The sequence below is a fragment of the Clarias gariepinus genome, chromosome 8 (assembly GCF_024256425.1).
Source record: "Clarias gariepinus isolate MV-2021 ecotype Netherlands chromosome 8, CGAR_prim_01v2, whole genome shotgun sequence".
NCBI classification, from domain to species: domain Eukaryota; kingdom Metazoa; phylum Chordata; class Actinopteri; order Siluriformes; family Clariidae; genus Clarias; species Clarias gariepinus.
The window spans coordinates 3464345-3608523 of NC_071107.1; the positions used below are offsets into that span (position 1 = coordinate 3464345).

The 144179-nt window shown below is 39.5% G+C and overlaps 1 protein-coding gene across 1 annotated transcript; it reads right to left on the reverse strand.

Moving 5' to 3' along the window:
* Nucleotides 1–6980: 6980 nt before the first annotated feature.
* Nucleotides 6981–115934, reverse strand: nr3c2 (nuclear receptor subfamily 3, group C, member 2). Its single transcript, XM_053501622.1, has 9 exons — nucleotides 115484–115934; nucleotides 111140–112940; nucleotides 59391–59518; nucleotides 43101–43217; nucleotides 37206–37496; nucleotides 32337–32481; nucleotides 21052–21182; nucleotides 9438–9595; nucleotides 6981–8211 (listed from the first exon to the last, which is right to left on the reverse strand). Exons 2-9 carry the CDS (start codon nucleotides 112918–112920, stop codon nucleotides 8056–8058), a joined length of 2907 nt encoding a protein of 968 aa, XP_053357597.1. The 5' UTR covers nucleotides 112921–112940; nucleotides 115484–115934; the 3' UTR covers nucleotides 6981–8055.
* Between the last annotated feature and the right edge of the window lie 28245 nt (nucleotides 115935–144179).

Consider the following 144179-nt stretch of genomic DNA (forward strand, 5'->3'; position numbering starts at 1 on the left):
TGCAAATGTACTATTTCGCTAACAAATCACTAATCAACAAGCTTCTAAAAAGTTGAAGAATTTTAACCTGTTTTGGTGTTCTCTCGGAACAATCATATACACTTTAGATTTACAGATTTAGTTTCTACACAGTGTGGCACACAAAGGTCTTTTAATCTAATGTTTATTTGGGGATAAACCCAGAAATGATTTCTAATGTAAATGATAAGGCTATACTTATATTTCAAGGCTTCCATATAAGCAGATTTTTTTTATTGTCATTAACGTGCTGTGTTCCTGGCACAGATCTGGGCCACTTGGGTTTTAAGGTTATTAAAAAACATGGCCGCCATTAGGGAATCAGTTTGCAGCATTGGTTGTTCTCATTGTTGCTGAGTGACATCCATCATTCCCACCCTGAGAGCAGTGCGAGTTATTTGACTCTCTGGGTCTGCCCAGAGATTTAAGATCACAAAAGATCTACAAAAGAGGGTATAGCCTTCCAGACAGTGTTCGGGGCTCAGACACACTTTCCCAGTTTAAAAGTAGACTCAAGACGCATCTCTTTAATCTGGCATACGCGTAACTCATCCCATAACCTCATACTCCAGTACATCTATCCTGAATGGCAACTACGCTAATTCTCTCCTTCTGTTCTGGTGCATCTGGAGATTGTACCAGCTTCAGTAGACAAAGTCCAACCCTGCGAGGTTCCTGAGGCATCCAGAGAAGGACCAGCTCCAGCTGGATTCTGCTTATTATGGTTGGAGCTACACATCCTGCTCCTGTGCTCCCAGTGATCCAGATCCCATCTGCCCTCTGCATCTACTGACTCGTCCCTATGCTGAACTGGACTTTGTGTTAATTTAAAGAACTTCTGTTATATTGAACTTTCAGCTGCAAAACACACATGGTGTTATATCATCTCTATCTGTTATCACCCAGATGAGGATGGGTTCCCTGTTGAGTCTGGTTCCTCTCAAGGTTTCTTCCTATTGCCGTCTCAGGGAGTTTTTCCTTGCCACTGTCGCCATCAGCATTGGCTTGCTCATCAGAGACATTTCATTCATCATTCATTCATTCATCTCATTATTACATAGACACATTTTTCTTACACATACACACTTTCAAAAATTTTCTTTTTTAAAAATTTCTTTCATTTTTGTGAAGCTGCTTTGAGACAGTGACCATTGTTAAAAGGTGCTATATAAATACAATTGTATTGAATAGAATTGCCCTGGACCTGCTCTGGGTCTGCTTTGGGTCTGACCTGTATCTGCTTTGGGTCTGACCTGTATCTGCTCTGGGTCTGTTTTGGGTCTCCTCTTGGTCTGTTCTTGATCTGCACTGGGTGTGTGCTGGGTCTGCTCTGGATCTTTCTTCTGTCTTTTCCAAATTGTTCCTCAGTCTGTCCTGGATCTGATTTGGTCTGTCCTTTATCTGCACTGGGATTTTCTTACATCTGTTCTGAGTCTGCCCTGTTTCTTTCCTGCATAACTTCTACAGTAGATCTGTTTTGGTTCTGTCCTGGGTCTACCCTTGGTCTGTCCTAGGTTTATCCTGGGTCTCCCCTTAATCTTTCCTGCATCATTCCTGGCTCTGTTCTGGGTCTGTCCTGGATCTTTCCTGTGTCCATGCTGGGTCTGCCCTAATGTTTTCCTGCATCTGCCCTGGACTGGTCCTGGATCTGGCTCTTGTGTCTACCCTTGGTTGTTTCTGGTTCTGCCCTGGATCTGTTTAAGATTGACCCTGAATCTGTCTCTTGGGCCCGGCATAGATTTGTCCTGGGTCGCTTCTGGTTCTGCCCTAGATTTGTCTTTTGATTCTGTCCTGGGTCTGTCCTAGGACCGTCCTAAATCCATCCTGGATCTGTCCTGGATCTGCCCCAGTGGCTTTGACCTTAGACATAATTTTAATGCTCATGTTTATTTTATTAATCAATGTTTGATTCAAAAATACCAACGGACACATGATGCAGGTGTTAGTGGATTTATTGGAATCCCTTGCTATTTCTCCAAACACAGTTATCGCAATATCTGAATCAAGATATACAGTTTAGAAGAACTAGTTGCATCTGTCGTTTGCTGATGTTGAATATTTCCTTACGGTCAAGTGAGTTCGCTATCCGGTAGTGTACAAAGCATAAGAATTTAAAAAGTCCATCAGAAAAAAAAAAAAAAAACTAAACAAAAGAAAGAAAGTTTATGTGACCCGGAAACAGGTTTCCATCACAAACAGAAAGGGGGAGAGGGAGGCGGAGATATGGCTTTTTCTCTTAGAGCTGGACTTATAATCCAGCATTAGGTTTTTTCCCCCTAAAAATTAACATCTGACACGCTGGACAAGAAAATAATAATAATTAAAAAAAGGAGATTTTTGACTGTCCTTCATTAACAGTCCTGCACAGAGACATGAAGAAGTAGAAGAAGAAGAAGAAGAAGAAGAGAAAGCAGGGTGTGTTTAACATGATGGTCTGAGACAGGAAACACACTTTGCCCTTACGTCGCAGAAAGACGCGGAAATGCTTTTATACAAATGCATAGTATTAATATTATAGAAAATAAAAAATAAAAATGTACAAAACAGTTAAGCGCTACCTCTGTGCAATACGAACTCAAATTTCAAATGGAACAGAAGAAAGATCTTCGCTTTCTCTATGGTTCTGAGACCCAAACAGTGCGAGTGTATGTGTGTGTGTGTGTGTGTCGTCTTCAGCACCATGACTGAATTTAACCTTTTAAAGTTGTCGTAATTCAACTCTGTTGTTTTTTTTGTTGTTGTTTGAATATTAACTTCCTCGTCAGTCCTGTGGTGTGAACAGATGATCTGAGCATTTCTACATTTCACATCTCACAGTGTGTTTCTTTCCTCTTTCTCTCTCTCTCTTTCTTGTTTGTATCACTTGATCGAAATCCAAGGAAGCATTACTAAGCGTGTTGCTGTTCTAAATTAGACGACCGCTGGATGACAGAGTGATTTGCGGCAACTGAAAGCACAGCGAAGTTTGGCAACCAGTTTGGCGATTGTTATATCTTGAATTTAGCGTGTTGTATGCACCAGCACCAGGGTTCGAATCCCTTCTCTTAGCAAAGCAAAGGGAAAAAAGACAGCGTTTAAAAAAAAAAAAAAAACAGGTTTTGTCAATCGCACATTCAGATTGTAAAAGTAGCTCATACATACAATTTAATGTACAATCATCTCTCAGTCACACTTACAGGGGCTTTGAGCTCAATTCACACACGCACACACACACACATACAAAAAACACTCAACAAGCAATGAAATAAAAATGAAAGGGGAGTCACATTAACATTTTTTTTACACCCATTTAACAAATGGTGAAAGTAGAAACGTTTCATACAAAGCAACATAAAGAACTGATTTATTTACAATAGATAGATACTGTAAAATGGTAACTCGCGCTTGATAAAAAGGCACAGTTTCCCTTCTTAAATACACTGTAAACATCTTCAAAAAGCATGCATAAACAATTCACTTTACAAAAAAAAAATCTTGTATAGTCTTTTGTAGACAAAGTATTATTATTTTTTTTTTTAAACCAGCAAAATAGATTTCTCTCAAAAATACTTCGCCATACAACCTATGAACCTTTCAACAATTATTCTCATTTACATATATTCATATATATATATTTATGTACTTTTATATATATATATATATATATATATATATATATATATATATATATAAGGTGAAAAAAACAGGGAGCAGAAGTTTACAAAAAAAAGATGATCAAATATTTTCAGGTCCTTTACACACTTCGCAGGTTCATTTTCAGCGCAGTAGCAGTGTATGTACACAAACAAGCGACATGGGGCTGATTGGGTCTAAAGAACCGTTCTGGCTTTTCTATATTCCCAATTTTATCATCATTGTACACTTCAGAAACAAGCATGTAAACTAACAATGTAACACACACACACACACACACACACACACACTCTCTCTCTCTCTCTTTCTCTATCTCACAAACACACACACACATAGATGTGTGATGTGAAGAAAAGTGCCTTATTCCGTTCCTACCCTCCCCACATACACACACTCAAACACACACACACACACACACACACACCGGTCCTCTTTGACATCACATTATCTCTGCTGTGCAAATCAATCATGCGGCAGGAGACGAGTCAGTAAAAATTTCTTTCACATAGAATCACTGAAATAATAATAATAATAATAATAATAATAATAACTTATGCAGTAGTTATTACAATTTTAATACACAAAGTATAATAATTATTGTTATTTATTATTGTTTTTACTTCAATTCCAACAATTGGAATAATAATAATAATAATAATAATAATAATAGGTTAGTAAAGAATGAGCATTATTGTTATTATTATTATTATTATTATTGTGAATGTTGACTGGAGGTCCTACCACAATCAAAAAAATTGGAAATAAATACAATAATAGTTACCATTAGCCTTCACGGTCCATAGTTGGACTACAGAGGTTCCTGGATGGATAATTAAATATTATTATTATTATTATTATTATTATTATTATGATAATAAGTGCATTTCAGTGATTTTTGTAGAGATGTTTGTATTCATTTTGTTGAAACAAAATGTTTGTTTTTTTTCCTGCACCCTCACCCCTGCCCGTCTCCTCCGTCTCACTTTACAGCATTACAGAACAAACTCAAGCTTTTTTGTCTTCCCCCTTTCACTTTCATCAGTAGCGTCACGGTTTCACCTCCACAGTTTCATTAAGCACTATACATCAGGGCTTTCCCCCAAGTGGACGGATTAGACCCGGGTAGGAAAGGAAACATCCTCTATTCAGTAACGTGGAATACATGGGTGCACTAAGCTGGAGGCTACGGTAGCTCTTAGTGCTGTTTAGTCGTGTTAGAGTTTTCGGTATCAAAGCTGTATGTGTGTGTGAAAATAGCTCTTCTTCTACATCTAAGCGTACATGTGCAGCTAGTGAAAATCTTATACCTATTGTTCTTCTTAATAATAATAATAATAATAATAATAATAATAATAATAATAATAATACAAGCACCATTTTGGAACTTTTCAGTGTAGTTGCAATACTTTATTATTATTATTATTATTATTATTATTAATAACAAAAAAAGTTTATTTGTTAAGAGATCTGGTTTACTAGCTGTCTGTAATGTGATACGATATATGTAAAAAAATAAAATAAAAACAACATCTCTGATTGGGCATTCTGATTGGTCCCTGAAACTGATGGGTGGGGCTTAAGTCTGTTTACCTATTTTTTTTTTTGTTTGTTTTTTTCGTAATTGACTTCTGATGTTGGGATCAGTTTTTACTTTCCAAAGTTATCTTTATCTTTGAAAAAAAAAAATTCTAACTTATCTTATTATCTGCTGCATATATGTGATTACCAACAAGAATGCTGAGCTTTCATTACTGAGAAAAGAAAAAAAGCAAGATTTCTTTAAAGGTTACGTGATGGTTGGGAGATTCTGAGTCCAAATAAAAAAAAAAACAACACAGCTGGGAGGCATGAGAGCAGCACTGGTGTACTTTCTGAGTAGGAGGGGTTACTCTCTTCTTACTCTCTTCCCCTGTCAGTAACAGTGTCGCTAGCAGATCATGTTACGCTGCACTGTTCGAAAAGAAGTAGTTCACGTGTCTTGAAGGAAGCACGTTTTAGCCCTCGTGCTTCCCAGTTGGTGTTTCAAAGGACAGAGCCGGGTCGTGGGCAGGAATTTTCCAAGACTGAGTAAAGAAGGAAACACAGACAGACAGACAGACAGACAGACAGACAGAGGGAAATGAAGATGTTCTAACACATCCTAGCCAAACCTGCCCCAATTACAGTGATACTCCTGACTCCGGTATTGTCCAATAATGATGTTTAAGACACATACAGTCTGTGTCACCTGTCCACTGTACAGGGAAAGAGTGATGCTATTAGTCTTCGGTCAAATTCCAATTGTAGAAAAGTGTGACTATGGTACCGCTGCCGCAAGAGAGTCGCCTATAATTTTCAGGCAGGACACACAATAAACTCCATTTACATAACTGTATCATATAATATTCAAATGAAAAAGTATTAATAACTGTTGCGATGCATTAAACCCTGGAGTCATAGAGGGAAAAAACAATCGGGGCCAAGTTTTATTATTTCTAGCCCTCGAAATGCAAAGATTTCTTGCACAAGACACAATTTGTTCCCATGTTTAGGGGAAATTAATTTAATGGTGGATTTAATTCTGATCAATATGATGTGACGGCTCAGAGACTCTGTGATTGACAGGTGCTTCAGTAGGTGTTGTGCTTGAAACACATTGTAATCGGTTGTATTCTTGTGTTTTACTGAAATTATCTATAAAGAGAAATTTAATATCTATTAATTGAGGTTTGGGGCTTTTATTTTTCTAATGTCTAAGCGAAATATTAAAATGATTTTTTTTGTGATATATTCGCTTTCAATTTACATCCGTGGCTCTTTTTTGTTGTTGTTGTTGTTGTTGTTGTTTTATTCTCATTACACATGTGAGCAGATTAGGGTTTAAGGCCCGAGAGTGACATGTTGGTGGTGCTGGAGTTTGACCCTGGGACCTTTTAATCAGTAGTCCAACACCTAGAATCACTGAGCTATCTAAAAAAAAAAAAAATCCTGAAAATATATTTTGCATAAACAGCCTTTAGATTCCATCGTGAGAGTGTCGAGAGTAACTTTCGCTCATCCCTTTATTCATTCACCACTGATGTTCTTGTCTTCGGTAATCACAGATACACTACAGATACACTTGATAAGAGTCTTATTGTTTGTTTGTTTGTTTGTTTGTAGTTTTTTGTTTAATTCTGAATGAGCACATAATAAAATGTTCATGCTCTCTTCCTGTCTGGCTCGCCACGAGACGTCCTGATACTGGGAGCAAAAAATTGCACAGAGAACAAAAGAAGGGCTTGTAGAGTATTATTATTATTATTATTATTATTATTATTTTAATATATATATATATATATATATATATAAATCTCACCCAGTTAGTGTGTTAAAAACTAAATTCTGCTCTGATGGTCTTACTGATTGTTCAGCGTTCGCCTTGTCCGTATAGTGAAATGGAAATCCGTTTCCTGGAGCACCTCGTTTAGCTCAAGGTCACATCAAAGCCCTTCTGTGCTTTCTCGTTCATGACAATAGTCTCTTATTTTTGAATTTTTCAGAGAGCTACTTTAAGCATGTGATTGCCAGGTCCCTTGTCTCTACCCGGAGACTACAAAAAGATTCTCATTATTTTCATATATTTTTTTTTTAACATAAGAAGGGCTTGCATATCAGTTCAGGTTTGATTGTTCTGTTCATTTAAATGAGGCTAAAAGCCGGTGCACACCGCTTTGTGGTTTTAATACACACCAATTAGACAAAGTTTTCAGATTTTTATGTAGTGTAGCCCTTAGAAAATGTCCTCGCTTTTGCCTCTTATTTTTTTCTTTTTATAAAATAATAAATAAAACCTGTTAATGATGATAGATTTGCTACAGAAATATATTATAGACAGTTTTTTTTTTTTAAAGATATATATTTTTTTCTTTTTTCCTTAAATTGTAAATCCAAAGCGTAAGTACAGTATGGTGTAGTGTTGAGATGAAATGTTAAATTCTATAAATGCCTCAGGGTTTCATTGCAGGATGTACGTAGAGTGTAGAGGCAAAGACATTACCGTGTCTCCGTATAACAACTGTGTTTTAGTATTATTTATACACTTGTACCTGTGCACTACAGCTTTACCAAAGAAACATATGGCTTCATATCCATAGATAGTCAGCATTGTCTTTGGGGACAAGGAGAATTGAACTCTAAAATTCACTGGCTGGCTACAGACAACTTGACTCGCTCTCCGTCTGTCCCTGCGCAGGGGGTTTTGTTGGCGTACGTACATCTGAGCCTCCGCTCATGCCTGACGTTGTGCATAGCAAGCTGGCCCGGGCCACGTGGCCTGCTCGTTCTCCTTCTCCGTGTCTTCTGCTTCTTGTTCATTCCTTCATCGCTTGCCGTTTTTTTTTTTTTTTGTTTCGTTTTTTTGTTTTCTTTTCTTTTCATCTCCAGTCACTTCTTATGAAAGTAAAGGATGTGTGTGAGACCCGACTCCACCTTTGGTATCTGGTCACTGATGATCTCCACCAGCATCTCGGGAAACTCCACCTTCAGAGCCTGAGACTCGCGGAAAGTGTAGAAGCAAAAGTCCAACAAGTTCCCCACCAGCTGCAGTCATGCAAAGAAAGCGTGATTAGGTTCAGTAATGAATTAGCCAATAATGCTAATAATAACGCTATCACAAATACTGAAAGCCTTAGTTTGCTCTGCATTTCTGGGTTGAAATAATGATTCCATCATTTCACAGGCCATTAATTTAGAGCTGTTTTTAGAAATATATCATTAAATAGAAATCACCTCCAAACCATTCCAATGTCATACACATCATTATGCTGATATTTATCGCTCCAGAAATATTGCTCGTCACAATTCAACACGGCACATGGCAGACGCAACAGATGCAGCACGCCTTAGGCTTTTCTCTTTAGTCTTTACACAGCAAGTCTAACCAAGGCTAATAAAAAGAATAGTAGATTTTTTTTTTACCAGTGTATTGCTTTATTCCTTAAGTATTAATCAATTACTAACATTGCACTGGAAAAAAAATAAATAAACAATTTGGTTTACTTTATCATACATTTCCTATAAGATAATTACAACAAATCAAATATACAATTATTATATAATATTACTATTATATAACTATTTTTTTGTTATATATATATATATATATATATATATATATATATATACTTTCTTACTTAATTTTACTTACTTTGACTAACTTTATTTTTTCTTAGTTATTTTACTTTACTTAAACTTACTACATTTATTTCTTAATTACTTTTACTTAATTTTAATATTGCTTTCTTACTTTATTTAGCTTTTCCTTTACCTACTGTACTTTTACATACCTGAATGTACAGTGTTTACTTAACTTACATTTACGTAACTCTTATATACAGCACTTTTAATAGCATGCTTGTTTTTTTTTTTGTTTTTTTTTAGAAAAATTTTAAGTTCAAATTCACTTGCATGACATTTTGATTAATTAAAACACACTAAGATTCAGGATATGCTTTATAATCATTTATGCATGAAATAGCTAATTAAATCAAATATAGTTTTATTTCCCTTTGCAGGCTATTAGTCAGGACCAGGTTGGTACTTGATTTCTGGTTCTTATTTACAATTTACTTATTTACAACTGACAATTAAATATTTTTTTTTTTTTAGAAATATCTGGCTTAAAAGAGAGAATTTTTTTTTATTTAAGTGAACCATTACAGCTCTCATTCTAGTTCTATCACTTATTGATTGTTAAGACTGAGAACCAGAGAGCTTTGCTGTTGTTGCTGTTGTTGTTGTTGTTGTTGTTTTTGTTTTCTGCTTACATCATGCATGGCGTCCAGTAGTTTGGTGAGCTGGAAGAAGCGCTGCCACGTCTGTCCCGAGTTGTTTGTCGCTTTGCCCACGGAACGCCGCAGCTCCTTGATGTAATTCACCCTCATCTCCTCGAACGCTGCCTGGTTCTTTAGGCCGTCCTTGGGCACTGTTAAACAGCACAGAAAAGCATTAAACATATTTCCACAGTGATCCTGCTCCTCCGGTGCACCAGTAAGGACACACAGTGCATTCGATGACTCTTTTAGTTAGAGTTAATTCAAGTCTGTCCTTGTTCAAGTGTGAAAAATTTTTTATTTATTCATTTATTTTATATCCCCGGCATTGGAAGCCAAATGGTTGAATATTTATCTTAATAGTTGACATCTCTTTATTTTAGTAATGCACGATGCCGTTTATCATTATTGCTGTTTCTTAAATGTGAAAAATTTCATATTGTAGCATACAGAAGCTTTTATTTATTTTTATTTATTGTTCTTTTTAAGGAAAAACCCTGATCTGATGGATAATTTTGACAATTAAGACAATCAGATACACATGATCATGTGTTTTTTTTTTTTTTTTGGTTGTTTTTGGTTGTTTCTGTGACCAAAAAAAAAATACTGTTATATGATTATTTTGAGAGTACATTTCTGCAAAGTTATTTCCATATTCCAGTAGTGGTAAAATTTACATGCTATAAAAGTAATGATAACTTTCATTCTACTCGACATATCCGAAAAACCCAAGCACACAGTTGGATGTCTGAAGCCCCCCGTTAACACACAGCGAGGCAAGGCTTCTACATACTCACATGTATTTCTATTTAATTGTTTTTGACCGTTGCTGTGTTGGCCAGACAGATCTGTGCGCTTGGGTTTTAATTAAGGCCTTATATAGCTGATCTTTCTTCATGTCATTCGGTTACAGACAGACTAAATTTGCAAAAAGTTGCACCACTGATGCACCTCTGTAGTCCCAAGAAAAAATTGCATTTTTTTTTTTTTTTTACAGTATCTCAAATATAATAATGATAATAATAATAAAAATACAAAAATATTAGGGGGGGGGGGGTGAAGGGGGTTCTTATTGATATTTCTCAAGCCCAAATTAAACTGAAGAGTTACGTCAGGAAGAGCATTCAGTATAAAAAAACCCTGAGCCAAATCAAATATTCAGACTCCTATAACAGGAGAACAGGGAACCAGCTGCAGCGACTTCTAACAGGAGCAGCCAAAAGAAGAACAACAGCAATACTGTGTGTATGCCACGTGTAAGCGTTGCAGTAGGAATGTTACATCATTGCTTCAGAAGTTAATAAGCTAACAACTTCTGGAAGGATGGTTTGAGGTTATGCAAAAGATGCAAAAGTACTATATCAATAAACTAAGCTGTTGATTTTTTTTTGTTTTGTTTTTTTGCTGTTGTTTCATTTTATTTTCTATTTTAAGCAAATACTTACTATAATATTGACTTGTGTTTGCAAAAATTAATAACTTTGTAATCAGAAATAAATGATGATTATGTACATCGGTTCGAGCCCCGGCTCTGCCAGGTTGCCGCTGTTGGGCCCTTGAGCAAGGCCCTTAACCCTGTTTGCTCCAGGACGACGTGAAATGGCTGACCCTGCGCTCTGACCCCTGCCTACAGTACCAACAAGAAGCTGGGATATGCGAAGAATTAAGCATTTCACTGCATATCGTACTGTATATGACAAATTAAATTAAAGTTTAAACAGATTACATTGGGTTATAGATCCGGATGATGAGACGTTTAAAGGTCCCATATTTTACGATTTCTTTATCAAGTTGAAACGAATCTCAGAGCTCCTCTGTATGTTAATGCTCCTGTTGAAATACACCTCTTCATCTATATTTTTATATGATGTCACAATAGGGGGAAAATCTAAAAGAAGATCCTCCTCCATGACACCCAAAACATGTCCAATGTAGTAAATACTAGTAAAATGGCTAACCAAGTAACTAGGTGATGACCTTCTTTATTTTATAATCGTGAGAGTACGGTATGGTGACCAGAACAGCAACTGCAAAGTATTTCAGCTGACTAATTCCAGGACCTGATGAACTGTAACGAAAGAAAACCGCCAGATATTTAGCTTTGTTTATCCAATCTAAAAGCAGCTCATCAAACCCGAGACTAGCTCAGACTTGGGAGTTTTCAAGTTTTACATCATTTTCTTGATTTAGTTTCTCTGATCAGATTACCAAATAAAAAGGGACTTCAAAAACAAAGATAACAGAACAAGGAAGTGTGTTTTTATTCCTCCCGTAGCAAATAAAAATAAGCAGGCATCTGATACAGTAGTAACCTGATGCGCAAAAACCAATCGCTATAAGTATTAAAAGTTAGATGATTTTCGGGTTCTTCATACAAAATTTTATGTAACTCCACCTTTACAAACATATTTAAATGCCCCGGGTGGAGAATACAAACAAATAAAAAGGGCGCATTAAGTCAAACTCACTTTTATTCACTTTTGATTGACAGGGTTTAAACAAACCAATTAGACTGATTCTCGTGTCCACCATGTTTTAAGGCTCTTTGGTTTCTGTGTTCTGATCCCTCAGGAATCTGTGTAAAGTGCCACATGTATTTCTCCATCAGATCTCAGTGTACACCAGGGTATAAGCACAGCGATGTGATCGCTCGAGCATTCCTTCCGCTGATTGACAGACATGTGATAAACCCCTCCCCGCCTCTCCTGCTGTTTTCTTCCCTCCCACTGACCCACATCTTGCGGCATCATTAGCCTTAATTTGGTATTTAGAGCTCCGGCGAATGGAAAGTGATGTGATTACGAGCTGATAAACTTTGTAGCCATCGTAAGAAGTTATGAAGGGTTATTTATGTGGCTTGGTTTCTGTAGGCAAAGCTGTTTACAAAGAGCATAAAGAGGGAAGCGCGAGCAACTGGAGGCACGGCTGCCTTAATAGTGTGTAAAAAAAAAGAGTCACATCAGGAAAGGAAAACTCCATAGATGTGATAACCTGGTCATTGGGTACATTTAGGTCGTCAGCTGACTTCATTTTATTGCCACATAATGTTGCTGATCAGAGCAACTGAAGCAAACCCAGAGTCTTGTACAGTAAGTGGATACGATGCATGATGGATGCATTGCTTCATGCGCTTTCCGTCTTACCCAGACACGTCCATCACTCTGGAATAGACTCTATCTGGACCACATGACCTTTTTCCATCATTTCCATCAAGTCCAGTATTTATGCTCCCTAGCAAACTGAAGCCTTTTAGCTGTTGAGTCTCACTAACGAGTGGTGTTCTTATGGACATATATCACATAACGTGCATATGGAATTGCTCTTACTTTCACTTTCACTACAAACATAGCTCCGATTTCTTTGCGATGCAACTGCAGCAAAAGTTTAAGTGATGTCTGATCATTGGATGGATTTTTTTTTTTCTTGTGTGAAATGGATGGCTCAGCACTATATCCTACCAGGTTTTAATAATGTGCTGGACAGAATGTGTTCTTAACCCAATATCCGGTCATTGCAGCAATCTCCTACGTTTCTTTCTTCGCTTGAGGCAGGCTATCTTGCTTTCACATTCCATCCATAAACATCCCCGTACGGAAAACTTCAGCGTTGGAAATTTGTTATAAAAGTTCAGCAGAAGTTGTTTCTGCCGCAAAAAGATAAAGTACTACGACAGCTGTCAGAGCCGCAGTTAGAGACAATGAATCGACACTTCTATCAAAGCAGAGATGTTTTATCAAACTTATAAATACATTACTTTCATCTGATAAATACACGTTTTCAAATGTTTGAGAAATCCTTGAAGAAAATCGAAATATGTCGGAACATCTGTTCGAGCCGTTTGGTTCCTTTTTGAAAACTCTGACACAGATAATTAATTGAACCGGTGGCGTAAGTACACCCCTGACACGCATTGTTAATCGTCGTCATCTGTTAACGACTAACACTCGATACGATCTCAATTAGGACGCTGCTTTAGCACATATGCACAATAACTTCCTATTGCTTTCTAAACATATGTGAAATCTATTATTGGAAATTGATGCAAATGTGTTTAAATAATCGAATCAAGCTATTTTGTGTTCAGTTTTAACTCATCAAACACAAGCAGATCTTTGAGACTTTTGAGACTCGGCTGTATTTTATTGAGAACTTTAAGTGCGGTACAGTAGGAACTTCAATCTCACTCGCTCACTGACCCACGCCGCGGTTGCAGGTTCTCCATCAGAAACCTCTTTGAAGCCTGTTTTTTTACTTCCTCCAGCGAACTGCATGTCGACTGGAAGTCATTTATTTTCTGACTCACTGCCAGTGATGAATATTTGGGATTCAACTGTGGTTTTTAGAGATGCTGAAAATGTTCAATTTGGGTGACGGGACAGGAAATGTGCCATGTGCCAGATGGATTTTTGTTTTTTTTGTTTTTTCAAAAAAAGAAAGAAATTCTATATTTTTACATTAGTTTGCACTGCTATTATTAATATTACAAACAATAAGGTCTACAATATACTATATATTTGGAAGCTAATATTAATGAAAAAAAAGGTCTTTCATACCACAGCAATGTTGAAATATTCACTCTGATTGATCAGAAATTGTCTATTAATTCTCTATTTTCAGCTCTAACATTAATTAATGCCTAGTAATGTGTAACGCCTTATCATTTCTATGGCAACGACTTAGACAGGGACTTAGTTGAATTTGTTTATGTTAAACATCTAAGATCAAAGGTTTCTTCGATACTACAAAGAGAGAATCGGATTGTATGACTTTTTTTTTTTGCTCAGACTAGATCAAAAAAGGTCAGAACCTATTTCTTTTATAAATAAAACATCTTTAAATGAAAACATAATATTAATTAAATCTTTTGTATCATGTTGTTTATTAAAGTGGGCTAATTTACAGGGTTACAGTAGAAGTTCTACTGCAGATATTGTTTGGTCTGGAATTTTGTTGGAGTGGGCAGAATTTCGGTATTGCCTAGGGGATTTTTGTTAAAATGATCTGGCAACAATGGCCTGTACAAAGTGTTGGCAGGAGGGAGAATTTAAGAGAGAGGGGAAAAAAATTCTCTTACTGCAAAAAAAAAAAAAAAAAAGCGGAAGATTTTTTTCTCAAATATGGGCCCAAATATAACGTCATGCAGCGTCAGTAAAAAATGCACAATGATAGATAAGATATAAACTTTTAATTCAATATGACATAAACAATTCATCAGAGAATAAAATGCGTGCTTAACCATGGGAAGCGATCAGTGATTAGTGAACATGGTCTGTTTTTGCTTTTTTTTTTTTTTTTTTTTTAAAAAATGAAATTAAACCTTATTAAACTGAAGCGAGATAAATGAATGTTTTGTAGATATTTTACTATATAGGACTATATAATAAAATGAGACATATATACTTATAGATTAAATTGAGGTATGATGCTAAAAAAAAAAAAAAAAAGGGTAATAATTAAGGTGCCCTGGTATAAAAGCAATAAATCACTTAGGAATGTGCTGGTACAGGAAATAAATCATCTTCAATGATTGCATTGCACCATTCCCAATCTCACCCCTCCACACGACTGCATCACAGCTGCTACTACTACCGGGGGGCAAATACTTTTACCCTTCATACCCAGAGGCTGTGCTTCGGCGTGGGAAAAATTCCTCTCGTAACCACTGTTATGAATCCATCGAACCGTGTAAACGTTTGTCTAATATCAGCTTTTTGTCCTGATGACTGGAATAATTCAGGTGACGGAATCTGACGTGAGTCTGGCGGACGGCGGCACGGAGCTCGTTTTTTTGCGTTTCTTATGGTCAAGCTGGAGAGACGAGGGGGGAAACAACCCACAAGAATGAGACATCTGTCAATTCCAGCCACTATTCACGGCCAAAGCACATAGCCTGAATGGCCGAGTCATGCTCGATCCAACTTCCTAAGCCTCTTCTCTTCTCGCTTCTTCCCTCCAAATGCTCCTGTTTGAGGGAATTGAAGGAGAAAAAAAAGCAGCAGTTGGAGAGCAGCCTGGATCTTGGCTGGATTTGATTAAGTACAGCAGGGCTCTCTGGAAGAGCTTCAGAGGATCAGGAGAAATAACAGCGCTATGAGAACTTCTGCTCAAACTTCACCTGATTCACACACACACACACTCACACACACACACACACAGTAGGAGCAGGAAGCGTTTCAGAGTTCAACATTTTCTATAATAAACGATGCACAAGTTCATAATGTGTTATAATGCATTCAATAAGAGGATCATTAGTATCTATTTAAATAGTCTGATTTCCTTCATTCCTTCCTTCCTTTCTCCTTGTCTTCTCACTCTCTCACTCTCTCACTCACTCATTTCCTTCCTTATTGTCGGTACATTCTTCTTCCATCCTTATGTCTTTGTTTCCATACTCACTCACTCCCTTCCTAAATCTTCTTCCTTCTTTACCTTTGTTGCTTATTCACTCGTTCATATTCTTTCTTTTTTGCATTTTGCTTTTGTTTATGCTCTCTCCCTCACTTCCTTTTCTATTTCCTTGCTTACTTCCATACTCACTCACTCACTCACTCACTCACTCCTTTATTTACTTTCTTCTTTCTTCCTTCCATAATTGTTCCCTATTTGTTCACCCAAATATTTTCAGTAAATTCTTCCTCTATTCTCGCCTCCCTCCATCAATTCCTTTCTTATTTCCTTTCTTCTTCCTTTACTTCCCCCTCGATTTCTTTATCTATATATTTTTCTTTATATTATTTTTTTCCTACTTTCTTCCCTTCATTGCTCTTCATTCACATTCACTGTTCCTTCACTCACCCACTTTATTCCCTAGTTTCTTTTTTTCTTTTGCTCCTGACTTTCTTCCTTATTTACATTCTCACTTTTACTCCTTTTATCTTTCCCTTCTTCCGTACCTGCTTTGCTCATTCACTCGCTCGCATTCTTCCCCATTTGCATTTTGCTATTGTTCATCTTTTCCCCACCCACTTCCTTTATTCCTATACCGCTCACTCGTTTCCTTTCTTCCTTGTTCACTGTCTCCTTCCTTCCTTTCTTCCCTACTTGCTCTCTCACTTACTCACTCCTTCCCTTATTTATATTCTCCTTACATACCCTTTTCTGTCCTTGCTTAATTACTCCATTCATTACTTCATTTATTTATCCTCATTTTTTCCCCTTGCTTCCTTCCATTCGTCTTTTCTCCTTTCTTAAGCTACTCTCTCACATACTCTCTGACATGCTTCTTATTTACAGTTTGGCTTTCATCAATCTATCCTCACTTTTTTTTTTATATATCAAGTTCATTATATTCTTTGCTTCTTTCTATCCTATCATCCCATCCTTCTATCTTCCTTCCTTTCTTTCTCCTTCTCTTAACTCCTTCTTTCATTCCATCTTCATTTAGTCACTCACTCAATTACTTACTTCCTGGTCTTACAACATTCACACTAAACAGGTAATTTAATTAGAAGCACCCTGAGGAAAACCACCAAGCACAGGGAGAACATGCAAACTCCATGCACACGGAGCCCAAGGCGGGAATCGAACCCGGACCCTGGAGGTGCAAGACGACACTGCTCACCACTATAAAAGCTATTTACAATCTTTATAATGTTTGCAATGCAATAAGATTTTGCATTCTGTTATTCAGAAGATTGAATTACTATCAATAATCGGAAGTTCAGACACGAACACCCGACTTGCCCCAGTCTCGCTCTTCTTCAGGTTCCAGGACAGAAGCATTTCCCAAACCGTGATGAACTTTGCACAGTTCGAATCCTGCCCCATGACTGACTGTGACCCTGGCAGTAAAACACATTTACTCTGAAAACGAAGCTGCTGCATTTTCCCAGAGTGTGCTTCCTGTTGAAACGGTGAACCCGCTGGCACTACGTTTTCATCCCACGACCGCATGACAGAGTCGTAGAACCGGTACACGTGGCTGATGAACCCGCTGACCGCCTTTGTTTTTGTGCGTGACTCAGTCTCAACTGACGAGATTGACCGGTTTCACTGAATTCATTCCCTTTAATACTATCTTTACACACACACACACACATGTGTAGATTACAGCAATGATGGATGGCGATGATACACTCTGATTCACATTAATGTGTTACTGAGAGTTTATCAAGATGGAAGGAAGTTTCTCTTTTCCTGGAAATTGTGATGTAAGACAAATAAAGGAGGCGTGTTTCACAGGCCTGGGTAATCATCGCTCTCGGCAGAGACGATTTATGACGAAAAAGTTGAAATTTTTGTGATATAACGTCTAATCCAGGTTAAAATAATGAAAATGTATGAGTAAAATATATATACGTATGTGCATTAGTATATTGGTAGACATGAGCAAGTATTCAGCCAGGGGTAGCTCAGTGGTTAAGGCATTGGACTACGGTTCGGTAGGTCCTAGGTTCAACCACCAAGTTGCCACTGTTGGGCCCTTGTGCAAGGCCCTTAACCCTCAACTGCTTAGATGTGTAATGGGATGTAAAAAAAATGTAAGCCGCTCTGGATAAGAGCGTCTGCTAAATGTATTAATTTTTTTTCTCAAAATAATATATGCTACAAGGATTATTTTTGTTAATAAAACAAAAGAAAGTTCTTCTTCACAAAGAACAAAAATTCTTTGTGAAGCTGCTTTGAGACAATGACCATTGTTAAAAAGCGCTATATAAATAAAACTGAATTGAACTGAATTAATAGAAATAAATATAGAAAATTATATAGTTCTGAGCTGAGAATGTCAAAAAGAAGTGAAAAGACATTTGGCATCACTTACAGTTTTGTATGTTTTAACAGAATGATGCATCATATAAAAAAAAAAAAAAAATATATATATATATATATACACTGTATATATATACTGTATATACAGTATGTTGATATACTGTATATTCATAGGAATTTACACGAGAATATGCTGTGTATGCTCTGTAGGCATTAAGCATGGTACTTTCACTTTTTCTCTGTGTTTAACACGGGTGGACTCGGAGGACTGTTCGAACATGGACCCTGGGGGTGCAAAAATGAAAATTGTCTGCTATACAGGCCGTGGGAGACATTCCAGTCTAGGGCTCGTGCAGGATTATAAGCAGCTGTGCCAGTGACTATTGATGGGATGATCATCAATTATAGTCAACGATCAGTTGCTTTCCTGTGCATTTCATGTGACTGATTATAAAAAGCGCCAAATGATTTGAATCGTTAAAAATTCCACCATGATCCATGTTTATTATCATTTTTCTCCCACACCAGGGCAACTAATGTGTAGCGGAAATGCAATTAAAGTCCAAGTGACAAGCATGAGTATAATGCCCAAACTCCATACACACAGACCCCGAGGTTGGAACCGAACCCTTGACCCTGGAGGTGCAAGGCAACACAGTGCTAATCGCTAAGCTAACGTGCCGCTCACCTGAATCTCGTTATAAGTTAATTAGCTTATCCAGGAGTTGGTTCCTCCGTCTTGCCTACAGTATGTTCTGTGCCTGTGCCTATGTTCTCTGTAGTGATGGTGAAAGGTTCATTTACCAGCTTGGTGTACTCTCACCTAGGGGATCAATTATGTGCAGCAATTAGACCCTAAGTTCACAAGAAGTATAATTAATAAAGACATCTATTACTGCATTAATCAGCGACACTTGACAGTTGTGTAAAGTTTGAATGTTTGCGCACATAACCACTGAATAACTCTGACGCTTTGGAAATTAGCGAAGCATATAATTACCCTTTGATGTCCTAGCAATTTATTAAAGTAATTATCTTATTAGGGAAAATTACTTCAAAAGGTTCCCAAATTGAAAAATTTTTATTTTTTTAAAGTAACAACATGAAAATAAATGCAAGTAACTTATACACACATCAGGAATATAAATTTATATATAATATTATGATAATATTATTTATATTACATTCATATAATATACACTACATCATACAATTTTTCTTTTTCCTGGAGTGTGTATACTTTTTATGGCTGGCTATATATAATGAATAAAACATACAATAAATCAAATTAATTGAAGAGGAAAATAAAAAAAGATAAAAGAAAAAACAATCTAGACACAATAAGAACACTAGGGTTTATGAGATAGATTGAGCTCATTAATGTAAACTAAAAAGTTTGCTGTGTGCACTTTCCTTCGTCATGCATTTTAAAGATAAGACGTGAATGCAACGTTCATTGTGGAAAAAAATTACAGCTTTAAAAGTTTGTTTTTCCTACTGTAAATCTTGATTTATGATTTTAAAAGTATCCCCAATATAAGCATCGAGCATACACTGTAAACCAGCTTCTACTTTAACCGTTTGAAGCATACAGTGGAACGAGTCATGTGATTCAATCAAAAGCGAGGCCTTGTTGTTTGTCACCGGTCACGCGGCACACCTCGAGGCGAGCCGAGACGCCCCTGTATGTTCATATTTGTTCCTCGTGTTTGTTTTGTTTTATAACGTGTTGCGCTTCACCCTAATAAACCGCCTCTTAATCTTCTCTATACGTGACAGGAACAAGTTCCTGTTATCACTCACGGTACAGCAGCTCATATAAATGTGTCTCCTCACCAGCCTGTCTTTATTCGCTCCTCAAATTAATCAGATGGAGAAAAAAAGCAGTTTCTCATGTTACTGAGAAACTACAAAATCCTCACTTTTACTCATCTTCCGCACCACTTTATTCTGCATTCAGGGTCGCGGGGACCTGGAGCCCATCCCAGGAGGCCTAGGGCAAAAAGCAGGGTACACCCTGGACAAGGTGCCAATCCATCGCTGGGCACACACATACACCACGGGCAATTTGGGAACGCCAATTAGCCTAACCTGCATATCTTTGGACTGTGGGAGGAAACTGGAGTACCCAGAGGAAACCCACCAAGCATGGGGAGAACATGCAAACTCCATGCACACAGAGACAGGAATCGAGCTTGGCCGGGAATTGAATCCGGATCCTAGAGGTGCGAGGCGACAGTGCTAACCACTACACCTCAGTTAAAGGTCAGAAAAGTTAAAGGAACAGATCTACACCCCAATGTTACAAAATACTGACATGATCAGCACTGTTCAGGCCAGTGGTGTTCGGTTGCCAGAAATAGACCAAAAAACCTTCCAAAGTTTTTAATCACAGTTTCACATTTTCCTGTACTCGTGTCAAACCAAAACAACTGCGGTACCTTGGCGTACGAACGCCTTGTACACGGATTTTCACCTTAAGAAATTTGTCTCGGCACACAAAGCATTTTCAACATACGAGCGACCGAACCGAGCCGAACCAAACGCCGGCTAAGTAGTGCGTACTTTTTACGTCCGGGAGCCGTTCAAAACTTGTTTGCATTAGTGGGAAGCCGAGCCAAGCAAGTTTACACATTTTTTTTGAGGATTTTTTTTTTTTTGCATTTTGTGCAAAATTCATAGGAGACACGGCACCATGTGTGCCAAAAATGTTAGCAAGAAGAAAAGGGAGCCACTTTCAGTTTGGGTGGCTGGAACAGATTATCTGCATTAACATTATTATACCGCTGTAACACTATGATGTAATGCTTTACTCATCACGCTGGCAAAACGGCTGTTACTCATTCCTACATTCATACAGTGTGAACTCTATACACAGTACATACAGACACATTCTCACCCGTGCTGAGGAGCAGCAGGACCTTCATGGCCAGGAACTCCTCGTAGGTGAGCTGCAGACGGACGAACTCCTGACTGACCTGCTTCATGCTCACACACAGATCGTACATGGCCGACTGGTGCATGCGCTCCCTGTGGGAAAGAGAAGCGAGATGGAGAGAAGCGTTAGCATTAGTACGGGAACGAAACATCCTACACTGCAGTACTGTTAGAAATCTCTGCCTTCTTTACCCGGGCTTTACAATAATCCAGTTTAAACACTGGACTGAAACAAGCTGACTACGGTGCAGGAAATATTATCATAAGACTGAACGTGTGCTGGTTAGAGCAACGCTGGTTCACACTTACACTAAGGTGCAAATAACCTGGAAAACGGCTTCAGCACAAGTGGATTATGTGCATAAGGAGAAGCTCACGTTTGGAAAACTGTGCTACGGTGGCTTGTGCTCTGCTTCTTGTCAGTCATGTTATACTATATATACTATATATTTATATATATACACTGTATAAAATTCCTACACCCCTTCACTCCGACCCCAGCTCAGTGTGAATCTCACAAGCTCACGGCACAGCCAGATAATTCCCTTGTCAGCAAGAAAAAATACCCTCTACTTTAAAAAATAACAGATACAGTAAGTGAATTAAATTCAAATTTTATTCGTCACATACACAGCCATGCACAGTATGATATAAAGTGAAATGCTTATACGACTGCTGTTGACCTCAATATTACAAAAGAAGGTTCAAAAGAAAGTTTTAGTGGGAATAAGAGAATAAAATTAGTTTTTTACATTTACAGAACATACAAGCAATAAGATAATGAAAATAAAAAATAAAATAGTAGAATAAAATAGAAATTAAAGAATATATAATAAAATAAAATAATATATATATATATATATATATATATATATATATATATATATATATACAGTAAAATAAAATGAGTAAGTAAAAAAATAAAAATTAAATTAAATTTTAAACATAAATAAATAAATAAATAAATAAGGGGGACTAACAAGTTCAGTTTTTTTAAAATAGCACATACGATTTCCTTTTCATTTATCTTGCCGCTTAATGCATTGTTTTTCCTTTTCTCAGTGACATACAGTATAGATTACCAGTTCATTTAAAACATTTAAAAACATTATAAATAATGAATTCCATTATTATAGGAATATCTTCTCATTCTTGAAAAATTGTTCTACTGTAATAAGATTGTTCAGATTGTTTCCGGATTGTTTTTTCGATAAAAATCGACAGACGTTATAAAGAAGGCGGTACATCCGTGAATGGCGCTTGAAAACCAAAGGATAACTTGTCTCATGTTTGTTGGAACTGTAAAAACAATCCTTCACCAACACCACTTGCACATTACAGGACCTCTGCTAGGAGTTATTATCACGTCCCCCGTACAGTCCTGACCTGGCTCCAAGCAATTTCCACACGTTTGGGTTGTTAAAGGAGTTCCTGGGAGGCCGGGGTTTCGGATGCGAATCAGACAGGCAGTCGGATCATGGCTTCGGCGTACTGAGAAAACTTTCTACCTTGATTATGTCCAAGCATTAGTGTAGCAGGGGATGATATAGAGAAATAAAGGGAGTTCTTACTCTCAGAACTGTGTTCTGTTATTCTGCACAATCAAGAAGTCCCGGTTTGACCCAAACGCCCCTTATGGGTCGATTAAAATGCAAAGTCAGTGCACAGATACTGTACATAAGGCTGCCTAACAGATGATATTACAAGTGTTTGGCTCGGCCCACCGCCATAAACGTACAGTATATCACAGCAGTCGTGCACACGGAGTGGTACAGGATGGAGACGTACACAAAGACAAATCACGCATGAGGATGTGTATCACCCTATATATAAAATAAAAAAAAGAGCATGAAGAGCTGTATCCTACGAGACTACAAGAGGATTCCTAATAACCACACATGCCTGCGTGTACACCGAACAAATCATTTCACACAAAGCCAACTCTATGCATTTTTGAGTGTGAGAAAATAGATTTTAAAAAGGCAATAGAGACGGAGAGAAAGGGCCAGGAGAGGGAAATGTGCGGGCCAGATGAAGCCGGAGGGAGTTTATGGGTTTTGGAAGAGGCTGTGCTTTTAAATCAGAGTCATGTTGACAAAAAAAAAAAATAATCAAAGGCCGGACTTGAAAAAAAAAAAAAAAAAACAGAGTTCATGTGTGAGTCCACACTTTGATTTTGTGTGTGTGAGTTTTTATATCTAGGTGGGGACCGAACGTCCGCAGAAGGAGAGGAATATCTAACCTCATATGAAGCTCAGCATTATTGATGATTAAATCAATGGAAGGTCCGTACGAGGATAATATGACAAGTGTGTGTGTGTGTGTGTGTTTAGGAGTATTTAAACCCGTTTGCTCTATATGACGAAAGCCTCTGAGCGACTTTATTTTCCGCAGCATGCTTTTAAAGGTTTTCTCTATCATCCGAGTCATTGAATTTTTCTAGCTATGTGGCTGTGAAACACAGGACATTTTCTCACTTCATATCCTGACCTCTATTCTCACACAAAGAAAAAGGAAGTGCAGGGTCAGAGATCGGAATCGGCGTCTCCGGGAGTCGGCGGTTACACGAAGCGCTCAAGGACAGGAGACAGGGCCGTGCCAAGGGCTGGAACTCATACGATCACGTTGCTTTAAACCGACATCTTACAAAAAACAAAAAGAGGATTTGAACATAAATGTAAATACCAAAGCTTTAACCCTGAGATTGCATCCATCATCAAAGGGAAGGATTTGCTTTGCAAAAGCTTTTATGTAAAGCGATGCACAAGCAGCGAGGAGTCAAAAGTCTCGCTTTAAGGTGGAACAGTAGTAGCAGCTTGGCGATTCAAATTGGACGATGCAACCTTTCCACTGGCTGAGCCGCCAAACATTGACGGAGACTTAAGAGCTCCGATGCCTTCATTGGACAATTGGGTAAATTTAGCGCCCACTTTGACACACGTGTGGACAACGTTTATATATCGAAATATTTATATAATGCGCTTTGTGTAACAGGAGGAAACGCTGTCCCTAGGTGTTTCAGCCAGACGAGGAGCTGAAAGCTCGGCAGCACGTAGTCCAGTGGGAGTGTGGGTTTGCATTTACATTTCTTTTGTATCCGGAGAAAGGTATTAGCGAGACATGGAAATCAGGGGGTTAAGGGCTCCGCTCAAGAAACCAACTGTGCCAGCTTAGGAGTTATGGGAGTCCTAACCAGGACTAAAATGAAGAAGAACAAGAAGACAAGGAAGAAGAACAAGAAGAAGAACAAGAAGACAAGGAAGAAGAAGTACAAGAAGACAAGAAAAAAGAAGAACAAGAAGAGGAACAAGAAGACAAGGAAGAAGAAGAACAAGAAGACAAGAAAGAAGAAGAACAAGAAGAGGAACAAGAAGACAAGGAAGAAGAACAAGAAGAACAAGAAGAAGGTCTTTATTTGTCACATATACAGTACACTACGCGCAAATGATTCGCTTCCCACAACACCACAGTCTATTGATCAAATAATACTCAATGTGTTCTTCATTATGAAATAAATGCTGGAATCCACTCAACACCAGACGTTGATTATAAACACTGATATGCAAATTCCTCACTGGCAAGAATTCAGTTCACTCTTCTTGATTCAGGAATCGCTTAATACTGATCAGGTGTGAGTGGATCCCTGGCCCATCTGATTCCCTATCCCAAGAATACCGCATGGGCCACTGACACACCACATAACTCTCACTCACTCAATCATTTTTGTATAAAGTAGTCAGAGTCAGATCTCAGGGGAGTCTAGAACTAGGCACAAGGTGGGGTACACCCTAGATGGGGTGCCAGTCCATCACAGGGCACAAGCTCGCAGACACTCACATAGTACGGGCAAATCTGGAAACACCGATTAGCCTAATCTGCATGTTTTTGGACTGTGAGAGGAAACCCACCATGCGCAGGACTCAAACCTTCAACCCTGGAGATGCCATGCCACAGCGGTAACCACTACGCCACTATGCTGCAGGAAAGTGAAACTCTTGCTAACTTACACATATCCCAGTCTGTTGATCAAACCAATACTCAACATTGATATTAATACTGGATACCATTGAAGAACATCACAGACCTATTAAAAATACACCTTTAAATCAGTATCACTGGTAAGAATTGATCGCCAAGTGGTGAGGTGGTGAGGTAACCTGTCCCACGAAGATGCACGAAGCAGGAAGACATTGATGCATTGTTGAGAATTTGGCGAGAACTTATCGAGAGCTCACACAAACCTTGAGCTAGGGATCAAACTCCGGCCCCCTGGAGCTGTGATACGCTTATCACAGTGCTATGGTAATGCGCTTAAATTCTGGTTTGATGCATTTTCTCCTTAGTGAACAGGAAAACATTTTTATAGTGCATTTAATGGTTTGGAATTTGTCCTCTATGGCAAACCGTGGACACGATGCCGTGCTCAGCCTGAAGAGATAAAGGTTCTCATCTTCCTGAACATACAGTATACAGGCAACCACTGATGTCTATATTGTAGGTTCCTCGAGACGGACAAGCTGAGAAACTAGTAAATGGTTCCTAAAGTATCGTTTTTATTTTGGATATAATGCTTTCAAAGACCGACGGGTCACCCGAGACTATAACCCGTCTTGCGCCGAGATGCCTTCCCTTCCGACTAGTTGACGCTTTAATGTCTGCTGAAAGCATCTTTAGTGCTGTTTATGATTTCTCCGCTCTGACCTGCGATGCCAACTGGCTCAGATTTCCGCCTGTCTCTGCACTCGTCTTTCTCCTTCATCGCTGATCCCGAACTGAAAGCGGTCAAACCCGTCAGCGCGGTTTTACTCTCCTCTCCGTCTCATTCAATCAGGCTGCAAACGAGGCCACGGATGGGGGAACAATACGACGGTGGCGGTGAAGCTAGTCGAGTCCTGGAGAGAGGAGAGACTTTACAGCATTTAGCTTCCTGTCACAGAGGCGTCTTCATCTTCAATTAGAGCCGCTCATTTATTCTCATCGCGACTGTTTAGCAAAGATTACATGAAGTTTGTTTAGAGGTAGCTCAGATTGTGCAGACTCATTGCTCAAATCCGGCACTGCACCAGAAAGAGAGAGAGAGAGACAGAGAGAGAGAGAGAGAGAGAGAGAGAGAGAGAAAGGAAGGAACACTGACCATGGCTTCTCACTACCAGGCTCTCAGTTGCTATGGAGGCAATGGTAATGAGTTGTTAGGAGAAGGAGGTGTGAAACCTGGTGTCCTCAGAAATACAGTGGACACTTAGCAGTCCACACACTCACACACACACACACACACACACATGGATCTCTTATTTACGTTATGCCGTACAACTACTGACCTCTAACTGTATTTTATTCACATGCTGCTTTCATTCAAGACGATCTTCTCAGTGTACAGCAGTTTTCCCTCCAGGTCATTGATTTTTTTTTTTACTTTTTTTCTTTTTTTCTATGATTTTCTGTGTCTCTAATTAGATTTATTTTTTTTAACATACATACTGTATTACATTTCGGTTCATAAATATGTAGAAAAAGACGTATTTTTACACTGCACAAAAAAAATCCAAAGCGATCACCCCAAGTGTAGACGACGCTCCATTTTTTTGGAGGTCAGTTGGGGCCGATTTCTCAGTTCCTTCGTGACAAATTTCAGGTACATCAACGTACTGTAGATTTGCATTTCTTCATGAACTCTGCAGGTCAAAGAGGGGTTGATGGAATGACGGAGGTCGTCATTAGGCGGGAAAAAAACGAAGCAGGCCCTGACGGAACTTTTCAAAGCAGACAAAACCAGCCGTTTGGTACAGTCTTAAAACAGAAGAAATGCATCGACGAGCTCAGCAACACACACACAAAAAAGGGCACAATCTTTAGCCAAGACTAGAACACAAAGGCTAGAATCGAGAGACGCTTCATGAATGTAAACACAGACGGAACCAGATTCTTCGGCCAGATGAAAACACGGGTGATTTATACCAGAATGATTAGAAGAGAAGAACGGGAAGAAGGAAGGGAAGGGCTCGTGTTGCGAAGCACAACATATCATCTGTCGAACATGGTGGAGACGGGGTTATCACATGGGCATGTACTGTATGGGCTGCTGATGGAACTGGCTCACCGGTGTTTATTGATGATGTGACTGCTGATGGAATGTGCAGGATTAATTCCGAAGTTTACGGAGCTCAACCTTTTAGCTAACACTCAGTCAAAATAACGCAGGACAGCACTTCACATTCCTGACGTGTAATGATGCAAAACATACAGTGAAAGCTACCCAAGGCAAAGAAATGGAATGTTCTGAAAAGACAAAAGTCAGTCTCCTGACCCCGATTCAACTGCACAGAAGACGAAGCGGAAGGAAGAGAGAGCCACGAAAGGTCTGGCGAAGAAGATCAAAGGAGGAACCATTCGGTCATGTCCATGTCGAGACTATTTAGGCTGAAAATCTTCTCGATTGCTTGGTTTCGAATCCACCGTGGTGGAGGATGGAAGTAAAACTGTCTGAATACTTACGGACTTTCCTGTAAAAATACATAACTGCGATTTTCTTCTCGTTTACATGAAAACATCAAGATGACATATTTGGAATCTTTAGTCTTTAGTCTTTGATGTTCAAAAGGTTAATAGTGTATCTTCGGTAATAGTTTTATAGCTTTAATTAATTTAATTTCATAGCTATTTTAAGGTAGACCTCATGCACCTGGCCAGGTGGAATATAACACAGACGGTAATGAAAGGTGGTACTCCTGCTTCCACCTCAATGACAATGAAGATATTACAGTTAGTTTACTCTTCTTCTGGTTGGAACTCCGTTCAGGTTCTACTTTCCTGAAATGAAGAGCATCTGTTATAATGTCTAACATTCTTGTTCTTGAGAATACCTTCACCATGACGAAAAAAAAAAAAAAAAAAAAGGACCCCCAGAAGTACTAGTACAAGTATTATAAAGTACACTCTTGGCCTTTAAACCTAAAATCTGCTGTGAAGACGCCTACAACATAAGCTTTCCATTTTGCAGAAAGGTTGTAAACAGTCACAGTGGTCCTAAACCACTCGAATAACCCTTGAGGAACTACTTTATACTTCCTCTTGTGGTTTCCAGCAGAGATTCATTGTAGGAGCATTTCAGCAGTACACTGGTGTTAAGGAAATGCACACACACACACACACACACATGTGCACACACACACACACAGAGAGACAAAAACCTTCCGGAGACGTCTATTAAAAAGAATTATTTGTCTTTTCGATAGAACACTTGATAGAAATAGGGCTTCACTTCATCTTCTGCTGTTAATCAATAACTTTTAAGGCCACTCTGCTCCACTTTTCACTCTACACTGAGATCTTTACTGTAGAGTAAAACATCATGACACAATACCACCAAAATTTAACAACTGGTAAAAACGTGCAAGTGTTTATAAGCCTAAATAACATGGCTGTTCAGGTCAAACTGGGACTTTTGATTGTGCAGAATAACAGAACACAGTTCTGAGAGTTAAAAACTCTTTTAATTTCTCTCCTGTATAGAATCCCCTGATAAACTTATGCACGTATCCCAGTGTTTCACTGCTTGGACACCATCAACATTCTCTCTGTACGCCTGAGCCATGATCGGACTGCCTGCTTCATTCACAGTCGAAACCCCCGGCCTCCCAGGAACCCCTTTAATGTCCCAGATATGTATAAATGGTTCTGTACAGGGGATGTGCAAGTGGTGCTGGTGAATGATTGCGTGTACAGTTCACACAGACAGACGCGTCTCTTCGGCAAGTTGGCGACTAGTTATCTGTCGTTTTTCAATGATCAGGCGTTTCACTTGCTGAATATTTACAGGAACGACCACAGTGGGCTCCGAGCCATTCACATCGTCATTCACACACCTACTGTACTGTAAGAGTCTCATCACTACTGTGCTTGAGGTCTTCTGTAAATGTCACTCGTTTTACAGAAAGTCCTGGTTTGACTTGAACGCGCCTCCATTGTACATATACAGTCATGTGAAAATTATAGCACACCCCATTAAATATTCATTTTTTTTATTAGAAAATGTCAACATATTGATTTCTGATCTCGTTTTAATTTGAACAAGTAGATAAAGGGCACTGAATTGAATTAACAACAACAACAAAAACAAGAATTTACTTTGTTTTCACTTATTAATCAAAATAAGTTTTTTTTTTTTTTTCACATGGCTGTATAACTCTAAGGGACAAGGACATAATAAGAATTTTATGCTGAAAAATTTAATATTTCATGTGTTAGCTATTAATAATTGGTAAAAATCAACACTCGTGTGCTTGTTTGAAGTAAACCTGTGACATCACAACCATTAAAAAAAATAAAAATAACAATGACTTGCAAAGGCAATAAAGCGCTTTAGGGCACCCTGTTCTTGGAAAACAATCACAGCTCCAGTTACAGTGATGAAAGCGATTATCTCTTGCTTTTTCCTGGAAACACTTTTAATCAATTATGGTTTAATACACAAGTGTTTATTGTTGTAAGGATTTAAAATAAACACATCATCTATAATCGTTTGATGTGGTGAAGTTATCTTCGACAAGACGTGGAGTCTCCAGTGTCAGTGCTTTCTAATAATCAGTTTTTTCACCACATCAAATGATTATATGTTTATGTCAAACTCTTCACTTCACAACAATAAACACCCGGGTATTAAAACTTAACTGATCAATTAAAAATGAATCGAAACCTTCTGACCAATTAGAGTAACCTACAGTATACAGTTTGCTCTATTTGTTCTGTCGAGGTGATAAAAAGCAGACCAGACTGCGTCCAAACCCTGCACCGAACCCTTTGACTGCGGTAACATTAACACACACTGTATGCGTGTTTGTTCTGGAACAGAAGTGCCACACGAGGCATCGTGACTGTCCTGGCAGACTGCGGGGCATTCCAGGGGGTGGTGAATTCGCCGCATTGCCCGAGAGCCTCGCTCGGGACAGTGTGCCAGCAATGCCAGGAATACACAGATACCCGGGCCACGGTCGTCATTCCTTCACTCTGTCGCGTCAGGATGTGTGGGAAACATTTCCGAGCGGTACAGCTCTGGGAACAGACGTCACCGAGAGGACGGAGAGGATGTGCTGTGGGGGAACTACCTGAGGAGCATGTAGGAGCTGCCATCTGTCCGAGGCGTGTCCGTTATCATGACGTCGTTTTGACTACGACATCAAGATTTAAGTGAGATTTAAGACATAACAAAATAAACATACCAAAATAAAAAAAATATATATATATATATATATATATATATATATTTCTTCCCCTTAGGGAAAACATTTCGTCTTTATATTACTCGACAGGATGAAGTTCTGCAGACGTCCTGCAGGGGCCGCTCTGTTCCCTCATCACTTTTGTCATCGGAAACAACACGGCTCTCCTGCTCAACTCCCTCGTTTCTTCTAATCTTCTGTCTATCTCACTGAATCACATGCCCCATTGACCTCACTATCCGACTCCATTGATGTGATCAAGGGGTGCTTACGGAGAAAACGTGCTTTCTGTTCTGGCAGAACAATTCATTCATCTCCCAGGCGCTACACTGCAACAGCTACATTAAGAATCAAGCTGGTTTAAGCCCTGAGTTCTGACAGCTTTCACAACATTCACCCTTACTGGACTGTATGTCCAAAATCTGAATGTTTGTACAAACGATATGAAAGATTTCAGATTCAATTGATATTATATGTAATATAATATATAATGTATGTAAGCGTAACAACCTTCAGAAAAACTGTAATTGCACTTTGTTCAATATAATCAACTCATATATTGTTTTAAATAATTGTTTGTCTTTTTTTGTTTCAGTCCCATAACCTTCACTTAACCCCGCTATAAAATGTACAGGCAGGTCATGTGCTGAACAGGAAGTTGCATCATCGAAACTTTATAAAGATCATAAGAAGATAGATCTTTCTCTCTCTCACACACACACACACACCACACACACATATACACACTTTTCATTTTCTTTTCAAAGATGCTGACTGATTAAGCCACTTCAAAATGCAACTCTGCATCCTGAACTACAGTACACAGTAGATCAAAGGGGAATGATTAATTTAAAAAATGTTACAAATAAACAGAATGTTTTCACAACATTAGCATGTGTGGCAGTTAAGGGTTTTAAACAGATGAATACAAAATGTTTCTTTTTTTATTTGAAGGCCAAAAAAATGCAACACACACTTGTATTTGGCTGACTTACTGTATATATACTGTACAGTATATAATGAGAGAAATGAGACAAAGATGAGACTGATACTTAAGAAGGGGTAACCCCTTTGAACTTCTGGTTTAATACATTATATACTGTATTTCTTAGATTGGATGAAAAAAAAGTTAATAAAGCACCAAAAATCTCATGTTCTGTACATATTCAGTTATTCAAAACTGTCCTTAGATTTTTCGCTGGATCTACAACGCTGGCAAAAAAACAACAACAATAGAAGAGACATTTTTATACCTAATCTTTATACACTCAGCTTTCTGGAAACATTTTTTTTTAATGGCAAACAGAAGTGCTGATGTGGTTTTTGATAATACATGACACACTGTTATCTACCAAAATACTAAACACTCAGTTCCAAGGTAAAGCTGAATCACTTTCCTTCGGTTACCATGAATATCATACGGTATGTCTTTAAAAAATTTTTTTTTTTGGCCGTCCTCGTCAAATGACGGTAGGGCACGGTTTGAGTGATCATCTTTCCAGGCATTTCCCTGTCCACTTTACACTGATCTCGCGGTTTGAACCACCAACCCTCCGCCGTTCAGCAACCCGAGCCTCCGCCGCCCGAGCCACGACTGTCCTACGGTCTTATTACATTACGCTATATTTTAAATACACCACAATATTTCAAATTGTAAAAAATGACATTAAAAAACATTTAGTGCATATATAACAAAATCAAGAGAAGAACAAAAAGATTGAATTCTCTACAAGTCATTTTTTTTCTTACTTCAGTGTATTCTTGTATATCTTGTACTGTTAGTATTTATTCATTCCAACAAAGTGAAAGTAATACACATGCTCTCTCTCACTCTCTTACTCACGCATCTTCTATACCGCTTTAACCTTTTTTCAGGGTTGCCAGGGCCTGGAGCCTATCCCATGGTTTCACAATCTAACACGAGGCTAAAAGCTTTTCTTTACTGTAGCCTGTACTGTAATGCCTTGCTTTATCTTTACCTTAAATGGAATAAAATAAATTAAAATAAAATAAAAAAAACAGGGCCACTTACTCGTTGAAGACGAGGTCCGGGGCGAAGTAGAGCATCTGAGCGTTGGTGTGTTTGTAAGATCTCCAGCTGAGCGAGAACGAAGAGAGACACATCCACGAGTACTGGATCAGCGTGATTTGGTCCTCGATGGGCAACGAACGAAAACCTGCAGGGACAAACAGCATGACTGTACAGGGACTTACACCATCATATCTCCATCATACCTGGAGTCTATCAAAAAATAAAGCAGAACCTGGCGTCTGGTTACCCAGCCGAGTTTTCTGCGTGTTGAGATACATGAATACAGTGATTTATTATGATTTTTTTAATACTGATATTCATAGCTGGATGTTTACATGTGCTAATATTTGTCTAGACACAATAAACCGTTGTGTTTTATCACTAGAATTAGTGCTTCATGTAATGCCCAGGGCCTTGGTTTATTACCCTGTTGTCTATGGAAAGCTCAGAGGACACGTGACACAGTTTGCAGTCTGTCTTACACCGTCTCACGTGAGTCAAACAGGAAGAGGAGACGGTTTTAGTTTACCTAAACTCTGCTTTTGAGAGCATGAGGCTAGCACGGGTGCAAGTTTAAGAGAGCAGCAAAGCGTAGAAAAAGTGTTTTCCTTGACTGATCGATCGAGAAAAAAAAAAACATAGCATTTAAATAAAGTCTGTTATCCAGATGTTTTACTCACTCACTCATCATCTTTACCGCTTTATCCTGTATAGAGCATCGCAGAGGGGGTGGGGTGGGGGAGGTGGGGGGTGGGTACACCCTGGACGCGGTCCAGATTTCTGAATGTAAATTAATTCCCTCCGAAGTTCTGAGAAAGCATGTTACCTTATTTTTTTTTTTTTAACGATTTATTTAAACACACTTCTCTTCCCAATGTCATGAGTTCAGTAATCAGACTAAGAAAAGTAAATAAAAAAGAAATTTATCTCTTCCTGTGCTGATGTTTCTAGCCCTGTATCTAGTCTCTGGTCTGGTGAGCTGCTTTCAGCTAAATTATTTACATAAACATGTGACTCGATGCAGTAAATCAAGCATCTGGTAGGAGAACCCATGACTGTTCCTGTTTAGAAAACTGGAGTCACTTTGCTCCGCTTAATCTTGCTACGGTATTTTGTGATCCACTGATATATTTTGTTGGCTCCACATCAATAGTTGATGACTCCATCACAAGAAACATTCTCTCCTACACTAGTATTTCGAGAAAACCCCTCCTTTTGGCCTGGTCCCACATTCGGAGGACGGACTGGATAGTCGATCTGACTCGTGTTGGAGAAATGGGAAGCCAGAATGTGGAAAAACAGAGCTGGAAATTGGTACTTAATCAGTTATAAAATTAACACCACTGCCGGGTGACTTGATTGTCAATTGTATACCGATAAACTGGCGGCAAGATCATGGACACCCAAGAACTATCTAGACCAAAAGTTAGCCCGCCAGTCCCAGTGGCAGACACCTCATCACACCACCAGAGGAACCTAAAACTCAGGTGGCTTCAACTTAAAGGGCTGATGGGTGTATGCAATGGTGATAATTTGACTTCTCTGGTTTTAATACCATGTTTTCAGTATATGGTGTCATGTCATGGTGATGAAATAACACCACCCTCCGAGCTCATTAAAAATATCCTAATTTGTTCCAGACCTGCAGGGTTGTTCATTCTGAAACCGAAACAATTGCTCATGGAAATGGCTCTTTTGTTTACTAGTCGAGGTTTGACGCGGCTCTGGAACCAACTCCAGCTCCGTCACCATGTCAGAGAAAAACAGCTACCAGTCAGTGAGTGTGTTTCAGACTGACATGACTTCAAAGAGCGTGAAAAGGTTTCAGCATCTCAGCAGGGCTGCAAGTATCTCGTAAACATTCCTCATTAAAAGTAGGCGCTTACCAACCGACTTAAATGCAGTGTATCCGTGTGTACACTTCCAACTGTGAGTGCTAGGAAAACATGGCCACACACTGCTCTCAGGCATGACATCATTACAGATATGCACTGTCTGGCGCATGCCATGATTTCATTCCACTGCCTTTGATTACCGAGCACAACGTGGTGTCCAGTTCATGTCGGAAAATGATTCCACTTGCTCCCAGAACCACTCTCCTGGAGTGCTGGAATATAGAGTCGTGTCATCAGGGAAGGAAAACCCCATTGATGTGACGACCTGGTCATTCAGTACATTCCGGTCGTCAGTTGACTTCATTTCATTTTGTTTGTTTTTTTCCCCAACACATTTTTTCTTTCAAGTTGACAGTTCAGCACTATATATCCAGGTTTTAGTAATGTGTAATAAACTTCTTAACCCAGTGGCAGTCATTTCAAATCTCCTTGCTTGCTGCAGCCTGATCATTTGACTCTTGTGATATGATGACTTATTTTTTTCTCTTTTTTTGGTCATGCAGTGTCCATAGTGTACCCCCCCCCCCGCCCCTCATGGCCTAAGTCTCCTGGGATAGGCTCCAAGCCCCCTGCAAACCTGAATACAGTGTAAAGTGGTGTAGATGATAAATGAGTGATTAGTACTGATAAACTGCAAAATCATATGTCCTGAAATACAATATCTTAAAAAGCGCTGAGCTTGCAAACGTCTCTTCCCTTAAAATGTTTCATCATAATTTTTTATTTGTTCATGTGAGCTTACACTACCCATCTTAGCTGTTACTGTAATAATACTAACATATTAGCGACAGATAATGACTTGCTGACCAATCAGAATAGAGATTTCAGCAGGGGTGTGATTGTGGGGGTTAATATTAAACAACACCTGGGCCAATTTAAGGCCAGGTACAGGTATTTTCAATCATTACTTTTTCCAAGACATTTTTTATTCTTTAATTTTTTAATTTTTTTGTTTGTTTGTTTTTTAAAAAAAATTAAATTGTTGTCAATTTCATGTTAAAATTCAAGGTCAAGAAAGTTACTATATATGGTTCCTTTTTCCAAGTAATAAATAGATAAAAAATAATAATAATAAAAGTGCAAAAAAAGTTTTTTCTTGAATTACTGATACTGACAATTCTAAGTTACCAAATGTGGTTCTTCCCCCAGTTAAGGGTTAACATTACAAAAGTCTATTTTATTAATTAGTAAATGACTTCTGCCCCATTACCACCCTAAGCGTTATAGTGCATAGTGCAGAATAAGCATGATTTGAACTGAAGTGCTCTTAATGCCAGCGTGTGTCTGAAAGTCAGCGAGGACCAGCTTCCCCTTGTGTCTGCCTGACTTTCTATTTTTACATCTGGATAAAGTGAGCAGACACCCTGGTATCAAATAATTGCAATACAACAAATGGTTTCTCAGAGGGGGTGAGTTTAACGACTACAGTGTGAACTGCAGCGTTACAAAACTGTAGTCAACACCACATTCTCTTCATTATGGTGATCTTAATTCACTTATATACACTACACTGAACAACTTCTCTGTTTTTATGTGTGGGGTAGGAAATTATCGCTGCGCGGGTTCAGGTTACAGTTAACTACGGCTATAGGTATTATTGTAGCGCACTGATTACATAGCTGAGATTAAAGTTATGAAAAACGTCCAACTAAATTCATCAGAATTGCAAGAGCTTTCACCGCATAATTATTCAGAACTTTTTCACAACCTGGATTCCCAGAAATTGACCTTATCATGCTTATATAAACAAAATAGCCTAAAATATTGAAGGAGGAAACAAATTAAGATCATTTGTAGAAATAATTAACACATAAAAATATTAATATAGTGACTGTACAATCTCTGGCATTGTGAAACCTCTAAACTAGTTCTGGTGATACAGGAGATACAGTCGGAAATCACTGAATTAGTCAAATGGAGTTGGCCTGCATGCTATCAAAGTGTCATATGATCTCAAGATATTCAAAGTTCCTGGAAGAACCCTGGTTTCGTTACAGAACAAAACTAAATCTTAAAGACAAAGAAGCTAGAAAAACAATTCAGATAGAAAGTTCTGAAAATGCACATGCTATGGATTGATTATTTTTTTAATTATGCTAAACTTCCTAAACTAAGCATCTCACAGACCATAACTCACTGATCAGTAACAATCCAAGCAACCAAGAGGTCAAGAGGGAATTGAGAAGAAGGAGGACTGTGTAAGTTTAACCATATGGATAACCATTGCCTGGACACTGCACAGTGTATTAAGTTGGAGTTGGAATTGAGTAAAAAATATGTTCTACAACCATGTTCTCTGTCCTGGAAAATCAAAATGAGACCAGAACTTCTTGGCCAAGGCAGAAAAGCCTATGGTGGAAACTCAACACTGCTCAATATCATTCCATGGTGCTGGTAGCCTCATTTTAAACGCTACCATTGTAATCACCTTATGACTTTTGGTGGATGACGACCTCCAGCCAGAGATGCAGTTGTTATATTGCTTAAAACTTCCATATTATTTAAAATACTACACCCGTTCCTGGAAGCACACAAATTTTCTAAGAGAACATAACTAAACGAGTAGCACCATGAAGACAAAGGAGCTATCGATCATACAAGAGAAAGTTCTGAACATTTATTAATTGGGATTGAATTATTCAAAAAGTATTAAACACTGATTAATATTATTCCTACAGTGAAACATGGTGGTGGAAGCACCATGTCAAAAGCTACATTTGGCCACCTACTCGTCTTACAGCTTCTGTAGTCCCAATTATATCTCTGTTATTTTCAAGTTGTAACACTACAAAAAGTTCAAAAGTGTGAAAACTTATGCAAGGCACTATTTGCAACTTTCTTGCTAAAGAAGCTCCTGAACCTTTTTTTTTTTGATCTACCAGATGCATTTCAAGTCCAGATCCCAAGAAGCAGTTCTGCTTTCTTGTACACTTAAATAGTTTAATCTTGAGCCTGAGTAACGCGTGAGTCATACCTGGAAGTACTTTGGCCCACTTGACAACACGCACCATCTGCTTGCCGGCAAGTTTGTTGAGGCTGGTGAGGAGGTGATCAGTGGTGTCAGGCTGCGTGCTATCATAACCTGCAAACACCACCTCAGGCTCGATGAGCTCGAGTACGCTGCACACAGACGGTGAGAGGAAGGGAGGCACAGAGGCACCACGAGGAACAAGAGCCATGTTTGAGCTCAGCTCCTTTTCCGAGTTCTGAAGAGATGAGTCCTCGCTCACGCTCTTCAGCTTGCCCAACTTCTTTGACTTCCGCGCTGAGGGAGGAAAAGGGGTCAGCATTAGCAACGTTTGGAGTCAGCTTTTAATGCTTGCAAAAGAAAGTGTTTTTTAAACTGAGAACTGGAACATTTCAGCAAGTTTGGGAGGTTTGGAAATTTCTAGCATTCTGAAAAGGGTTCTGCTCGGACCAATACCTGATAGGGGGAAAAGCTTCTACAAACAAACTCAAGACCACTTACTGATTCTATAATCTTTTATTAGAGTGTAGTATTGAGTGCACACTCTGGCTCACTCCTGATTGGTTAGATGTTTAAGATTCTTTGGACCATTGGAAATCATTTGTTGGTGGGTTTAACACGGATCCTTTAATGGTTCCTCAAAAGAATCTCCATTTCTGATGGCTTGCTTGAATTTGTGTTGGTTCTAGATTTATAATAAACTTCTAATTTGAACCCAATCTGATACAGCCAGTTGCAGGGTCCTACAGAGAAATAACTCAGAGGAAAACCTGACTGCCCCTTAAAATCTCTAACTAAAAGATTAGTTTATCTTTAAAAAAAGATTTAACTACTGTGCTTTTAACATCAAATTGAATCTTGTACTCTTGAAATATCTTTTTAATTGGTTCTATTTTGAACTACCAGGATAATAATAACAGAAAAAAGATTCTGTATAAATAATTCTGTTGCAGGGTTTGATTTAAAACCTCTAAAGATGGCCCCAAAATGAAAATCCCAAGAACTGTTAATGGTTTTAGATTTGCCTTCATTCTGCTTTTTATTCTTTATGGAAGTACTGAGTATTAAAGACTTAAAATAAGGTGTCTTTATTTAACAGAACTTTTACAGGAATACAATTGCTGTTAGTCTTTTTGCTGCTCCCATCTAGAGGTCACCACAGCAGACCACCCTTGGCACAGGTTTTCAACTAGATGCCCTTCATTATGTAACCCTCCTATTTTATCCGGGCTTGGGACCAGCACTGCATCCAGTGGCTGGGGTTTAGACATTGGGTGGGAATCAAACCTGGGCCTTCCACATGGCAGGTGAGAAACCTACTACTGAGCCACCAGTGCCCATAGACAGACATACAGTATGTTCTAGAATTTTACATAAAACCTTTAAATTATGCTTCTTAAATGGCCAACATTTGATATTTTTCATTGCTTTTAAGGTAGTATTAAATCATCTACTTTTAGGAATGGGTTTTAAAGGTTCCTTGGATGATTAAGGGTTCTAGCTTAGAAAGCAGAAGAAAGAAACTGCCTGTTGTAGGCAGTTGCGAGTTATTTTTCTATGGAGTTTCTAAAGATGGTAAAAGGGGTTAACATTTTTAATAGATTATACTCAAAGATTATACTCTGAAAATAGACTGTTGTAGGGCTCTACCTAGAATATTCAAAAAGGTTGGCCCAGGGGGAAAAAATGTGATGCACCATTAAAGGTTATAGATTTAACCTTTATTGAAATAATGTACTGTTGAAAAAGTACTAAAGGTCCCATATTTTTGCTATTTCTTTATTTCTTTAACAAGTTAACATCAGGTCCCAGTCCTCACCCAAACTGTGTGTGTGTGTGTGTGTGTATTAATGCTTAAGCTGAAATACAGTTTAGATAATGCATTTATTTGGACCTCAAGCTATCTTTATTTTACTCCTCCACCAAATGCTCTGTTTTAGTGTCTATGTAAATGAGCTACTGCTGAGCCCCCGAAAAACAAGCAAGGGGAGAACTTTTTATATGAAGTTACGATAGAGGAAACATCGAACTGACTTGTTTTTTGCCGGAGCCAATAGAAAACCAAAAGAAAAACCAAAAGTTGTTTTTTTTTATACACACGCTATATATATAAAAAGCTAATTGATATTTATGGAACGCTTAATCCTTGAAAATGGACGGATAACTTGTCGCCAACTTGCAGAACAGACCCATTAGTCTGTGAAAACTGTACACACAATCATTCACCAACAACACTTTTACATTACAAGAACTCGGCTCGGCTTTCCCGTTTACAGTTCTGAGCTTACTACAAGCCATTTCCACATATTTGGACCATTAAAGGAGTTCCTGGGAGGCCAGTGTTTCAGACATAAGGCAGACAGTCCGATCATGGCTCAGGCGTACTAAGAAAACTTGCAGTACACCTTGATGGTGTCCAAGCACTAGTGAACCACAGGGGATTATGTAGAGAAACAGAGGGAGGTTCTTCTCTCATAACTGTGTTCTGTTATTCTACACAATCAAAAGTCAAGACACAGTTTGACTTGAACGCCCCTCATACAGTATATATTTTCGAAACCGAATAAACAAAACTGATCAAAACTGACACAATAATTGAACCTGATTTGAGAGAAACTATGTTAGTTTCATGTGCGGTGATGCGTATAAGTAGAAAATTCCCCCGGATTTAAAACTCATCAATCAAACGGCCCTGTGTGAGAAAACACTGCTGCAGTCAAACTCGATAAGGTTTTACACATCCAGAACGTCCAGCTCACTCAGCGTCTGTATCCCACCAGCTATTTATCATCTTCCACTAGCTATATTAAGCAACAATTTCTTTGAAATAAGTGCACAGTCATTGTGCAAACATTGACAGAGGAAACTGCTTAATGTCTGTCTGGGTGAGTCTTATTAAATAAGAAATGTGTCATTCACACACTGGGTTTCAGTCGTCTGGCCTGGAAAGCCTGAATAAGGACTCTGTTTTTTTGGACTTCAGGGAACCAAAGTGAATCAGTCGCAGAAGCACGTCCTCCTACACCAAAACAGGGGAGTTTACCGAGGCCTGTTTCGCTGAGGCTGCTCCGAGAAACGCGTTCAGTGTGAATGGACCAGATGTGGAATGAGACAGAGCTCACTCAGTGTGTTCCAGGTTTCAGCTGGGGACCTTTAAGATCCTAGTGTATTTGCATAATCTGCCAAACTGTCATGTTTGCCAGAGGTGGGAGGATGCGGAGTACATTTACTCTATTGCTGTACTTAAGTACATATTTCACGTATCTACAGTCGTGGCCAAAAGTTTTGAGAATGACACAAATATTAGTTTTCACAAAGTTTGCTGCTAAACTGCTTTTAGATCTTTGTTTCAGTTGTTTCTGTGATGTACTGAAATATAATCACAAGCACTTCATACGTTTCAAAGGCTTTTATGGACAATTACATGACATTTATGCGAAGAGTCAGTATTTGCAGTGTTGGCCCTTCTTTTTCAGGACCTCTGCAATTCGACTGGGCATGCTCTCAATCAACTTCTGGGCCAAATCCTGACTGATAGCAACCCATTCTTTCATAATCACTTCTCGGAGTTTGTCAGAATTAGTGGGTTTTTGTTTGTTTAAGGATTGACCACAAGTTCTCAATGGAATTAAGATCTGGGGAGTTTCCAGGCCATGGACCCAAAATTTAAACATTTTGGTCCCCGGGCCACTTAGTTATCACTTTTGCCTTCCAGGAAAATGCATTGTTCTTCACCAAACTGTTGTTGGATTGTTGGAAGAAGTTGCTGTTGGAGGGTGTTTTGGTAACCAGACATGAATGGTCTCAGGATGCTTTACTGTTGGCATGACACAGGACTGATGGTAGCGCTCACCTTCTCTTGTCCGGACAAGCCTTTTTCCAAATGCCCCAAACAATCGGAAAGAGGCTTCATCAGAGAATATGATTCTTATGAAAGAATGGGTTGCTATCAGTCCATTTACCATACTTTCTGCAGAAGATCAATCTGTCCCTGATGTTTTTTTGGAGAGAAGTGGCTTCCTGAGCAAGCTTTGCACTGGTGGCACTCCGATCCCGCAGCTGAATCCTCTTTAGGAGACAATCCTGGTGCTTGCTGGACTTTCTTGGACGCCCTGAAGCCTTCTTAACAAGAATTGAACCTCTTTCCTTGAAGTTCTTGATGATCCTATAAATTGTTGATTTAGGTGCAATCTTAGTAGCCACAATATCCTTGCCTGTGAAGCCATTTTTATGCAACGCAATGATGGCTGCACATGTTTCTTTGCGGGTCATCATGGTTAACAATGAAAGAACAATGATTTCAAGCATCACCCTCTTTTTAACATGTCAATTCTGCCATTCTAACCCAATCAGCCTGACATAATGATTTCCAGCCTTGTGCTCGTCAACATTCTCACCTGAGTTAACAAGACGATTACTGAAATGATCTCAGCAGGTCCTTTAATGACAGCAATGAAATGCAGTGGAAAGGTTTTTTTGGGGGATTAAAAACCTTCATGGCAAAGAAGGACTATGCAATTCATCTGATCACTCTTCATAACATTCTGGAGTATATGCAAATTGCTATTATAAAAACTTAAGCAGCAACTTTTTCAATTTTCAATATTTATGTAATTTTAAAAACTTTTGGCCACGACTGTATACTTATACACTTGAGTAGTTTTATTAGAGGATACTTTTTACTTTTACTCCGCTCAAATCTACAGCAAATATCAGTACTTTTACTTAACTGCATTTCTGCATGGCATTGTGTTACACAACCATAGTGAGTATTTAAAAGTGGAAATTTTTCATCGTATGTGATTATTATGTGTAATGCCGTAACTTGCCTTTCCTTTGAGACATGCCTATTTAAAAAACGGCCACTGAGCTAATACACGCCCTTTACTTTTGATAGTTTGGTAAATAATATTTATGTAAATGAATTTGAACGTGAGCCCTTCTGTACATTTACTCAAGTACACAAGTAAACGGAGGACTTTTATTTGAGTATTATTTACCCCAGGGAATTTCTACTTTTATTTGAGTACAGAATTTGAATACATTTTCCACCTTTGATGCTCAGAACTAGAAAGCTACAGTACTGATGAATGCACAATATATCAAAGCTTAAACAGTGTTCACATTTTTAAACAGCATTGGTTATTACCGGAGCTGTCCGTACAGTATGCTCTTTATTTCAGCTTTTCAGGCACATAAAAAGCCATTAGGCTTCATTTGTTAAACTTGATATGAACAGATTTATTCATAAATTATTTGTAGGAGCTTTTATGCAAAAAAAAAAAAAAGTGATGGTTATGAAAATCCATTTAGCTTGTGAGTGCCTTAACTAATTGGTTTAATTGATCAACTTACTGAACTTCAAGCGGGTCAAGCGTACTCGGATCTGGATTGTTTAGTCACAATCTGTACGCTTTAATATATCTAAAAGCCGACTAGTTAAATGTCATGTTGTTGGGTATCTATGTGCTATAATGGAACACAAATTTTGACTCATAAAATGTCTTCCTAGCTCTTTGTCCTGCAATCAAAATGATTTTTTTTTATTCTCTATTTCTATTTTTAACCAGAATAAATAAAAATAGTTCTTAAATGGACCTCTCTGATGATGTGACCCGTGTGACTTTAAGAGTTAACAAAAACATAACTGTCAATTCATTTCTCCTTTGCTTAAAAGATTCTGTTTGTGTAAAGACAGATTGAGTTACACGGCCGCAGTCAGAGTCATTAGTGAGTGATCCTTGAGTTTAATTGCTGCTTTTGCGGAAATATTTCATGCTTGTTCGCTCTGTGCAATGTGAAAATTAGAGTTAATGTGAAAAGTGAAGTTTCTTCCAGAGGGACTGCTTGGTACAGTATATACAGTAGTATTATAGTCTGCTCATTGTTGCTGGAGATTACCTCCGAGATTCATCCCTGCCTGCAGACACTTTCGTACTCGGCATGCCGGACAGTTCTTCCGTCGGATTTTGTCGATGATGCAGTCGTTCCTTCCAGCGCACAGGTAGTTGTGCTGACCTGTGGATACAGAAGAGGGGATGTTTAAAGAAATGCTTATCTTCACTATCATGGACTACATCTTTATTCTACTACAATTAACATACCGTACACATTTACAGCATTTGCCAAACGCCTTTTATGCTTATTTAACATTATTAAATCAGCCTCCGATATCAAGCAGATTTAATAGTCGAGATTCGACTATAAGTTTAGGATAACATGAAAAGTTGTAGTTTTGTCTTGAAAAGACAGGCTGGTGGAAAAAAAACGAGTTTACAGCTGCTATATCAAGTGATATCAGGAACTAACTTGTTTTATGGATGTTTGACAGCATTAGACGAACGTTAAAAGGATAAATAGCGTGACGCGCCATGATTTATGAGACGAGCAACTCGAGCAAACTCATGTGGTGTAAAGTAAAACTGGATGGATTTTTTTGAAGGAACCAGATGAGAAGATGGAGATGAGCTGGAAAAGTTAGCCACTACTATAGAGTACTGTGTAAAGGTCTTGAGCCATTATTGATATCTTTACATTAAAATAGATGATGTAGACTATAAATTAACAAAATGGGAACAGATGTTTTACTGCGACAGGCTCCAAAAGTGCCTAAAGATACAACTTAAAAATTAACCTCAGCAGCGACCTCATTTCCCCTCTCGTCTGTTCCAACATTCAGCATCAGCAGCACCTGATCATCTGTCATCATCTGCACCTGTTTCTGCCTGGTTTATGCCTTACGTTAGATGTTTTTATTTTTTATTTTTTTATGCTTGAATGATTCATGGGTCACTGTGTGGCTTAACTACCAAAAAATATCCCTCAAAAACTGCTCAGGTACAGGGACTGGAGTGAAAATGAAAGACAAAAAAAAAAATCCTTTGGGAAGCCTGGAGAACGATTCCACAGGACTACATTAAAAATACAAGAAAGTCCGGCTCTTTGGAAGCAAAATATGAAGAACTGAAGGGGATCAAGACTTTTGCACAGTGCTGTGTGTATATAAAAAATTCTGCTTTATGGCTGGCAATTCAGGATGCAAGTTGGCTTAGTGGTTACCGCTGTCATGCTGCATCTCCAGAGTTAGGGGTTTGAATCTCGCCTCCGGTGTGTGTGTGTGTGTGTGTGTGTGTGTGTGTGTGTGTGTGTCTCGCTTTGTTTGGTGGGTTTTCCTCCGGGGACTCCGGTTTCCTCCCACAGTCCAAAAACATACGTTGTAGGCTGTTTCCAAAATGTCCAAAGGTTGGCAGCCATCTAGTGTGTATCCTGCCTTGTGCCCTGAGTTCCCTAAGCAAGATGGAAACCGTATGGATGGGCTGGCTGGTCCAAAAAAACATGATCTAAAAATGAATTATTATTATTATTGTTATTATTATTATTAACACAATGCTGCTTCAGTAAAACAGGTCACAGGATGAAATTTGAACAGGGAAGTGTATTAAATCTAATGGCAGCTGTATTCCAGGAAGTCTCAGTTGTTGGTAAAACCCAGGCCTATCAGACGTACAGTATAATGTTACAGAAGTCCTCAAATAGTAGCCATACTTTACATCTCGACACACATACATATCGACTAAAACTGATAAACAGAACCTACAAGTGATTGTGGATATAATGTACAATAGAATTAGCATTAATATTCATAAAATGTAATGAAAATAGACCTTAAAGAAAAAAAAAACACTCCATGCGCAAGTTTTGCTATTTGAAACTTGCATTTATTACGGCAGATTTAATAATCTGAACGTCTTTAGCACATGGATGGGTTGCGTGACCTGTTGGTTGGACTTTCAGGCTTCACCGCAGTTGAGCAGCTTACACTTTGCTTAAGTGTGTATATAATATTCACATCAAACATTAAAACTAATTGGGTTAATTGTAGTTCAACATGTGAGCTTAATGCTGTTCTTTACTTTATATTAACAAATCTTTCAGCAATCATCAGTGAACGGAGTGAGCTGAAGGTGAAAGCCTTTGTACTGTGTGTTTAAGGAAAACAGTGTGTAACTCTGCATCACTTTACTGTAAATACACTTTGTTCCCCGTTTACGTAAGTGTGTGTACGCATGCATGTGTATCAAATCTCCCGCATGCTGCTTTCCCGAGCTCAAGCCGTGCTGCAAGGTTGCACACTGCTCTCAATGTGTGTGTGTGTGTGTGTGTGTGTCTCACTCTCTCTTACACTTTCCTGCTTCCCCACTAATTCCCTCTCCCTCAATCCCTCCTTCTCTCCTGCACTCCGAGCGTCTGCTCAGCTCCTCTCCTCAAACCTAACTTCCCCAAAAATCCGCTCTCAGCCCGGGTCTCGCTGTGACGCTCGGGTTTTTTTGGCGGAGAGGAACGTGCGCAAGTTGAGGCTGCCAGAAAAGCCCGGGATCTGCTTGGAAGAGCAAAGGCAGCTGTAGCTCCGCCACTATTTCTGGCTCGCTCACGTGACTCGTTACATAAGCCCATTTTTCTTGCTCTAAAAAACAGTAAACTGCGACACAGGAAATACAACGCCCCTCCTCTATCCCTCTACCACACCCCCACACCCCCACACACATTCTCTCCATCCCTAACCCCCACCTCCACCTTCTCCATCTAACCTCCCCCACCTTTTCCATCTCTCCGACACCGGTGCAGATCAGACGCGAGATCCGTTCACACACCTCTTCACCCGCTGTGCCTAAGCTTCTCCCACGAATCCTGTTAATCATTGCCCTAAAGATGTGAATGCAAATACGTTGTGTGTTTACCATGTGCGCCCGCGGGTGCGCGGCGCAAAAGTGAGAGAAGAAGTTTGTGTGCTTTGAAGACGTCGCGAATCGACGTTGCCCTTCACAATGCACGTGAACATCCAAATATTTGCAACATGCACAACGACTGGCATTCATACCATGTGCGATTAAAAAACTGGTTTAACCGACTCTAATTATCATTTTAAACATTATTACTTTCATTTTGTTTTAAACTTGTGTTCTGTTTGTGCAATGATCAAATTCTTCACACGGAACCCTTTGAGAAGCCGCTTTCGAAAAAGCGCTGCTCACGTGTCGGCGCTTCTCACGCTCTTTAACGTTCTGACCGATCAGATTGCAAGGAAAATAAACAATATTAACAGCATGTGCGATTTTTGTGAGATTTAAGTGATATGTGAACACAAGCTGCTCAAGTCTCCTGCAAAGCCTAACCAAAAAACAGGTTTGTTATTTCGACCATTTTTACAATTGATAATTCAAAAACTCAAACTACCTAGAAAAAGTACAAGTGTTGGCACCTCTGGAGACACTGGGGAGAAAATATGCTTATGACTTACTAAGTAAGAAATGGGAAGAAAATAGTTGACTATTTTTTATACTATGTTGTGGCCACCACACATGAAGATGAGATAGTTTTATGTGAGATGTATGATGAGATAGTTGTGTGGCAACAAGATACTATGCCGAGGCAACAACCTAATAATAAATGAAGATGAGATAGTTTAAAATGTGACCATGAGATACTATGTTGTGGACACAACTTAAAACCCTGCGGAAATGAGATAATTTATTGCGTGACCATGAGATACTATGTTGTGGCCACAACTTGAAACCCTGCGGAAATTAGATAATTTATTGCATGACCCTGAGAGACTATGTTGTGGCCACAACTTAATAATGCATGGGGACGAGATAGTTTCATGTGTGGCCACGAGATACTGTGTTGTGGCAAAAACTTAATAACCCTAAAGTCCAAAACAACAATCATCCTGTCACATCTAGGGCATGAATGATCTTATTATCTCATGTTCTTAAGTCATGGCCATAACAATAGTATCTCGTTGCCACACGTTAGACCTTTTTCTTCTCATGCTTTAGTAAGTCGTCGACACAACAGTGATTGCATTAGTGAGTCCTGCCTTAGTGAGTCATAGAAGCGCGATACTATGTTGTGACCATTATTTACTGTCGTGGAAACGAGATACTATGCTGTGACCATGACTTACTAAGGTGGGGGAAATGAAATATTATGTTGTGATAATGACTTAACAAGGCGTGAGAACGAGATACTAAGTTTTTTAGTCGTGGTCACAACATAGTATCTCGTTCTCACGCCTTCGTACATAGTATCTCGTTTCCACGACAGTAAATCATAGTCACAACATATTATCTCATCCCAGATCATAGTACAGTAAGTCGTGGCCATAACATAGTATCTTGTTCCCATGCCTTAGTACGTAGTGGCCACAATTTTTTTTTACTCCCCCAGATGTTACCAAAGTTGCTCTGTAAGCACATGCTTAATGAGCAGCATTTTGAAAACGGTTTAAATAATTTTTAATTAAAAGAATTCTAGACTATTGAATGTAACCAAAAATGGATGAAATGTATGACTTTCAATTTTCTGTATATATATATATATATATATATATATATAGTATTTACAATTCGGTGCAAAATAAGATGAGCAATACAGACTAAAATCAAATCCACTCCGGAGTAACAGCAGTAACGTCGCTACATCACCTTACCCAGGTGTTGATTATTATACTACTACAACGACACACGGCGAAATGGTTTATTTCTGAAAAAATGTCACGGCACTAAGATTCTGTCATACTCTCAGTTTGTAAAAGGAATAAAAACGCTGCTTTGCACCGTATGACCTTGTGCACCAGTTGTCATGAAAATCACAAACATATTTCTGCCACACATACTTTACACTAATACACACAGACACACACACACACACACACGCACAAATACTACCACGTGCCAACATGTAATCTTAAGTCTTATCTGCCAAAAGAAAAAAACGGGTTTATAATCTGTTGCTTGGCTTCGACTGTGTTCCATCATTCTGAGTAGATTGTGAGTGCGTGTGTGCGCATGTGTGTGTGTGCATGCATGTGTGTTCGTTCCTGAGAGGCCTAGTGGCTACTTTTAGCCAGTTATGTCACTGTATGAAGGGACACACTCAGGTGCAGAGCTCAGGCTGTCAGCTCTGACATTAATCAGAGATCCCCATGGGAGACCCCGAACACTGCAGAGCGCCATGCCTCATCACGCATCACTCCTCACAGCGGCAAGTTTATTTCCACCTCGGCCTGTGCCGCTAACTCGCCCTCTGTCTTCTCCTGAGCCAGGCAGTAACAGTCACATGTGCATGTACGCGGCTCTTTAAACCCTGACGTAGAGTTAAAATCAACGGCTTCAGTTATTAAAAATCCTAGTGATTTAAAAATAATGTCAGTTTTTAAAATCAAATCTGGATACAATCTAAATAATTAATGAATTAATTCATATACTGTATGTGTAAATTCATTTGTGTGTGGGATTGATCAATGCATGAATGAATGAATTGATCAATTGTTCAATCAGTCAACTCATATATTTATTTATTGTTAAACTTTCTTTTCCCCTAGATTGTAGAGTGGAGGTCCAAAGATAGACCAAAGCAAAAACAAGCTACAGTTTGCTCATGGTGGCTTATTGGTTAGCGCTGTGGCCTTTTACCTCCAGGTTGTAGGGTCGATTCCCGCCTCAGGGTCTGTGTGCATGAAGTTTGCATGTTCTATGGTGTAATATGAAGTATCCAGTAGTATAAAGTATGTTTGCCAATAAAATAAATGTGTAATTAAATAAATGCAAATATCATGCTAACAATTGCTATATTTTAAACCAAATTATGTAGTTACAGCAAGGGAAATTTATTAAAAGTTACAAACCTTCTCTCAAGTAGCGATATCAGTTACTTCAGCATTAATATTAGCATTAGCATCCCACACAATATTAGCATTAGCATCCCACACAATATTAGTATTAGCAACCCACACAATATTAGCATTAGCATCCCACACAACTTTGCTAGCTAAAAGTTGCTATTTTAGCTTTTGTTAGTTACCTAGCAAGCAAAAACCAGCCACGTTAACTAGCTGTTAATGCTATTTAGCTAGCAAACATTATCCACGTCAGCTAGCCACTAAGGTAATATTAGCCGAGTTACTGAAGCTAGCTAATGTGAACTAGTATAAACTGTATTTAAAGCATCAATATTAATAATTAAAGCACTAAAAATAAAAGTTATAGTTAATAAAAAATTTTTTATATCATTAAATAATGAATTTGTGTAAACTTATTTCTGCCTGATCAGAGGGTTGAGGGGAATCTTTCTGGACGCATGTTCATTAATATTCTTCTTTGAGTTCAGTACTTCTGGATTGTTTTCGAGCTAGCAGTGCTGTTTTCCTGACCTAGATTTAGCTGGCAAGTGCACGGCCTTCCCCGGATTAGCATTAGCCGTTAGCCACGGTGCGCCGCATCAGCATGACAACGCAGCAGCCCGGACTGCGAATCAGTGCGCGATTATTTCCTTAAGTGCACATGTTAGATCCATTGAGTTCACTTCCAGCTGAGTCACGGCGGCTCGCTCTAAACGATGTTGTTGCTGGACCGAGCCACAGAGGCTCCCATAGTGACTCCGTAACGAGTTTCACATGAAGTCTCGTCTGTAGGCTCTGAAAAGACCGGTTTGTCTCGGATCTACAAATTCCACACGGATTCGTTTTGCTTATTTTAGAGTCATTAATGGTCCGCTTGTCTAAAGTCATCAACAGGACGTCAGGACGTTTATGTCAATGACGGTACTCTAGAAGCTTTAAGGTGAACGCCCTCGGTTTCCTGTCCTATCATTTTGCTCTACTTCTACTTCGAACATTTCGCTCGTTTCAGCTTAGGTCAGCAGCCATAATGCAGGCTAATGATATTCAACTCACACGTCCAACAAAAGGCATTTCGCTTTGTTCCCTTTAAAGAACTCCTGGTGTAGATTTACTGTAGATCCCTAATAAGGAAGAAACCTTTAGACTCTGAAGATAACCTGTCCTGACAAGATATAATACAATTATAAATCAAAATTAAATCAAGGGATAATAAAATAATGTCAGTATACAGGTATAGTCATGCCAGAGGTCTGAATGCTGGTGTGAGCCATTTTCATATTTAATCGTCACAAGGCGTCTCAGAATGCAGCCTCTGGTTGAGCACAGGGCAGTCTTCCTGGTAGCAGCGGGTCTTGGGTGCAAAGTTACAGTGAGATTATACACTAAGTGTAAGGGCATAAAATGTTTCTCTGCAAATCTTTAGTGCATTCATGTGGAAACAGAAAGTGAGTCAAAGGCTCCAAGCAGGAGAACAGGATCAGGATGAATCAGGGAGGGCCGGAGGGAAACGCGTGCCTTAGGAGCAGAAGTGTGTGAGGATCATGCACCAGTATCCCATCAGGCAGCGCCCGTGTAGCTCGGTATAGCTTAAACTCATGCCAGCTTAGTACATGAATAAATAAAGGAAAGTTACCCGTATTCGAAGTCACGCTGCACAGGGTGGTATTTGTGTATAATCCTGGTTCCCATCAAACAACAAGGTAAAGTTGTTTTTAACTATTTGGGCCTCCACCCATATAATTGACTAAGAAATGTAACTTTTTTAAAACATTTTTATCTCTGACAGAGCTAGAAAGCGTGAAGTTTGGAAGGAAGAGGGAAAAGTAGGAGCTCGGTAAAAATTCAGTCCTCCGGAGATATATTCCCTCCAGTTAAGATACCAAGAAATCTTTTCTTGGCCTCTCCCGGGCTTCTAAGAATGATTTATAGGATTAATTATTTCATGTCATCTTTATATATTTAATATTGCCCCCTCTTCAAATGGCACGCTTCTACAGGTAGGTCTCATAAACCCCACTTTAGGGGTTTAAGGCAGACAACTCACTTTCACATGCATGAGGAAACAGTCCCTTGATGATTATTCATGTGGATGAGATGTGGGGGAAAAAAAGAAAAAAAAAAGACAGAGAAAAAGAGAGAGAGAGAGAGAGAGAGAGAGAAAGAAATTAAAGCAGCTCCCTCATAGATGGCTTCTTCGCTCCATAGCTGGGCTTGATCTTCCAGCTTGATATCCCAAAATAGGTTGCTGTGGTTACTCAGATGGAATGATATGGCTTTGGGACAGTCTATCAACAAGCCCAGACAAAAGCCATTTCATCGACACTGCTAACACGTCGTGGCCGTCTGCCCACGTCCCAGAAAACATATTAATGCTGAAAGCGGCAGATCGGTAAGATCTGATACCTGCCTGTGCCATTTGCTTACCCACAAACCCCGCATACCATGAGCACTCGTGCATTTTACGTTAGTGTCAAAGAACAAAGGCATCACCCAGAAGACGGAAGAGATAGCTGGAAGGATAGAGGAGATATTTAAAGCCGTCGATGCTGAGCGCGAACACGGAGAGGTCAGCTGAGGACAGGATCAGTCATCATGTGTGTTGGGTTACACGTCATCTTTACAGTAATTATTTACGCCCATCATTAGATTGTGTAAACCTTGAAATTTAGCGTAGAATTCACTTGCTTATAGTAAGTACTGTAGATATTTAAGAACTTTGGGTTATATTATCGTCTAATTAGAACCAGTTAGATAAAAAAATATGTATATATATATATATATATATATTGTAATACATCCGAACCCGGACATAATATTTCTTTCATTAGAATCAGATCCAGTGCTTGATTGGTAGAAAAATCTGCCTGTCATGCTGAAATAGAGAAGCCTTTGTCCTTAAATGACTCCGCTGGAGCAGAGTGATTTCCATCAGTATTTTGGTTACCTTTCCCTGGCCATGTGTCAGCTCTACCACACCTCCGGTAAAACAGGCTTTCCTTGCTGCCACTGCACGCTCAGTAAAGCCCCTTTTGAATAGCCTCTTATTAAATCTGACACTTGAAAATCATTAAGCGCTTTCGCATGCCAAGTTGTTGATAACATTTTCAATAAGATGCATCCAACAAGCAAAAAATAAAAAAATAAATAAAAAATCCCCCCCCTCTCGGGCAATCCATATGGAGATGTTTACAGGGCCAAGCTGTAGTGTATCAACAAACTGCCTATCTGTGGTTAGGGAGTTGGGCTGGAGACCGAGCCAGCAGATGAGTCAAAAGTGTTTTGATGCCTGAAAAACTGCGAAAAGGCACGGCGGCTTTGTTTTATCCCACCCGTGGCAAACTTCGCGGCTTTTAAAGTTCTTACCGCGTACCACTGAGTGACTTAACACGCACATCCCAGAGACTGGATCCGAAGTTGACCGTTTGCGTGTCCACATAGAGATCTGAAACCTGAAACGCACAACTTTTTTTTTCTGACAATGCCTTCCGCGTTCGCTCGATAAATCTTAATAAGAACTAAAGCCCTGAAGCTAAAGCTTGCTCAGTTTGAAATGCCTTGTCTTCAGCAGCAGCCAAATTCCATAAAGCTTTGTCATTATGAAGGAACGGATGCTATTTTGGTCCACAGCTGAATAGCAGCACAGAAAGACCATTCAGTATACACTTTACTAAAACACACACACACACACACACACACAGTGGAACAGTAGTTGAATTCCCAGTGTCCAGTGGTGGAGAGTTTGGTTAAACATCAACTATCCACAAACCCGCCATGTAAATAATGTGGCATGTAGCATAATGCCATAACGTGGATGACACTGAGATAAACATCCCTCTAAAACATGGATGGCATTGTGCTAAGCGTAACACAATGATGTGGAAGAAGCGTGCAAAGCTCACCCCATAACATAGATTACATGGCGCTAAGCATAATGCGATGACAAGGATGACACAGACCTAATGCTAACCCTATAATGTGAATGTTATAATGCAAAGCACAACGCTGTAACGCTATTGATACAGAGCTACAGTAAGCATAACCTCATAACGTGGATGGTATAATGCAAAGCAAAATGCAATGTCATTGATGACACAGAGCTAAACACAGCCCCGTAACGTGGAGGACATAATACTAGGTGTAATGAAATGACGTAGATGACATAAAAGCAAACATAACCCTTAACATGGATGACATAATGCTTAGCATAATAAAACAACATGGTTGACACAGAACTTAACATAGTCCCAATGCTATGCATAACGTGGATGACTCTGGGGTATAACATAGCATAACGTAACATGGGAAATGTATTGACAAGCATAATGCAATGGCATGGATGACACTAAGGTAAACATAGCCCATAGAATGAGGGACATAATGCTAAGCATAATGCAATGATGACATAGATGACGACTGTAACATTGATGCTACGGAGCTAAGCGTAATCTCATAATGTGGTGACATATATAAGTCATGGATACAATGTCATGGATGACATAATGCAAAGCATAACAAAATGACATGGATGACTCTGGGGTAGAATACAGCCTCATAACATGGATGACATATTTCTAGGCATAATGAAATGACGTGAATGACACTAATCTAAACATTATCCTTTGATGTGGATGACATAATTTTAAGCATAACAAAATGACATGAATGGCATAAAGGTAAACATAGCCCAATAGCATAGATGACTTTATGCTAAGTATAATGAAACAACGTGGGTAAATATAGTCCCATGACTGGTGTGACATAATTCTAGATATAATAAAATGACATGGATGACATAAAGCCACACATAGTCCCATAACATGGATGACATAACACTGAGCATAATGAAATGACAGGGATGACACAGAGATAAACATAGTCCCATGACATGGATGACGTAATGCTAAGGATAACAAAATGATGTGGATAACTCTGGGGTAAAATGTAGCTCCATAACATGGATGACATAATGCTACGCACAATGAAATGACACGGATGACACGAAGGGGAACATATCCCCATAGAATGGATGACATAATGCTAAGCATAACAAAATAACGGATGATACAGAGCTAAATATAGTCTTCTGATTTGTGTGACATAATGCTAGTCATTATGAAATAATGTGAATGACACCAAGGTAACCACACCCCCATAACATGGATGACCCATGAAATATATGAAACAGAGCTAAATATGGCTCAAGAACAGGGGCAGCATACAGTATTAACCCCATAACATGTATGACATACTGTAATGTTCGGCATAACGAGATGACATGGATGAAACAGAGCTTAATATAATCTCATAACTTGCATGACATAATGTAATGACATAGATGACTCAGAGCTAAACTTAACCCCATAGTACTAAGTACTAAGCACAATGATGATATTCAGTAAAGGGGAGCATAATGTCATAACAAAGAGCTGAACACAATGTAGAGGACACAAACCAAAGCATTCTGCAGTGAATTCTAGTGCCATCCGTAGTGAACAGAATAATGTCTAGGTGTGTATAATAACATAATTGAAATAATGACCTACCTAATTCAATGTAATGCAGATAACACTAATCTTCCCATAATTCTATAACAGCAGTGTCGTGGATTTGCCCAAATAGAGTAATGCATAATACTGTAACTATATATCTATGTGTAATGTCATAACACAGGCCCCGTGTTATGAATACTGCAGCTTACATAACAAGTAGCTATCCATTTATTTTTTTCGCTTTTTCCCTTTTAGCGTTTGCGTTCGAAAGTGCTCGAAACTTTGTCGTTGCTGTGAGTTGTTTGAATAATCTTACTCAGCAGTTGAATAACTGCATCTTATTCTCTCCAGGTAGGAATTCAGAAATCCAGCAAGCTGCTATTTCCTCCCCTGGGTGTAATTGCATTAAATGTACATAAACAAAAAGGAACAGATCTTTTTCAATGTCTGCTTTTTCACTGTGTCGAGGCCAGAAGTGCTTAATGAGGAGAGGCGCTTTTGCCTCTGGGGCAGCAAGCACAAATCTCTCTCTCTCTCTTTCCATCTCTCTCTCTCTCTCTCTTTCCTTCTCTCTCTCGCTGTGGAACGAGGCCACGTCAGACACAAACGAAGTACCGTGCTGTGTTATTTCCCTGCTGTATTAACACTTGTGCTGTTTCTCCTCCATCCCCATGTCCCTCGTTCTGCTCTGAGCATCCTGATTTCCTCCTCCATTCTCTTCTCTTTTCTCCTCTCCCCTCTATTTCTGTCTATCTTTCTATCATCTGCTTCGTCCTTTCCCCCATTTCTCACTTCCTTTCCTTCTCATTTCATCTCCTCCCTTTTGCTTCTCTCTCTCTCTCTCTCTCTCTCTTGCTCCATCTTTCAGTAACTAGGTTAGGGTCAGGTAAGGTAGGGAAACATACACATACACACACACTCACACATACACACATATACATGCTGAACTACGTCTTCTCCGCCTACACTACAGCATGTGATGGCCTCCTCTCCGCATCCTCTTAAAGAAATAATTCAAACGGAATAAAGCACACCGTGCTGACGTTTACTGACACCGCGGGCACCTCTATTAGCTGCGTTACGGTACTTCCATGATGTGGCTTAAAGAAATGTTTCATTGAGCTGCTGGTGGCTTTGGGGGCGTGTTGCTAAAATCCAGGCTTATCTCTCAGGGGTAAAGTGCATGCAGAGTTGTGGGTTAGATCTGCGTCTCGGTGAACAGGAAGCTAAAGCAGAACGCTTATAAGGTTTTAGACATATTTATCTTTGTTAAGTAGACTTACTGTAAGTGTGCTGTTTTAGGAAGATCATCAAAGACAGGGCGATAAGATGTTGCTTGACTGTGGTTACTACCCTCGAGTCCCAATAAGCACATCCTCTGGGGTTTTTATTTCTTTTCCGTCCACAGCAATTTGCCGAGATTTTTTTTTCTTTATTAAAAAAGTAATGCACACTTTATCTGTTTGCATTTAGTGTAATGAGTAATGTGCATGTAAAAAAAAACAATGCAAAGCGAATAAGAGATTTGTCGCTCAATGTCAGTCTTAACACACACACACACAGACAGTGAGGAAAAAGGCTTTATTTGATACATTTACTTTATTATACCTACTGTATATAATGCTCTGCTACAAAAGGGGTGTTCGAGTCAAACCGGGACTTCTGATTCCGTGCAGAATAACAAAAAACTAATGCACCTATCCCAGTGCTTAAGAAAGATTTTTCAGTACAGACTGCATGCTTTATTGTCTGAAACCCCGGCCTCCCAGGAACTCCTTAAAAAGCCCACACATGTAGAAATTGCTTGGAACGAGGTCAGGACTGTACGATGGATGTGGCAACACCTCCCAGGCGAGTTCCTCTAATGTGCAAGTGGTGAAGCAGGCTCGGGCCTACTGAGATTAGATCCTACCTTGATGATATTATAAGTGTTCTGTTATTGTGCAAAATTGACTGCAAGTCCCAGTTTGACTCGAACACTCTTTGAATAAATTAAAACCATATATTCATATAAACTACACAGGCAAAAAATAATAATAAATGGTGGACACCTAACCATCACACTCATATGCTGTTTTCGGTTTGTGCTTATTCAGCTACAGGAGCATTAGTGCAAATCAAGCACTGATGTTGGGATGCTGAAGGGGATCCGGTTTCCAGTTGATCCCAAAGATGTTCGGTGAGGTTCAGATCTTTCTGTGCACAGAGGCACTGTTATGCTCCAAGCTTCGCCGTATACAGAGACAGACTACGTAAATGTGTGCTTCCAACTTTGTGAAACAGAAACACGTACTGTATAGGTGTGATGGTGATGTCGGGGGTGCACATACAGTACTTTTTGGCTGTGCTGAGTATGCATTTGGAAGAAATTCCTAAAGCTGTGGCTGCAAACCGTTGGGGGAAAGCATACTGTATATGTAGCATTTGCTTAGGAGTCATTAGTGTACAGTAAAGCCGCAATTCGCCTTAGCCGACCTGCTGAGACAGAGTTAGACATATACGTCGTTTCTTTACAGCTACTGTAGGAAAAGTACATTTATTGCCATTAACTGTGCTGAAATGTAACGTGGCCTATATGATTGTGTAGAGTCACGATAGAGAGCCTAAAGCGGTGCTAACCTCAATGCTTAAAATAGAAGCAGGAGGCAAGAGAAATGGCCTTAGCATGAAGTCAGCTCAGGGCTCTGCATTAACACCGCACATCTGGGATTAAATTAGGTCCTTAAAAAAAAAGCCCCTCCAAAAATAAAATCACAGTTGTTTTGAAGGCGTAAAAGCTAAACGGTGCAAACGTTTTAAAGAAGGACGCACGTCCGTGAATGATGATCCCTGGCCGGGGTGGCTCGGAACCCCAGTGCAGTCGTTCTCATGAACATTCAGCGAGTGGAACGCCTGGTAAGTTTAAAAAAGGATTTGATAACGTGTCGAAAAAATTGCGAAAGAGACTTATATCTCTGTGGGAACTGTACACACAATTATTCAACAACACCACTGGGAGTTACTGTCACATCCCTTATACAGTCCTGAACTTGCTTCCAAATGTTTGGGCCATCAAAGGAGTTCCTGTGAGGCCGGGGGTTTTAGGTGTAAGTCATGAGACATAGTTGATCATGGCTCGGGCTCACTAAGAAAACTTTCTACACCTTGATGGTGTCCAAGCACTAGTGAAACACTGGGATAAGTGCATTAGTGTAGCGGGGGATTATAGAGAGAAATAACAGGGATTTCTCATACCACTCATATCTGTCTTCTGTCATTCTGCACCATCAAAAGTCCCTGTTTGACTTGAACGGCCCTCGTATTTCTGTCATGTTTGTATATCACCATGTTTCCTATTAAATTAGCTTGGCGAGAAAGCTAATTAGCTCGTTAACAGCTCGGTCCTGTGTCGACATGGGTGTGTTAGTGCGAGGAAAACACCGAAACGTGCACCAGAACCGCGGTCATGATCCGGTGCCCCAGGCAATGCCAACGAAAAGAGCAAAGTGAAACATTCGCATCAAGCTGAGCGATCCTGCCACAGCAGGCTGCTGTAACACATCCCCAGCATTTTAAGAGCTAATGTAGTTACTGTAAATTTGCCACACATAAAACAAGATGGAAATTGAACAGAATAAACAAATGTGTCAAGCTGTGGGACATGTTTGTTAGGAACAATGGGTGAAAAAGTAAAGCTGTGAGAAGCGCTCGCTGTAGTGAATTTCAATTCGGAGAAAAAAAAAAATGCTACATTCTCGCGACGATCACATATACACGGGTCTTATTTGAAATTTTACGATTTCAAATACATGTTTTGCTCTCAGGCTGTGAGCTTCTGCTCTGTGCAGCTTCAACTGGTCTGAGTGTTGAGTCAGCTTTTTGTTTGGACTTTTTTTCTTTCTCCTCCCGAGGCTGAAACAGTCCAGCAATTTTTTCTCTGGTGTACTTTGTGGTTATGGTCTCTCAGCATACACGCCTGCCCCGGTTCCAAAAAGTATAGCTTTATACAATACCTACGTACGTACATACGATAGATACGATAAAGAGCGGATTGGCCACGCCCCTCGTTGGGGGTGGGGTCACTTAGGGGACAGCATACCCATGCACTTTCACATCAGTCACGGTACGATTAGCCGATCATTGGTATCAGTAAGCTAACGCAAGTGGAAGGGGTGGATAGCGCTTAGCTCCATGCATGAGCAGCAACAAAAAGATGCGTTCAGCGGCTTATACCAGGAAACTTATGGCACGAGGCAGGGTATACCCTGGATGGGGTGCCAATCCATCGCAAGGCACACACACACGCTCAATCACACACCACAGACAATTTGGGAACGCCAATTAGCCCAATCTGCATGTCTTTGGACTGTGGGAGGAAACTGGAACACCTGGAGGAAACCCACCAAGCACCCAACATGCAAACATACCCAAGGTGGGAGTTGACTCCGGACCCTGGATGTGTAAGGCGACGCCAATGCTAACCACTAATCCACCGTACTAGAAGAGGTTCCACCCAACTCTTCTCTCAAAGCTTTTTATTTATTCTTATAATGAAATGAAACTTCAAGAAATCCCAAAACTGTAACAGCAAACAGTCTTTCAGTGTAAAATATGAGGGAAAAAAAAATACCACTGCTCTGGATTTATTTAGCTGTTAAAATCTCCTTGGTGTAAAATCGAGCCTTTAGATTCGAGTCAGTCTACCTAATGAGACAGACTTCATGGTCTAAACAAGCCACTGTATAATAACAGGAAAATGCAGAGTTTGACTCCGCAGACTTGAGAATTAGACGCTGCTTATGGACACGGAGCCGTTTATAAAATCAATGCTACTTCTTCATGCCATCCTGGTTTCATATGTAAACACAAAACCTGGCAGCACGACTACAAATCCTCGCCATGTGCCAAAATAATCCCAGTTATTGACTGACTAAACCCTGCCACAAATCATACATAATCACTTACTAAACGGAAAGCGGCTAAGAGGAAAACGATCCGACGTCAGTGTGAGCTAGAGGGGATGTACTGTAAGTGCCGTACCTTCCACCGCTCTTTTGAAGAAGACTTTGCAGCTCCCGCAGGTGACGACGCCGTAGTGACACCCGGACGCCTCGTCTCCGCACACCAGGCACACTTTGGCCGTCGAGGACGAGTGCCTTAGAGGAGCGCTGTTGAGGGAACAGACAGACAAAACACTTTATTTAGACATGAAGAACCACACGTTCTTTAGACCATAGTACTGAGTTTCGATTCATTTTCTAAAAAAAAAAAAACAACAACAGGCGTTTACAAGCCATTGCCGCAAATGGCATTCATTCACTATTTGTAGTACGTTAACGTTTTTATACCTCTAACGAGTAGTCGAATAATAAATATCTTAGATAAATATATCTTTATTTCACTCCTTCCCCAAATGTGCCACTTCAGTCTCTAGCGAAATGAGCCACTGCTGAGCCACACCCCTATACAGAACAGCTGAAAAAAGCAACAAGCAGCGGGGAGGAAGGGCACTTTATATACTGTATGAGGTCACATTAGGAAAAAAAAAGTCTAACTGGCTTCTCTAAACCCAGTTTAATACAGAAATTGGGGGGTAGGCGGGGAGGGGGGGGGGGGTGAAATTACAATAGAAATAGTATTAGCTTACTGGAGACCCGTCCCAACATCTACAAATGACTAAATGTTTTTACATAACAGGTGACCTTTAAGTATACTAGACAGTCTGCTTGGACATGTGGTTTGAAAGATAACATTAAATTCTACATATTACGGTCAAAGTATGTGTCTTTCTTATGTCTCTTATTATATGATTGTTATTGTTTTCGTAGATGCACACTGGGAATCCATCCAAAAGTCTTAAAATGACTAACAAGTGAATTTTTCATAAAAGGTAATTATAAAGGTATAATGTAAACATATTGTTTTGAAATGCACTGTTATAAAAACAACGCCAAAATCCTAAAATGTTGCCTGTTATATAGGTTTCTGACATCTAGGGAAGGAGTCTCCAGTGTCCAAGACTTATAACAACAAGTTTCTGTCACTTTGTACTTAAAAAATATTTTAAAAAGTGATGAAATTATTGTTTGCAACTGCTGTAACATATGAGTAAAAATGCGAAGCCTCTTGATTAATGTAATTATAAATTGATAAGTTAGTCTTTAATGAACAGTGGCATTAGAGGTGGTGTATTGCTGTGATATAACGGAATAAAACATGTTGAGGTATCTTGCTTGATTATTTTTCTAAAACAGCACAACCTAATATTTGCGCTGTTTTGCAAGCATTTAATTCCTTACTGCTGGATGGTTTACACTCTTGGTTTGACCTTAACTGAAAATCTGAAACATGAATTGTTGCAACTCTCTTTCTCTTACTTTAAAAAAAAAAAAAGGAAATTAGCGAGCACAGACTAACTGATCGATCTGTAAAATAATATCGTAAGTTTACCCACAACGACTTAACCGATGCGTTGTGGTTAACCTCGAGACTAATCAAAGTTAGCAGCTTATTTATTATTTATTGCATGCTGCTCGAATCCCCCATGGAGAAAGTATGCCCTGGTCTGTGTGCTGTGAAGTGTGTATGTGGATGTAATGTGTTTCTCCCTGCTGTTCCTAGGCACCCAAAAGAGTGCAGCATATGTCAGTGACTCACAACGTATGCTTCGTCATTTTGCTCCAGATCATGAGGCTTTCAGAGGTGGTCCCCTGAGACGAGCTCCAAACCAAACAACAGCTCCCACCGCTACCGATCGCCTACGAAACAATCAAGTTACGCCCGCAACAAGCGAGAACCCGGCAACCGCCTGGGACCGGCGCTCAGAGAGCGACGCAGAATAACAAAGTGGCTACAGACAGCGAGAGAGCTAGAGCTGGAGAGGAAAGAGAGAGAGAGAGAGGGAGAGGGAGAGAGGGGAAGGTTTTCATCCTGTGTCCTCTAAATGCAATTGAAACAGTCAAAAGGGGGGGATAAAACCCGAGGCGTGCACTCCAAATAGTCGGGCTGACTCGGCAGAAATCCGATTAAGTTGGGCAGAGAAACCTGACATAGCGTGAGTCGCTAGGCATCGTCTCCCAAGCTCAAAGTCACCCACAAGCTGATCAACCCTCGTGTCGAGGAAATAAATAACCAGCGCATTGTATTCCTCTGCTGATATTCATCAAAAGTTTATTTATAGATTTCTGCTTTTTTTTTTTTTTTATACCACGGGTTCCTAATTCTGATTGGTCAGAAGAAATGGGATTGATTTTCTATAAGAGCAGCTGCAAGGCAAATCACAGGTTTATATGAAAGCGCTCGGTCTAAATCAACTCTAATGCTTTAAACGAGTTCAACCTCTCAGTTCGGAATAGAGCTATAACTTTAAAGTGAAGTTTTTCAACTTGGGGAAGTCTTCCTGTTTCTTGCAAGTCTGTTTCCTGGTTTGTCTTAGAAACTCCGTGAAAGACATATGAGCTCCTGGAGGTCACAAGCGGGAGGGGTGGATAGCGCTGCTCCTGAGCGAGTCGCTCCCTGGTTGGTCGCTCTCATTGAAGGGTAGTGTCCTAAGAGACGGGTGGGAATTGGACACTACCAAATTAGGGGGGAATTCAAGGGGGGAGGGGGGTAAAAGCGAGATATTAGAGTGGCTGGTGAGGACGTAGGAGGTCAGGGGTAGCTCAGTGGTTAAAGGCATTGGACTATGATTTGGAAGGTCCCAGGTTTAAACCCCGTGACTATCAAGTTACCCCTTGAGAACGGCCATTAACCTTCAACTGCCCAGATGTGTAATGAGATAAAAATGTACAGTGCTCTGGATAAGGGTGTTTGCCAAATGCCTAAAAGACTACTGATATCGGTTATAATGTTTGTAAGATTTTTTTTAATAATGGAAAAAAAAGTAACGACTGTAGCAGAAGAGTAATAGAGCATGTTGAGACGTGCGAATTGGTATCAAAAAACTTCACAATCCCACTGATTAATCTGCTATAACAGCATACCTCTAACTGTCTTACTGCCCACCAAAATGTATTTTTTTTCCCTCCCTGTTTTTATTTTCTCATTCACTTATTTTCCTGCAACATTCTTAATGTTACAGTATCGACCGAGGAACATATTCCTCCCTTTCTCTCGCTCGCGCTCTCCTTTTCCTTCGCTAACGAGCTCCCTCCCATCGCAATCGATAGTGCATGGTAATTGTCCGCTTAACATTCTGACAACAGCATCGCATCCTAACGAGCCGTCTGCTCTCGGAGGCACACTCGGCTTCGAGCGAGAACTCGCAGCGACTCCCTGACACAATCAGGGGAGCTGATCTAATTCTACCGCGCCAGTCCAAACACGCATTCAATTTGTTAGCGGCTTTAGCGCGCCCCTGGCGAGGCAGACGATCGGAAGGCCCTGAAGAGACGATTACTGCGGGCACTTGGCACGTGCGTGTGATTAAAAGAAGCCCAGCTGTGTTAAAGTCAAAATTTCATTAATTATTATTGTTTTTTTTACTCATGACAGCCTCGTGCCGAAGTGAGAGTAGAAAAATAACCGACGCGAGACAAGGTGAGTCCCTCTGTAAAAGCGGGACAGTGTCAACTGTTCGGAAAACTGCTGATGTGTGGAAGTTGTGCAAGAGAAACATCAGAGTGTGTGCTATATTTAAGATAATAACACGCCATTAAACTAATGCCGTGCGACATGATGAACAACAAGCGCAGGTGAACTGAATTAGCGCTATTAGTGGCGATGTTCAGAAACGTGGGCTGAAAGCAGGAAGGTCTATTTCGAGCAATAGTTATCCTCCGTGCCAGTTTTATGTCTGTGCATAGGAAGCTGCAGGTATTTTTTTTTTTCATAATGTGAAAAAAAAAAATTTCTGGAACACCTGGATTCTCTACTTCTTCCGGATGAGACGCCGTGTTCTTGTGAACGCAAATATCACACGTTACGTTGGGAAAAACTAGCCTAAAGCATCAGATCGACTCTTCACATTCTGTAAGGAATTAAACACTTTAGTTATTAATCATAATTAGTGTTACCACTCCGGAGACGGTTATCTCTAACGGCACATGTTTTTTTATACTGTATATTAGAAATGTTTCATACTTTTTTTTTCCCAAGCACTTTGAAAACTGTTTGAACAAACTTGAAGAACGTCCATGAATCCATGTTTTCTATTAACATTACAACATCAAACATTCACTTCCTCACCGCTTCCTCAAACTTCACAAAGTGATGGTACAAAATGCTGACACTGGAGACTCCTTCCATAAGTCTGAAATTAACATCTCCTCCAAGGAATATCAACATATCCATGATTATGCTTTTTTTTTTCTGCGGTTAAGCATCCACCGTACAAGTCTTTGAATACAGAAAAGCCAATCTGCACAAACCTTTTAATCTACTACGGTCAGAAATGCTGGTATAAATAATAATAATAATAATAATAATAGACAATCTTTGAAACGGGAATAATAATTCTACATCGCTGCAGTGCAAACGCTTTTACTTTTAAAGCAAAGAAAAATTCAGAAAGAGAATATGCATAATGTACTGTAAGTGTTCGAAGTGTGTATGTACAGTAGACAGTGTTGTGTGTAGACAGTTCTTAGTGGATCTTCCCAGGTGAACAAGACCTAAGCTTTTTCTGATAGACTGTGCTAACTTTCGCACACTTCGCCCTCTCTTTGCATTCCTCCTCACTCCTTATATGGCGGTGCTTCCCATGGTTCATCGGTGGAGGTCTATAAAACTCCCCCACCAGATTTCTATAGAACATGCGAATGGCTCATGCTCTTTTTTTAAAAGCGATACAATGTTTACTCGGGGCGTCTGGCTCAGGACTTCTGTCCTTTTCTCTGAATAAACTGATTGACAGGTGAACAACAAACGTGTCTGAGCACAGCGGACAAATCTAGCGGTTTACTCGCCGATTGTAAACCTCAAACACACGGTGTGATGAATTAATATCCGAAAACAATAACAAAGGTATTTAAAAAAAATTAATTCATTCATTTAAAAAACTGTTTACTTGTCAAACTGTCAATTATAACTATTTTCCCCCTTTAATAAAAGCCTGTGGCTGTGTATGTGATAACTTTAACAGCTAACGTTATGCATTTCACCGAACTAGCAAGCAGAGCGTGATGCGTAAATGGCAAACACTTACTCGATTGAAATTAATCATCTAATTACAGTTATTAAAGGTGTGTCGTTATGAGGGGGTAATAACTGAGGATAGACGGATAAGAGGTGAAAATTAATTATTCTTTTTAATTAATCTCGTTTTTTCCTGTTTTGAAACATAACTGTAACATATATTTGAAATATATTTTTCACACTTATGAAGCGTGCATTTTAATCAATGCATTTCCATTTCCATCCAGGATTTTACAAATGTTATATAATTCCTCGTTCTATATCTTAAAACAATACAGTACACAGCGGACCAACACCCGACACCAACACCAACAAATATGATCTCGCAGCACAAAACCAGATGTGTCATTTACAGGCAGGCGGAAGAGTGTTAAGGCTTCGGTGTAGAAAATGCTTTATGTAAATGGAAATCCGTTCTGCTCCGCAGCAGATGTTGAAGCCGAATGTGGAACTGATGGGAACTGATAGGAGTCCGCGTTAGACACGGCGGCGCAAGGCATTCTCAGGATTGTTTGGATTCTACATACTTTACGGCTCTTTAAGGAGTCCCGAGTCAGCTGAGATCTGCAGAGAACCCGGGCGCCAAGCTTCCACGAGATCGACGAGAGACTGACAGATTGGCTGCAAAAAGACACGACCCACGAGATAACCCTGTTCGCACGATGCATGTTGGAGCTGTCAGGTGCCAATCTTCAGCATGAGGCTTTTTAAAAAAAATAATAATAATTTATTTTTCTTGCTGTTTAGAGTTTAAACAGTTTCTGGCCCGGTGCCTAAAATGAAACCCGTCTTGTCGAGTGAACTGTTGAACTCCATGCCGCTCCAGGAACTCTGCGGGAGCTGGAGGAAGTGTGATGCTTAAAGGAGCAGTTTGTAATTTTTGCCGCGTGCTGCAAGAAATTGGAATAAAAAAAAATAAAAAAAAAAAAAAACACTGGCAGGTTTTCCATGTGCAACAACTCTGCTGGCGTTAATGGAAAAACGGGCCGAGCTGAGATGATGCGTTGTAGCTGTGAGGAATAATTTCAGCGCCACAAAATTTAAAATACTTCAACAGGCACATTTCAATTTACATTATTAAGTTTTAAGTATACGGTACTGTATATGCACTTGTAAAAAAAAAAAAAAAAAAAAATTTTTAAAGCTGAATGTGTAAATAAGTTGTTAGAACTAAAACAAGTGTTGTTATTGAAAAATAACACTCGAGTGATTTATCCCTTTTATAACACAGGCACTTACCACTGATTTACATTATTATTTAATTAATCAAAGGGCATCGTTATTTTTATCCATTTGTAGCTACATTTACCGTTTGGAACATTCAGTCAGTTCCAGTCAACACTTATGTCATTGCAGTTGTAAACAGCTGTAAACTCACCTGCCTGACTTTTTTCACTCTTTGTTGAGGTAAACAATCCGTTTTATAAAATGTATATACAGTGGCATACGAACTGTAAATTTACGGCTGCAGAGCTGAAATTTTGCAAGAAATTTGCCCTGGCATAAGAAGTATTTTCTGCATATGAGCAGCTGGGCCAGTCGTGCGTACATCTGGTTGCACAAACATCTGTTAGCCGATCAAAACTTGTTCGCGTCAGTTAAAAACTTGATTATGTCAGTTTAACTTCATTTACCCATCTTTTCTAAATGTTTGGATTTGTTTTTATATGCAAAAATATGATTCTAGTAATAGTAATTGGTAATTGGTATTACCCTCGGTAATATTTTTTTGTGTGGCTGGAATGGATTATCTGAATTTACAATATTTCCTCCTTTGGGAAACTAATTTTCTCAATATGAAATTTCGCATTATATATACAGTATATAGGGGGGCAAAAAAGTATTTTGTCAGCCACTAATTGTGCAAGTTCTCCCACTTAAGTTATGTTTCCCTGTATCCCTGTAAACTTGACACTGGAGTCTCCTTCCATAAATGCCATCAAACCATCAATATACAGAAACCTTCAAGAAATTTCAAGAAAGTATCGGTGCCTCTAGACTTTCTGGTGTCTGGTGTACAAACCCCTGTAGACGAATCTCTACAAAAACCACATTTACATTTAGCAGACGCTCTTATCCAGAGCGACTTACATTTTTATCTCATTACACATCTGAGCAGTTGAGGGTTAAGGGCCTTGCTCAAGGACCCAACAGTGGCAACTTGGTGGTTGTGGGGTCCACCAAGAATGGCCGAAATGTAGTCCAATGCCTTAACCAATGAGCTACCCCGGCACATCACATCATGCTACGCCTGTGATCCACGCCTGTGATCCATAGTCTTAGAGTTAAGAATGAGTCGACGGCTTTTGACCAATCAGAACCAAGCATCCGATATTTAGATCCTAAGTGCTTATTTAACATATACAATCCAGAGGAAAGACATGCAGAGTCAGGCTTGTCACATGATCTCTTGTACACTGTATAATTTTATTATTATTATTATTTCCAAGCCCTCATAGTTCATTTTTCACAATTTTTTTATGTTTTTTTTTTTTTTTTTACACTAAGCAAATTGAGACACGGGTATTCAAGAGCCTATCAAAACAAGGCCTCGGTTCTGTAACCTATTCTCCATCCATGGCTCTTCAACAGCTGTTTCGTAATTAGTCTGCAGGCGTATAATAGACTTTTATCGCTCCAGGGACAGTAGTGCACACTTCAGTTTGTTTCAGCTTGACTGGGTTAGCTTGAGCTACCCAGCTAAGAGAGAGAGAGAGAGAGAGAGAGAGAGAGAGATTTGGGGGTTACCCACAATTCTGTTGTGCAGGCCTCTGTGGATGAGGCACAGGCACCGTCCTTGCGTCTGGACTCGTCTCGCTGCGGCTGTGTGAAGTCAGAGTTTTCAGTCTGTTTCCATGTTCACGTTCACCTGCTCTACTTTTATCTTGCATAAATGTTATATAAATGCTTTATTCTGAAGAGGCCACTTTTAAGGGACGACTGGCCGCTGTTTCATTACTTCACAGAGTTTAGTCAGAACACGTGTAATGTTTTTAAAGAAGCTCCCTTGTGCCCATTTAAGCACGCAGTATATAACATTAAAGGTCCATGTGCGATGTTGAGAAATCCTAAGTATGTGACTTTATAATAGCGGATTATATCCCTGACCTCCACGAAGACGGCCTGTGGCTTCTACACACCATTGTTCTGCCACGATATCACGCTAATACAATTACACGACAGTTATCCGCACACATCGGCGTATTAAATTGCGATTGACTTAAATCCCCATCTGTAAACTTAAAAAACACACAAGGAAACATAGAGCTTTTATCCCGACGAACAAAAAGTTAAGCTTCCGCTAAGCCTACGATAATCGATCTTTTCACTACTTCACTTCTCCTGACTTTGTGCCTACAGACTCCGCCTGACTCTTTCACATCTTTCTATTCTTCTCCACGAGGCACCGAGCCAAGCGAGAGGGAGACAAAGAGAGAGAGAGAGAGATGTGTTCGGAGGGGGAAGCAGAACAGCCTGCAGGTATATAAAAGCAAGGAAACTTTAGGAAGAAAAAATAAAAGAAACACACATACACACATGCACACACACTTCACTCTATCACCTTCACACATTCCATCTCACCTGCATCCCACCTCTACATAAAGAGAAAAGAGAAATGTGTGCCGGAACCAGACAGGCTGGTCCCATTGCTCTTCGCCCGGGCCGGCTACCGGATCTGAAATGTATGACTTCACACCAGCCCGACTGTCATTGAGTCCCTGCGCGGCAGAACTTCACGCTGCAACGTTTAAATGTTTGACGAAAGCTAATAAGACTAAAAGTCCAGATAATTGCAAAAAAAAATTAATCATCACAACATTCAGCTTGTGACGTGTCTTCATATTTAAAAACCGTAGCTGGTCGTTATTAATAAGCAGGAATGATAACGAGCTTGTGCAGATAACAAGCTTGTTCCCCTTTCCCAACAACGCGCATTGAAGGCTAACTGGCATTTCTTAGGTGTAATAATTCCAATGTGTCTGATGTGTACCCCTCATTGTGCGCCAAGTTCCCTGTGATAGGCTTCACCCGCTTTCTGATCCTACCCAAAATGAGCCATGTAGGTGATGGATGGATGGACGTATTGTGACATTTTCTTTACCAAGCTGTTTATTTAACATTGACCGAAGGAGTCACCAGTCCCAGAGTCTAACTCTGTAATTCTTTGACTATTTACAGCTGCTACAACAACGGGTCGAAGTACGATGCGTCACTGTTTAATCAATTACGTTTCTGAGAAAGCACTTACAAGCTGGTGTTTACTGCTTTACTCTCCCGTACAGCACCGCACTCTCAGTCTTTCGAGGGATTCCAGCCGTCCGAGGCACGTTGCATTTCTCCTTATACCGTCGCCTAGAATTTTAGTGCACATACAGCTTGTTTGAAATTAGTTTATATGACCTATGATGATGATGATGATGATAATTACTTCCTGTCATAAAAGCAGAACACGGGCCGCTAATCAGCTGCAGCTTGAAGCGGGTAACAAGGTTTATCCTTGAATCAATCGCCTGTGCTGAATGAATCATCAAAAAACGAAAGCAAAACACCTTAATCTTCATGGAATTTGGGTCATCGATAAGAAAGCCAGGTGTTTTCTGTTTTCTTGCTTATTTTGGAGTCGCTTTGCTTTTTTTTCTTGGTAATAAATGATAATCATCTTTTGCGGTCATTACAGATTTTCCGATCTGACTTTGCACTATTTACGCGTGAATTCGTCAAACTAGGCATCTTAATGAACCACAGCCGCAAGAAGGGGAAAAAAATATACATATATATATATATATATATATATACACACACACAAATGAGGGTACCAGTAGCCTGCAGGGGAATTCGTTTATCTCTCGCGGCTATATTTAGAGAAACTTGTTTTAACTACATTTTTTGTCGTTGTTGTTGTTGAGTTCAAAATTGGTGCGAAGCTCATCTGTGCTATAGGGCATACTGTATTTCCTGGAAAATCAGTGCGCTGATAGCTGTAACAGGATGTGCGGGGGATGAAGGTTTGCGTTTCAAGAGGCGCCAGATCAAAACCAAAGCATCCTGTGAACACCGAAGTCGATCTTTACTGTAAAATGGGTGAAAAACCCAAAGTGCTTGTCACAATGTGGTAAAGATGTTGTAGTGTATTCACTAAAACGCTTTCCTCAAAGATTAATAATGCCATTATTTAGAGAAGACTGTCCTGGATCATAATAATCATAATAATAATCATTATTATAATAATAATAATAATAATGATAGTAAGCATAATCATAATGCATTATCACTTTTATTATTTATGGGTAATATAATATTATTTGTTTTTCAAAGCATTCGTACAAAATATTTAATATTAACATTTAAATGTAACTGAGTATGCTAGTTTAAAAATGAGAAGTAAAGATGTGAAAAAAGAGAATTTGAGTGTAAACATTTAGTATGTTTGGGAAATACTTTATTTCATGTAGGATTTACATATTTTAAATGTTTATTTATGTGAAGTGACTGACTTCCACCACAAATTATATAATAATAATAATAATAATAATAGTGATCATTTTATTTATACCCATTTATACTTATTGAATACTTCACCAACCACCTAACCCCTTTACATGCACGGCATCATCATCACTGATAACCCAACATCCCTGTATAATATTTCTGTAAATATTCCCTGTACATTCACTTGTATAATCTGCACATAGACAGTACACTAATATATGTATATTGATGTATGTATGTATATATGTGTGTATAGATATACTCTCTGCATTCCCTTCCACCTGTTAAGTTATTCATATTTATTCGTATATATTTTCATACTATTGCACATCCTGTAAATTCAACCATATATAGTTTCTGTATATCTTTATCCCATATACTTATATTTAGACATATCTGTATATCTACACTTATTCAGTCAATTAATTCATCCATCTCCGCTCACTTTACACTGTATATTCATTTAAATATATACATCCTGTATATTCTTCTGTAAATACAATTCATACATAGCCTTTATTTTTATTTATTTATGTATAGCATATATAGATCTGTATATATGTTTATACCCCACTGCTAACTTATATTTCTGGTAAGATGCTAACTGCATTTCGTTGCCTTGTAACTATGTGCAATGACAATAAAGTTGAATCTAATCTAATCTAATCTAATCTAATCTAATCTAATCTTTACGACCATGGCAGGACCTCCGGTCAACATTCACACAATATGGGAATTTGGGAAAGCCAGTTAGCCTGATCTTTGGACCTTGGACTGTGGGAGGAAACCTGAGTACCCAGAGAAAACCCACCAGTCACGGGGAGAACACGCAAACTCCATAGACACAGACCCAAGGTGATAATCAAACCCAGACCCTGGAGGTGCAAGGCGATAGTGCTACCCACTAAGCCACTGTGTTGCTAATTATAATAATAATAATAATAATAATAACAACAATATTTTCCTTGTTCAGCACATTTCAATATTTAAAACTTATTGAAAAATGTCACCATTTCTGGAAAAAGCATGCCAACTCAACGTAGCATGGTTGATACTGTACTGTACTATGACGCTCTGTATTGAACATGATATTCTCTTGGGCTCAGTCTAGGCTCATAGGGTTAAATAAGAAAAATCACACAGAACGGAAGTGCTGTTGTGCTGAATATTAGCATGGCATGGATGCAGTTATAAGCATGAGGTCATGGAGCCCAAAAAAGGGATTTGGGATTTAGCCATCTGTTAGAAGCTAGTTTGCTTTGTGGGGTTTGTGTGTTAGCCGTTAACAGAACAACACAGACGGTTCAGTGGAGATTCAGAATGACTTACAAGCAGTTACTAAGCGTATGGCATGTTGTTTAAGATGACATAACATCATCAAACGTGTGTTCTAGCTGAAAGTGCTCCTGTGGCTGGGTGTGAATGTGGGTTTTGGCAGGCAGCTGTTCTCTCGTCAGTACTGCAGACCCTACAGAATTACTTTTTCACCCATCTTGTGTTCGACAGTTAGTGTTATTAACGATTGTTAGAACAACTGGGACACGGAATACTTATAGTTAAATATCCCAATGTTGTTATGCTCGATTATCATCACTATTGGAAACACTCCCATTCAAACAGATAACCCTCCCACCCAAGCAGGAACGAATCCAAATAATTTTACTAAGAAAAATACCGACTGCATTGAACAAGGTCAGTAAATAAGAGCCTTGTTTAGTTTTGTTTGTTTTTTTTTCCTTCCCATGATGTTAAGCCCCTGAAGAAACATAAAAAATACATTAAAAAAAAAAATCTTCTTAAAATATATTACATCGGAAAAAAAATATATATAGTCATTTTAATGTGAGATCTTAAAAAAAAGAAAAACACACAAATGACTCATATATACTTCCAGGGCTTTTAAAGTGCACTCAAAATCAGGAGTTAAGGTTTCTAGGTTTCTAACCAATAATAGACAAGACCAAATTCGTATCAACAAATCAAAATGCAGAAGGCAGGACTTCTTACCCTCACACGAGCTTGCTAACAGTTTTGCAACCATTAATTTATTCTTCTTATTATTATTATTGTTGTTGTTGTTATTATTATTATTATTATTATTATTACTTTAATAGTCATAATCATTACTTAAATGTGGTTTGGATGGACTCAGACACTGAGATTTGATAAATAAAAAAAACATTGCGCTAAACTGTGCTAAAAAACACAACGTCCAAGTCTAACCAATCATAGATGGGATTGAGTTCTTCCAACCAATCATAATGCAGAAGGCGGGATTCATTAAGCTCACTCAGAGGATGCTAACATTTTCGCAGTTGTGATTTTTTTTTTATTATTAGAAATAAATAATTATAATTATATAATAAAAAAATAATATTATAAAAAAAATAATAAAACTGTTTGTCTAGAAATTACTCTTCTTACAGTACATTGACCCAAATATACATCTATGCATCTTTTTTTTCTTTTTATTCTATATCTCTTGTCTATATGTCCTATGTTCCCTTAAGGCCCTCAGTAGGTAATACTGTGTAAGATGTAATATCGGACACCTTTTTGCTCTATCCCCCAATTCGCCACTTCCCACTCATTAGCAAGCTTGAGTCGTTTGTACTGAATGCAAAACAACAAAGGAAAAAAAAAAAGGCTAACAGTTAAACTCTCCAACATTCCCCAGTACTAAAACCTAATCAGTTTTTCTCAGAAACAGCGGGGCCTTTTGAGAACAAACCGTAACTGCCCCCCGTGGCGTCCCAGCGCTAATGCTCCACAGAGCCGCCCTGTGTATTCAGCACCTTTTGCCGTAATACGCCTCACTATTTACACTAATCTGGCTTAGCGGCGAGCCCAAAGATCCAAATAGTGCAGCCTCAAAGCACAGAAAGCTGCTTCATTAAAGCCACAAATCCCTTGCTGTTGGCAAACCCATGACCCAGCGTTCACCTCGTCCCTCGCTCCTCCTTCGTGGCCCTCTACCTGCGCTGTTTGGACCGCGCGGCCCTGATTCGCAGGTGATCACCGCACTCGCGTTATCCTAGCAAGGACAAACAGGAAGAGCAAATCCCTAAAGAGTGAGTGAGGGATTATCTCGGGGGAGGATCAGAGGAGTCCTCTCAGCCCAGGAAGTCGGTCCTCGCTACTGTTTTTAAACAACGATCCAGCTGAACTTCCTGCCCAGACAGGAAGTCAACTATATATCGTTTATAAACAGCACGGGCTTGGGCTGCTACGGATTTTTTCTAATCGCTCAGATCAAGGGAATAAAAAAAAAAAACCAGTTGTGGGAAAACGGTTTAATCTGTCAATCTGGGCTTGGGTTCTAGCTTGTTTTTATGCACTCGGTGACCTCTTTATGCAGATAATGAACATAACAGCTGCCTGTATTCTATGGTGAAGCTTTGTGGTTTTAAAGATTTAAGAAAAAAAAAAAAAAAACACTTAAGGGGTTTGCTCTTCCAGGAAAATAATCCACAACCCTGTTTTGTGCTCAAGCTCAACATAAAACACAGTTCAGTGTATTATATTTCTTTGACAACACCTTTCTCTTATAACAGTACACATTTGCACTTAAAATGTGGTTACATTTTATGATGTGGAAATTAGTCGCGCGTTCCCATACAAGCATGTCTTTTTTTTTTTTTTTTTTTTAAGTAAAACTGTCATGTTACTGTAGGCAATCAGGAAACGATGATCAAAGACTCATAGTAACGAGTCCTTCCTTAATTGTCAAATAAACATCACCATAGCAACAATTACACACCTTTGTTAATTAGCTTATTGTTAGTCTTAAATGATGTGCGGCTTCAAAGGCGCATAGTGTAATAATTGGTTATAATTTATGAGAACAAACGGATGATTAAAGCATTACATAATCCTGGAAAGTATATTACAGCAACCAACCAATCAGAACACACAAACCAAAAACACTATAATAAAAAAGGGGATATTTATACAAATAAAAGGGAGGTTTTGGTTAAACATTGATCAGGACCCGCTTTATTAATGATATTTACGTTTTATACATTGAAAGACTCAAAGTGGGTCTCTCTGACTGTCCAGACAGATTTTGTCTCAGCATCAAGTAAAACGTGTTTTAATGAATTTAATGAAACTTTTGCAGTACTTAGATATCTGCTTAAAGTTTAATCTGCACCATAAGTGAAATAAAAAATGTTGAGTAATAGCAATATTATGAACAGTTATGTGCCGGATTTAATAATCTTGCTCAATGTAAACAAACACCTGCATCAATAGATATTAATAACTCTCCAATTACCGAACAGGGAGTGTATTTGTCTGACGACGAAAAAATAACAACAAGGCGTAAGATACTCAACCTTACAGAATGTGATTACTTTGGATTAATAAGTCAGACAGAGAGTTCTGCCATACAGAAAGACAGACAGACATGTACGTGGGCTTCAACGTAAATAATAATAATAATATCACTGATTATATTAAATAGCAGCAGATTATTTTTAGCTTGAACCTTTTTTAACTATTTCTACAAACTCTTTAACCGTCAACGGCGCGTACTAACGCTAGTCAGAAATTATTCAGACCAATCAGAATGCAGAACCCAACAACACCATAGTGTAATTTATCTATTTTTTCTCTAAATGCTATAAAATGTAAAGAGTTTCTAGTTGCTTGCTTGGAAGTGTGCCCGAAGCGTCTGGCGTAGCTGTGTGACAGCGTGTGTGAACGTGTTCCTATAGCGCTGCTCCCTGCGCTGCCTGTGCCAAACCGCTCTGCCAAGTTTGCTTAACGAATATATAGTTAATGAAAGAGTGGTTTGCAAAAGGCACAGGGTATAAAACCACAACCACAAGAAACAGCATACCCGTCTTCCAAAACACACACACACACACATTACTGTACATATACACAGACGCACACACACGCTCGGCTGAACTGGAGCCAGGCGCTTTGCCCTCATCCAGCAACCTCAGTATGTGATCCACAGGTCCGTGTTTGGTTTTCACTCTACTTTATTTGACATGTAGGGATGGAATATCACATCACACGTCCCCTATTCGACACTCTCGCGCACGGCCACTCGCTCAGGCTCTCGCTCTGATTTTCTTTCTTTCCCAGAAAAAGAAGCTAACTGACCCTACGACTTCTCACCCTTTAACAAATGATTTCCGAACACTCACGCGGCTTTTACACATCAGCAGTCTTACACCATTTTATTTATACAGATCGGAACAACGACATGCATTTCACAAGTCATCGTCATTTTTTTAAAAATGTAAAAGTCATGTGAAAGGTCTGTAATGGACCTGCCACATCCTGAAATTCAAAACATCGTATAAGTAATATGTAATCACGTTTTTTTTTTCTAACAGTCCAAACACATGCAGATTAGGCTAACTTTCATTCCCAAAAGCCTGTAATGTGTGAATGTTGACCGGAGTTCCTACTCCATTCATAAACAATGGAATAAATACAATAGTCACCATTGAACTCCAGGGTTCCTAGTTGGACTGCAGAAGTTCCTAGATGGATGGACGAATTTCCAAATTGTGCAAATGGGCATGTAAGTGAGTGTGTGTGTACTGTGATGGACTGGCAACAACCCTTCCATGGTGTACTCCACCCTGAATCATATTGAGGAAATAATTGACCTTTATATGGGGACCGAAGGACCCTGGAAACATAGGTGCACTCCCCTGTTAACTACTGTACATGGATCAAGTCAAATCATTTATAAATTAAAGAACCTCTCAAATATGAAAAATTTTTTTTATATATATCACATGACCTTTCTGTGAAAAATTCACACGTGAGCATAGAGACGTGATCGCGTCATGTGTGGAAAATAAAAACATGCAAAATTGTGCAAAGTAAAAGCACATGGAACCACGGAAGTGGAATTAAATTAAGCGTCTAAAAATCACGTGATTGTTCATAGACAGCTCGTGTGACATCATTAACTGCAATTTGTGCACGGAAAGAGCAAAGCGAGACACGAGTTGTGTATACGTGTATCACTATTACGTTCCCTAAAAGTGAAGAAAAAAGAGATGGAGATTAAATTCAGTCGCGGGTCAAGAGGTTAAACTCAGGTTAAAAGCAGCGGCTCGGGTGACCGGCCGTCTCCATCAGATAGGAAGTACGAGGTTCGGTTACCAGATGCATTAAACAGGCCTAAGCTCTCGCAGGCTAACACACGTCATCGCATCAGATAAAAAAATGATCGTTAGCTGGTTCATCACTCAGATGTTACTAATTAGAGGATAAACGCAGTTATACTGAGACTGAACCAGAAAGTGCTGACACTGGAGACTCCTTCTGTTAAAAAGGACAAGCAAACCTGATTTATTATGTTATTGGAAAGAGATTAAAATGAATGTATTGAATGTATTTATGAATATGTTTAAATAAGAAATTGATTTAAGATAATAAAGAATTTCAAGCCACTAGATCATTATACATTGAGAAAAGGTAATAAGGGTGCAAAAAAATAAAATAAACAGGTAATAAACTAGCCAAACAAAAAAAAAATACCAAGTTAGATAAAAACTTAAAGCTTAAATATTTTCAAAATGAAATGGTCCACAATTTATTTTTTTTTGCACGGGGGCGTTCAAGTCAAATCGGGACTTGTGATGAAATTTCTGGTGAATAAAATGATTGACGTTCACAGATGACACAGAATGGTGATCAGACTTTTAGCCACAGTAAAACAACTGAACGGTGCAAATGTTTTAAAGAAGAGACACAACTGTCTGTGGGAACCATACACACAATCATAAACCAACACCACTTGCATACAGTCCTGACCTCGCGCCAAGCCATTTCCATATTAAAAGGGTTCCTGGGAGGCCAGCATTTTAGACAAGGAGCAGGCATTCCGATCAAGGCTCCGGTGTACCGTACTGAGAAAACTTTCTACCTAGATGGTATCCGAGCACTAGTGAAACACTGAGGTAAGTGCATTATTGTAGCAGTGGTTTATATAAAAACATAAAAGGAGTTTTTTTTTAACTGTATTCATAACTGTTTTCTGGTTTTCCGTGCAATCAAAAGTCCCGGTTTGACTTGAACATCCCTGATAATCAACATACAGACTAAGTAAGCTTAAGAAGCATTTAGCCTGGACACACTGTACTGTTCGTGCCACATTTTCCTCTTTGGGACTTTTAGTAGCCATGTCTTGCACCATTGCTCTCTGTGTGGATGCCCTGATTCTCAGGGGATAATTATATTTTCTGAACACTCCACTATACTATGACTCATGCTTATGCTCCATGCATCAAATACAAGAGCGATGGGGCAAGCAGCGTCGCCAGATTCGCTTCTTTCCCACGGGAATCGAGCCGTTTTTAAATTTTTGGGCTTGACTTGTAAGTAATTCTTAATTACATATTAAAAACGCATCCCAAATCAACCGAAATGTATGTATTCGTGACTAAGTGCTAAACTATAGAGCGTTTGTGCCATTGTGTGTACGAGCGCACACTAGATTTGTCGTTGATGTTTAAATGAATGGAATCGGTTACTGAACAGTCTATACTCATCTCTCTTATTAGAAAGACTTGACGTCAGACAATACACAGTCTTAGAGAAGGTCAGGTTTACATCGAATAAAGCTCAAAGATTCAGTACAAAATGTAAAAGAACACGAGCAAGAGTACACAGGCACACACACACATACAAACACACACCTCCTAGGACTCCCAGTGTCCTTGTCTCATGACCTTTTTCAAATTTGGTGCATGCACGTTAGAGGATTACTGGACCATATGGCGGTTATTGAGGAACAATGCCTCACCTGTCCGAGGCGTCCGCGTACACACACCAAACACGGCGAACTGAAAAGCTGAAAATAGAACACGGTGTAACCGCCAGCCTGCTGACCCAAATATACCGCAGAGCTTCAGGTCGTCAGATTTAATCAGAAAAGAGAGAAAAAAAGGAAAAATAGAAGCACAAAGGTGATATTTAATGCACTGACTGACAGCTGTTTTGTATTAAACCGCATCACCAGGGCCTGTTATAAATCACCCCTCAATTTGTTTTAAAAATAATGTAATATCAAAGCAGGCGTATAATTACACCATATGCAGGGCCGTAAAAATGGGAAGCGAAGCTGAATCATTTAATTCAGTCACCCATCAAAGGCTTGCTGCAGCCATGCCACCCAGATAGGCGAGCTCAGCGGGCACCGACTCCACCCAGAGGACGGGCACAGTGTCCGCACGCTGCGTCACACCCCCGCGCCACATGTGTGTACGCCATGTGCCTAAGCCAAAGTCAGGATGCTTTCCAGGAACGTTCTCCCGCTCCCGCTCTCTCTATTTACCTCTCTCCCTATCAAGCTCTCCATCTCTCGCATAAAAAAATTTATGCGCATTTTTACACAGCTGAAATGGTTTATATAAATACCAGCTCGCTCAGGTGAGCCTCCTTTACAAACCACGACCCCCTGCATGTATTTTTAATAAGGAGAAATATTTGCGGCAGCTCTCGCCAATGTTGCCCTTTCGCTAGGCGGCCTTGTCACTTTGGATAAGAGAGCTCCAGGTGATGTTCGTGCTGTACCAAGTGACGAATGGAGCTGTTTAGTGAAGCTTTACTCTGTAGAACACTACAGGTATTTTACAATGAAATGCATTAGAGGAGCACTATAAATGTCAGTTTTGTAGTCAGTTTGATGCTATACACTTGTTATGCAAATGTCAGTATTACTGGAGAAAATAAAACTAGAAGTTCAAGCAAGGAGATAAAATCTTTTTTTTTTTTAACTTGTATACTTGTAGACAGGGTTCGAAGCAGAATTTCCCAAACCAGAAAGCTTAAAGTTACAGCTTTAGCTCTTATGGTTATAAACCCTGATACTGGAGACTCCTTAAATAAATGTTATGTAAACATTTGCTGTATTTACAGGAAAGCCAGCATTTAAAGAGTGTTTTTTTGGATTGTTTTGGTATCTATCAAAGCCGCTGTTTTAGAAAAGCAATCAACACCTTAAGGCCATTTAGAATTCGCCATTTTAAGGAATTGCATAATAATAATAATAATAATAATACTTTATTTTTACAATGTTAGTAATGGATAAAAAAAAAACAGCATCATGATGAATAGGTGAAAAGTGAGAATCGCTGGGTATTGTTTACACCGAATGCTTGTTGTGCAACCAGTCTATATAGCTATTATTTTTCAGTTTTATTAACTCCATTTGATAGCTGCTGCTCAGTATCTGCCAATATGAAGAGAGATAAATGAACCAGCAGAGCTCTTATCTGGAGTCTGGACACCACAAAGAGCAAGCTGGAGAAAAGACAGAAACCACAGGAGACCTGCTTGCATAACAGAAACTGAGAGAAAGTGAGGAGGAGCAAGAAAGAGAAGAAAAAAGAGAAAGAGAGAGAGAGAGAGAGCGAGAGGGGAACAGTAATTCGTCCTGAATTCGGTCTTCTCCGTTTCCACCTGGCCGCTGCTGCTGCTGCTGATGATGCTGTGGCCGCATAATCACTCCTATAACGTCACACTTTTAATGAATCATAACACAGCAGCGTGGTCGATTCAGACATCCTGTCTAAATAAAGCTGCACCTCTCTGAGATCTCCAGTGCAGAGAAATCACCCCTCTCCCTTCCCGATCCAGCGTCTCTCACTAACACTGCTATTTATTGTTCCAGGGATATTAAAGCCCGCCGATGAAGGTGCACCTTAGCCATCCATACCCTCTCGTAAATATTTCGGCATGAAGGCTGAGCTTTATTCGGCCGCTCCGTGCTTTAACAGTGCTGAGGAAAAATAAAGCCATGGCTTAAGTGCGGGTGGAGGATTCATCAGCTTCCAGAGCTATTACTGAGCTTTTAGAGACTAAAAAAGAAAGGGGAAAGGTGTAGAGCGCTAGCCAACTTCTGATTGGATATGGAAAGCTTCCTGGAAAGCAATTCACTCTGGCAGTCCAGCTCTTCTTTTTTTTTCTTTTTTTTAATCAGACGCTTTAATTACTTTTCTGTGGGCTTGAGTTTGGTCTCGAGAGAGATTCAGAGTGCTTTCATTTTATTCATACAGCAATACATTTCCATTCCATATAAAAAGTACGGGTGGGACTGAATGCAGAAGTGATACGAGGTGGTTCGTTTGGTTGCACGTTCTTTCATGCATGTCGTAAATTCCTCGGGTGTATTAATGACTGGCTTCAACCCACAATGACAAGACTCCTGAAGCAGGAATGCGGAATCCAACATTTCAGGTACTGTGTGATACGAGTAAACCTTTACATACGTCACTTAATTAACAAAGGCAAGGTACAGAATTATGAAATTATAAAAAACATTGCTACGAAATAAATCACAGTATTTATCCGAAGCACCAGTAAAAAAATCACTAGTTGAATAATGTCACAATTTTCGTTTATGAAAGAAACCAAAAATCAACACTTGTCAGTCATTTTCAACAATATTTTTTTTCTATAAACAAGTAGATTACTTCTATAATAGTTTTCACATACATCATAAGATGTATGTGAAGTTTTGGTTCAATGGACAAACAGTGACTTAAATACAGTTTATTTAATTGACTGAAGATTTAGAGATTTTTCCATTATCTTTACTAGCACATAAAAATATAAAACTGTTAAATTTTAGTAATATTTCTGTGAGCAAACAATAAATAAAAATGAAACGTTATATTTATAAAACTGCAATGTTTCTCTTTCTGATTTTCTTGCTAAATGCAATTCTCCTGTTTATGCTAATGTTTGTCCTAATCTGTTACACTTTAAAACGAAAGGCTCATTAACACTTAAATGTAATTATTTTCTAATTTTGCATAGTTAGATTTTGAATGCATGCATTAAGCAAATTTGGCAGCTGTAATAGTAACCAACGGTGGTGTAATGTTTTTACATAGAGAGTCTGTGGTTTGGGATGTAACTCATGAATGTCAGGCTCTTTAGAAGATTTGCATAACTCTATCTTTGGCATCATGTATTCAAAAACATTGTTTCCATTAGCCACCCTTCCTTCAATTATAATACCCCAGCCTTTTCTCTTTTTTTTTTCCATTAACTAAATCTACCTATTTATTTTCATTTTGGACCTAAGGTTATGGTTTGGTGTAGCATTATTTAAAAAACTTGCAAATCAATGAAAATAAGCCCTAAAGATAGAATTACAAATCCTTGTGTGTGTGTGTGTGTGTGTGTGTGTGTGTGTGTGTGTGTGTGTGTGTTGGAAAATCCGGTTAGCGTTACTCTACCAACATGTACAATTTCTTTGACTGGTAATGGATGCATGAATTATATAGAGAAATATATATCATATTTCTGATTTTATCAAATTGAGCCTATACACACATTATATACAGATTTTGATTTACTGATTTATTTAAGCTTTATTTGTAAAACGCATACGTGTTGATTTAGGCATGCATTTCACAGGATGCTAAAGTTTACACGATGCTAAAATTTCTCTGTAACTGTTAGCTACATTAGAAGCGTAGCACTGGAACAGACCAAAAATTAATTGACAATTAAAATATGCATTTTAAAATGTTATCCTTTCTTATGAATGAAATAAATGACAAAAAAAGTTAAATTGTCTAAATTGCGTGTGAGTTTCTTAGATATAATGTGCGCAAACTTTCTCTCTCTCTCACACACACACACACGTGTGTGTGTGTGTGTGTGTGTGCGTGTGCGTCTGTATAAATATATCTATAGCATGTCTGAATTCATATTGCAAGACCTGGATTGATTTCACGAGGGAAAAAGGCAGACGCTCCCACATCCCTATTGTTCTAAATAAATAAGCGCCTGGCTAGACGGTGGGGAGATAAAAATATTCCTCACTCTCATCTTTCCACTCGAATACTCCGCATGAAGACTTGCGTGCCACTCAGCTGGAGCCCAAAGCGTCTCCTCTAGTCCAAAATCGCAATCTAGCACTTTGGAGCAAGTTAAAATAACACGGGGAACGCGTGTTGGGACGCGATGTGTAAATCGTCAGCTTGCACCACTTGTGTGTTTTTCTGTCGCTGACACTCACTCGGGACAGTCACCTGTTAAATGTGAAGTCTCACCTTGTCTTAGCCGGATTTCATCTGCAAATGAAATGCCGAGGGGGGTCTACTGGGCATTCCTGCTCTTTAGCACATGAAAGATTTTTTCCATATTAAAAAGTCTAAGATAAAATATCTACAGTAACTTACATTTAACTTTACTTCATAATTTTTAGATATTTTAAGACCTACTTTTCCACTTGCTTAATATTGATTTGTTTCTTACAAAAGCATCAATAAAGTGTCTTTGTTTAAATTTATTTATTGATTTTTATTTTAAACAGCGAAACTTCTAAAGCGTCTCTTTTTATTTTTTCCTTTTTTAACTGGCCCAAGTCCATGTTCGCATCCCGTCTATTGTTTCCACCTCTGCTCTCTCAGCTTTGCCCTCCTGCCCCTGCGGCCAGCTGACGTGGCACTGCTGGTAAACACTCGTTCTTTTGCTGAGCTCTTTTTCCCTGCTTGAATTTAGATGTTTTTATTAGCTCCCTCCTGTCGTTCCTCCTTCTCCTCACATCTACATCAGTGATACTCATTTTCTGGCTGCATGTTTACAAGATCATGTGATGGAATACACGGTAAAATGACACTACTGATGATGATAAGGAAGCTCGTCTCATATTAACGGATTTGTTATGTAAGAAACAAAACACTTCAGGGTGTGCCGTTATAAGAAAATAATCAACAGTACTGTGTTGTGATAAAGTGTAGCAGCTACTCTTACCACCCCTAAAGCTGATTATTTTCCTACAGAATCACATGGCTAAGGGGCTTAATTCATCATACAACACAACAATTTGCCAACAATTAGCATTTATTACTTTTAATTTGAAAAAATGTTTCAATAGGGCTGTGCTGTGGTGTCTGGCACCGGTACGTTGGTAGCAGATCCTTAGGGTGCTGTGGGTAGCAAGGTGGAGCCTCCATTGAACGGGCTTCTTTGTGCGGCACATCCCATAAGTACTCGATTAAATTGGGATCTAAGGAGTTTAGAGGCCGGTTCAGCAGCCTTGACTCCTTTGCCTGCTGGGCTCTCATGCATGGCTGGCTTTGGTGCACTGGGTGTTTTTTTTGCATTGTCTTTTTTTGGTCATTTGTGCTGCAATGGCTTTTCTATGGGATCAGACCGGACTGGTTGGCCAGTGGTCCCAGTGGTCATGGGTAAGCCTTGGGTGGCAATGATTCCATCACCAGTTTGCTGGTGTATCATTATTGTGCAGTTCACTTGGTGGTGTTGTCGAGGATATGGCAGATCAGTGTATATAAATTAAACATTCATTTTTTGGAAGGAGTCTCCAGTGTCAGTGTTTTGTACCAGTCAGTTGTAAAGCTCTAATCTTAGTTTCTTCGCATGGAAACATCTTCAAGAAAGAAAAGACTACCATTTGGCTTTTATAGATACGATTATTTATAGCTGTTGTAATTAAAAACAAGAAGAAAAACAATGAAAAAATGTATACATAAATTGTTATTTGTTTATGGTTATGCTATAATTAGATACAACAATGATAAAAGTAGGTATAATGATGTTCATTCCTAAAAAAAATCCTATCGTGTATAAATGCTATTGTATAAGAGGAATAAAACAGTAAATCGCTTCATGTCAGGCTGCATGCCATCACACTGGCAGTGCCTATTTTCCAAATAACAGCATGCTTTATTCTTTATTCTCAGTTTGTTTTTCTTGCATTCTTTCTACATTTCTTCACCCATGCAAAGTATCGCAACAGATGCAAACCTCGTCAGATCTACGATGTGTAATTGCATTAGTGGGTTCTCTGAAAACAGAATGAAAAGGATGCACGATATGAGAGCCTTGAGAGACCTGTTGCACGGTTTGCTCACACATTCATACTATGATACTGTTTACGCATTTAGAGGTTGATATAGATAGTTGTTTTTAAGCATTGTACTATTAAATTGTGTTTGTCCTAACAGGTCGCATTTCAACGTTTACAACTTTTCTCCCTGTAGTTTTCCAGCATCTTTTAACCATCATACTTTGGTCTTGGGTTTGTTTTCACCAGCATCTTTTTACAGAGCGTTTAATTCGCCTGACGAAATGGGTGCGACTTGAGAAACAGCCTGTATTTGTTATTTAGCACAATGAGCTTTTTGGTTATTTAATTTCTAAGGCGTGATTAGATAATAAGGCTCATGGTGTTGTGGCAGCAATAATTATAAAGGTCAAAACACTTGTGTAATAGGTTAATAGCATAATGGTGCTTTCTCTGGCATTGTACGTAGCCTGTTAGTGACCAGATGGGTGCCATCTGTGATCTGTGATACTGCAAGATGTAAGTTTCTCACTTACATGAAGAATTAATTTCAGGAAATATACAGTGTTGTCAGGTCTCTCTTTCTATGTCCCGAAATTGTCCTCTGTATAATATGGAAATAAGAATATAGTTCATAAGAATAATGGTACAATTGGATTAAGTGTAGACTACAGATGGGTGACGTGACAAAAAAATATCACGATGCTCAAATAAATTTCTTCAATATACAGGAATGGTTTGCTCTTACAAACTGGCAGTAGGGTCGCATTTAAAATGCAACTTTTAAAGTTGATTATATTGCTATGATTGTTTTATTTTTTGTATAGCGACAAATTTTGCAACTAGTCACTGAATTAAAATGAAAAAGACATGCACTTATGTTTAAGATCTAAAACTACATCAGTAAAATATTTACATTTTCAACATCAAATCAACTGCGTCCAATCGTTCACTACAGTAGATATCTGGGAAATACCTGAGAAATATTTTATTGTTTCAATATTTTATTTTTACATTTCTCAGCCCTGCTATAAACTGACTTACTGACTTAACCAAATGTTGACTTGTGCTAAGTTAGAATGTAAATTCAGGGGACAAACTATATCGGGAGAAGTTCTGGGATATAGATCAAAAACCAGGTAAAGACGGCCATGTGCCTTGTTTCAGTCTAGTCATTGTTTTACATGTTAAATGTAATGGCACCCCTATAACCAAACAATGGCTTTAGTTTCTCCTGATTTGTTCAGACCTAATTAGAGAGTGCATGTATTTCATATTATATTTTACCACACACCACATGCACACACACACACACACACACACACACAGACACACAGGCATACACACAGCCTTAATCCTCTATTTGTGTTCGCTTCTTAGTATGGCTCTCAAATTCCTTAAAATGGATTAAATGGATTACATTTCTTAGACGACCCAGGAGCCGCGTAAACATCCTCATCATGAGCTTTTATAAATATAGAATATACATATCAATTAGTTCATATACGTACCAAATGGCTTCCAATTAACTATACATGCCCACTTTGAAATAAGCCCCATCGTGGGGTTATAAGCCTCATGTTCCCGTGAACATTCAGCAAGTGGAATGCGTGATCACTGAAAATCTACATTACAACATGCGGAAGAGACCCAACTGTGTGTGTAAACCATACACACAATCACTAACCAACACCACTTGCACATTACAGGAACCGGACTAGGAGTTAGTGCCACATCCACCGTACATTCCTGACAATTCTCCAGGCCATTTCTTTATGTTTGTGGCATTAAAGGAGTTCCTGCGGGGCCGGCGTTTTAGACGTGAATCAGACAGGCAGTCCAATCATGGAGAAAACATTTTACCTTGACAGTATCCAAGCACAAGTGTAACAGGGGGTTTTATAGAGAAACAAATGGAGTTTTTACTTATACTCATATTATATACTCATACTTATATAACTTATACTGTGTTCTGTCTGTTGTACTGTTCTGCACAATCAAAAGTCCCAGTTTGACTTAAATGCTCCTTGTATATATTCATACACACACACACATACACACAAATTCACATTGTATAATATTTTAAAATATTAATATAAAATTAATGCATATAATGTGTTTTCGTTATGCATTTTACAGTTTTATTGACTATTATTCTACTTTTGTCTCAAATTGTTTATCACTATTATTATTATTATTATTATAATTATTATCATTATGATTGTTATGCTCATTCATTTTAGCTCCACACCCTATGTCACAGAACCATGTCAAAAACTCAACCCCTTTCATGTGACAGGCACCTGCACTCTTCCACAACATTAGCTGCTAACGTAACCCATTTACGGCTGTCCAAATTTAGACTGAGAGGAAATTAAATATGACTTCTTTGAGCGCCAGACGAGAGATTGTGCAGTCTCTGCGAAGCTCCAGCTATGCACAGTTTCTAGGTCAAGTGAATAAACATTGGCACTATCAAACGTATCTTCACACGAGACGAGACACAGTGAGAGAGAGTGAGAGAGAGAGAGAGAGAGAGAGAGAGAGAGAGTGTACAAGTGAGAAAGTGAGTCGAAAACTTTTTCGCTCCTTAACAAAGTTGCTGAGGAACCTGTTTCATCAAGGCGAAAAATAACCGGCATCACGTAGAGCTGAGAAAACGTACCTAAGTGCTGATTCGGATAAAAAAAAAAATGACACGTCAGGATTGACACATCAACAGGCTCGGTGACAACGAGACGCTAATGTGCTTGCGCTATGCTACAGTACGCTATCAGCCTCCTGACGCTCTATAAAGCCTTTGTGGATCCGAGGGCTTAAATGTCACGTCAGATCAATGTCATTTGCAATAAGCATCCCGGATATGACAGTGTACTGTATGTAGGCCATTCCTCATTCAATCCTATTAGCTGAAAGGAAGTCTCGTGGAATTTCAGCTGGGAATTTGATTCCACCAGAGTCCCTTTCCAACGCGTTATACATGCGTAAGTAACAATCGGTCCCTACAGGCAAGCGGCATGCGGGAGCTGTCTGTGTGGGCTTGGTGCACCTGGAGCCCTGCCCAGTGGCGTCTTTATTGTGAACCTGAGAGTATCTTGGTCTCTGTCGAGGCACGTACGGAAGAACCGGTGGTCACGCACAATCTGTTTTTCTATGCTCTTTATTACGAGTGCTTGACGCGTGTCTCGTCTTGAATTCACACCACATCCTAAAACGCCTAATGAGATAAAAGAGTAACGACCTGACACTCAATCGTTAATGCCGCTATCTCGTCAAAAAACGCTATCTACTGACCAAGGGGCAAAATGTTATTTAAAACCGAAGACATTTAACCATTCTATGTTTTAAATTATAATCATATATAAATGATAAATGACACTATAAATGAACAGCCAAACACAGCCTGGCAGGGTCCGGGTTGGATTCCTGCCTCGGGGTCTGTGTGTGTGGCGCTTACATGTTCTCCCTGTGCTCGATGGGTTTCCTCCGGGTACTCCGGTTTCCTCCCACAGGCAAGGGCACATGAAGATTAGGGCTAATTGGCGTTCCCAAATTGCCTGTAGTGTGTAAATGCTGACCAGATGTCCTACTACAGTCATAAAAATGGGAATAAATGCAGTGGTCACCATTGGCCTCCATGGTCCCCAGTTGGACTACAGAGGTTCCTAAATAGATGGATGGATATTCATGTGAGTGAGTCCACTGCAGTCGTTTCCGTGAGAATTTCGTTAGAACAAGGGGCACACCTGATCCTTAAAAATCGATGGATAACTTGTCGCCAGCTTGTGGAGGTGACGCATCTGTCTGTAGAAACTTTACACACAATCATTCACCAACACCAGTTGAACATTACAGGAACTCAGTCTGGTTTTAGTGACACCAACAAAGTCCTGACCTCACTCTAAGCTATTTTAACCGGTGTAGGCCATTAAAGGAGATCCTGGAAAGACAATGTTTTACACGTAAAGCAATCTGATCGTGGCTCCAACGTATTAATAAAACTTTCTACCTTGATGGTGTCCAGGCACTAGTGAAACACTGGGATAAGTGCATTACTGTATCAGGGGATTATATAGAGAAATAAAGGGGGTTTTTACTTTCAGAACTGGGTACTTTTTTTTATTCTGCATTATTTACAACACCCCTTGTACAAATGACCTACATGTAGTCCTTGGACGTTGCCAGATTTTGATCTAGTTTTACAATACTGTCCAGCCCACAACTTTTAAACCAAAGCACCAGACGTAAAAGCTGAGATAGAAAATACAGACTGTAAGAGGACAGCTGAGAAACATGAAATAAATTTTGCAAATTAAGAGCAGCATGAATAACCACATTATTTTCTGCAAAATTATTATTTTTTTTTTATTTAGAACACTGTCTTCCAACCTCGTTCAACATTATTTTACAGAATAGCACTTGATTCAGGACGTTGTGCTCTTTTGGATTTTCTGGTTTTATATCACAGCTCGACTATTAATTGTGCACACGACTTAATAAAGTCATGAGATACTAAGCTGAATCGTAACCAAGGACGTGGTGTGTATTGTGTGTGGGAGTGTGTGACGAAGCAGTGTATTTGGACATAATTTTACAATATCAATATGCACAAGAATCATGCGCTTAAGCTCAGGATCCGCATTTAAACACACCTCTGTGTTATGTAAACTCCGCCCACTTTTTTATAACTTGTGCTTAATAAGCTTAGTTATGTTTGAGGTTGAAATTCCAAAATCTTTAACTTTTCAGTATTAAATCCGTACTGTGGTTTAAGTTTCTCCGCGAGCGGATCGCTGATCATTTGTAAAAGCATGTCGCTCACTAATGACTAGAAAAGCGGATTGGGTCTGGGTGCTAATGAAGGAAAAAGCGACACGCGGTCACGGTGCTACTGGTCATTACACAGCGGCAACAGGAGGACAGGAGGAGGAGGGACAGAAACCTTGACCTCAGCTGTAAGATCCAGTCTTAGTTTTCAGATTTTCCCTAACATTACATTTGCTGATTATTTCACCTACAGTATGATATTATATATTTAAAAAAATAATAGTAAAAAGCTCTAATGTCTCATCACTTTTGCGCTCACTCTGCCTCCGCTAGCCGTCCAGACACACGTTGGTTTCCATACTGTTCCTACTCCGGAGCATTTGCACTCCGTCTAATCTCGTTAGCGCAGCTTTAATGAACTGCGAGTCCCAGACGGCTGCTAAGGAGAAATGAATATGGTGCGATTTGTTCACGTAAGGCAGAGATAGTCGGCTGGACTCCTCGTTTCCTGCGTAAACCGCCTGATTGCGTCTGCAAATAGATGTGAGGATCGGGAGAGAGAGTTTAGAGGAAGGTCAGAAAAAAGTCAGTGAGGTCGAAGAGAGGTTAAATAAAAGTCAAAGAGAGGTCAAAGGATGTCAGTCTGCTTTTTCCAACGCCTTTGTTTATAGTCAACACTAGATATGAAACCTGATAAGAATTTCTCTTTCTTTATGATAGAGTGACTCTCTTTCTTGCTCGTTCTTTCTGTCTTTGTTACCCTTTGTTCTTGCTCTCTTTACCGCTTTCTCCATAATCATTCTCTCTTCCTCTTTTTTCCCCTCCATCCCTTTCTCTGCTGCTCTCCTTAACGTACCTCTCTATCTCTTTTAGCTCCTTTTTCTCTCCCCTTGTTTGTCTCTATTTGTTCCCCCCAAATCCAGTTTCCTCCTCAAACTCTATTTCTCCCTATCACTCATTCTTTTTCTTATTTTATGAACACTCTCTCTACCTTTTTTCTCTCTATGCATCCCTCTACTTCTATTGCTTTTTTATTCCCGTTTTCTCTCCCTTTTGTTCCTCCTCACGTTTCATCCTTTCCTTTTTCTCCTTTTTCCTATCTCTCTTTATCTCTCCTTCCACTCACCCTTATCTCTTCATTCCTCTCTTTTCCCCTTTGTGCATTTCTTCCTCTCTTTTCCTCTTTCCATTCCTTCTGTTTTTCTATACCTTTTTCTCCCTCCTTCTCCCTTTTTTTCCTCTTTTTCTCTCATCTCATTCCCCCCTCTCTCTATTCCTCTTTCTATCTCCATCTTTCCATACCTTCCTTCCCTTTCTTTTCTTCTCTCTTTCTCTGCATTCATCTTTCATCCATTATTCTTTCTAGATTTCTCTCTAGATCCCCTTTCTTATAACCCCCGCCCCCTATGCCGCATTTTCTTCCTCGATTTCTTTTTCATCTCTTGCTCCTAATTTTCTCCCTATATAATACCCCTTTCTCTACTTTCCATCACTTCTTCCATTAATTCCCATTTCCTCTCCACCCTACCTCCTCTATTCCATCCATAGTCTTTCTCCTACTCTTCAATGTCTCATACCCATCTCTTTCTCTTTTTCCTCTTGAATCCCCTGCTGTCTCTCTCTCTCTCTCACACACACACACACATTTTCAGTAAACTCATGTTGGAAGTGTAAAACACTGGGGGATGTAAACGAATTTAAACGGCACGGTGGGAAAAACAGATTGCATGTAGATGTAGGTTAAATCAGCGCCGGAAGGTGTCTGCCATAAATCATATATTCTCTTATTACGAAAGCCCAAAGCGCTGTCTCCACACTCTGGGTTTCATCAGCTGCCGAAGGTTCGAGTCAAACAGCCATAAATTTTTACAATGGTCCTAAATTAGCCATTTCTTTTTTAATTTACTACCATCTTGTGACATGGTGAGATAACTACAGTGCTGCAGATTGTACGTACTCTATCAAAACCCTGATAGGTTATTTCCTATACTGCGCAATACTGTACATCATATTTTCACTTTTTTTGGCACTGCACGCTGTAGAACTTCTCTGTACTACTGTATATATACAATGCGAGCACTTGCACAGAAAAAACGCAAGCAGAATTCATGAAACATGATTCGGACCCCTGTGACCATGTTGCGCTAATTCTCATTTTTTTCAATTTTCGATGCAACAAGATGCTGAGAATCAGCTCATCTCCCAACATCCTCATTCTAACTGACCTAACTACTGAGAAGATATCTGGATTCAATCACACACAGTCACTATTAAAGTAACTTTTTATTCATTTCAGAATGTAATGGTATTCTGGTTTTACGGGGTGGTTATGGATCAGGCACTTGGGAGTTCAACTTCCCCACCACCAGGTTTCAACTTCTCCCACCACCAGGTTCCCACTGTTGGGTCCTTGGGGAAGACCCTCAACCCTACATCTCGTTCAACCCAGCCACTGCATGGAGCACCGGTCCCGAGCTTGGTTAGGAAATGGGAGGGTTGCGACAGGAACCTGAGCCAGATCTTGTGGATCAAATGATCCGATGTGGTGACCCCATGGATAAAAGGGACGAAAACCTAATTTAAAAAAGGGGTATTCTGGTTTTAACGCTTAAGGATTAAGTCTTGCTTCAGTTCAGGTTGTTTGTAAATTTGCACTACCTTTGCCTGGCTTTTGATACCAAGTTTGATTTATATGTTTGTTTTGATTCTGCCACTAAAAAGTTTTGTCAACTTGCATTTGCTTTCTTGAGATTCTTTGAGATTTGATTTTAACCCATTGTGAGTTCCATAACTATATTTTAAAATAATTGCAGATCTCCAGGAGATACCTTGTAGATCCCAGTTTGTCTGTTCATTGATCCTACAATACTCTGAGAACCTCTGGCATAACCAGTGCAGATATGTTTGTGATATTCCATTAGGAAAAAAAAAAATCCCTTCCTGCATTTACACTAGAACATAGAGAATAAATGCCTCATTTGGCCCCTGGACGATTCACCACACTGTCAGCAAATCCGTCAGCTCCAAACACCTTGAAATTCTGTGATAATTAGGTTGACATATTATAAAAAAATGCAGATTTCTCTCTCCTTCTCCCCAACACTTTCTTTTTTTTTTGCAAACAGGATATATTTTGCGGTGATGATGGCAGAGAAATGCATACACACCTTCCTATCCCGTCTCACCCGTCCTTCTCGGATCTATTCTCAGTACATGCTAAGCGTCCCTGCTTTACTCCTGACCAAATCAGCCTAGCCGTTATCTCTGCTCGTCCCAAGACACGTCCTGGAGAGTCTGGGATAGAAGCTGTAATCTAAGGTTATGGGCTGAGTGGCAAGAATAAATGCCTCTCAACGGTCTTTGCAAAACTAAAGGCCAATTACTTTAATGGTCGGCCCAAAGGGGACGCGATTCAATTCTGTACAGTCGGAGCCGCTCCGGCAATTAATCACACCTGCCTCCTGAAAACAGAGAAATCAAGCACGCCGTGCTGCCCAAGTGCAGCCTGACCTTCATTTAGCTGGAAGGCTTTCTAACACACACACACACACGCACACACACGCACACAAATAGACCATGTTGCCAAGCATGCAGAAAGAGAAAGAGCAGTGACGCTATCGGGAGAGAAGCACAGATACAACGCATATTCTCATCATAATTCTTTTCATTTCATTTGATTCCATCATTTTTCAGTATTTAGGTGGGAAAAAAATTAAGATGCAATAAACCAAGTTCTGACATATTCCAGTATCTGCTAGCAAACCTTAATAGATTTCACATGGGTGTAAAACTGATGTTAGCACATTTTTATCTGGTGCTCGCCCATTTCCTTTTCTAAACTAAAGCCTGAGTGTAAAGTGACTGGAATGCAAGTCAGCATCTTTGAGTTCAAAGCCACAGTCCTCTCCTGGAAAACTACCTATAGGTAAAAGAAAAGACCTTGCCTCTGAAGTAGGAACTTAAGTACCTCAAGATCTTTTTGATGGATAGCTAAGATGGACAAATGGTTTCGCAGGTGAAAGTGATTGTGATGTAGGACCTCAGTTTGCAGATGATGATTGCTCATTAATGATGGGTCGACATGAGGTTGCGATATTCTCAACAAGGTTGGGGGGGAAATCAAGGAGAACCTCAGAAAGCAAGAACTTTATTGCATGAACTGCTGCCTTCACTTGCATGAATTCCCCCTAGTCAACTCCGGGGAAGCTCCAGGACCCACTGGATGAGATCTTCCAGTTAGATTAGAAACATCTGGGGATCCGACTAAGAATAGGGCTGGAAAACCTGGCCCTCGCTCTAGTCGAGTTTCCAATCATGCTTCAGCTGGCGATCTTGCGGAAGAACCAAGAAGCCATTGCATCGCTTTTTAAACGGCAGCTCCTGCAACGTTGTAACCTAGCATTGCTTGGTGATAGATCAGCAGGGTAACAGAAAACTCATTCATACCCCTAGGCATGAGAGAATGTGATTGCTACATCCTTGTACACCATTTACTGTTGTACTATTATATCATGATACTTCATTTTTAGTAGTTTGTCATCATTTATTCATCTTCAAGAATGATTTCAGCTAGTATCCATCCTAGCCTAGTCTCACGAAAATAGTTTGAAGAGCCCTGGGAATTGAAGAGTCCCTTCTTTTTTAGCTCCCCAGATGTTTTCCATAAAAACAAAGCTGCAAACCAAAAAAAAAAGAAAAGAAAAAAGAAAAAGAAAAAGAAGCAGCTGCACATGGATTACTAAAATATCTGAAACAAGCTCAGTGTCGGTGGGGGTGAGAGCAGAGCCACCAGGAGCCTGAGCAGAACAACCCGACTGCAAAACAATTACACAGAAACTGTGTAAACACACCGAGGAGAAATAGGGAACGAGTGCGGCCGCAGTCAAGTCTCGAGCGCAGCACGATGCGCCTCGGAGACTTCTCGAGGGCTCTCGAGGGACCTCCGTCGCTCCTGCGTTGCCTGCAGAGTTGCAATCGGAGGAGGAGCGCATGAGCGAGGGAGTCACTACTGTGCCGAAAAACGACTCCCACGACACAATCGGTGACTCAGCATGTCCTCAGTTGCCCTGGCAGTATTCACAAGGGCGTTCTTTCCAACTTGGGACTGTCACCACAGATTCCATAACGACACAGGACGTCGGCCCTTCATACCTGAACGCTTCATGCTGATCTCCAGCATCACTGCATGGCTGGCTTTACCTGTTTTATATACATTATATTTCCTTTAAGTTGCTAAAATCAGTTCTCCTACAAAGCAGCTCAACCGCTTCATTTGATTTTTCCAGTTCTGTCGAGAAACGCAGGTACAACTCTTTTCAACCTCTCTTATTTTAGCACATCTCTCCCCAAGCTAACCCCCCATCCCCCCACCCCCCCATTTCTGTGCCTGCTCGCGGGAATAACAGCTGAATACACACTGTGGGGAAAAAAGACGTCCCTTTCCTCACAAGGTCTTGTTCTCTTCCTCTTGCTGGCCGTTCCTGACATGTTGGATCGCGGTGAGCAGCCGCTGGTGTGATCTCTTTGGGGGATACACCTCTAGTTCACGCGATACTTTCTTCCTTTTTTTTTTTTTTTTTTGCTTCATGAAAAGAAATGAACATCTGGCTCCTGCTGTAGACGATGCCACAACTGCATTCATGCATGTCTAATAAACCTACAAAAAAAACTTCAGAATTTAAGGCTGGACAGGCCCTCAGTATATTTTTAGCTGCAAAGATTTGCTTTGTTTGATAAGCAAAGAGAGCTTGGAATTAACAGCATCCTGTCATCCAAGTGACTATTAAAAACAAAGAGAGAGAGAGAGAGAAAAAGAGAAAGAGAGCTAGGAATGATGAAAATTCTGGCCTGGAATGATTGAACAACGATGAAAGAAATATAATTAGTAATAACGATTTTTGTTAGCAGCTGTTAATATCGCTTTGGATTTTAAAGACTTACTGTGGTTTATTACTGACTTTTATTGTAATGAACTTATTAATAGGATTATCGCCATTTATAACTGCTGCAGGCAAGAAATAATGGCTCCAGAGTGCATAATTTCTAGTTGGCAAATCATAAATATTTTAAATAAGGCTGTGTGAAATCTACAGAAATTACACTACCATAGGCAACTTTAATAACAAGTGCACTGTACAAGGGGCGTCCAAGTCAAACCTGGGAAACTTCTTGAAATTTCTGCCGAATGAGGGCGTCAAATCGGAAAATTCGAGCACAATCTGGTGATGAGACTCTTTAAAAACATTTGAACAGTGCAAACATTTCAAAACAGGTTCGTGAATGTCGATCCCGGATGAGGTCACTCGGAGCCCACTGTTCCAGGGAGCAAAATGCCTGATCTCTGAATAATTAACAGAAAACTTGCGAAAGAGACGCATCTGTCAGTGGGAAATGGGAGTCACTCGGCTGGGAGTTATTGCCACATCCACCACACAGCCCTGACCTCACTCCAAGCCATTTCCACATGTTTGGGCCATTAAAGGAGTTCCTGGGAGGCTGGTGTTTGAGACGTGAAGCAGACAGTCCAATCGTAACCCTGCACAATCAAAAGTCCCAGTTTGACTTAAAAAGCACGAATTCTATAAGCTGACTACTTACTGGTTATGTAAGGAATAAAACTTCACATAATGTATGATGTTAAATGACATAAATTGACTTGTTAGCATTTTTTCCATCTACATAAAAGATGAAATAGACATTTTTCCATTACAGAGACCTTTTAGATACAGTATAACTCCCAACTCTTGTGTGCTGTTAAAATGCTACAAACTGAGTGGAAATAAATATACTACAGTGTATTAATTAGCAGCCTTCTGTCATTCTTGGGTTGACAGCAGATGCATGATGCTGATTGAACCGCATGCCATTCAAACACTACGTGGTAACGTTTCTCTGAGGTAGAGAAAACTATCGATATAATATACAGTACACACAGACTCTCTTTATAGTTCTCAGCCTGATCTAGCCAATTAGGAACCAGCCACTGGAGCAACAACCTCCATCCAAAATGGTATGAACAGCAGGCTGAGAATTTGAGCTTCATGACAGCCTTTAAAACTCTCGTGCCATGAGACACACACATATGAAGACATTCATGTGTCCTGATGGGTCCATATATATATATATATATATATATATATATATATATATATATATATATATATAGTGTGTGTGTGTGTATGTGAGTGGGCGTTGGATGGTATATCATGTTCTCACTTGAGGTGGGGGAACAAGAGTGGAGTGATGGGCTTCAAACGAGTTCTCTGACATTGACAGAGCTTAATCCACTCTGTCAGTGCCAATGTTTCTCCACCTTTTCCCATTTCCCAAAAATTCCATTTTCCAAACTCTGACTTCCTGACTGAGGTCATTGGCGGCCTCAAATTCCCACATGCAAAAAAAAAAAAAAAAAGCGTAATGAAGCTCATACAACTGAAACCCACTGGTAAAAACTAGAAGAATCTAATTTTTCTCATCTCCCTGAAAGTTGGAGCTCAGAATCATATGGCATGTCCAGCATTCTGGCAATTTTCTGGAGTGTTAAGACAATACCAGGGCTGATTTACTGACCTAAACATACGAGACAATTAAAGCAATACCCTTGCTGAACAATCAGACACAGAGAGACTATATAACCACTAAAATGCTCAACTAAGGCACCATTCATCTATTTATCCATCTGAAAACCTTTGTAGTCCAAATAAGGACCGTGAAAAACCAATGGTGATTACCTTGTATTGTATTTATTCCCATAGTGAATGACAGTGGTAGGTCCTCTGGTCAACATTCACACACATGTAATTTGGGAAAACCAATTACCCTAATCTGCAGTCTTTGGACTGTCGGAGAAGACCTGGAGTACCCGGAGGAAACCCATCAAACACAAGGAAAACATGCAAACTTGTGTGTGCGCAGACCCGAGATGGGAATCGAGTCTTGACCCCGGAGGTACAAGGCGACAGTGCCAACCACTACGCCACTATGCTGCCTACACTAAGACACAGATGATTCCTGACCTGGTCAACTTGTCGTCCATGATCAGGCGAAAACAAAGCATTTAATCTGCGTAGTGTGTCCATGAACGAGCTGGCCGGCTTTGCAAGCTCTGTTGGAGCAATTCGCCTCAGCCATAATGTAACAAATTAGCGCACCAGATGTAGGCTTGAGCTATGCCTGAGGCATGGATTAAATGCTCATTTGCATTAGCAAGATTTATGTGGTGAGGAGTTTTATTGCATTAAGTCCTCTGTTTTAGCTTAGAGAAATAAAAAGCTTTCTTTTTGGGATTTTTACCCCATCTAATCACCCTGCTGTCCCTTTTAACATCACAAGACGATGAGGAATGCACAAACTGGACACTCTCACATCTGGAAAGGCACAGATACTCATAATGTGAGCAAATGTTACTTTGATTGACATTGCAGAGAGACAGAGAGAGAGAGAGAGCGCAATGCCACCCCTGACACCTCAAGCACTCGGCCTTGGATGGCTTATGGCATTGCCGCGATTCGAATTTGCCATGGGGAAAATGATTTTCTGGAGTCCCTGACATACTTTCTAACATAAAACTTACCTGTGAAAATTAATTTGTGAATCTTGTGATTTTATATCTTTTGAGACAGATATTTTTCTCTAGTAGCTTTGCCAGCCAGTTCCTATTTTTTCTATAGTAAACCGTCATTAGGGATCGGAAGATCAGCTGCTGTTTCTTTTTTTTTTTTTGTACTGCTTTGAGACTTGCAAATGTGGTCAATTACTCAATACCTCTCTTCCGTTTTTGTTTTTCTTTCCAGTCTTAACTCAGCCAAAGGAGAGTTTCTATCTAGAACATTCCAACTGGAAGTGCAGAACTTGCTGCTTGATCGTTTCAGACCAAACAAAACCCTGACTCTCTCTCATACTTTCTCTATTTCCTGCCCTATCTTTCTTAATCACGCTAAAGTTACCTAATCCTAATGTGACTAAGAAATCATTAAGAGAAAGAGAAAGAGAGAGAGTGAGTGAGTGAGTGAGTGAGAGCAGCAGTGGGGACAGATGTGCTGTATGTCCGATCCGAACCAGTCTCACGGCGATGTGTCAGGTAGACAGAACAGCTATTGTTTCCCAAAGGTTAGAACGTAGGAAGGTTCTTAGATTATATATGTAACCACATGTGGAATATTAGATACAATCATTTATTTTCCACTGCTTCATCATCAGTAACTGAGCGGTGAAACATACAGAATTTCGAATACACAATCTGTACACGTGCATGTTTTTGAATGGCTGAAGGGATGAGGAAGATGTACAGCTCAGGACTGGACTTATACGCCCTGGTTATACGCAACAAGACCATGCGAGTCTAGTTTTCGTTCATATCATCATGCCAATTTTTGCAATATAGTGGAATTTGTGAATCATTCGAGATTTCCCAAGTAGTAATCTAACAAAGAGCACTTTAATTGATTTGTACCATGCCCAGAACCAATTGCCCCCCTCCACCCTTTACCACTGGCCTGCATACCCAGGTACATTTTCATATTTTCACTCCCCGATGCAGCACATGGCAGTAGCACCTAGTTAGGTTGCAAGCCACTAAGAAACACAAAGCGAACAAGGAAGTCAACTTTCGCACTATGCCTAATATCTGCCCCTAACACTCTCATGTGCCTTCCTACTGTATCAGCTATGGTGCTGTGGGTTTAGAAGATGAGATTGGCGCGTGCTATGCCCACATGGAGATTTTAGAAGAGGCCGACAGCGCTGATGACAACGCATTTTATACGGATGTCCACTTCCGTGTTCAGTCACGATTGGCTTCCATATCTGATCGATCCATACCTGAGTGCTCGAGAACACATTTCAAGCAGTGCGGTCTACTGATTCTGGAACGCTTGTGTTCTCATTGATCGAAATGAACCAAACTCTGGGGTCGAGTGCCTTCAGGAAAGATCCCAGGTCCCTGGGAGGATCTGAAGGAGTCTGTTCGCCAGATTACGTGTGTGGAGCAGGTGGATGACGTGGTAGCCCCAAGTCGATCATATCAGATGCGTGTTTGACGTGTATGCTGCAAGGGGGAGGATACGGATATCTAGAGCAACTCCTCCTCCTGTCAATTTAAACAGTGGAGCCAGGTTACCCAACTGTCTCCCAAATAATAAAAATGAAAAAGGTTGCAGCCATTCCTATTTCAATGCCTTCTTTACAGTGTATACCACAACAATGACTTTCCCCTTCATTGTGGAGGAGGGAATCCCATTGTTCCACATTTGGCTTGCACAGATGCCCTAACCTGCATTTGACCTCGCATAAAGTGAACCCAAGAATGGATCGACGCTTGATAAAAATGGTCTTAGATGTGACTGGGTTGTGCCATGGCTAAACCACGGACCTGCCCTCAACCCTACAGGCACTGCCTCCCATTCGCAGCTGTTACGCCACACACTTCTCAAGCTAGTGCCATTCTTTACCCGCGTCCTGCTAGTGTTTCCTCTTCGGCCTATCTTCTTTGAGGCTCCTCTTTCGACGAGAACATGATATAGTGTGTTTTCTACAAAGCGCTGTCCGACACCTGCCTGTGTATTTTTACCTGCTGGTTCAGTCAGATGTTAGCTCTCGCTCGAGGTCACGGCTAGCATTGATTAATGACCCACGTGCCCTTTATCCCAGACATAGCAAGATGAACAAGCATGTTAACGTGTTCTTCACTGTAAAGGCCTGACAAATGTGTGTGTGTGTCTCTTGCTGTCGTATCAACATGGGAGCTGGAATGCACACACAGCTCACTTTCTAGGTCACATTCGATGTTGTGGCTTTGGACACCCTGTGAGTTAACTGGATGTTAGGATCGCACGTAAGTACGTGATCTGTGCATGAGCACGCATGTAAAACCTGCTGGCAAAGTTTGCATGATTTCCGCTTTCCCTCCTCCCTGCCTTGTTTAATTGAGATATACTGAGCCTGACCTACTTTGCCAACAACCCATGTGGAACAATTAACTTCTTTTTTTTTTTTTTTTAAGAGAGAGCCTTCATTAACGGCTGTCGTTTCCGACCGCGTGGGTGAGTCTGCCAGGTTGCTTAGTCGAGCTTCATCCACAGACAAAGTAAAAATGTTTAGCAGAAAAAAAAGGGGACTCATAATGAACACTTAAGCAAACCTGCTATTAAACGTGAATGATTGAGCTACGCATTGTTTGCGCGTTCATCCACGGACAGCAGTCGTGACTGTCAAGCTTGCCTTCACTTTAAACACACAGTACATCCATAGATCTGGATGTACAACTTCATTAATCATACTTTTTATAACCCTAACTGCTGTGGACAGACAGACAGACAGACAGACAGTCAGACAGGCAGACAGACCTGGGCCTGGTTTAATAAACCGGTGTTATGTAATACATTATGTAACGCTAAAGCCAAACTGAGATTCCAGCATAAAGACATGCTCTCCTTCCACCTAGCTTACATTCGAAAAAAGAAAAAGAAAATAGCTAAACAAAATGCTGCCTGAAAAAAAAAAAAAAAAAAAAAAAGCTTTCAGCTAACCCGTAGGTGAGAAGCGCAGCCTGCATGCGAGATAGGCAGTGCAGGCACCGAGGCGAGCAGCTCTCCTTGTGCTTCGCGGAAACCTGGCGCAGCTTCACCGAGGAAAAGTTCAAATCAGGACAGCCATTCTGAGTGCAGAATCCCTAGCGTGCAGGAACTACACTTTATTAGTGTGCCAACCCAGTGCTGTTTCTGTGTGTGTGTGTGTGTGTGCGTGTGTGTGTGCACGCATGCGTGCTGTTTACCACGAAAATGTGACACTGCCTCATTGTTAGTTTGAGGGGAGTAATTTAAGGCAAGAGCAATTTTTATTTATTTATTTATTTTTTTTTTTTTCACAGGTGCACTTGATTTCCAAAGCACAAGTTTTTCCCCTCCGGCATAATATCAAAACGTAATTGATAACGATGACACACTGCTATTTATTTATACTTGTATTTCAGTGTGAATGCCAAGCAGCATGCGTAACAAAGCTAATTAATGGAGCTTTGATGTAGTGTAATTTTGTTCGTTTTGTTTTCCTTTGCGCTACCTGACGTCGCTAAAAGGGCCTTTCCGCGGCTAAATCAAATACGCTGTGATTGGCTCGTCGCCCCTCGTTCCTTAAATAGTCCTTTCCCAGTTTGCAAATCTTCACTCCTCCGATTCTGCAGGACGTTTCGTTCCCGCCATGACGAACTCAATTCGGCCGACAGGCTTAACGAGATTGAACCTTTGATGGTGGCATGCAATTGTATTTGGATTAAAACTGCTCCGACCTGAACGCGGTCCAAAATTTTTGACGTTTTCATTACTAAGGTGGACTTTCGCTGTACGTCAGGAGCACGTTATGTGAAATGGAGATGAACTGAGGGTGGATTAAATTATTTTCACATAATTAAGCAAGTGCTAAATTTAAGGAAATAATTTTTTTTTTTTTTAACTAAACAATGCTGTCACACCACATATGTCACTCACACAGCCTCTAATTGCTGTCATCTCCTAACGAGTATAACCTGACGTGCCAGTTTTTGCGCTCTTTTATGTTTTATTGAATAATTATTTCTCTGCTTTACACTCTCTGTTTACTGTTCAAACTGAATGACTGTTTAAGATTTTATCTATAAGCAATAAAATTAACACCATTTGGTAAAAAAAAAAAAAAAAAAAAACAGTAAATAAATCTCCTTTTAAAGCGTGCGAGACTTGAGGGCATTGTTGGAGTGTATGTGCTAACGGTACAAGTCTGGCTCGTAACCATGGTGTACCGGGTCAGCTTTCGCGAGGTGGGGATTTAATTGGATATTAGCATCCTGCCGTGTCTGTATTAATCAAATCAACGGCGTCCATTAATTTTGTAGAAGAACATACAATTACGCTGTGATTAGTGCTGCTCTCGCAGGGATATGCCCTTTCATCTGACTGAGGAACATTGAAATTTGGCGCTGTGCCAGTGCAAACTGTTCCCTTCCCTCCTGCCCTGCTGCTTCCTCGGCGCAGTTTCCTCACGCCGGGGCGGCTCTCGCCCCGGAGAGCAGAACCGGTTCTGGCTCATGAAGCCCACAGTGCCACGCAATGCACAGGATGCATAGCGAACCGTGTGCGTCAGAGCCAAGTGCACCGCTCACAGCTGCAGCTGCAGCATTCGAAGAACTATTTATATCGACTGATACATTACAGCCATTTATAGACTTCAACGCCATGCATCAAAGTCTATAAATATGGAATACAGTAGGGTGCAAAAAAAATCTGCATTCACTCGGTTATTAAAAAAATAGAAAGAATGAATAGCGCATCACCGACACATATCGCAACGTATGTTTTGGACACGGTTTTTAAAAGACACATCTGTGATCTTAGGATGCACTGTGCTGCAGTGCCGCTAAACACCATAACCAAACCCCTGACGTACAAGCCTGGATGTAAACAAAATGTCCTAATTGGACATAATAGGATGCTCATTATATAATCTGACAAAGAACAACGTCTGTTGTCAAATCCTAGCAGTCGCATACCGTGTAACAAGGAATAGTCTTAACAGGCTTCCGTAATTGCAGTCAAAAAGCCGAGGCAAGTTCGTATCGACCTGAAGCGTACGGGTCGTTGAGCACCCTGGTCCTGAACTCGGTAATGCACATTCTTTAGCAGTCTCTCGCCTCTAATTCACCTACGCCGACTCGGGGTCTGGTAATCAGCTGATTAGCCGGATTGAGAAACAATAAAATATGCTATGACAGAAGGCGCATGCTAATTGAGGCAATGCCAGTGGTCCTGTCTGAAGTAACAGAACTTTGCTCTAATACTGTACCTGCCGTTCTACATAAGGGATGAAGATAACAGCTTTTTAACTTGGCTTCATCGTGCTGAAATTTTTATGTAATAGACTGTTAGTGAAGGTCGTGATTAAAATCATGCCATGTACAGTACATGCTACAACAATTGTAATATATTTATTTATTGAATATTTATAAAATAGGTTATGAGGCAAGCTCTGGAAGCTTTAGTGTTCCACCTATTTCGTTGTTTTGGTTGCTTGACAATCTTAATGATTACACTAAAAAGTTAGTAGCTAGCATAATATAATTACCATAGATATTATAAAAGGAAGTGATCATTACCATCCATAACGTCATATAGGTATTTCATCTTGGCAGGAGTTGAGGCTGAACCTGTAACCCTTGTTAACCAATAAATGAGCAAATACACAGAATGAATGGAACCTGGTTGTTCGGTTAGGACACAGCTACGTTTTGATTTACAACATGAAAGCTAGCTTAGTTTTAGCTTAGCTAAAAAAATGCTAAGGGCTAACACTACTACTACTACTACTACTACTTTTCTGGTGGGAAGTTAAACTACAACAATTACAGTTTGCTTCTTCCGGTTTCTCACTCCTAGTGGACATTTGAGGAACTGCATGTTATGGCACTTCCATATTGGTTTCATTATTCAGAACCGTAGGGTGGCCCTTGATAATAACACATAGTGAGCTAGTTACTGTAGCTAAACCTGCCCTCCCGTTATGCTATCGTGTGTCTGGCTACTTTTTTTTTATATGTTTAACCATGAAATAACTGTATATTGTACTCACTCATCTTTTATACTGCTTATCCTGTACAGGGTCACGGGAGGCCTGGAGCCTATCCCAGGAAACTTAGGACACGAGACGGGGTACACTCTGGACAGGCTGCAAATCCAATGCTGCAAATCCAATCTAATGTCAGCCTGCAGCCCAAATTGTAGTTTGTGTGTTAACCTGTGAGGGCAGTATCGGGAACTGGATATGAAAGCCGACGTTGCGCACTCCCTGACTCCCTGATTAAAGGAAGTTTTTTTTGTGGTTTATGAAGAAATGCGAAAATTTCCACGTATGTTTTTCAACAATTTATTTTATTTTGCCTTTTGCGCACTTCCCTATGTATAGCATGTAGGATCATGGGATATATCCGGTCCTCCAAGGCGTAAAAAGGACGTGAAGAAAACTCACTAAAAGGTTTTCTTGCGTTCGTTAGGTTTTGAACGGCAAGAAAAAGCTGCATGCAACGTTTTTTTAATGCCGGACAAACGCACATCACCAAAGCCCGTGTGAACACTCTCATTGACTCCTATGTGTAGAAAACATTTGCCGCTTGATCCGCCCTCACCGGACGCTACGAACTCAAGAAAAACACTCGATTTTAACGCCCCTGTGAACAAGGCCTTACAGTATAGGAACATTTTTATACTATGAATTATTTGCTTGACACATGAAGTTGTAAAAAGATTAAACAAAAACAAAGATGAAATCTGCTTGTCCTGATTGTACAGGCTACAGATTGGTCCCTTAGACCCTTGGCATTAGTTTTGGTTGCAGGGTATTCCTTCCGGGGACATTTTGAATGCGGAATTCACAAATAAACTTGCCAGATGCTGTAGCAAAGATATCCGCAGCGTGAAAGCAAGGGGTCTATCAGTTCATCCTTTTAATAATGGTCATGTAAAAGAGTCCTTTGAAGCAATTGTTTTTCAGCACTTTGGTTTAAAATAGCCTTACAAATATCTGCCCAGAGCATTCGAACTCCCCTGCGTACGCTCCACCGAAGCACACCAGATATCAGATTATATTACTTGTTACAAGGTGGGGTTAAAAAAAACAGTCCATGAAGTGGATATTTTGATATATTTAGATATATTGTTTCATAGAAGTATTTCTTAAACAGCTGAAACTAATTTGCTTCAGTATTAGATAATATTCTTTTTGGAGAGCCGGCAGCACTCGAGAAGAAATTGCAGAATTTGAATAAGTGATTAAAGAAAAACAATACTTGGACATGGACTTGGACTTGGACCTTCTAAACCTTAGAGGTTACAGTACTGCGCTGTTTATCATAAGGTTGTGAGGTTAAATCCCAGGACTGCCAGAGAGTCACCGCAGGAGCCGTAATCGAAACCCCTTAACCTGTGCAGCATTTTCCTTAAGTTGTACTTCACCTAGCTTTAGATTAATCGTTTCCAAAAACAAATGAATGTAAATTTATACAATCTTGGTGTGAGTGTATGCTAAACCTTTACAAACTTGCGATGGAATTTATGAGACATTGCAGCCACACTTCGATTAAATTTCTATTCAATTACAGGAGTTTTCAATGAATTGTGCCATATGCATGAGACTCATGGATGTCACTGACTGAAGGAGAAGTGAATCCAGGTGACGACCGAATGACTCGCATTAGTCAAACAACTGAACAACAAAAGAATGAATCTACAGTAGGTCACGACAAAGGATTCACTGACTCAACAGATAAGAATCAGGTTCAGCACAGTTGCAAATAGTATGGAGGCAATTAACAAATATTTAAAAGTTACCAACAGATAAGAATAGAAAGTAAACCTTAGTAAAATCTTTGTCATTATAACCGAACAATATGTTCACTAAATCATCATGACATGTTAAGCTCTGTTTAGACTTCCCAGGTTCAAAAGGCTGCCATATGCTACACTTTTTTTTTTTATGTCAGCTATTTAATTTAAAGGTCCCATATTTTAGTATTTCTTAAATAAGTTAACAAAAATTTCATCTAAATGGCCTGTTTAAGCATTAAACTTTTTTTACTTTTTGTTTTGTTAGTACACACATAGACACACACACACTGGAGTGTGTAGTAGATCCTCTCTTTTTAAAGTCTATTAGCTAGCTATGTTCATTGTTTTCATATTATATGAACGTTTTCACAACGTCCTCCTTCTTGCTTGTGCAGTGATCGTTCATTTCCAGCAAATTCAGCAGAAAAAGTTTCATTCTTTTTTTTTTTCCCTATGGTAAAAAAAATACAAAAGGAACATTGTTACTTCCTAAAGTAACAGACACACGAGGAAATAATTTAGCATTATTTTTAAACCGGCATATGATTTTCTTTTTTTTCATAGATATAAACATCACATGAAAGCGTCTTTGGCCTGGTTTTTGCTACTCCTTGGCACTGAATATGACATGATGTCGTTTGGATTCGAGGACGCGTCCACAGATTCCAGAGGGTTGAGATATGTTATCAGGTTACTTGTATTACAGGGAGGTGCTGTAGTTCCCTATTTAGCAGTCCGCTTTGATTGATTTATGATTTAAAAATACAGCCAGATCTGTACATGAGCATGACAGCAGTTTATGTCACTGTGAGTACAGTATGTGCACATGAGCACTGAATCTCATCAGCTCTATGCGTAAAAATATTCATGAAAATAGGCTTCCAAACATGACACCGGTGCATTTTTCGAACTGTCTCTTTAAGTACTTAGCAAAGGTTCATGATGTTTCATGTCCGGTATTATCTGACTTCCTGTTCGAAGGTGTCATCAAAATGAACTGTAGGTTACACATGACATCCTGAATGCCCAATAAATCCGAACAATAAAAAACTGGCCGAAGCAGACAGGAAGGAGATTTCAGGAAATTCGAGAAGAAAGATTACAGTTCAAAGGCAATGCGATATACTGTATTAAAGCAGAAATATCGTTGTTTTTGGTCGCTGCTGTTTTATGCTGCAGAGTAATCTTGTTATCAGGAGCGATCTAAGACCAGTGGAGGGGAAGGAGACGTGATTGATCAAGTACATCCTAACACCCTACAGCACCAGCAACATGGAGCAGGATATAACGAGGCCTAATCATCAGACTTCTCACATGCAAACTTGACAGGTTTGATAGGAGATATTATTATTTATGTTTGTAAATTACCATCATTTTCCAGGAAAGCTTTCACACTCAATTCTACACACACTTCTCTCTAGTGTAATTTAGTCAAACTTTTAATTATAAAAGCAATCTCGTAATAAAGTAGTGACTTGTGGATTCCCATATACAGTATTGCGTTACAGTGGAACCTCGCCTGGATGAGTTCTTAGGGCGAAATTTCATATTGCCAAATGCATCTGCCCATCGGAAATACTATTATAGCTCGAATTTCCATCACTACAATCATATGTTCGCATATAAAAAAACGTTTAAAAAAAAAAAGACATGTAAATATAGTAAAATATGAAATAAATAGACATTAAACCTCACTTTACGTTCATTTATGATTCCGCTTTTAAAATGAAAAAGCATTTTTCCCTTTTATTTTTGACACTCTTAAGTTTTAGATCTTACTAAAAAAAAAAAATTGGCTTTCTACTGCTGCAAACAAGTTTTGAATGGCTCACAGACATATGACATTCGGTTTGGTACACACACACACACACACACACACTCACACACACAGAGTCGGCCTAAAGAAAAAAAAAGATAATTTACCAAAATATAACATAAAGCAATAAAACTAATACTAAAATATTTCTCTCTCAAGCCTTTCTTTTCCTGAAGTGTGTATACATTTATACATATGTGTATGTGTGTATGAATGTATTGGACACACTGTACAGTAGCTTGCACTGTAATGATGTAAAAAAAAAACCATACTTGCGAGCCTCCTTAGTTGCGAATCATGAAAAAAAAAAAGAGTTACAAGGTGCAGTAACTTATGCTTGTTTAAAGAGGGGAAAAAACTGACTTGGAATCTTGTGGGACGGTAAATGAAACAATTAAATGCATGACTACTCTCCTGACACACACTGTTATCTCTTTCCATCTTTCTGTACCTCTCTCTCTCTCTCTCTCCGTCCCTGCCTGACCCTGTTTTTCCCCCCCTAAGCTATTACATAACTTGTGACTGATTCTGTAATGGCCAGTGTGTACATGTGGATATCAGAGATCTGTATAAGCAACAAAAGGCTTCTGTGAAACATCAAATGGCCGCTGAGTAGGGGATGTGGGAGGAGATTAGGGAGGAAAGGGGTCAAATCAGGAGAGATCTGCTGTACTGTATTGTTTTTTTTTTCTTTCTTTCTAAAATTCTGCAGGGAAAGAGTGTTGAAGGGGTGTAGTAAGTGAGAAAAAAGCAACTAGACATACAAGAGAGAGAAACGACAAGAGTTTTAAGGTGTGGTTTGAAAGGAAGAGGGAGTTGAAGATTTTACTTAAAACCATAAAAATATCAGGAATATTATATTAGTATATAGTAGATTAGAGTAGAGTAGTAGTTTAATTTATTTATTCTCATTAGTCAGGAGTTTGGCAATCACAGGATTGAAATTAATGCACTTCTTATATAGTACGTTATCGTTTCTATAGTAATATATAACTCATATGAAGCTATACAGTGTGCATCAACCTTAAAATGTTTGCAACGTGTAATATGGTTAATTTAATATCTCTATTAGTCTCCAGTGTTCAGCACTTTTATAACAGTCAGAATTAAAACTGTAACTTTACTATCTGTTTTTGGTACGGTTTTATGGTATGGGTGTATACGGTATATCTTCACGGGTGTGATGATTAGGTGTCCAAATACAGTGTGCATTGTTAAGCAATGGTGTGTAAATCATTGGTATGGCAAAGCTGTTGGCTACTCTAAAATCTCTAAATATAGGTCAAGTTTTAAAAAAGGTTTTAAGTTTAAAAAAAAAAAAACTGAAGCAGTCCAGTAACCCTAAGGAATTGCTGAATCAGTGCCACAGCCACCCCGGCACTAGTGCGACCCTCCGTCCTATTCCAACAATTTGCATGGCTAAAGTACTTCCACATGGCCAGGCTTTATCAGCTGTAGTCTTGTTGGCAGTGCTGTAATGTTGTCTGAAGACCGTCCACGTGCCCATTGTGATTGGACATACAGTATAATGCTGACCTGGGATCAGCTGCACTGACCTACATTCTGGTCTTGGTCAAGCATAAAAAAAAAGAACTGACACCGAACAGTTTTCGGAGAAAAGTACTCTGATGTAGCAATATCAATCAAGATTCCGAGCGCTTATCTCTTTTTCTTGCGTTTTACCTACGGGGAAAAAAAAAAAAACTGAAATTGAATGCTACATTTAGTGCACACTGTGCCGGTTATTGACTTCCACTCTGTAAGGTCATGCAACCATTGAATTCATTATATTCTACACACTGGGACTAATTATTCTCATTGTTAGTGCTTTGAGTGGAAGTCAATGGATTTTTTTTTCTTTTCTTTTTTCAATTGCAATATTTCCTCCCCTCAAAAGTGCTCATAAAGACCAGGATCGTTTAGGAAAAAGGTGAAACCAAGGTCATTGCAAAGACCTCATTTAAATGAGTCGACATCATTTATTTGACTTCCTTACTCTAGTTTCATTTGGATGCAGTCAGTAAAACCAGCCAAGTAGCATCACGAACAGCAATGTCAATCATCTTCAGGACTCACTTTATCCTGCTCAGGGACTCCTTAGGACGTGCAGCGTGAGATGGGACGAGACGTACTGTAAGGTCAACACAGGGCCTCATACAGTACATACTGTGGTTTTGCGAGGAAACTGACAAACCCAGAGGAAACACTGGTGCACGCTCAGATCGAACTGGAAGCCCTGGAACCTGTGTTAGCTGTCCACTCCTAATTTATACACATATGACATTTGCAAGCACATGGGAGCTTTTTTTTTTCCTTCTGGGAGTATACTTAAGCTAGCATTTTGTTTTATGACCCAGTGACTTCTCGGTGACTTTTATAGCCAGTTGAACTTTAGACACGCTTTCGTGCTACTATTTGTTTAGACAGCTTTGATTGACTTGCATTAGTGCTATTTTAACCAAATGCCTTGTTAAATATTTTGGCGCATTTAAGCTAGCAGACGAGTTTAAATGCATGCAGTGGATGTTTTGTTTCCACAATAGCATTAAATAAGAATGCATTCCAGAAAGCACTAAAGCCCATCATACATTCAGTCCTCATAGCCCATGGTTAGCCATGCAGGCATAAAAGCTGAATGTTCAGGTTTGGTTGTTTTTTTATTGGTATCAGAGAATGCTACAGTACAACTTGCCGTTTAACACTGATTTTATTAAAGCTGATGACATTTAAGCTGACATGACTGTACACTCAGTACACAGTATTCAGTACATTTCAGCAAAATGTAGGTTTTACAATTCAATTCAGAGTTGATGATTACTTTTTCACTTTACACTTCCTGATTTCCTACATTACCCACAATGCCGTTTGACTAGCAGCTAATTGGGATGCCAGTAGGATTTAACTCTGGCTTTATTTCTATATATTTTTTATATTAAAGTCCATTCTCTTATTCATCTCGTAGAGCGCTGATGAGTCTCTAGCATGATTAACCTGCGTCGCGTTGCTGCTTTGCATTCTGGGATTTTGTGCACATTCTTTGGTCTATTATTTCTATTACTGTATGTGTTTGTCCTTAATGTGATGCTGAACACGGCAACGTCCCTCTCTAATTTCTCATATAAATAATGAAAGCTGAACACTTTAAAAGAAACTTTAAACTAATATTTCGGGATAAATGTACTTCAAGTACAAGACTACTCTCCAAACTCCATGCTGTCCTAATATATAGGTTTCTATTTGCAAGCTTGTAAAAAAAAACAAAAAAAAACACAAATGCAAGCAGGTATCTTCTACCCATATGTTTATGACTCCATTAATCAGCAGATATTGTATCAGGTCAGCTTAATGCATAACACAGTGCAGCCATTGCAGGCAAGGTCTCCAACTGCCAGGCAGAACCTTATCTTTAGATTCAGTGTAAATAAAGCCTGGAGGCCCCAATACAAGGTTCCCTGCAGCTGCGCTATTTTGTTTTTATTTTTCCCAGTCTCTCGTCCCGGCGTTTCATAACCGCTGACCTCTGAAGTTGGATTAACAGCTGTGCCAGCGTAAGAGGTGTGTAGCGTTAAGCCTCTATTGGAGTTTGTCGACACGCACATTTAACTTGCTCCCTCCCCTCCATTGTTTGTTTTTATTAGGTCACTCCACCCAGACTGTTTATGCCATTGTCCCTTTATAGCATAAAAACCCGTGCGGCCAATGTTAATTATTTACAGTCTAGATATATATATAATAGCAGAACCCTATAAACCCCCTAAAGGAAGTCATTACCGTGACACAGGGTTTCTAGGAGAAAAAAGTGGGGGGGAAAATCCTGATAACATCATACTGAAGGTGTTTTGGTGCACAAATGTAAAACAGATAAGAACCAAACTTTGCCTCTTCGTTTATATTTACAACCCGTGAGTATAAAGATGACATCAAATTATAGTGTTTAACAAGAAGTGGGTGAATGAAACGGCATGGTGCTTAACAATAATTTAGTCTCAGAAAGAAACCGATGTCTCATACTAAAGTGTTATATTGAGCTGAATGAGAAATCTGATCCCAGCTTGGATCTATTGTAACCCTCACATTCTTCTGAGTCATTTTCACATGGAGTTTGCTGCGACTCATTTTTCAGGTTTTCTTTCCTTGCTCTTTCACAACATACAGTAAATTACAAGACTTCCTGGACAGTGAAATAACTTGGACAAATGTAAAGTTATCCAAACAATCTTTTTTTTTTTTATTCATAAAGTTAAACCTATGATAGAATATAAAAACGATGCTTATTACTATAATGTGACGACACACTGAGATATACCAGCTTGTAAGTCAAAGGTAATTATTAAAGTTACCTTAAAAAACCTTATTGAAACACCATCTAGCTTGTTTGCCAGCAAAAACTGGTTTAAAAAAAAAAAAAAACAGCCACACATTGTCTCCTTCCTACCTTGCCATGGTGTCTGAGACGCAGCCTGGGGCCGGGTAGCCCTCCCCGCAGGCGGACAGCGGAGCCTGAGACAGGCCTGGGCGTGTTTTCCATGTCTCCATTAGTGCTGTAACTGGAGAAATTAGATTCAACAAGGGGTTCGTCTGGTCCCGCATGTCATGCCGTGAAAACGACATTGTTCCTTGAGCTCCAATCTGGTAATGAAATGAATGTCCACCTGAATTAACACCGACAATAGCTGATGTGGGCACGTTATTATTCTCTTGGTAATAGCTGCCATCATTGGTCTCCTGTTTAATCCCCTTGGGCATGTCATTGTTTGGAAACACACCAAACTCATAGTTGCCATTAAGAGAAGAAATGGGAGGTCCCAGGATCCCAGAGAGACTGTATTCATCAATATTATCCCTCAAGGACAAATATGTAGTCTCTGTAGCTGGGAAGAATCCCATGGGCTGCTGCGGTTCCCCATAGTGTGCATTCGAGCAATTCGCTTCCCTGTTAGGCTCAGTCTTAATATGCGATGCAAACGGTGAAGGCGGCACATTGCCATTGCTGTTACCCAGACACATACTCCTGTAATCGGTGTCTGGCTCATTTTTGATGTACTTCACCATTCCCATGGAGTCCAGGCCAACATTAACCATTTCCCCATCCAAGTTCTCCACTTTGGGGAACTTGAAGCCTTTAAAGTCATGCTCGTGGCCATCAGGGCTGTGGATGTCATTCTGAACCAAGCCAAGACTGCTGGGAGGGCTTGAACCAGAAAAAGTTCTGGAAGGGTTCCTGGGACTAGACATGGCCATGGAACCACCTGTGGGTGGAGTAGATCCAGTGGGCCGCAAGGTGCCACCACTTCCTGTGGGACTGGACACAGACGACCTCATGTTGGTGCTGCAGGATGGAGGTGTCCTCACGCTTCCCATGCTCTGGGGGCTTGAGATAGGTGACTTCATCACGTTAAAGGGGCTTGCTAGTGGTGGAGTACCCATAGTGCTGGATTCTGCTGGACTGCAGGTGCTTGAGTTGGCACGGTGGGTCAGTACCAGGCCTGAACCAACTGGACCTAGACTTGCTGGACTGCCTAGCGAAGGACGGCTAGTGCTAAAGTAAGTGGGACTGGTAGTGGAAGTCACAACGTTGTTTCCACTTGGGCTAGAAATGCCGCTGGAGTCTTCAGCAGGACTTGGCAAAACTGTGCCCAAGGTGGAAGATGTTGGTGCAGTGCCTACCCCACACTCGACAAGACTACCATTTGGTAACTGGGAAATCGATGGGAATGTTGTTGGAGGAGCTTTCATGTTGGGGCTTCTAATAGTCCCAGACTGATTATTCTCAATCCCTCTGCTACACAGAGGGTACAGTTTTCCAGGGCTGCCTTGGCATCCAGCGGGTTGTCCCTGCTGGGCAAAGGCAAATTCAGCCTCCCTGGCAGCATTCATATACAGGCCCATGGACTCGGCAACAGCTTTGGCGAGTTCTTTAGAGTCTTCTGGCTTGCGACCATGGATGGAGTTGTTATACACAGGAAAGCCAAGCTGCTGGTCAGTATTGAGTTGGGACATTGGCATCTCGGTCTTATTTCCTCCCCTTTCCTTGCACTTTGGAGCTGGGACACTGGGTGCATTGCTTGCATTTACAATGTCCATTAGGGCATCACTGGTCATCAGAGCTCTCCCCTCCTCTGTTGTGTGGCACTGCTCCATAGATCCTGGCATCTGGGCCCATCTGTTTTCTCTGTCTGTACCTTCGTAAATACTTTGGTATCTTTTGGACTCCATGCCTGGATCATTTGATAAACCTGGTGGGTTTTAAAAAAGGGAAACAAGTATATATTATACTATAACAGATTTGTTCATCGCAAATAAAATGCGTTTACTTTAACACAAAGAACATGCAAAAAAAAATCACTTCTGTTGGAAAGTAGCTGACACTGTACTCTGTCACATAGTGCAATCTTGTACTTGACACATTTTTGCTTGTTTAACATTTTTATACATTATTAATAATAAAATACACAGTTTTAGGCTTAGAAAATCTCCTTTGAATGAAACATCAGTTTTCAAATGGCAGTCACTGTAAGCAGCTGAGTGGGGAAAATAAAGTTTATGGCATGCAGTACAATGTTGTGCCTATTTCATTACACTGTCTACAATAAAAAAAAAAGCAGTGTACACGCATCTGTACTCATCTGCATGAAGATTTCCTGAACTATAACCTAGAGCAAATCATTAAACTTGTGCACAATTAGGCACATCCTGAGCATCAATAACATGGCATAAATATAATGGCCTAATAGACTAGATTTGTGTCGTATTGGATTGCACATAGTTTATGCCCTGAATGCATATTATGTTGAGATCATGCACGTTCAACACCTTTAAAATCGCAAAACAAACTGTTTTTATTCGGTCTGTCATCACACCTGTGGTGTGTCATAGTACTTGGCAAGGAAAGACTGAAGTGAGTTACCCAGTAAATCAGATCAGAAGAATCTGCCACAAAGTTGCTTTAAGCTGTATGATAACAAATGATGTCATGTTGAATATGCAAAATATTGTGCATGTCTATGCAAAAACAACATGCATCTTTGACTATTCTAGATAAGTTTCTTAAACTATTTTAACTGTAAGATATATACAGTATATAAACAGTTATATGTATATTTATTTATGGCCCTTTTTCTGAATGCAGTCTAACAAATGATAAACAAATATTCAAAACATGGAGTGTATTATTATATTTATTTTTATTTTGATTATTTCCAAACTTTCTATTGTTGTATTGGTTCGTGACTGACTGGGTAATGACTTCGACTAATGCATGGAAGGTCGTTAAAAGACCTACAAGACCCTTAACCATTACATTGTGTAGTGTTTTTTCAAACGCATAAATAGTTCAATTATACGAAATTTGATAATAAATACAGCATCATTTCAAAGCAAATTTCAATAAAAATTTTTGAGTATGATTTCCAGGAAAAAACAAACACAGATCTCTCGTCTATACTCTGGAGACTCCCAGGACCTGACTTTGAGAGCTATTGTTCTAAATCATATATTAAGTCTTAATAAATATTTAATAAATGGCATACATTTATTAATATTTTTTAACTTACAAGTTTAATACACCAATAAAAAACAAAAAGAAAAGTCAATGCAAACTTAAAAAAAAAAAGTCTTCTCGACTCCTTCACTGTTCACAATCAGGGTTCAAGACGTCACGCATGTTCTGGACATAAATAAGCTTTAATAAGCTTTCGAAGAACGATCAGACTTCATCATCGCCGGTCATCATGTACGCAACAAACGGGGAAAAAAAAGGAAAAAATTTGCGCAACAGTGGCGTTCACGGGCTCTGTCTATCCACATGGGTTTAAAACAGCTGCTGCATGAGCAGAGAAAAAAAAGTGCAGTCCAAGAGCCAAAAAGAAAAAATATTTAGGAAAATGAAAAAAAAAGTGCATGCACGTCGTTTTTAAAGCTCTACAGTACAACATGCACGGTTCACTGAGGGAGGGATATGCGACTTTTTTCATTCCTTTTTTTTTTTGCATGCGATCACTGAAGTGAAGAACACACACACACACACGAACTTTCTCTCTCTCTCTCTCTCTCTCTCACACACACACACACACAAACAATAATGATCTGTCATTCCATTAATTACCTGAAGGTATCTGGAAATTTTAATTTCCCAGAATAAAAAAAAGCGCACAATGCGTCCAACTTGTGTTCATCACGCAGTTTGGTCCACCAAAGCGCAGCGCTCAGATGCTCCTCCATCCAGTGACGCAGTTCTTTATACTTACACACACTCTGATCCAGACAGTCCCTAACACCGACAGGGTGACACCGTGCAAGAGTTACGGTGCCTGTACCCGCTATACGCGCGATTTGTACGCATGAGTGCCATGCATGACATACATTAAACCTTGAGTATATCCAGTACTGATTTACAGCCTAGAGGGTTTTTGTTTTGATTATTTTTAAGTTGTTATTAAAAAAATAGAAATAAAACAAAACTTAATGCATAACATTCATGATTAAAGTTAACAACAGGCACGGCTTTAATGACGCTGCTTACTGTTTTACTTTGAAGTGACGCTCAACTCTTTGATATGACAACAAGACAAGTTGTTGCAAACTTTAAATACAATGTTTCCTTTTTTCCCGCTACATTGTATACAGCTCTTTGTTTTACGCATGTGTATTTATATATTTAAAAAAAAAATAGAAATTTAATTAGCAGAATGCACATTCAGACACGGGGATAAACCTGTCTGTCTGGTGACTGATGCAGATCTCACCTTGTTTTTATTTAGGATATGGACGTTGACCTTACCTTAACTACGACATCCAGATTTATCACAGGTCTCCGTTGCTGTGCAACCGGTAATCCAAAGAGGGGGGAAAAAGAACAACCTTTAGGAAAAAAAGAATCAGTTCTGTTTTTCTCTAAGGGTTTGATGCTCAAAAGTGTGTGTGTCTATGTCTGTGTGTGTGTGTGTGTGTGTGTCTCCGGTGTTGTTTGCGGTCGCCGTGCGCTCTCTACTTCCAGTTCTGACAGCTCGCCGCGCCGCGCATTAAATCCCCAAACGACAAAGCGCGCAGCCGGTCCTATTTAAAGAATAACAAAAATAAAAAAAAAAATAAAAAGACTTGAAAAGGTTTACTTTTTATTTTGCAAGGTCAACACTTTTCACGTTCCGTGCACATGGCTACAAAAGGAACCGAAGAACGAGATGAAGAAGACGACTGACAAGCTCGGCGAAAGAAAGAAAAAAAAAAAAACACCCGGGCGCAGAACTGCACCGGACGCGCGCGGACTTGCTGAGCGCCGACGTCACGGCCGTGCGCGCTCGCGTCCGAACGACGGGCCCCTCCTACCCGCCGTGCGCGCCTGAGGGAGGGAGAGAAAGAGAGCGCGCGCGAGAGAGAGCGAGCGAGAGAGAGAGAGAGAGAGAGTGCGCAAGCGCGCCCGAGAGAAGTAGGGCACGGGCAGAGTTTAATTACGCGCCGCTTCACTGCAGTTGGTCAGTATTTAGAACGACGTCATAATATTGAAAAACTAGACTAAGTGCAGTAACCGTCGTTAACGGTAAGAGTTTAACTATTTGTGGAAATAAAAAGGTTCAAGATATAAAAGGTTTATCACCCATAAAAAAGAAAAAAAGTTGATCAGCCATCATGAGTAATCAGTGATATTATTATTATAAATAATAATAATAATAATAATAATAGTAATTATTATTAGTATTAATATTATGTAATCAGTGATATTATTATTATATATAATAATTATAGTGATATATTACTATTATGTAATCAGTGATATTATGATTTATATTTAGTATAATTCATAATTTATATTTTATATTTATTATTATTATTATTATTATTAATATTATTGTGCAATCAGTGATATTATTATTATTATTATTATTATTATTATTTCAGGTTGAACCCCACATACAGGTCTGCCTGCATGAAAGTTGAACCCTTTAAATTTTTTTAACTGTAATTTTACTAATTTATTTTTAATGTGACAACATTATACAGTACAGTATTGGTTTCATGGCAAGATTTTTAGTCTACTGTAATTTCACCTTATTACAATCAATGGGAAAGAGAGGATGGAGAAAATTATAATAAATATTATGTTTATTATTCAGCCAAAAACACTCCTTGAATGAATCACAGATGACAAATCAAAAAGGAAGTTGAATAAAGATGAAGTTTTGTCTTAAAACGACTCCAGCCCATTAAAATTCACTTATACCACTTAAGCGCTATTATTTCAGCCGTGAAAATGTTAACTTATTCCAGTAAAAATATTCAAGTTAGCTTTTCTAATTAATATCTAGTGGTGCAGGTGTTTGTTTTCATTAAGCAATCAGCGCAGTAGTAGCTTATTTTAAAGAAGAGTATTAAATATACGACATAACCATTCATAGCATTGCTTTTACTCAACATTTTGATTTCAGTTATGGCGCAGTTTAAACTTCAGGCAGATAGGAAAAGTTTCAATAAATTCTGTCCACCCAGTTTTATGTGATGCTGCAACAAAATCTGTCTGGACAGACGTACAGACTAAATTTTCTGAGACTGGATTCGGGTCGTCCAATATATGAAACGTAAAAGATATAACTGAAAGAGCGAGTTCTGACCAATGTACAGACAAATCTTTTATATAGATGATCATGTAATCTTTAACATACCATTTCTGATCAGGCATAATATTAAACCCACCGACTTATTAATAGTGACGTGATAACACTGATTATTTCATTACAGTGACACCTGCCCAGCGGTGGATATGTGAGGCAGCAAATGAATGATCATTTCTTAAACTTGATGTGTTAAGAGCAGGAAAAATCTGCAAGTTTAAGCATCTGAGCATCTTTGACAAGAGCCAGACTGATGGCTAGACCACTGGGTCAGAACGTCTCGTAAATACCAGGTCTTCTTTGGTGTTCCAGGTATGCAATGGTTAGTGCGTACCAAAAGTGTTCAGAGGACGACAGGATCATGGCCGCCCTCAGGAGTGCTGCTATAGCACCAATTGGTGAAGATGTTAATGCTGGCTCTGATAGAAAGAAGTCCGGACACACGGTGCATCGTAGTTTGTTGAGTATTGGTCTGTGTAGATGTAGACCTGGTGAGGGTGCCCATGGTGACCCATGTCCACCACTTAAAGCATCTACAATGGGAATGTGAGTCTCAGAACTGGACCACAGAGTAATGGAAGAAGTTAGCCTGGTCTGATGAATTATGATTTATTTTACACTCATATGGAGGTTGTGCAGTGTGTTTCTTTGGGCGATGTTCTGCTTAGGTCTTGACATTCATGTGGATGTTACTTTGACAAACACCTCCTACCTAAACATTGCTGCAGACCACGTTAACTCCTTCATGGAAACAGTACTCCCTGATGGCAGTGGTGTCTTTCAGCATCTTTTCTGCCTTTAAAAAACATCATCCCATGTACAGTACAGTATGCCCTTGTCCAGTGCCAAACTGGCAAATGCAGCTGAATGCCCTGATTAGCGTGCCTTGGTTTCCTGTCTGTACTGACTTCTCCTAATTAGAGGTAAAACATTGTTATGTACTGTATAAAGCTGGAAGGTCGTATGCAGTTTCTTTCTAAAAATATGTATGAGGTTATAAGGTTGTATGAGCTCGGAGGAAGACTTTATCTTTAAATTCAGGCCTTGAGTAAGAACCGCTCTTGGCGGTGCGGTGTTCTCGCTGTTTTCCCGGGCCCCGTCGGTCGGGTCGTAGCTGCAGGGGTTAACACACAAACACACAGTTTTCCCACCCAGAAACCTGCTCCACTCGCAGCTGCTCACTGACAGAATACTGCAAACATGAAGCTCACTAATGTAATGATGTGTGTGTGTGTGTGAGAGAGAGAGAGAGAGAGAGAGAGATGTGGGGAGGGTGTTGGTGAGTCTGTATGGTTGGGCTATATCTAAAATACTGATTTGGTATTATTTAATTGTTAGTTGATTTATTTTCTAGCTAAACTACAACACTTAAATTGGGATTTAGAGAATTTTACCACCAGGGGGTGCTACAGTTAACTTCCAATTATGGAGAAACTGGGAACCTTCTTCAGACCTTAATTTAAGGATATTTTACTAAAATTGTTAAAGATATTCCCTTACACAAATTATTTGCTTAGATCCAGATGAATGACTTGTCTTAAACCAACCATGTACCTTTTAATGCTTAACCATGACTAATTTGTTGTTTCAGGGGGGGATCATAACATTACCACTTTCACCTAAAAGAGGATTTTACCTTAGGGCAATGAAAGCCTACATCTCTCTCTCTCTCTCTCTCTCTCTCTCTCTCTCTCTCTCTCTCTCTTTCTACCATGATATATATTTATATGTACTTTTATCATGATATATATGTATATATAGGATGGTGTATATATACCATGCTGCTCATGGTCAGGGCAGGGGACAGGGTAGGTTAGGAAAGTGCTATCTGCCCTCTTCAACATACCTAAGCTCACAGATACTCATGATTGGCTAGCTTGAGACCTCCCCCTTTCTGACCTACTGTCTTTATACCTGTGGTTGAGACTGAACAAGCCACAACAGAGGATTTGCCAGAAATGTCCAAACCCGGACCAACGAGCCACCCATCGATGGACAATACATGTTGCCGGAAAAGCAACACGTTCAACATCTGGGTGTGGTGATGCAGAAATATGCCAGTCACACCTCATGCAATCATTCGTACACAATCCTACAGATAAAATTTTCTGAATGTCAGAATTACCCGTCTGTCAAACCTGTTTTATTAATTCTTTTGTCCTAGGGAGAAAAAAAAAGGAAAAGAAAAAGAATTCCTCGTTGTGCTGGAAATTATAACTGTTGCAATAGAGTGGTTTGGCCAGCCATGACAACCTAGATTTATTTTTTTATTTTTTTGTCAAGCGATGTCACTGTACTTTTTTTTTTTTATCAATTTATACTTAGAATGCATTTATTTATTAGTTAACCAAAATAACTTGGCAAAGGAGGGGGAGTGATTTCTTTTCTCCAAGAAAATGGAGGGGGGAAAAAAGGAATCTCCATGCACACAGAGGAGGGAATCGAACCCAGTCAGATTTGAAATTTTGGCAAGAAACATATTGATTAACATTAGAGCTCTCCAGGGAATGTTAAGATTTTCTTCCAGCTACTCCAATTTCCTCCTACAATCCAGAGACATGCAATGTACAGTAGGCTGATTGGTGTCCCAATGGATGGCACCCCATCCACAGTGTACGCTGCCTTCAGGAAAACTGGAGACTCCTGAAACTGGAGACTCCTTCCATAAATGATAAATGAACATCTGTTCATAGAAAACTTCGCTGTATCGACAATTATTTATAAATCATTATAAATATATTATTATAATGAATTATATATTATATTTATAATTCATTGTTATATATATATGCTGTTTTATTTTATACTATATATATATATATATATATATATATATATATATATATATATATATATATATATATATTTGTGTGTTTGTGTGTTTGTGTGCCTGCGTGCGTGTGTGTGTAAATCCACACCATCTGATCAATTAAGAATTCATACTTCATTAGAATTCTCCCAGTTTTGCTCAACAGTGACACATAATAGATTCAGATATTTAAAACCAAAATCCTGTTTCTTCTGAAACACCACTGAAAATCCTCCCTCGCAAATCCACAGCATCAGTGAAATCAGTTCTGCGAAGTGCGACTACTGACTAACAGATGATGTTTGGGTGTACGGGAAGATCAGTTAAGTCATTTCTGAGAGCGGAGTTGTTCAAGTAGGTGGTTATTAAAAGTAAATTGACTTCTCATGAAAATTACTCATTTATTTAGTTAATTTATTTATTTCGATTAACATTTTATTTCATTTAACACAGGGCAAATTTTTATTACATTTACAAGAAAAAAAATGTAAAAATTTAATAATAATAAAAAATAAAAAAAAACATTAGAAAAATAAAATGTAGTAGAAGGCACCTATCCTGTAGATCTGGGATATTTGTGAAAAGTGTTTCGAAACGTTGCGTTTTATGCAAAAACATTAAATACAAATTAAAATCCAATATGTTAAATCAAAATTCATTAATATCATTGTACATATATAATACTTCATGTTTATTTTACAATAAAATCATTTACTGGTACATTGTTTATTTTGTAAGATTATATACTAAGGTCTATACAGCCCTGTTCAGAGTGTGTTCAAGATAAATCACGTCGGGTCTTTTCCACCATTAAGGTGATATGAGAGTAAAAACAGAATGAAAGTTTTTCTTTTATTATATGCATTATTGTTATTTATTTACTTATTTTTGGTCAGTATCATAGACCTGCCCTTAATTAAGTTATTCTTACTAATCCCAAATACATATCTTTAAAAAAAGAAAAGAAAAGGAGACTACTGAGAGTACATTACACTGTGTCTCCACAGTGCTGGTGTCTCTGTATGACAATCCTTTGTATTCTTCATGAGAGGGCTGTGGGGTTGAAGAACACCATTTCTCATGATAAACACACCTCTAGCTTTGCCAGAACCAAGTTACAATTGTTATGGTCTGATGAGTGTAAATTAGAACTTTGTGTGCAAGAGTTGTTTGGTGTAAAAGAACAAAGAGAGACTTTATCACCCCAACAGCAACGTACCCATGGTGAAGCACGGTGGTGTCAGCATCATGCCCTGGAGCTGCTTCTCTTCACATAGTACTGGGGTTCTAATCACGCCAGATGAAATCACTGACTCAGTCTAACAGCGGTCCATTTTGGCAGGCATCTGTTAGACAGCTGGGGAAGAAGAAAATTCAAATTTCCTAGCAAAAGTGATCCAAAGCACTACTCACAGATCAACAAAGGAATGTATTGATGTGAAGAAAATCCAAATTTTGGAATGGTCCCTATCAAAAAAAACCTGTAGAGTGATTGAAAAAGGGAGAGTGTTTATATATTTTTTGCAATGAATAAGAGAATAAAATTCTTAAATGACAATCTCTTATTTAAAAACACCAAGTGCTGTATTGCGAGCAAAAAGTGCCCTAACAAAGTGTTAGTTAAGGGGTGTGCATACTTATGCCATCTATGCCTTTATCTTATTTTTCCTTTTATTTATTAATATTTTTTGGATTTCTGTTTAAGTGGCACGATGGTATATTAAATATCACTGAGCCCTCACACCCCGTACCCCTGCGTAAATGCTTGTTGGAGGATTGGCACCCCGTCCAGGGTGTACTCTGCCTCGCGCCCCGAGTCCCTTGGGCTAGACCGAGTAAGAGTATTTCTACTTGTTATGAACTCACCTAAAAAAAAAAAAAAAAGAAAGTTCAATAAGAAGCAATTGAATGAATGGATGAAGATTGAATAAATAATTTAAGATTATCAGGCATTTTAAAAAAGTAACCATTGCATCCACACATTAGTAGGTTTTCAGTCATATAAGTACACTAGCAATCTAATTATTTGTCCAAGCCCCTACGCCGTAGGTGAAGGAGTTTGCCCTGCAGCAACGCTCCACTGCCCCCGAGGCATTTGCAGAAATGCCAAATCCCATCCTGTCTGTGCAATCGAAAGTGCTTTTAGAAATTGAGGAATCGAGCCCTTCCTGAAGAAAACCTCCAAACCTCCCACTCACTTATCTCACAAAATGTGCACCAATTAAGTATATCTGTAATATCATATGTGTTGATTGATTTTACCAGGAATAAAGGAGTTTCGTGCAAATCATAGAGTTTTTATTCCTACCCAAAAAGCCAAAGCCGTTAAACCTTGTCAAAGACTTTTTTACTCGATTCAGGAATTATGAGATTCAGGAACAGAAAAAACACACTGGACTCTCAAACCAGGCACCGTACATGTGATTTAGCACAATTATTGGGCTTCCAGCCCTTAACTTTTTCATCCTGTTTGCTGATATCTGACCTCCGCGTTATCAAAACATAAACGGCGAGCTCGGGCAATGACGGGAATTCTCATATGTGCTTCCTGCTGTCTTCCTGGTTTTCTACAGTCCATGCTTCCTGTTTCCTGTCTATTAATCAGTTATTGACTTTATAACACAGCACGGTTGGATTCTCGGATCTGATTAGTCTGAAGGTGTTGATTAATTTCCAGCAGCTCTGTCTGATCTTCAGATCGCAGGTTTACATTAATGCTACTGCTCGAATACCTTATAGTTTCTATAGGAACAATTTACATGTTTTTTTTTGTTTTTTTTACTTGTCGAACTTGTCTTGTTGATATTCCACAAAGTTAACTGGTACTATAAATGGAAACAACATACAATGTGTCATTTGTTAATTGTTTGTCAATCATAATTTTAAATTAAACTTTTCAGGGTGTGGTCTTATAGGAAATTAATCATCATATTATCATGCCACCTCTTCACTGATTATTTTCCTATGACATCACATCACACGTATATTAATATTAATAAGTATAATAATCACACTTTATATATTAAAATGCAGATCATCATATTTATACTGGTCATAATTTTTCTAAATATTAATTTCTATTTTATGACATATGGAATTATGTAATTTAATAACCAACAGTCCATTGTTGTGCTGTACATATATATAGGAAAAAGAAAAAAAGGTACGCTGTATATTATATTAATAAAACTTTCTTTTAGCTTCTCCCTTTAAGGGGTCACCACAGCGGACCATTTGATAATGGGGCAAGAACCCAGACCCTCAGATCCCCGTTCAAGCCTTAGCCACCTGAACCACCACTCCCCTTACATGCATATTATGTTAATATAATATCATATATAATAAATAGCTATACATTAATTATTAAAATATGTGTATACGTATTGTGTATATGTGTATATATGTATTGTGTACACATATCCATGTCAGGTATTTCATTCCTTACTTAATGCATGTACACTCTTAATGCATTTCCACACTTTTTGTTGTTACCAGTCTGTAAAGGATGACCTTTAACACCTGTCCCTGACTCCAGCCCTGAATTCAAATGATGTCCATCACCTCCCGTTATAGTCTCGGCTTTCTTCCCTGAGGTTATAATATTGAGGCTTGAACACGGTTTTGCATGACTAACTACAGAACTCCAGGTACACCAGAACAGGCAGATTGAATAATGTGTTTATCCTATTATGCCTGTGATCCATATTCAGTAGGAACACCAAATATGAGACGCGGCCCTGACTCCGGATCGGTGCATTATCGTTAGCGTGTTCATCACCGAATAATGTTTTGTTTACTGAAATTGTGTCAAGTAGATTACAGATTAATATGCGACGTGTTTCCTCACATACGTTCTGTTCCGGATGCCAGGCAAGCACATTACACCCGGATAACAGCGGCACTCGTGCGCTTCAGTGGCCCAAAATACCCCAAAGAAAGCCATATGCAGATGTTTCTCGTGCACTGGTTGCGTTAGTAGAATGTCCAAACCGTCATAGAAACCATGCAGGCTTTTTATTTTATTTTTTATAACATATAAACTTGTTATGGTTTTAGATGAGTCGCTATTTCTGTTTTTTTTTTTTTTTTTCCATATTCTATCAAGGCATCTGAGGACATGGATACATGACGAGATAACGACTGCGATACAACCCCATGCAAATAAAAGCACTTGTGTTAATTCCGCCTCTTAGTGCTTTTAATCATACCTTATAGGCAGACACAAGCTGATATCCACCTACGCAAACCAAAGCGCTTATACCTGGCAACCGCTCACACATACACTCACAAACACACTAGTCTGACGGTGGTGGTGGTGGTGCGGGTGAAGCGGGTCAGTCAGACACTGATGTAGCGCTCAGGTAGCCAAAAGGCAGAAAAGATTAGATCAGATTTTCTCTCTCTACCTATCTTCTTGTTCCCTCTTTGTCAACTTGAATCCCTTCCTCTGCGTTTCCTGCTCTGTTGCTCCCTCGTTTTTCTCTCCTTTGTGTCTATATGATACAAACTTGTAGTCTATTCTTATCGACTGCCCCTGTGCGCCATCAATGTGTCTATGTATGTTATTGATTCATTCCATCTGTAGCTGCTATTCTGGTGTTTCATCAACCTTAGACAGCCATTAACCTCCTTTTGAACTCCGGCTAGGTTCGAATTTGTAATTACTTACAGTACACATGAGCATTGCCAATCCTGAACTCGGTTTTCTGTCTTCATGGAGTTTCGCATCTTCTCCTCATGTCTGTCTGGGTTTTGTCCAAGTTCTCCGGTTTCCTTCCACCTCCCAAAAAAATGGCGGTAACTGAATTGGCTATGATAAGTGGCTCTATTGTGTGTGTGTGTGTGTGTGTGTGTGTGTGTGTGTGTGTGTATGTGTGTATGTGTGTTATTTTATTCTTTGGTGCCCTTCAGCCTTGTTTGGTGTCCATTCTTGCCTTGTACCCAGTGTTCTTAGGATAGACTCCAGATCCGCAGTACACCAACCAAAATAAGCCCGTCTCTCGGACCTTCTATTTGTTTCTTTCTGTATCTTTTTGCTGTACAGATTTCTGATGTCTCACCCGCATCTGAGGAATATTTACTCTGCAAAAACATCGGCACCGATTGTATTCAACAACAGATAGATTATTTTGATTCATACAGATTTTTCCCATTTTATACACATTTCCATAATAATTCTTTGATTCTGTAAAGCTGCTTTGCGACAGTGACCATTGTTAAAAAGCGATGTACAAAGAAAAAAATTTAATAGATACACCTGGCAATTGCATCCTACACCTTTTAGAGTGCTTGTTTACTCGCGGTTTTCTTGCCTTGTTCCGTTGCCAAACTTTTATGTGCTAATTTGCATAGACGTAAGCTTATTGGGATTTGCATCATCTCAATATTTAATTTGCTTTGTTGCATCCTGTGTGTTTGATAGCATAACTATGTGTTGTTTGCTTCCATTGCTGGATTGTTGTTTTAAAAAAAAAAAAATTATTCATGTGTGTTTCTTAATTTACAGTTTGGTATTGGGATTCAATCTCACAACCTTACGATCATTAGTCATGTTGTCACAGTGTCTGCTGTTCTGCATGTTAAACCAAGGAAATTGTATATGAATAATACTCAAGGTCTGTGGTTCGCAGTGTTGTCTCGAACCTCCAGGATTTAAGGTGTTCAAATCCCACCTCCAGTAGTCCAGACTTGGTTCGTTTCCACCGGATACTCCAGTTTCCTCCTACATTCCAAAAACATCCACTGTAGGTTGATTTGGTTTTCCAAATTGCTTTGTAGTGTTCGTGTATGCTCGTGCACTTTGATGGGTTAGCATCCTATCCAGGATGTCCTCTAGTCCTGCCTTTAGTTCCCTGGAATAGGATATCTGAACTAAATAAAATGCTTCTCTATAAAGGATTCCTGCCCTTAAATGTCATTATCTATGATTTAAATATGGAGGTAGAGGGTGGTGTTCAAGTTAACCCGAGATGTGCAATGAAATGTCTCATGAATAAAGACGTAAAAGCGATTAATATTTACAGAAGACTTTAAACACACTGCGTTGATGAGATTTATAGTAAAACATCTGATCAGTCCAAACTTTTTAAAGAATGATGATCCCGGATGAGGTGGTTCAGAGCACCCTGCAATCGTTCCCGTGAACATTCAGTGAGTGGAACACCTGATCCTTGAAAATCGATGGATTCAACTCACCACCAACTTGCGGATGAGACGAACCTGTCCGTAGGAACTATACACCCAATCATTCACCAACATCACTTGCACATTATAAGAACTCGGCTCGGAGTTATTGCTACTGTACATGCAGTCCAGACCATGCTTGGGCCATTAAAGTAGTTCCTGGGAGGCCATCGTTTCAGACGTGAAACAGGCAGTCCGATCAGGTCTCTGGTGTACTAAGAAAACTTTCGTATACCAAAAGTTTTTCATTTGTAAAACAGAATGTTGGTATCAAATGTGCAGAATCTCATCCCTCACTCCCGGCTTCCACTGTGCCATGTGTATCTTCATTCCCGTCACTATGTGACACTCATCACTCAGAGTGAACCTGACATCGACCTAAACCTGTCTGACGACTCTCAGTCATCTAACCAGAAGCGAAAAGTGGATAGACCGAAACTTCCTTCTTGGCAACAGTGTATTATAATCACACAGCATGCACACATGACCACAATAGCTCTGAGTCAACACGGCTAATACGGGAGTTTCTAAGCAGCCTGTTTTGCCAAAACAAGTCACAAAAGCGTGTTACTAACACCGCTGAGCAATTCCAACGAAAGTGTAGTTCCTTGATATTTTACTGGCCATTTGTTTTTAAAGTTATCAAGTTTCTTTTTTTTTTTTTTACTAGGAGTAGTAATCATCAGATTAAATGGCTGAGAATTAGAGCAGGTGCAAAGAAAAGAAGAGAAGTCACGCACAAGCATCGCTTTCGAGACATTTCTCTCGAGAAAAACCTTCAAATCAACCTAAATCTTATCCTTTCGATTCATACACATTCACATCCCATACAAATGTCCATCTTTATTCTGATTGGGTAAAGTTGCTTTGCGACAATGACAATCGTTAAAAGCGCTTTTACAAATAAAATAGAATTAAATTGAACTAAAACTAAGTCGTACAAATAATCGAGCAGGTGTGGAAGGCTGGCTTCGTCCACGTTTTTTTTATTTTTTATTTCCTCATTTTACTGCAACACAATTACTCACTCCGCACACACACACTCATCTGATAATAAACTATAAAACATCCACAGAATTCAGTCAGACAATAATACAGTCACAAACCATGGTCACCGTAGGTGTGGAGTTCATCGGGTTCATGTAGAATAGCTAGTGCTTTAAAAGGAGGTCAGATCAGAACACCGACCTCGCCTTTACCTACACCTTGTGGGATATTAACAAAACGAAGCATTTTTGAATGAATACACTCTTCCTTTACAAATAAAGTATCTGATATTGCCTATTTAGGAAATTCTTTTGCGTTACTAAAACGATTGTTTTTTTATTCCTGTAGAAGATGACTATTTGAGACAACTGTAATTTTTAAGTCATAACGAGTAAAATTTCTATGTCATTTCAGCTTTCAGTATTAATATTTTATAGATGATTATTGAGATGTGAGACAGCGAGCGAGAGAGAGAGAGAGAGAGAGAGAGACAGAGTGCTTGGGCTTGAAGCCTTTACCCTGTACTCAAGTTTCACTCAAGTTCAAATTTGACCCAGTTTATGGAAACCTTCTCAAAAAGCGACCAATAAGAAAAGCTTGCATGCTGTTTGTTAGTGGAGCACAGATGCACTCTAGTTACAGTAGAGGAACAGCTATTATTGGCATGTAGTAACAACCATATTAAGGTTTTTATAGGACCTTGACGACATACCGTGAACATATTATTTTTTTTATTTGTCCAACCCGAAACAACCCCGGAATCAGTCGACGTGGCTCTGTAGCTCTCTGATGCTGAACTCACCATTAGTTTGTCAAAACAAAAAGAATATCATGCACTGACTTGTCCTTATCTTCTTTACCCAAAGACAGATGTTGGCTTTAGATTCATGCTGAGTTTAACATTTTTCATAGTTCGCTACATGTCTTTATGATGTAGCACTGAAAATCAACCTTGCAGTAAAAATGCTTATCATTCATGCGGGACACCTGGGCATTTATGGCTCAGTGGTAGGCTTCCCGCCTACCATGCAGAAGGGTTCTGTTTCCAGCCAAGGCCCAAATAAAGCCACTGGTTTCAAGGTATCATTAGTGCTGTTCCCAAGCCCAGATTTAAAGAAGAAAAAAAAAACTTAGCCAACCTGTGCAGACCGGACCATTATAAAAACAGTCAAACGAACAAAAACAACAAAATTCGCAAGGAGAAACTATGGGGTAGGTCTTTAGTCCGGGCACATGGGGCTGGAAAACCTAGAGGTGTAGTATTGACTATGCAAGTTTAAAGAAAATATTCATATCCACATGGGTTTCTTCCACTTCTCCAGGTTTTTCTGGTTCTTATCCAAACCAATGCAGATTCCATCAGTTCTTCAATTTCTTTGGTCATTAGCCACATTGATGTGGGTTATTCTCTACATCTACTGTATGTATTTTCCCTTTACTTCCCCATTTTCTTTGGTTCTTATCCAAATCCATGGAGGTTTCTTTCAATTTCTCTGGTTCACAATTTCTCTGGTTCACAATTTCTCTGCTCCTTATCCACCATCCATGTGGTTCCCTGCAATTCTCCAATTTCTCTGATTCTTCTCCACATCCATGTAGGCTCCCTCCACTTCCCCAGTTTTTTTTTTTTTTGTTCTTATCCACATCCATGTAGGTTCCCTTCAGTTGAAGGATGCACTGTTTCTGCACAGTATCGCTGGTTGCTATCCAAATCTACGTAGGTTCCCCTCAGTTTTCCAATTTCTCTGGTTCCTATCTAAATCAATGTGGTTTCATCCAGTTCTCATGTTTCTCTGGTTCTATTTATGTCCACGTAGGTTCCCTGCAGCTCTCTAACGTCTCTGGTTCTTATCTACTGTACATCTATGTGGGTTCCCTGCAGCTCTCCGGTTTCCCTGGTTCTTATCCAAGTTTATATGGGTTCCCTCTATGACTACATTAGATTTACCACACTTGTTGCAGAATGAATGAAGCATACATTTACACGTTGTGATCTCTGCATCTAAAAGCCAGTGCTAATCAGGTTAGTAACGTATATTTTTATTGCTAGGACTTATATTAGTCTTACAGTTCATTTGATACGTTGTGATTTATGTTTCCAATAAGGAAGTACTTTCAATGCAGAACATTCTAACCTGTAACCTTATTCATACCTGTTCTTCAGTGTTTGCTCTCTAACTGCACATCTATAACCTTTTTAATTTCGCATGCAATCTCGTGTTATCTGATGGATATATGTAATCCTCCGACACCTTATGAATCGTTTTTTATATATCGCGTTTCCGAACTGGACATCCTGTAGCAGCATTTCATTACGCATCCCTGCATTATACGGTGACAATAAAGCTGCGCTTAACAGCTCCAAGAGCTCTGGTTTTCCAATCACACCACACGGTTAATGTACATATGAACTGTTTTACAGTCCTGCTCATAGTCTCATGTTGTTAAAATACCATAAACCAGCCTGTCAGCTTCATCAATTCCTGTTTGATGCTTCACAAAGTCTGATTTGAATTACAAAATACAGGCTGCCAAATATCGGGATCTGACACTTGTGTTGATGAATCATTTCGCAGGACACATTCTCCAAAGTGTCACATGCAATTAGCAGCCAGGGGTTGCGTAACATGCCATTCTGTGTGTTAGAGTGGGAGGCAGCTCGCTCGCCGGTGCCCTATTCAGCCCGTACCGCCTTTCTAAATGAAATAAAAGTTCTTTCATGGTGAGGTAACACTATTGTAGCCATTTATAGCTAATTACAGCGGTCACCTGTTGTGTGTGGCTGCCTGGTCTTATTGAGAAGGGAGTAAGGAACTCGGGACAGACTATGTTTTACACCGTAAAATGAGATACTTCAATTATATGGTGTTTTAAAAAAATTTTTTTTTTATTTTTTTTTATGAGAACTGTAAAAAGTGTGACATAATTACAGGGATTATACAGGGATTTGATTTTACATGCTTGGTCACTATGAATGTGCTGTAGTTAAGGTGTGGGTTCTGTGCTAGAAACCAGATCATTTCTTAGTCATTGGAGCGTCACTCAATTCAGGTTAGCGACGGCGTTAAATCAAAGGCTTTTTTTGTACATTAAAGTGCAATAAGCAACATTAAACAATTTAATTTAATTGATTTGAGAACAAAAAAATGACATCGTCCTACGATTTCATAGTTGACTTGTAGCTGCATCAAGTCTCACCAAGTGAGATCGATAAAAAAAAATAATAATAAAAAATTAGATTAATTTATTGTTAAAATGTATTATGTTCTGTTTTTTTTTATTTTAAATCATATTTTAATTGTAATGTGCGCATACGGTGGAGGAATGCACGTCCTCTGTTTTTGGTTTGTCTTGATCACACTCTTGATCCCTCTGCTTCTCATCTCATAAATACCGATTATATAATTAAACACAAACTCCTGCCAAAGCGGCACGACATGAACGCACATCAAACAAATACTTTCACTGTACAAATAAAATGGCAAATGTGCGAAACGAACCACACCGTGCTGAAACCTGGGCTCACCTGCGCTATGTAACAAAAGCCTTATTAGCTTATTTCGCGCCGCGCGAAGTCTTTCCTACACATATAATTCAGATCTGATTATCGCTGTTATGCAAGCACCGTGCTATGCAAAGCAGCGTGTTACTCAGTGTGAAAGCTGTGTTTCCTTCAGTCGGTGTTCGTGTGTGTGTCCTCCGTTTGGTGAAGCAGCCGTGTTGGCTGCAGGCCTGCTGTGTGGAGCTCAAAGAGAAGTGCTGCTAAATCGTAGGCCTCGCTGTAGCACGGAGCCAAGTATTCTCTGTTTAGCCAAGGTTTAAAATTATCAGGGAGCCGTGATTGTTTTCTGCACAACACATCACAATCGGCGGTGACGATGGCATGGAGCTTTGGAATTGCAGAAATTTGACGGTGAGATTATGAGAAAACAATAGAAGCATGATTGATCTATCATGATTGAGTCGTTCTAAGATATTATATGTAAAAAAAAATATATATATATATATATATATATATATTAGCAATTCTTTTAAAAGTATTTGGTTGCTGTTCATGAGTATTAGTGCTAGGTGTTATCCAGCCTGTGATCTGGCACTATTCGCTCTATAATTTTAGACTTGATCTCCTAGTTGCCAACTCAGCTGGGGCTCAGAGACTACTTCCACACCTTAGCAACTACTTACTGCACTCTCCTGCAGAGACTGCTGGTGTAATGTGAACGGTTCAACAACACGGTTTTCTCACTCTGCATGCAATCTGTGTGACTTGTACTTTCAAGCGAGGTTGGTTTTGTCAGGCGCAAATGGAGTAGCATGATACACTCCGCCGCCACTAGTTGCAGGTACAGCAATGGAAAACAGCCAATGAGTGTCTGGGAAGAAATCAAATTTATCAGCTTTGATGTGCAGCAGATCCCTAAATCCAGTTTTTCTTCCATCATTTTGGGAGGGAGATCAAAGGCGAATGCCTCTTTGACACCAAAAATCATTGACAGAAACAGCAAAAAGTGACAACAAACATGACATAATTCGTGTTCCTTTTTCACCAGCTCATGTGTTTGTTTTTTAAAGATCTGGAAATCAGGTGCTCTACAGCAGGGATCTCTCCATGTGTAGTGTTTACTGTAAATGTTGTAAGTGATCATAGAGTGAGCATGGCCCAACAACATCAAAGAGATTACAGTGCTGTGTGAAAGGCTCAGCAAGGTTGAAATCTCTAAGGTCGGGTTCAGCGTCATCATTTCCCAAATATTATCAACTGTATAAGAAACAGAAGGTTGCTGCCTTGATGCTACGGTTTGTTGCCTGTAGTCAAGTCAAGCCACCATTGTCAAGCCCAAAACATTTCTGACACGAGACAGGAATGAGACAAAATAGAGTGGCCCAAGGTTCTGTCAGAGGCAGGAGTAGCTCAGTGGTATAAGGCAGTGGATTGCGGTTCGGAAGAACGCGGGTTCAACCCCCACAATCACCAAGTTACCACAGTCGGGCCCTTGAGCGAGGCTCTTAATCCTCAACTGTTCAGGTATATAATGACGTAAGAATGTAAGTCGCTCCAGATCAAGTCTGAGTATTAATAAACCCTTTGTGAGGCCAACCCTTTGCCTTAGGTAGTTGTTTTCTTTGTGTATTGTGCCAAAGATTTGACTTAAACTTTTTTTGTTATGTCCTAAAATGTGCATGTTATTTTAACAGACCGGTTCATAAGAATGATACAGGTCCGACTACAACTGCCAGTAAATCAAATACAAGAATCAGTTAATAAAGATGCCATGTCAAGATAGAACTCGAGTCCTAACCTTAACCGACCTTTACGTGTCAGAAATCTTAGAAGTCAGTGCCTGTACGGAAATTGTTTGAGACAGGCTTCAAAATCAAAACTACTTAAATACGTTGCTGATAGGTCTAAGCCTCAATTGTTTTTTAGGAGGTAATACTGTATATAAAGTACCAAATGGTTTCAGAATAAACTTACAGCTTTAGTTGTCTCTGGAGACTGAGTGGAAAAATGAGTTATAAGTATTTTCAGTCTGTGTGTCTGTGTGTGGTGGCGGTGATCAATATGCCTATCAGGCAAATGCTCTCTTGGGTGTAAATGATCAATGAGGTTTAATTCAATACTCTGATTGCTTGAAATGATGCATCGGTGACTGAAACAGTCCCAGATTACTGGAACTGTCATACGACTGGTGTATAACTACTGCATAAATGTGACAACTTGTTGTGAGACAAAGTCAACATCGGCCCAATCGGGTATCACCGCAACTGCCGGAAAGTGCATGATACCAAATCTCAGGATGGACATACAGTACTATCTAAATGTTTTTGACAGTCATTATATTTTTGACTTTCTGGACAAATATTGCATGCATGTACAGTAAATGCAATTTCACTTCTATCTGAACGTGATTGATATTCCCAGCCTTTGCCTGTATAACCTCCTCACATCCCTTGCCCTTACATCTCTTCAGATTCGCAGTTGTAAAGAATTCAGATGTTCTTACTGATATACTTACTGCAAGTTATTTGTTAATTCCTACGAATTATATTTTCATTTGCTTAAAATAAATTGTACATTTCAGGAGTAATTTCTTTTTTTTCCCCCTAGAAACTATAAGGATGCAAACTTTTGCCCTTAACCGCATAATTTTCGCTGTAAAAGTTGACTCGATTAAATTCAACCCGTACATGATAAGTTAACACCGTAGGTCGAGTAGTATTGTGTACCACAGCCAGTAATTCTGAAAGTAACATGAACTCTGTTGTAGGTGTTGACTTGTCAATCAACTACGCTTCATTAATATTGAACTTCACCTCCATCGTCTCCCAGCATGTAAATACCAAGCTCTTTTTTTCTTTCTTAGAAAAGAAAAAAATAAATAACTTTTCAAAGTTCTCCTCTAAATATTCAAATTAACCTTCGGCACTATAGTCGCCTCTCCAAACACAGGCCAAGCCCGAAGCCGATGCTCAGCAACAGAGTTCAGTTAATTACGGAGCGAGAGAGCTGTTAATATTTCACTTCTCACTGTCGCGAGTGTGTGTGTGAACAGCCTGAAGCGCGAGACAACACCTTCTGTTCAATACGAGGTCTTCAGCTAGCAGCTCCGCGCTAACTCACCAACACGGCCCCCACAGGGCAGCCTCCACTGCCTACGGAGCACAGACAGAGGAGAAAGTGGCAACTCCAACTTTTAAAAAGAGAACTTTTTTGTGTGCTTTGCCTTTTGTTTCTTTAATTTTGCTTCTTCTCGCTGTATCTAAGTACTTGCCGTTTTCCATTGCAAACTCCACATTAGAAGTTAAAATATAAATAATAAAAAAATAAAGATTTGAAAGTGGAAATGGAATGTTGCAGAAATTTATTGCACTGCTAGAAGACCCGAAACGTTACTGTGTCAGAGCCAGTCAACAACACATGCGTTTTCTGTATGAGTATTAAACCTGATAGACCTGCGTTGGGTCCAGTTAGTAAACTCTATTTTACTCTTGTTATGCATGTTGAAATTATTGTTTCTGTTTAATGCTACTTCTTTCGTGACGAACATTTCCAGTCCATGTGGTAGCCAGAAACTTTCTGGATGAGTAAAAGGTCAGGAATGCTATGAATCCCAGTAATTTACATGCTCTAATTATACCTGCCCTGCTGCCATAGGCAATGTTAAGACACAACATACACCATACCTGCCAGAATCATCAGTAATGAAGGCTTTCTTTCTTGCATAAGTCAGTAATGTTGGAAATTCCCTAGCTTGTCTTATATAAGCCTTCTATTTTCTGGACCATTGGTAAAAAAAATCACCTCATGAACCTCAGTGAGCCTGGAAAACTATTCAAATAGCAATTAAATATGTGGACTTTTTAGTTAACAAGACTAAAGCATCTGAGCCATTGCTATTGTGGTACTGACCACTTGCTTAGGGCCTCAACCTCACACACCATAACCTTTCACTTATTCGTCCCTGAAAGCTATAAAGGAATCTGCAAGTAATGCATCAGCTTTATGTAACATTATTTATACTCCTTCAGCATTTTTGTCTGAAAGAAAAAGATAAAGGACTCGAACCCTGCATAGGTCAACACTGTCACTGTAAAATCCCGGTTCCCCTTGCCGCTGGTCCTGTTAACCTTGTAATCTTTACCAAACTGTATATATATCCCTAGGACCTCATCAGAGAAGGGCACAAGGGAGTCTCATATGGATTGATCGGGCCCCCACGGCATTTCAGTCGTCTACTTACACTGATCAGCCATAGCATTATGACCACCTGCCTAATGTTGAGTAGGTCCCCCCTTTTGCCACCAAAACATTGATGCACTGTGTGGAACCAGCATTACCCTTTTCAGCAATCTGAGCTACAGTAGTTCTTCTATTGGATCAGACTACAGAGGCCAGCCTCTTCGCCGCACATGACCCTTCCTAATGTCTTGGTGCTGGATACCACAACTTACCTTCAGAGGATTTGTTGGAATCTTGTAGATTATTATTATGGGCTTATTATGGCCTATCTCTGGACCAACCAAGGACTTAGTAGAATAAACCCTAGATTCATTTCCCAAAGGGAAAACAAACATTGATGTAACAAAATCAATTTACTTGTGCCCTTATACCCCATGACCCTTACCCATTAAAACCATTCATGGCTGAAGAAATTACCATTGAAAGTGCACAGCAGCCATGCTGTCTTAGGGACTTTGCAAATCTTGTATACACTACAACCTTGTCACAGATGCTCAGGAAAAAATCATTAATTCATTCATCTTCTATACCACCTATCCTGTAGAGGGTAATGGGGGCCTACGGCCTATACCAGTAGACTTAGACTTAGAGGTGGGGTACAGACTGGACAGATCGCCAATCGCTCGCAGGGCACACACATATACATAACATAAAATGGACAATTTAGAAACACCAATTAATCTAATCTGCATGTCTTTGGACTACATTTACATTTACATTTAGGCATTTGGCAGACGCTCTTATCCAGAGCGACTTACAAAAAGTGCTTTAAAGATCCAGTAAAACCACGGATTACAACTAACACGAATTGCGCGTGTTCCGCAAGATGAGCAAAGATTTTTAATAAATTTGACTTGAAAAACGAGCATCGTTTTGGTTTGTGAGCACCGAGTATCATGTATCACGCATGCGCTTCTTGATTTAACGTCAAGCGTCACATGATCACAACTGAGCCAACGGTTTTTGTTCTTTTGCGCTGCGGGTATTCATCTCCCCTGCTGGGTCTTAGTGCTCGTCTCTTACTGGTATAATCAACATCCGTGTGTGTGTGTGTGTGTGTGTGTGTTTCTCTTGCGCTGCAGAGTGTGTGTGTTATGTGTGTGCGCGTAATTTGACACAGCGCTGGTTCTCTCTCACACACACACACACAAACACACATACACACACTCTCTTTCTCTTTCGCCTTAATTGTGTGTCAGTGTTTGTGTTATGTGTGTGCGCGTGTGTAATTTTACACCATGTCGGTTCACTCTCTCTCTCTCCCTCTCTCTCTTTCTCTCCCTCATTATCTTTCTCTCTCTCTCTTTTCCCTTTAATGTGTGTGTGTTTCTTTCTCTTGCGCTGCAGAGTGTGTGTTATGTGTGTGCGCGCGCGTAATGCCGGTTCACTCTCTCTCTCTATCTCTCCCACCTTTAATGTGTGTGTGTTTTTCTTTTTCTTGCGTTGCAGAGTGTGTGTGTCATTTGTGTGCGCACATAATTTGATGCCGCGCCGGTTCACACACACACACACACACACACACACACACACACACACACACACACACACATACACACACTCTCTCTCTCTCCCTCTCTCTCTCTTGGGTGCTTCACTCACACACAACCGGCACGGTGTCAAATTATGTGCGCGCACAAACATAACAAACACACTCCACAGCGCAAGAGAGAGAAACACACACACACACACACACACACACACAGTGCCTGTGCGCATAAATGGAAACACTTATCTGTCCGGATTTTTTTTTTTTTTTTACACTTATCTGTGTATTTTTTCTTTTACTTAAATCCGGACAGATAAGTATTTTTAAGGTAAAGTGCAGGTTAATTTGTTATATTTTTACTTTATATTTTGTGCATTTTTATGTTGTTGTTGTTGTTTTTGGGCTGTAGAATGAATAATTCCATTATTTCTTATGAGGAAATTTGCTTTGATTTACGAGTGTTTTGGAATACCAGCCCACTCCTGAAATGAATTATGCTCGTAATCCGAGGTCCCACTGTACTTACACTGGGTTAACTAGGATAATAACTAAGTGCCATTAGTCAAACACAACTGGGAAGAGAGTTTTCCTTTTTTTGGAGGGAGAGAAGATTAGTCCAATTACTGGAAAAACAGATACGTCTTAAGTCGTCATTTAAAGATCGTCAGAGTCTCTGCTGTACGGACATCTAGAGGAAGTTCGTTCCACCACCTAGGTGTCAGAACAGAAAAGAGCCTGGATGAATGCCACACTCGATCCCTGAGAGATGGTGGGATGAGGCGAGCAGTGCTGGATGATCGGAGGGAACGAGGTGTAGTGATTATGAAATAAAACTAGAGTATCCAGAGTAAACGCATCAAGCACGGACCCCATGCACACAAACCCGAGGCGGAAATCGAACCTCAACCCTGAAGGTCCAAAGCCCCAGTGCTAACCATTACACCATCATGCCACCTAGGCAGGGAATTAGCAATGTAGGTACCATCTAGGGAGCGCTGATGAATACCTTATTTTTGATTGATCATAGAAAGTGATCCAATAGAGACTTAACCCTGGCCAAACACATGCTTCTTTACAAGGTTTTCATTTGCATCTCTATTGAGCAAGATCTGCCCAAAGACTCAAAGGCCATATTAACAAACAATTCATTCATTCGTTCATTTATTTACTCTTTTTACATTTTTTTCCTAATCTGCCATGGAAGTACACATTCATACCCTCTCACTTTTCACTTTTAATGTTTCTGTTGTAACTTTGAATTGATTGTAAATCTTGTGAGTGTGATTTTAGGAGAGCAGACAAACCAGCTCATGTAGAATCTGCAGCTGGAACAAATTTAATCAAACTGACCACAATATTTGCAGTCTTGTCATGTTCACTTTCAGATGCGCACATTCGACACAAGCTCTCGGCAAGTTCTCAGAGCTAATTGAAATAAAACGCTGCAGCCTGTTGGTTAGAAAGGTGGTGCTGGATTGCGGTGGTGGGTGATAAGCAGCGTCCACAGCGGACACGTTATCCAATGTCCGTGAGTGATGCCCTTCATCAGGCGACATTAAGGGGATATTGACATTTAGACTCATTTCAGTATTATTTATCTCACTGCTGAAGGGGCAAGTGGCTTTGTATTCACTTTTTTTCTCGGTCTGTGGTATTCATTATTGATGCGTGCTCATTATTGATGCATGATGAACAATTAAATTACACAAGTGGATGAACTTGGAGAGACTTCAGAAACGGAGGAGGAATGAATCGACAGCACAAGGCATCAACCACCTTCAGTAGCTTTGATACGATAATAATGTCTGTACATAGACTCGTGCTGTAAATTTTCATAATAAACCACGAATAATAACACTTTATTTTTGCCATATTGTCTTATGCAGTTGAGCATGTACTGAAATTCAGTTAAACCTGTTCTCAAATTGCTCAACTTTCCCCTTTTACGCTACAGCTGTGACATGGAGGGCACTACCATGGTAGGATTCATACCTGGCTTAGGTAATGTGGCTGACATTAAACTGAATAAAGAAACATATATTTCAGTTTTTGCTCTGTCTAATCATACTTCTTAAACTAAATTGTGATGTGGAAATCTTAACAGTCCTATAATTATCCACGCTCGTCTCATTATGTCATAAATGGCCAATGCTTAAAGACAGTCTTTTCGTCCCCTTCCTTTATCTAAAACCTTTTTGTATAAATCAATGCCTGCATTCGAAAAGATGTGTGTCACTGTCTCAAAACCCTTTTCATCAGTGAACAGCACCATTTAAACTCTGAAGCGCCTGCATCGAAAATTAACCCCCCACTGGCACAACCTCCCTTAATTGGAACCCCTTATTAGCTTTAATTCCCTTTCAAATGAACATGCAACCTGACTGAGATGGAGGCGATTAGCACACGCTGGTCTCCTTCATGGGGGCTGCGGGGAGGATGTGCTGCTCGAGCCCACGCACTCATTCCCGCCCAGCAGTGCAGACTGTTTGTGCCGTCTCCGAGTCCCGCGCGGCGGAGAGATAGGCACGCTCCTGACGCTGCGCCACAGCCTCCTGTTATCTGTTTAAACAATTTAGGCATCTATTTCAGGCACGAGGAACCGCCGTCCACCCTCTTATTCTCTCAGCATGCAGCCTCGGGCGATGCCATGGCAACAGTCCACTTCGATCTCTATAATATGGTGGGGTGAAGTGGTGAGGTAAAGGCCACTATTAGTGCAAACACAAGGCCTTTATACAGTATGTCTGAGTACTAGGTTTTAATTAAGAATGCTAATTTAACTAAGCAAGAAATGAAGTACCTGAAGCAGGAGAAGTGTTTTTAAATATTGCTTTATTAAGAGCAATATAAAAAGCATATTAAATATTATTTTTGCACCACTTTTTTTCAAAGCATGCATTAAATTGCCTGCATATCTACATGTAAACCAGGTAATTTATTACATTTCTTTACGTCTACTTCTACTTTTACTTTGCTTTACTTACGCTTTTTCTTCTTTTTCTTCCAGCAATCCACCATATTTTATGCTGTTTACAATCTTTTTCTTGTATATGATAAAATTCCATGTGGGAATTGCTCACTACACACCATTACAGTACTGGAATATCCGACCAATATAAAACCAAAAGCCGTATGGTGGCTTATAAGCTTCAGAGCTTACCTCCCTTCTGGCAGACGCTACCGAACTCTGCACATCAAAACTGCCAGACACAGGACCAGTTTCTTTCCGCAAGCAATCACCCTCATATACAGTTGAACTGAATCATACAACCATCTTTAAACCATCATTATTTGCACAAATTAAACATTCAGTATCATACTGTATATCGTGTAAAAGCACCACCATGCCTCCATCAAACTCCCTACATGCACATTACCTCACTACTACTATACTACTTTGTTTTTTTGCACTACCTAGTATAGTACATATGATGCACACCGGGCTACTTGCCCTACTTCACAATCCCTTTATGTACACTATACTGCACATACTCAGGATCCTCCTGCCCTTTTTAATCTTATTTGATCGCAAGGAAAATATTGTGTAATTACTGTGTAATTAATTGTACAGTGTTTTTTGTTTGTCTGTACTCTGAGAGCTATAAACAGCCGGAAACAAATTCCTTGTGTGTCTCGACATACTTGGCGAATAAAACCCGATTCTGATTCTGATTCAGAAGCTTGTTTCACCTTTTAAAGGGTTGTTAAGTACTCTTAACTAAACTGGGCCAACTACATCACAGAAATTATTCAATAGTATCTTAATGAATAGATTATATACCCAAATGGATCAGTGATACAATAAGGCATTGTATTATTGTTAATTCTCTGTCGTCAATCACAATAAGTTCTAAGATAAAACCTAATTATGGTCTGTTAAGTTGTAGTTGTTGGTCTTTTGGCGGCTCCTGACAAGGGGTCGCCACAGTGGAATATCCAGTTCGCACAACAACTTGGCACAGGTTTTTTACGCCGGATGCCCTTCCTGACGCAACCCTCCCATTTTTATCCGGGCTTGGAACTGGCACTGCATCCAGTGGCTGGGGTTTGGGCACTGGGTGGGAATCGAACCCGGGCCTTCCGCATGGCAGTTACCACTGAGCCACCAGTGCCCTCAATTATGGTCTGGTAAGATCAAGCATAAATCATGTGCTGCTAGGTATGGAACAAGCGGTCGATTTGAGACGCAGCCAGAGGTTTAGCTTCTTTGACCTGCATGTTGTTAATCAGCCTGGAAGCCAAGTTCATTAATGGACTGAGGCTGGATTTTAAAATAGGGTTAATCACACTATAATGCAAATGCATTGGGTTTGAATTCAAAGTTGGGATTTTTGACCGAACCATTGTGATATCAGTGATCTAGTTGGCATTTGAATACCTTTTTCTCCTTCCCATTCTTCTTCTCGTACCACTTCTGCGCTGAAAGCTTTTGCCAACACCGAGGCCGCTTTTCTCATTGAACAGAATTGCAGCTACGGTCTTCTACTCAAACAATCCAATAAATTACATCTCCAGAATAAAACCTTTTTTTTTGGAATGAATGATTATGAATTATTGCTTCCTCTAAGTAATCACGTCTCTTCACGTGCATGACTCGCTAATTAAAATTCAATTCTTCCAGCAAGAGTGATGCAGTGAGTGTACAGATAGACTTTGAAAGCAATTACTATACATTTGAGTGGCAGTCAAGTTAATAAGCCTGAATTGACTGTAAAACACTAAATTGAAAGAGATGTACATTAATATTCAACAGCAAAGCTTTTTTTTAAGGAAAAGTAGGGTCTGATCTAATAAAACATGGTATACCGACATTTCTTACATTTTCCAGCCTCTCCAGATTATTTTCAGTAAAGGTTTTTAAGCCTGTTTCATTTATTCTGGTTTTATCCGAACAGAAATTTTTATATTCTAAATAATACACGCGATTTTCTCAAAGACATGTTAGGATAATTTACAATACAACACATCTAGGCAAAAAGTGTAAACTCTAATCCAGTGTCTTGCATACGTATTAACCCCCATGGGCTGTTGTCACCTTTAATTGAGAATGATTTAATTGCTTAAATTTAAAAGAAAGATTTATTCTGACACAACAGTTAATTAAACAAAAAGCAGACATTTGTTCCTTGCACAAGTATTTACCCTGGGGCAAAACAGTGTGTTGCATCTACAGCGGCATATTCTTGGGAATATATGTGCTTTAATCCCAATAGTTATGTACCAAGAGCATGCAAAAATGAATGAATAAACAAATAAATAAATATCAGATGGCATGGAGAACACTGATGCAATAGATTCTCAATCAGTCCGTTTGGGTTCTTGGTTTTAACCAATTAAGTAAACTTGTGGTCCTATTCTTTTGTTCATGTTTTCATGCTGAACAATCTCTACCACAATCTCATATTTCCTTAAGATGAAACAAAATGTTTTCTACTAACACTGCCTTGCGTAGGGATCCATACAACCTCCTCCCACCTTCAACATCTTCAACAAGCAACATGATGCTTCAATCACCATTTTTTCCCCTAAAGTCAAAAAGCCCTTTTTTTTCCTTCTCCACGCAGGGTTTCATATGGCTCCCTTCCATTAATGGCTTTCTGTTTGCCGCTGTTCCCGGCTTTGTGGACGATCCAGGGTTTAGTTGTCCTGTGACCAGCTTGTCCCATCTGAGCTGTGGATCTCTGCATCTGCTTCAGAATTAGCCTTGCGCTCTTAGTTGTTACTTTAACTTATCCCCTCTTCAGTTGATCTTTGATTTTGGTGGAAGATCTCGTCTACTTCTAGAGTTGCATATTCTTAGCATTCTACAAAACAGTGGATCTCAACCCCTGATCCTGGAGATCCCCCTGCCCTGCACATTTTAGTATTCTCTTTCCTCTACCACATCCACTTAATGAAAAAAAAAAAAAGCTGTTAGGTAATTAGTTAAATCAGGCCTGCTTGGAGCAGAGAAACCACAAAAATGTGCAGGGCAAGGAGACCAGGGTTGGGAACCAGTGGTGTAAATAATGGATTTCATAGTATTGCGTAGAGTATTCAGAGTTTAACATAACTAACTCATTCTTTATACTACTTATCCTGTTCAGGGTTGCAGGGAGCCTGGAGCCTATCCGAGGGGCGGGGTACACCCTGGATGGGCGGGCAATCCATTACAGGGCACACAGGCACACACTCATTCTGAAAATTTTGGCAATTTAAAAATGGTTAGTCTCACGCTAGCCTCACATTAGCCTACCCTACCGACCCTGGAGTCGCGAGGGCACAGTGCTAACCACTGCACTACCATGCAACCAGTGTCCAACAAAATCAATTGTTTTCTCTTCCTGCCTCGCTGCTTCCAGTAGATCAGAGTTTTCCTGACACGATCGCCTGGGCCTTAAAAATAAGAATAAGAATAATGAACTTGAAAGCGGCATAAACTTCAACACAGAGTTTCCCGACACAGGTTCCAGGTGCGATTTCCACTTTGGGGTCTGTGTGCATGAATTTTGCATATTCTCCATGAGCTTTGTGGATTTTATTTGGGTGCTCCAGGTTCCTCCTACCGTAATGTATGAATGAGCGTGTGAGTGTGTGTGTGTGTATATATGCGTTTGTGCCCTGCGATGGATTTGCATTTGGCACCCTGTCTAGGGTGTACCCCGCCTTGTGCCCTAGGTCTCCTGGGACAGGCTCCAGACTCCAGGCCACCCGCAACCCCGTAAACAGGATAAAGTGGTGTAGATGATAAATGAGTAAGTAAGTAAATATTTTAGGCTATATGCATTTATGCGTGGCCAATTATAGCAGCTGGCCAATTAAGCCAAGTCAAGTCAAGTATGCTTTTATTGTCACTTCAACCATATACAGTTTAATACACAGTGAAACGAAACAACGTTCCTCCAGGACCTAGGTGCTACATATAATATAAATTTAACAACATAAAAACCAACTAGCTAATTAACAAAGATAAATTAACTAAGAAACCTAAATAGCTTAATAGATGAGACAAGTCAAATTGACATGACAACATAATTTAACAGCATAAATTAAGAAGAAAAAACAAACAAACAAAAAAAAAAACTATCTAAGAGACAACATAAAGTGCACATGCAAACAAGAGCCTGATATAACATACATGTATACCAGCCCCTGGTCATCAGGCTATTATTTACTGTTTGTCGAACCCTGCCCAAGCTTGTATTAATGGATTTATAAACCTCCTGATTCTGTCTGTTCATTCAAACACTGGGTTTTTTCAATAACAAATGCATTCATATTGGGATCATGTGACACTATTTTCACACAAGTTAACACCATTAAACTAATGATTCTGTCATTGTCATTGACTCGATGATGGCAACCGCTAACACCAGACCTAATGGTTTCGTCGAATTTACAAAGTGAATGCTTATGGAATCATGACTGTAAAAGTTGTATTTAAAAATTTGCAATACCGTTCAAAAGTTTGGGGTCACTTGCAAATTTCTTTGTTTTTGTTTAGTGATTTATTTTCTACATTCTACAACAATACTGGGAATTTCAAAACTATAAAATAACACAAATGGAATTAGGTAATTACGTAACAACAACAAAAACAGTCAGTTGTTATTTTAAGACGCAGAGGTCACCCTTTCTGTAATAGATCTTGCAAGAACAGTATTGTCAAGTGCATTCGCAAAATCC

Bases quoted from the DNA above. Each gene is read 5' to 3' on its own strand.
- nr3c2 (XM_053501622.1), bottom strand. From the start codon at position 112,920: ATGGAGTCCAAAAGATACCAAAGTATTTACGAAGGTACAGACAGAGAA. The intron at 43,218-59,390 runs GTACGGCACTTA...CTGTATCCACAG, and splicing joins CTTCAAAAGAGCGGTGGAAG to GTCAGCACAACTACCTGTGC. The intron at 37,497-43,100 runs GTAATCTCCAGC...TTCCTCCCTCAG, and splicing joins GGCAGGGATGAATCTCGGAG to CGCGGAAGTCAAAGAAGTTG.